Source organism: Takifugu rubripes, chromosome 11, assembly GCF_901000725.2.
Source record: "Takifugu rubripes chromosome 11, fTakRub1.2, whole genome shotgun sequence".
Taxonomy (NCBI): Eukaryota; Metazoa; Chordata; class Actinopteri; order Tetraodontiformes; family Tetraodontidae; genus Takifugu; species Takifugu rubripes.
The window spans coordinates 12,257,906-12,372,111 of record NC_042295.1 but is presented as its reverse complement, the minus strand read 5'-3'; the positions used below and the strand labels follow the sequence as shown (position 1 = coordinate 12,372,111).

General features: G+C 43.4%; 6 protein-coding genes across 22 annotated transcripts; 1 reads left to right on the top strand and 5 right to left on the bottom strand.

The window, feature by feature from the left end:
- Positions 1-591: 591 nt before the first annotated feature.
- Positions 592-42,212, bottom strand: stard13b (StAR related lipid transfer domain containing 13b). 5 transcript variants are annotated; one of them, XR_003890110.1, is made up of 18 exons: positions 41,811-42,212; positions 39,872-40,788; positions 36,359-36,490; positions 35,237-35,383; positions 32,049-32,082; positions 8,525-8,596; positions 7,541-7,622; positions 6,060-6,123; positions 4,077-5,392; positions 3,812-3,982; positions 3,573-3,732; positions 3,267-3,465; positions 2,975-3,188; positions 2,484-2,598; positions 2,186-2,399; positions 1,835-2,052; positions 1,580-1,756; positions 592-1,478 (listed from the first exon to the last, which is right to left on the bottom strand). XR_003890110.1 is itself a non-coding variant. In XM_011608584.2 (18 exons), exons 2-18 carry the CDS (start codon positions 40,664-40,666, stop codon positions 1,361-1,363), a joined length of 4,236 nt encoding a protein of 1,411 aa, XP_011606886.2. In that variant the 5' UTR covers positions 40,667-40,788; positions 41,811-42,195; the 3' UTR covers positions 592-1,360. The 5 variants fall into 5 exon arrangements, 4 of the variants coding, with proteins under 4 accessions (XP_011606886.2, XP_011606887.2, XP_011606889.2 ...); XM_011608584.2 differs by having other exon boundaries at positions 2,178-2,399; positions 41,811-42,195; XM_011608585.2 differs by lacking the exons at positions 36,359-36,490; positions 39,872-40,788; positions 41,811-42,212 and adding an exon at positions 23,271-23,428 and having other exon boundaries at positions 2,178-2,399; positions 35,237-35,308.
- A 4,966-nt stretch (positions 42,213-47,178) lies between these two features.
- On the top strand, positions 47,179-48,996 carry hdac12 (histone deacetylase 12). Of its 5 annotated transcripts, XM_011608590.2 has the most exons (8): positions 47,179-47,367; positions 47,448-47,591; positions 47,760-47,919; positions 47,989-48,179; positions 48,261-48,411; positions 48,508-48,624; positions 48,686-48,828; positions 48,902-48,996. In XM_011608590.2, the coding sequence occupies exons 1-8, from the start codon at positions 47,278-47,280 to the stop codon at positions 48,923-48,925; spliced, it is 1,020 nt and encodes a 339-aa protein (XP_011606892.2). In that variant the 5' UTR covers positions 47,179-47,277; the 3' UTR covers positions 48,926-48,996. The 5 variants fall into 5 exon arrangements, with proteins under 5 accessions (XP_011606892.2, XP_029700171.1, XP_029700170.1 ...); XM_029844311.1 differs by lacking the exon at positions 47,448-47,591 and having other exon boundaries at positions 47,225-47,447; positions 47,757-47,919; XM_029844310.1 differs by having other exon boundaries at positions 47,225-47,591; positions 47,757-47,919.
- A 266-nt stretch (positions 48,997-49,262) lies between these two features.
- Positions 49,263-54,183, bottom strand: trmt9b (tRNA methyltransferase 9B). Its single transcript, XM_003968627.3, has 4 exons — positions 53,898-54,183; positions 51,578-51,770; positions 51,287-51,460; positions 49,263-50,894 (listed from the first exon to the last, which is right to left on the bottom strand). The coding sequence occupies exons 2-4, from the start codon at positions 51,732-51,734 to the stop codon at positions 49,966-49,968; spliced, it is 1,260 nt and encodes a 419-aa protein (XP_003968676.3). The 5' UTR covers positions 51,735-51,770; positions 53,898-54,183; the 3' UTR covers positions 49,263-49,965.
- Positions 54,184-56,429: 2,246 nt separating this feature from the next.
- n4bp2l2 (NEDD4 binding protein 2-like 2) lies at positions 56,430-59,217 on the bottom strand. Its single transcript, XM_011608582.2, has 6 exons — positions 59,117-59,217; positions 57,620-58,605; positions 57,386-57,510; positions 57,132-57,220; positions 56,988-57,064; positions 56,430-56,799 (listed from the first exon to the last, which is right to left on the bottom strand). The coding sequence occupies exons 2-6, from the start codon at positions 58,603-58,605 to the stop codon at positions 56,652-56,654; spliced, it is 1,425 nt and encodes a 474-aa protein (XP_011606884.2). The 5' UTR covers positions 59,117-59,217; the 3' UTR covers positions 56,430-56,651.
- A 397-nt stretch (positions 59,218-59,614) lies between these two features.
- On the bottom strand, positions 59,615-70,570 carry brca2 (BRCA2 DNA repair associated). Its single transcript, XM_011608691.2, has 25 exons — positions 70,107-70,570; positions 69,854-69,949; positions 69,449-69,667; positions 69,226-69,283; positions 69,095-69,146; positions 68,881-68,986; positions 68,748-68,803; positions 68,548-68,638; positions 64,224-68,468; positions 64,046-64,144; positions 63,901-63,970; positions 63,361-63,818; positions 63,088-63,278; positions 62,828-63,015; positions 62,584-62,754; positions 62,135-62,504; positions 61,908-62,063; positions 61,680-61,827; positions 61,492-61,601; positions 61,215-61,413; positions 60,945-61,111; positions 60,691-60,829; positions 60,347-60,603; positions 60,133-60,270; positions 59,615-60,037 (listed from the first exon to the last, which is right to left on the bottom strand). Exons 1-25 carry the CDS (start codon positions 70,132-70,134, stop codon positions 59,693-59,695), a joined length of 8,157 nt encoding a protein of 2,718 aa, XP_011606993.2. The 5' UTR covers positions 70,135-70,570; the 3' UTR covers positions 59,615-59,692.
- A 19-nt stretch (positions 70,571-70,589) lies between these two features.
- Positions 70,590-109,130, bottom strand: frya (furry homolog a (Drosophila)). Of its 9 annotated transcripts, none has more exons than XM_029844288.1 (62): positions 109,007-109,130; positions 95,625-95,824; positions 93,655-93,708; positions 92,782-92,921; positions 92,163-92,253; positions 91,850-91,929; positions 91,691-91,771; positions 90,953-91,121; positions 90,590-90,682; positions 90,407-90,505; positions 89,944-90,045; positions 89,604-89,707; positions 89,290-89,398; positions 89,120-89,206; positions 88,817-88,988; positions 88,573-88,705; positions 88,356-88,463; positions 87,983-88,238; positions 87,652-87,834; positions 87,483-87,569; positions 87,100-87,359; positions 86,832-87,018; positions 86,488-86,612; positions 86,352-86,409; positions 86,145-86,236; positions 85,856-86,028; positions 85,369-85,529; positions 84,931-85,041; positions 84,393-84,547; positions 84,207-84,309; positions 83,959-84,130; positions 83,572-83,828; positions 83,356-83,502; positions 83,105-83,273; positions 82,927-83,017; positions 82,761-82,843; positions 82,312-82,462; positions 82,083-82,186; positions 81,720-81,905; positions 81,076-81,277; positions 80,800-80,924; positions 80,534-80,721; positions 80,343-80,437; positions 79,677-80,257; positions 79,495-79,592; positions 79,243-79,413; positions 79,004-79,144; positions 78,251-78,430; positions 77,356-77,520; positions 77,144-77,218; positions 76,881-77,051; positions 76,747-76,755; positions 75,984-76,184; positions 74,975-75,115; positions 74,044-74,204; positions 73,765-73,972; positions 73,522-73,671; positions 73,342-73,440; positions 73,169-73,252; positions 72,162-72,272; positions 71,864-72,069; positions 70,590-71,774 (listed from the first exon to the last, which is right to left on the bottom strand). In XM_029844288.1, the coding sequence occupies exons 2-62, from the start codon at positions 95,742-95,744 to the stop codon at positions 71,516-71,518; spliced, it is 8,874 nt and encodes a 2,957-aa protein (XP_029700148.1). In that variant the 5' UTR covers positions 95,745-95,824; positions 109,007-109,130; the 3' UTR covers positions 70,590-71,515. The 9 variants fall into 9 exon arrangements, with proteins under 9 accessions (XP_029700148.1, XP_029700142.1, XP_029700141.1 ...); XM_029844282.1 differs by lacking the exon at positions 109,007-109,130 and adding an exon at positions 101,836-102,286 and having other exon boundaries at positions 80,800-80,921; XM_029844281.1 differs by lacking the exon at positions 109,007-109,130 and adding an exon at positions 101,836-102,285.
- Between the last annotated feature and the right edge of the window lie 5,076 nt (positions 109,131-114,206).

Here is a 114,206-nt window from a genome sequence, read left to right as displayed (position 1 = left end):
GGTGTCGGTGCAAGCTTCTCCAGATACGGTCCTCTCACTTTCTTTGAAGTGTTTGGTCCCCATCATGAAATAAACAACAGTGAAGAGAGACCATTGAAATTCAATAAAGAGAATATTCTCACTCACCCATCGCACATGCTGAAAGTGAACTATATCATGATCTCAGCCCTGCTTGATAAATACTAGAAAAATTTGCAACCCAACAAACAAACAACATAGTCAATGTCTTCTGTTACATTTAAAAACTGAATATTTTTACTGCTGGTAAAGAAAAAATGGTGGACAACATTGATGGTGGATCATTTAAATTCATTCATTCTTACACAGGGGAAAACTAAACGTGACAATTGTCACAGGAGCCATCTAGTGGACTGATAACGTGAATTAAATTGGAATGAAATTATATATATTTAAGTAAAATGTAAATGTTTTTAATATGTATTGTTTTCACAAAGTGCTAGAAAATCCATTTAACACTAAAATGTACAATTTCTGCTGTCACCAGTGTTTCTAGTGAACGACCAGTAGAGGTTCCTCTTCCCCCAGATGATGAGGAAAAGGGGCAATAGGGTAAAGAATTAGTACGCATAGCCATGTTTATAGTTTTATTTTTTTTAAAAAAACATCTCTTGTACTTTACAGTACAATTCAGTATGATTACGCAGGTATGAGCAAGTCAAACCTTAAGTCGTTCTGTTCACAACCACAGGAGGTCAAAGTTGAATCATATTACATCCATTCAATAATGGCAATACTGAAGCAGAGTAAAACCAGCTTACAATTTTGTACCATGTATATATTCCGGAAAGGTGATAGAGAAATAATCAATATACAGAATATTAACATATGTACGATATATCTTTTCCAATATATATACAATATATATATCTTGTTTGCATGTACAAAATATTCACACTCGCTCACATATATACAGAAATGTGGGTCTAAATGATAATAATTATCTGAAATGAATAACAAATATATGCTTCCCAGAAGCGTTCAAGAGCTTAAATGTCCTAGACATTAAATATTAAACATCAGTAATACATTATTAAAGTCACCGGTTAGCATCGTTATTAAGTTATTTACGTTTAGCCATAAAAGGGTAAATAAAATACTAATAGAAAATTGGCAGGATGATAATCTTATCAAGTTACGCTCATCACCTGTTAGACGGCTGCTTATTTTTCATTGTGCAAGTACAAAGAAGCTCAAAACGAGTCTAAGAACCGATAGTTGTGCTCTGGTGCTTCAACTCTGTGGTGCTGTGTCTGTATTGTGCCTGGTTCTTAGAATGATCTGTGAGTCTCTATCTACATCTTGATATCCAGGCTTGGCGGCCGCAGATGGTTAAATAAAGTCAGATTTTAGTCTCTGGTCCATCTGTGATCAGCGGCTGAAAAGAGTTGCGAATCCGAGCAGCTTCTGCGGCACACAGGTGACCGAAGGCCTTGTTGTACCAATCTGGCGTCCTTCCCCTAAAATCAAAAACGCATATTTGCTCCACATTAAGGCACCACAACCATTCCAAAAGCTTTGATATGAAACCACATGTGTTTAGGATGCTAACGAGGCTTACTTCATGTCCACTCTGCTGATGTGGGTCAGTCTGGACTTCCCTGAACCGCAGGGCTCCAGTAGGTAGTTGGACTCCAGCACTATAGCTCGTACACCTCCAAGAGGAGGACAATCCTCAGTCTCTATAGACACAGATACCAGGGAGCAGGCACCCTTGGGCAAGTCTGTCCTCCACGATCTTAAAATAACAGAAAAATGTTTGATTCATGACCTTCCAGAAAAAGTGATTTTGATCCTGGATGAAATTTCAACTAACCTGAGAACTAAAAAGTCCCTGCTGGGGTGAGGAGGCATGCAACTGAGTGCATACTGAAACACTTCTGACTGCTTGTCGAGCGTCTCGCACACTTTCCACTGCAGCAGATCCACATCCCACAGGTGGCGCTCTCGCAGCACGCGGTTGAGCACGACAGACGGTGGCGCTTCCACCTCTACTGACACCCGCCAACGTCTCAAAGGATTCCCATCCCCGACCTGGAAAAGAAACCCACACAACCGTGTTGTGTGTCAGTTTTTGTTCATCAAATTGTAAATAGTTTTGATTAGAATTTCATCATCTGAAAACTGGCACTTTGGGGTCATTTCTATATATCACCGACCTTCTTACAGTAAAGCTCCGTGTTATCAGAGCTGCTGCAGGATATCCAGTATTTGGACTTTTCCCGGGCCTCTTTGAGGAGATTCTGAAGTCTCCCTTCCATGTGTGTCTGGTACGTTCCATCATCATCTTCCAGTTGCTTGCACAGCTCGCCAATTGTGGGCGCGTGCAAATCGGCCTCCACATAGGAATTGCGTGACTGAGTAATCATCTCATGAGGAATCTAATGGAGGTATAAAAGCATCAGGGGAGAGTGACGGCTGACAGAAGTTGGAAGGTGGATCGTTTCAACGTCACAAAGTTCTACCTCAAAGAGACGGTTGCACTCTGTGATCATGTGAGCGAGACCCTGTGTTGCTGCTAAGTTTTCATTCAAGTCCTTCTGGTCTGGTCTCCCTGTGGCATACTTCTTCCGCATGGCCCTGAGGATGGTAGGATATGAAAACTTGTTAGAACCACAACAGTCAAATGGTCAACACAGCAAATAAATCCTTCCTTCACCCTGCAGGGTGCCCCACTGATCTCTTTAGCATCACTTTAACATGCTTGATTAGATAGATGAGTTGGTACACAGCATGGCGTCTGGAAAAAACCGAGCAATAAAAAATAAACTAGCTCAAAAGAGAGTAATATACTGCACCCCAAGGGGGGAAAACACACGATAATCCATTTTATGTCTGCCTTAATGGAGTCATAGGTGAAGATAATTGTGCCTGAGTTAATACAGTGCCTCTGTGGATGTTCATTATCATTGAAATGCAGGTAACTGAAACATTAAAGCCACTGAAATGGAATTACTTTGGGGAGAGATTGTCTTTCTTGAGGATGTTGAGGTGAAAAAGAGAGGGGGCAAGGCAAACGGCGATGTTCATTGGTGTCATTTGATTCTCCTCCACGGAGGATGTGACGTCACTAAGGAAGCAGAGCAATGTCTGCAGGGCCTCCCGATTTTCGTCCGACATCAGCATGATAGCTGCCTGCACAGCTTGCAGCCTTTGGTCCTTCGGTACATCTTAAAAAAAGTGAAAGGACAGATTTGGATTGGATTTTGGTTAAACAAGACCAAAAGAAATTATGTCAGCGTCCTTACATTGGTAGATATGAAGAAAAGTCTCCCCCAGCTTGCTGGTTAGCAGAGGCTCGGGTAAATCCCTGAAGAACTGTTTGACCATGTCGGCGACATCGTAAGCAGACTGATCGTCATAGTTCACATTGTCTGGAGAACTCTCATTCATCTGCCGTAGAGCTTGAATTCGAGACTTCACACCTGACTTACGAAAGAGACCCACCTGAAGGGAAAACAGAAGCTTTAAATCAACCCAACTGTGTAATGGAGTTAAATCACTTGCAAAAATATGAATGGAATCAAACTGAGTGTATGTGTGCCATGACTGACCTGGTCCAGACACTGACTTCTCAGGTACCGCAGAGCCTTTTGCAAACCAAGAGGTAAAGGATGCCCAGACCGCTGCACGTGCACTATGAGAGGCACTCCAAACACATTCTTATCCTTATAATCCGGCACCTTCATTCTCTTCATGAACTTTGGCACAGACCTGGAAGACAAATCCTCATGGTTGTTGCATATATTAAGTTGGGAAAAAACTAAAATTATAAATGAACAATAATGCATACCAAGTCCAGCCGTGCTTGTTGGACAGGGAATACTTCTCCATGATTGCAGTCAGGCGCAGCAGAGAAAACTTCTGTAACAAGCTCAGCTGGCCCGCCGTCTGGTTGGTAATCTGCAGGGAGGCCGCTGAGTGACTCAGGCGATGAGATATCTGAAAGCTGGGCCACCGTAACCTAACGTCATAAAGGGAGAAAATGAGATAAACGTTACGTTAAATAAAAATCATCTCATAGTTACAATATTTTCACATTCTTGTTTGGTCTCTACCGATTGGGTCTTGTGAGAGAAGCACCAACTCCAGAGTCCCTCCTTTCTCCGAGCCTTGTGGATTCTGTCTCAGCGAGTGAGACTTGGTCTTTGTCTGCATAACTTGATGGGGTGTGTCCTTCGGCTACCAAGTCTAACGTGATCTGGCTGGAGGACTGATTGCCCACTGAGTTGTCCTTCTCGCTACCCACCTGTGCCAGCCCTTCACCCACATGCAGCACGTTCTTGCTCCAGTGGTCCACAATCTGCTGTAGGCCATTGACGTGCAGCAGGATATCATCCAGGTGGGGGAACAGGTCCTCTTTCTCTAGATCCATGAGGTCTCCTGTGCTGGCGTACAGATGTGAGCCGGGGACATTGTCGTATACGCTGATGCGGCTGCCCCTGGTGCAGCACTGAGTGACAGGCCTGGATTCCTTTGTGCATGCAATCATTGGGGAGTCAAGGTGCATGCTGCCTGTGTGCCAGTTAATGGAGGCTCCATTGGTTGGGGACAAGCTTTCTATAGATAATGCTTTGGGGAAAGTTCCTGGTTTGTGGTCTTTGGGAATGTGGACCACCAGGTCTTCATACGAGCAGAATTCATTCCTACGGTTTTGCTCCGTGACTTTGTGTGCTTGGGTACCTGAGAAAATGTCTACGTCCTCCAGATACATGCCGCTGCGCTTGTAATCGGCATGGTGAGGCTTGCGTTCTTTAAGGCTGGGTGTGCTGACAGCGCTCCCGCTAGAATTGCTGCTGCCCTCACTGCTGGAATGGGACGGTGTTGTTTTGACGTTGTCTGGAGCCCCGCCGTCCCCGTTGATGATGTCAACACACTGCAGCGTCTTCAGACACGGGGCCTGCTCCTGTAGGACGGGAGTGCTGATGACCAACGCCTTACCGCCCCTCCCTGTCGTTCCCCGCATGCGCAGCGTCTCTATGCGCTTCAGGAAGTCTTTGGTACGGATGCGGGTTGTCTTGTTGTGCCTATTGGACAGGGGACCGTAGTGCGTGTTGGGGTTGTGAGGCATTGTGAGAGATGTCGGTTCTGGCATGGCTGTAGATTCAGAGTCCTCGGCACTGAGGCCCCTCTGGCCGCTGCCGCCGCTGCTCTCGCTGTGCAGGGAGGAGACCTCCGGCTCACTGAGGTCCGTCAAAACACTTTCACTGCTGGTGGTATTTCTCAGAGGCACGCCATCCCTGCAGGGCTGACCGTCCTCATGGTTTTCCAGCAGACAGTCGATGTCCTGTAATCTGGACCAACGACGGCTACTCCACTCAAAGGTCCATTTGTCACTGATGGCAAAAAGGTCTTCTTCATCAGAGTCTTCACTCTGCAAGGACAGATTTGATGACAATTTGGTCAAACTATACGATTTAAACTAAATGATTCGATATCTACAGATGATCTGCGCATATTATTATACAGTAATTAAATTTCTCAAAAATATCTAAAGCATGGTTCAAAGCGATTATAAAGACTGAATTAAATAACTGGTACTAATAAAAACCCGCTGTACCCAATACGCCAAACAAATTAAAAGTTTTTTTTTAACAGTCAAATATACATATACTGTATATATATTTTTCTCTTTAGGCACATCCCAAATCATTAAAAGATGGCTTACAGAGTTACACATGTCATCCAACATATAATCTATGGCTCCAAGAGCAGTTAAACAGGAAATACAGGAAATAGCTGGAGGATGGGATCTGTTCTGAATTAATAACATTATACAGCCAGTTGTGATATAACACCAGACACATGATTCCATTGACTTGTAGACTTTTCCATAAATAGGCCACGGCGAAACCCATGAAGCCCAAATTTGCCTGACAGACTACATTCCAAAGTTGGAAGGTTAGCTGAATATAGCGTTGACAAAATTAAACAAATGTTATAGAATCTCTCTCCCCGTTTCAGGTGCAGCTTGAGGCAGGGATGGATTTGCAAGATAACACGATTGGATTATACGTAAGACACGGAAATCCAACACTTACTTTCTTCTTGGGAAGGTTCACGTCAAGTTTCATAGAGGCACACTTATTTAAGGTGTTGAGTCGTCTGAAACACACCCAAAAAGAAAGAAGATTTAGGACGAAACCTGATCTGAATGTGTAAATACAACAACGGTTCCTTATGTAGTTCTCCATGAATAAACTTAATTACATTAGCTATTTACCTCTCGCTCCGTTGGTCTGTCAGCATGACCAGAACCAGAGGGCAATTAGTTTGCACCGTGATTACTTAAACTTAATGAACACCGGTAATTTCAGCGCTGTTCTCTTTCTCACAACATTGGATCTAATTGTTGTGTCACTCGAACAGAGGCAAAGGGCTTAATATGAGGGGCGTGTGTGTCCGTGTAGGAGAGATCTGCACATAAATGCATGTATTATTATGCCGAACAGCAGGATGACAACCTTTATCCATTGATGTATGTATTTAATTATTAAGCCACTGGGGTTCATTCTGGCATAACATAATGTCCCTCTGTCTGCTGTGTGTTGGCCTTACACAATGAGTCATTTGTGGCAAATGCTACAAGCTAAACTGTGCTTTAAAAGGCTCAGATGGAGCTTATAGATGCGAGCAAATGACGTTAATGAGAGAAGCTGGTCCTACAAAAAGTTCTCATGGCTTTACCTTCGATAACAGGACGCAGCTGAAGAAAGCAGACCTAAACTCAGGGCCTTGGGTTTTTTTTCAGCGGTGTTAAGGGTTTTAAATGCGGCTCCTAAAAATGGAGACTGATAAATATCAGTTCTCCCCGAGACCCCCACAGCGTCTTCAGTTTTCCATGTTAGAATGTGTAACTGCCCGCACGGCCATTCTCGTGTTACCATAGAAATGGTAGGAAGTCACGGGCCAAATCAATTGGAGGTGGAACTGTTTCCAATTGTCTTCCATTTATCCCGTGGCTAGTTTGGAATTTCGATGAGTTGCGTTAGGGGTTGTTTGGAGTCACGTCGTATTGAGCTCTCCTCCTGCTTTTCTCTCAGGCCGGTTGCCATGGTGACCATGGCGACTGAAGTTCTGTTTTCATTTTGGCTTGTACAAAACAAAATTACTAATAGGGGCTGATAAAGAGCCATCAGTTGCTGTTTTATCAATTTATACTTCATTATTAATTTCAGAGCAACTGCAAAAACAGAGATAAACTGTAGATCCAGTGTTCTACTGCAGCTGAATATATAATCTTTTTAAGTTTTCAAAGTCCTTTATCAAAACAGGATTTATTACGACAAAGGCAACTGGAATAGGAAGGACCACAGAATTCCTTTTAATAATTAAATCACAAGAATTTTTACATCTAGATAGAGCATGTGATTTACTACATTAATAGGTGAAAGTCCGGGTTCTTTTGGACGCTGCGGCTTGTTGAATCCTAACCCCGAGATCAAGGCACGCGCAACGGAAGTTACTCATGACATTGATTGATGGAGCTGATTCAGGTTTACACAGAAAGAAACGTGTTTACCTGCAAAGAGGTTCCACGAGATCTTTGTCCAGAAAGTCGTGATCTTTTTTCACTGGCGTAATGTCAATAGGGAACTGGGAGTCTGGGTGGAGGAAATCATAAAAGGGTGACATTTTAGTAGATCTATCTGAAGATAATGAATGGAAAGAAACATCTGAAAACTGCATTCCTCCCTCGTCAGTACAGGAGGACTTGGGGGGGTCCAACGTGTCTTATAAGTGATGCTAACGAGATGAGACAGAATTTGCCCAAATAACAGCACTGGGGCTTTTGCAAGCATTACGTCTTGCTTTGGGTATGGCACTTACATAAGTGGAGACTCAGTCCAGACCATTTGAAATGAACATTCCACTGCATTCATGAGGAGCCGTTAACTTTTTTATGAAAAGCAGAAGCGGCAGCCAAGGCTCAGATCTCCACAAGGCTCTGTCTGTTCCGCCTACAGCCTATTTAGATGCGCTGTGGGCTTTGAAACACGATTCCGATAAATTTCATTTTTAACACATGACGTCCTCCATCAGGGTGTTTTTCTCCAGCTGCCATCGGTGGACGAACAGCCTGAGCTGTGCAAGAGAAGCGACAGCAAACAAACACAGGACACCAAAGCATTTCAAAAGCCTGGCCTCCGTGCAAAGAACTGTGGGAGTAGAGCAACATTAAGCCCAGATAAAACCCCATTTCTTCCCATGACTTCAGCACAGAAGACATGTTTATGTAGTAACGGCTTGGAACAGATTAGACCTTGAAAGCAGCTGATGTCCTGCTTGTTTTGGGGCTCCAAGAGGCTGCCTGAGGACAAGTTGCTCACTTGGTAAATCCAAGTTTTTGTGCCCACTGTTGTGAACTAGAGTCACTGTGTGCTGCCTCGCTGCATTGGGGAGTTTAACAATAAAACTGTCATTTTTTGCTTTGACTGTCCTTATTATTTATTATTTGTTTGTTTTAAATCAAGCAAGATGTGTTGCCTCTGTAATAAATTATTACCTTCAAAGAGTTGAGCGTACTGGGGAAATCCTGCTGCCCGCAGCCAGTCACATGCCTCTTTCGCTTCGATTTCTGAAACAAAAGAAAGTGTGTGTTACAAAGCGGGACAAAAATGCGAAACAGAAAAACAAGCAACAGAGCCTGAGTACAGATACAACATTCCCTGGGTTTTTCTGCCTGGGGCGACTGCAGACTCTGAGGAATCGCATCAACTTTCTGAGAAACCAAATGAGCCCGGCGGTCTGCAGGCTCCAGAGGCGCTGATAACAGTGGAGGAAGCAGACTTTTGGCACCTTTCTAACAATGTTAATAGAGTTGGGTGTCGTTTACATGCGAGTGTCACAGCAGACCCTCAGCTTTACATTAGCAGACAACATATATAGCTGTGTTTGATAAACACCCAAAGGAGTCTTGATTTAGTAAACTTCAACAGACATGAGATTCATTTCAAACTCTGCTACTGCATTAAACATACAGACAGGCCATATTCAACTAATAAAGCATGAGACTGACAACAGAAGAATGTACCAAATAAGACAATAAGCTGCAGCTCCATATAGAGGAATTTCATTTAAAATAAAATTGCATTGAACAGTAAAAGCAATATTTGTTATAAAAGCTCAGTTACTCATTTTAGCTTTAACTACCTTATTACATCAACACATCAAGCAGAATTAGAATTCACCCTGTGACAAACACAGTCTCATGAATATTCTTACCAGTCCTGATGCCTCATTAAACACTAAGATACCATTTTTCCTTCTGTCTAATCTCACACACACCTGGCTTTCAGTTTTACTCAATGCCCGTCTGCAACCGTGTCGTACCTAGTCTGCACCGGCAGATAAAAGCGCCCTGCCGTCACACATCTGTGGCCTCAGCTCCTCTGTCTCTGCGTCTGTCACACTAGAGGTGAAACGCGAGCCGTTCTTTTGCACAATACGCTGCTACAGTAACTGCGATTTGTGCACAGAAGACCCAGGATGTGACCCCGTTTCCAAAGACTAGGACTCACCTGTGCTGCCCCAAAGAAAAATCAATGAAAACTGACTATGCTCTTCAGCCTGACCAGCAACTGAATAAATATTAGCAGTTCACTCTGTCCTTGGACGACCAAAAACAAAAAGGTCTCCCACTGATTATGCACCACCAGTTGAGTCAACATGTGTAGGTCGCCTGGAGCCTCTGCACTCTGTTCCCACCTGTATCACCAGCGAACTGCCCTCTGCTCAGCGAGTCTTGCCTCCCAGATGCACGACATCAGCTCCGTATTATCCAACCGCAGCGGGTAGTGAGAGAGCCACCGGGTCAGCTTTGTGTCCCCATAGTCACTCTGCTGGGAGCCAGTAACATGAGCTGGGAATTCCTTGCTGTTTGGCATTCTGTAACATGACGCCGAAACATTTTGTCCCCACGTTCCCTCTCTAAGGAAATCTCTTGTGAATAAAAAGCTGGGCGGGCATCGTGCCAGTGAACGAGAGTCTGCGTTTGCTCTCCACGACCTGCGGCTTTAGAACAGTATGGAATTACAGTTCACAAAGACAGGAAACCTGGTTTGTCTGCCGCACAATGCCCCCCCCCCGAATGTCAGAAGCTGTGCTGGACTTAAGCAACTGTGACAAAATGATATTCCTTTCCTTCATTATGCAACAGCCCCTACCAAGAATCCCAGTTATGTAATTGATTACTGAGATACGAGATGTTAAAAAGTGCCGCGGGTTAGAGAAGTGGCCCACATGGGACGGAACGTTGGTGGGACGCAGACGAGCGCTGCCAGAGTTATGACAGCTTTAAAGGCTCATTCGCATTCCACCGGATCATAATGCAGTCAACAACATGGGCGAAATGTTGTGAGGGTTTTATGATCCCCTTTGCCCCCGAGCTGTGTCTGCCTGTTTGTTTCGGGTGATAAATCATTGTGTACTCACCCGATATTTTCATCATATGGCAGGAGCGGTTCATATATCCGTCAAGAATAAGAGAGCGTCTCTCAACAAGTCACAGCATCTTCATTCCCTCCCTGAGCCACATTCCTACTCCCTCTGAACACAGCATGCAGTTTGAAGTCAGACCCACAGCCGCGGCTTTCCTCCTTCCCCTCGCATCTGTCCCCAACCCCCATGGACCTATCCCAACACTAAATCTCTCCTTTAACCCACCCCTTTCTGTGGCATTCTCCCTAAATGTTAACCCCCCTCTCCTCCTCTGGCTCCTTGTGCCCAGCCCTCCCGCCTGGCTCTGCCCATGACAACTCTTTTACACCCCACTCAGCACATTTTTGGCAAAGGTTTTTCCAAGCATTCCCCTAAAAGTCATACAATGGTGGAAGATCCGGCTTTCAAGGATGAGGAGCATTTAGCATTTCTTTGTTTGGGATCATTTCAGCCAAATCACACAGCGTCTGCTTTAGAGGCATTAAAGTTGGTGGGAAAAACGTAACTTAAACAAACAAGAGGGGAAAATGCGGTTTTGCAGAGTGGAGATGTTCCAGCCGAGCGGCAAAACGGAAAACTGTAGGCAGCAGAACTGTGGAAAAACCATGACATAAACTGTCAGCAATCACCAGCAGCAGTGAATCATGCAATCACAAGACGCAGTGCTAACTTCACCGTAGTGATGCGTGGCTGTGTTTTACCTCTGTCTGTCTGTCAGAGGAGAAAATCAATGAATGGGGTGAATTGTCGCCCTGTTCCTGTATCACTTGACTCAAAACAAAGGGAAGGTTGTTTAAAAGCGACCGAAAAGGTCGATTTTAACGTTATAAATGAACAAATTTACGACTGCATAAATATTTGGACTTATTTAAACACACCAGCATTACCCTCAAATGACATCAAGACTGGCCATACTGATAAAACCCTCATGTCTCCACATTTACCTTATTTGGCCAGTTGGAGGACACAGGGATAACTTTCAATCCACAACTTATAATTCTACTCTGAAGTTATTTAGACTAGCCTATGGTGTTTGATGTAACCCATTTACTATTCCTTAATTTCCTATAGCCCAAAGCAGAATTCCATATGTGACGACAGGCTGTCGCGTCCACATTCTGCCATTTCCTCTTGTAAAATTCTTGTGACTGGCTGGAGCCAGGACGGGTTGCAAACACAGACAGCATGACGTCAGTGTGCCGTAACAAATTGAACAATATACTGTACATGCGTATAACCACCATGGAGGCGAATGAATGAATCAGGCAGATGAATGGAACAGTCAAGAACACACTGACCTCGTCTGTATCGACACACACCTGGCGGAAAAACAGCCGGCCTGAGTAATGAATGAAAAAAAAAAAAGATCACAGACTGGCTGGCTAAGAGGTGTTGTCACGCAGGGGGGAGGCGTGGAGGAGAGGCCCTTCTCCCTCCATTATGATGCTAATTGTATACAGACACACACTTACAGTGCAGTCAGCCTTACTGTAAAAGTTGCTCCAGACAGACAGCCAGGGGAAACACACAATGCCCCCTCTTCCAGTCTGCTCGGAAACCACAAAAACTTGATGTCTCATGCTCAAAATAGACTCACATTTCCTTCTGCTCTCCAGCTGGCAACTGTGTATAATGGAGAGAACACAATCAGTCATCGGTGGACTTCACCTTCCTTGTTCTTAAAAACTCCAGTTAAAACACAGTTTTCGTTTCCTTTTTGCCCGATTTGTCAACAATTTACAGCGATTTTAATCAATCCGGTCTGGTTTATCTGAAGGTGTCCGTGTCATTCTCGTGCACAGATTAACTTGATAAAGCCCTCAGTTAGCCTGACAGGAGGAGCACATGCTAATACCAAAACATGTCTGGTCTTAGGATAAAGGACAAAAGCCAAATTAAGAGATTAACTGTCTACAAAGGTGAGTAAGAATGCATCACATCTCTGGATATGATGGGCTTTTTTTATCCTAACCTCTCTGCTCTGACTGGCAGATGAGCTGAGAGATAATTACAGAGATCCTGCGCTGAATCATCAGCTGCTTCAGTGCTGTGCGGACCACACGGGGAACCCGTTTCCCTGCTGGTGACGCGAGCCACGGGTTTAAAATCCACAGCGCTGGATCCTGTTACTGGGGCAACAAAACACATTTCCCTACAAATACAAATGAGGAAGTGGATCCCAGCCTTGGGTTCGCTCACTGGTCCCACCATGACCTGTTGAGAGCAAATATCCCCTGGAAATCCATGAAGCTTATTGATTCTTAGTGTAAACAGCATGACTGTGTGAGCGAGGAAGCTGCTGTTGTTGATCGGTGCCAGAGTCTGTGGGGTCAGAGGTGATCCGAGCCGTGTTTTCCTCTTGACGTTGTGTATTGAATTTAAACAAGAACAGCACAGCTGTGGTAACACTCTCCTTCAACTCTGAAGGACACCCAGAGAGAAGGTTCTTTCATCTGCCGGCGTAATGGCCCATAAAGTCTTTTTTTCCCCCTCTCTGTCTGTCTCCCTCAGGTCTGATTACACCACGCACAGCCTTCATTCATGCTACCAACCATAATACTACAATGCACCATTAAAACGCCAACAAACATTCATTCGTGTGTGTTTATTTCCGCACCGCGTTGTTCTTCTCTCCTGGCTGAGAACATGAGATCGTGACAGATGGCTGCTTAAATGTGGATTCCACAGTTAAAACCAAGCGGGGTCAGCAGGATGTTGTGGAAAATCAATTGCCTGTTTCCTAAGGCAGATATTACGCGGTTCCCAAGTCGACAAACAACAGCCTGAGAGAGACTTTGGAAAGATTATGTGGAGTCATATTGTCTCAACTCCTCACAAATGGGTTTTTAGGGAATTCTGAATCAGCCCAGACCCAAACTTCTTGTTGGGTTTCACAACTGCATTGGTGTTTCATGGACTTTCAAGGGAAGGATTCAAGCACCAGATTTACTCCAGATTCTCTCTGCCACTCACCAATAACACCGAAAATCTCACTTGAACTGCATTTTCCCAGGCTCCTTTCTCTCGTTATCATTTTTTAAAACTAATTTAGGGGAAAATAGATTCACTTGATTTTGCTCACAGTGTCCTGGAAGTCTTTAAGTTGAGTGCTTTTCCCCCCAAATGCTCTCTTCCCTTTTGTTCACAATGTCAAGTTAAATGTCCCTCTTTACAAAACAAGCCAAAGATTTCTGCTAAACTCCCATAAACTCATAAATGACGGCCTTCCAGTAACCAGTCAGCAGAGTTTTCTATAAATTACATGCTGTAGTGACGTCTCTAATTCAAATAAACACCTAATGATGGTGGACATCACCTATCATATTTCTTTCTCCCTCTTGGCTTTACTGTCTTTCTACCATTTATGATTGTTATTTTTTGATTAAATAAAAATAGAAAGACACGTTTCAAAAAGGAATTGAAGTAATACAATGTTTTGAATTTTGGTCCGCTAGGTGGCGCCGCGTTTCTACAGTTTGGATTCTGGTACAACGCAGATTTTAATCAATACTAACACCAGAGATGCGTCACTGGTCAAATTATAAACCCACTGACCAGATTGTAATCTAATTTCTGGAGATTTAAAAACAGGAAGCTACCAAATAAGCCTGAACAAAAAACTGTGATTCAACTGTGAATTCTTACGTCTCCAACAGTCATTCTTAATCCTACTAAACTAATAAATTGATGCAGGAGTGACTTTTTTTGTCTTTCTCTAAGGAAAGCGCAGTCAGTTGCATGCCTTTCCATGTTATGCTCTTTTGTGACTCATAATATACGGTTATGGCGCTGTTGTTCCCACATCCCTTTGATATCCTGTGTAAACACTGTAATTTGGTTTTTCCACGAGCTGTATAACAGGAGTAAAAAAAAAGGGGGTGGCTGTGAATTATTGACATAAGTTCCATTGAGCTAATCTGAAATTTCAGTTCAAGGATGGAAAACGTGACTGTAAGTTAGCAACACATGTGTGTTGTGATTTTTAATAAAGACATTAATGAGGTTAACAAATTAACGTGTGGTGTTTGATGTTTAGCTGCAGCTCTGTAAAGGATATGATGAGGATAAAGTGGAAGATAAACATTAAAACCAAAACTCCTCTGAAGCGGAGTCCCGCAGAGAGCCCTTACATCCTCCTTATTTGGACAGGATCCCAGAGGAGACTACTTGGGCGTCCCTTCTTCTCTAACTGGCCCGTGAGAGTCAAACGGGAAGCAGTGGGCCAATGTCAGAACAAGGGCCCCCTACCGTGAGAAAGCCCTCTCGGAGCTTTCACAATAAAAGCACGGAGCTGAACCAGAGACATTGGAGTCCTAATTAGTGGCACCAAAGTCGTCCCAGGGGTCTGAAGGCATCTCTGCAGCAGGCGTGAGATGCTAACACTGGCAGTGTGTGTTGTTTTCAGTGACGATGTGAGGAAATTAAAGAAAAAAAATACAAAGCGGCCACAGAACATGTCTTTATGCTCTTTTCCTTTGGTCACTTTTTCCATTTGAGCACATCCAACGTACATTTCTACCACCAGAGAGCAGCCACGCTCTGAACACTTCCCGAGCACAGCAAATGCTTTTTATGAAGCACAAAGGAAAGCATTATTCAATAATAACTGCTAATCTTTGTGAACTAATTATCCTGCTGCTTCTGATCAAGGCACATTTAACTTATCCCCGTAATGGACACAGCCTCAGCGCAAAATACTGATTATTGTTAAGCAGCACTATTGCTGCTTGTGAAACAAGACAGGTTTTTTTTTGTGGTGAATGAGCAGTGTCGTATCTGGGAAATGTAAAAGCTGAACAGAAGTTTTCCATCGTGGCTTTGTTAATATGTGACCAGCCGTTCCTGTTACAGTGAAGTGGAGGCATTTCTCAAATCTCTTAGTAAATGATTAGCCCTGCACATGTGGCAGCTGTCAGCTACACACACACACACACACACACACACACACACACACACACACACACACACACACACACTGGCTGCCACCTGCAGGCAAACATGATAGCATTATTCATTCCTTATCAGCGGAGCAGGAAATGAGCAACGGCTTCCAACAGACTATTGATACATTACAGACTATAACCGAAGTCCTAACCCCCCAAAAAGAGCATTTGACTGTAATGATAGACATTAGCCACCTATGACACACATGTCCCCGCTGTATTATTACAGTTGCATTTGGATAATCATTCCATCGTATAATTACAGCGGCAGAACGTAGTCCCGTGGCAAACCCCTGCTGCATATCTATACAATCTGTTCACCGACATAATTGTTGCTCATAAAAGGTAATTATTCCTATAAATGCAACATTAGGATTCAATTAATGCCTTTGTGCTGCTGTTCTCTGACTGTATTACCTAAAAGAACTTGTTTAATGCTAGTATAGTGAATATTTAATTAACTAAAGGCTTACAATGCACATTCTTGTTATTTTTCTGGTGCCAAACTTTTGTATTATTCGATCATATATGTGGCATCTGTGTATGAAATTTAATGACGCAGGCCTCAGCCCAAGGATAAAACTCAGAGTTGTATACCGAGCTGAAAATGGCGGGGAGCAACAATGTCCAACTCACTTTCAGCTCCCTGACAGTGTTATTTACAGCCCTCTGAAGGCCGCAAACACAATCTGCATAATAATCACATGCAACGACGGGGTGGTTCATGAATAAAAGACAAACTGGCTTTGTGCGAACTAAGTTAACGACATCAGGGTGCACCTTCGCTTATCATCAAACCGTCATTTGAATCACGGGGGGGTCGTATTTGTTTCGCACACTGAAGATCTAACGTGCCACATGTTGTAGCAGACCGCCGATGAATTATTCAGGCCCTGCAGAAGAGAAGTTTGGCGCAGGAGAGGGCAAAGTCTAACTAGCTTCATCACTCTGAAGGGCTTAACGATGAGAACTTCTGAAAAAAATACAAAAGAAGGGAAAAGAAAGGGCTTTTCCCCTCTCGACTAGCTTAAGGGCCCCTGTCCTCTTGCATTAAGGGCATCATTATGATGGTTTTTCTTCCATCCAATAGGTTTTGTTTGCCGATCAAATTTCAGTTTGAGGAGGTAAAGACAAACAATTACCGTACATTTGCAAAGGATACTTGTGTATGAACGGCTGCAAGCTCAGACAAACATGGCTGATGGCCGTAAAGACTGAGGAGTGAAATAACATCCACACTGTTTACCTCAAAAATGGCAGAAGTAGCTAGCCTGTCCAAGGAACGGTGCCTGCCAGCTGCACTCGGAGCATGAAGGACCATTGAGAGGTCAGACTGGACTGAGACTCTTATCCACATCACAACAACTCTTCAGCGAGGAGGAAAACAGCCAGTCAGCGAGCAGGCGGTTAGTCACGGTGCAGCCTTCAGCTGCTCAACTTTTCCAACTGGAAACCCTGTTGAATCCTCCGTCACATGTGCTTGCCTGAACATTTCGCGGTAAAGCTTTACAAAGAGTTGCCAAATCAGAAAAAAATTATTGTCTAAATGCGAGAGCACAAATATCAGAGTGTATTTGGAAGTTACATTCTATACCGTAATCGTTCAGTTTGATATATTATTATGCTATTGTTATGTAATAGCTTACTTCAAATTACAATATCATATAGTCATATTGTCAAAGATTGTCCATGTGGTAGACCCAGAACTGCAGGAATTATACAGTTTATAGAGAATTATACAAAATTATTCAGGATTACGAGAAAATGTAGTTTGGTGGACTCAAGCTGGAACTATGACGTGATGCTAGAATATGATGAATGGTTGGGGATTGTGACATCATCAATGGCTGGTAGATCTAATGTGGATGATTCTAATCTGAGGTGGTGACAAATCATGCACTAATCAGAATTCACTCCGCAATTTGTCTCACGGTGTCGCTGCTACTGTAAGGACTCCCTCGTCTGACACGTCACCATTAACGCTCTGTCAGAAGTAGGAACCGAACCCAGAAATCTGGACTCCAGATGGGCTGAGCTGGGAGGAGAAAGCTCTAGTAGCGCTTCCAGAGTGATGGAGTGTAGCAGGAGAGACATTCCTTCACAATAAAAACCATCGCAAATCCATGCCACTGTGCAACAGTCAGATGTTTCTTCCCATCTTTGGTCACGCAGCTGTGCATTCACTTCCATCGACTCCGGCAGCTGACGGGATAAAGTTTTATTTAAACTTTTATCCTGAGACATCGCGATGGAATGAATGAAAATTCACACGTCGTTTTGAAAAAGCCACTTAAATCAAATCCACGACAGCGGCTGAGTTCCCCCGGAATTCGGAATCAAACAGTACTGAAAAACTGCTGATCACCAAGGCTCCCCACTCACTTTTAACCAGCTAAGTCAACAAGGACGGCTGGCTGGAATGCACGAGTCATGGCAGCGCCAGGCCTGCAGCGCTGCTCGCTCTGAAATCAGTCCCTTAAAATACTCCGGGTCATCTCTCACATTTCAGCCCAGTGAAACAAGCACAAGACTCATCCGGGGCTGAGACGCTGCCGAGGAACAATGGCACGCTATAAAAGGGTGCAATTATGCTATTTAAGGCTGGTTAGATTTTAAAAATGCAATTACCAAAATGAGGCATAATCACGGTGTTTAACGGCCAAAAATCACAGCCATGAGAAAGCCCGTCTCACAGTGCCTTGTTTTTGGCAGGGATGTGTTTTTAATTCTTCAGCAGACACTTTGGAGACAATTTCAACAAAATAGGCAATGGAAAATGGTGCAGTTAAAAGTAAATATTCGATAAATCCCCCACGGTCCAATCAAAATGCACTTTGTATTCAAACAAATGTCATGTCCATCACAAACCTGCACTTTTAGCTGTTAAAGAGAGAACATACTCCTGAGACTCACTTCACATGTATAAATACTCACAGATCAACCAAATTATGGGTTTTGTTGTTAAGCAGCCATATGTAATCAGGGATTACATGCCCAGTTACATGAATGTCAACATCAGATTATAAAGATTTGTTGCCAAGAACCAGCAAAACATAAACACAGCTCCAGGATGTGTTCATCGCCAATCACACGACAGGCTCATCCTTTGAATGGCTAAACACGACACCGTCGGGGTGCTCACACCTGCAGGACAAGCGCTTTGTCCTCTATTGTTATGCTGCCCTGCCCCCACTTTGGAGTGACCAGGTAGGTTCTAAGCTTTACAGAGATGAATGAAAGGTCAAGCCATGTTGTTCTGAAGCTCCTCTATCGCTCTCCTGGTGCCATAGAGCAATCCCCAAATGAGCGGAGGGCTTGTAAAGCTGTCACGATCGACCTTCGCTTGTTTACAATATGGGCTGAACATGTAACAGAAGCTCCAGCGTATCACCTACCACAGCTCATCAGTCAGTACTAACTATCTGCCACCTTTGCACCGTTGACTACATAATGGCTGAAGGTCAAGTTTCCCTTGTTTTTCCCTGCAGTGGTGCAAATATTCATGGACTCACAGTGATGAACAGATCACTCCACAACTCCGGTCCTCATTTGCCCGAGACTAAATAAACAGCTGCCGCCAGACCAAACGGCCTTTACTCCCTTTCTGGTTCACTACTACCCTCCTCCCCAAGCCTGGAGTTACACCTTGTAATTTCAAAGATCACAAAAGAGCAGCACATGAGTGTAGAAGGCTCTACCATCAGACATGGTTCGCACTGTCACTTCCCCTACCTCCAGCAATTTTCTTGAGTAGCTGCTGCCTGGCAATGATCCTGCCCAACCTGTACCCAGAGCGTCTGCGGTGATCCATTCTCAGGTAGATATCCCGAGACTCTAGGGTCATAATCCTAAAACACCCGCCGCCTTGATGCTACGGGAGCTCCTGAGCATAACTGAAACAGTGTACCCCGGAATAAGCCCCTAGCTGGATGGCTAACACCCACACACTCTGCAGGCAACAAAAAACTTCACATACAGGCGCAAAAATGTTTAAGTGAGCAGACAGGGCAGCAGAGTTGAGGGGGAGGAGTGCAAAAACATCCCCGTGGGCCATGTGACTGCATGCAACCAATGTCGAAGGAAGGGGTGGGAGTACGGCCCACCTTGCTGAGTAGAATCCAGTGTCTGTGTGAAAGCTCACGTGCTTGAAACACTTCCCCCTGCTATGGAGGGAAATATAAATACCAATGGAATGCCTTTGCACTGACTAAGGAGTGCAGTAGTGGCAGCGAGCTGGGCGTGGGAGGGCTTACAAAAATAGTGGGTTTGGACCCGCCCTGCGCTACAACAACTCCTCTGCTGTTGCCAGTCACACAGGTGCCAAGTTTACTGGGAAAGAGTGAGTAGCCGGTGCAATTTTAGAGAGCGTAAGGAGAGAAAGAGGGGCCGAAGTTGTTTTCTTGGGTGGAGAATGCTAATTTGTAGCCCACCCCCACCACACAACCGCTTCCAGCCACAGGAAGGCCTCACAGCAGGCTTCCTCACTGTCGGCTCCTCAGGAGGGGAAGAAGACGTTTTAGCTTGAATGCATATGAGTGACCTATATCCACCAACGCAACACATACGGAGGAGGCCAGAGCTCTGGTGGCTGTTCATTAACAGCACCGTTTCAAAATGTGGTCAACAACCAGTCGCGCTCACGTTCCCCAGCACTTCGGAATAAATCCGCTACTTGCGAGGCCAAAGAATCCGCTTTGAAATGCTGTGGGAAAACTGTTCTTAGAACCAGGAAAAAAGAGGCGTAATCTGCCTGGGGGGCTCAAAGGGAGGGTTAGAAGGAAAGGGGAAAACCCACAGTCGCAAGGACAGATGTGCAAACTCCCCACCTGTGACCACATTACCCACGAATCCCCACGCCATCCCAACACATACAGTCATGTGGAATAGGGGGGCCATAAAATGACGAGTCATTTTTACCGGACCAATTTAGCGTACGCTAAACTGTGCACGTAGGTGTACTCAGTGCTCATAACCAGATATAATGCTTCCCTGCTTACAACACGGAACAACAATCTCCTCACACCTTATGGAAAGCCCACATCCGTGCACGCCGACCCGCCCAGCGCCAATCGGGGCCCCTGCCACTCTCCTTCTGACACGACCTGTCTGAATACAGACTCGTTTGTGCGGTAAAAGCGTGGCGCCGTGCAGTGGAACACAGCACAAATGGGCAGGCAACCAACTCAAACACAGCTCCTGTCTGTTCGCTTCCCAGCCGGCAATATCCACCCTCGCTCAGGCTCACAAAGACCACAATTCAGCGGCACCCTTCAGGGCCCGAAACACGTTTTCATGAAACCTCTTTTGGGTTTAACGACCCTCTTCACGCGCCCGCAGGTGAAGCTATTTAAATATGTGATTGTTGCTTTATAAGGTGGTGCTGTGACAGTATTCTGATGACTTCACTGGGCAGGGGCTCCGTGGTTTAGAGGCCAACGCCTGCGTTCATTCACGCTGAGGATCACTTCAGGTGTCAGATGTTAGCAACAGCACAATCACCCTGGACCTATTTTTACTGTTTTCTTCCTGCTCTGTCTAGACACAGAGCACATCACAGGGATCGGGTTGCAGAATGAATCCCCTGCTGCCGCTCAGCACCATCATGAATGAGCTTAATGCCGCTTTTCTCCCCACTGCCTCTCGAATGCTTTGGGGGGTGGGGGGGGTTGAAGTCGCCATGAAGGAGTAAATGTGGCGTGCCCACTGTGGGAGTCTTGTGTGTCAGGAGCAGTGACTCCAGCCCTAATCAGACCTGTTCCAACACGCTTCTGTCTGGGTTTTTGGAGCCCAGCCATGACATAGGACGCTAACAGGAATCCAGGCTTTGCATCGCTCACATTACAAAACACGCTTTTGTCATTGTGTAATGACAGGCGCAACACACTCGCTACTCCTCTGCTGTAGCACAGGTGGGATTTTAATCTAGCATGTGCAATATATAACATATACTGTAGTCTTATATTTAGACTTGAACCTGATGATGAGTAGGGAGGCAGTTTGGTGGTTTTTCGAGGCGACTTTAATGTGGTTTAAGTCTGAGGGAGTCACATGTAATCTGTGCTGGCCAGTTCTGACTCTGCTGTGGCCATATTTCCTGTGGTTGAGGCTTAAGAATAGTAGCAGTATGACAGAAGGTTTCCACTTCGCCAGCCACCAAATGTCTGAATCTTAAGCCCAAGTCTGGGAGTAAATCACACCTTAATACTGTAAGAGCAATTGTGCCGCAGCAAACCTGAAGCATTTGATAACTTAATGGTGTGGTTGGTTGATGCTGGAGAACCTGTGACTCCACACAGGGAGGTTCACTCATAAGTACTCCCCCAGCTTGTTTCTAGGAATATTTGGTGGTTCATTTGATGCTTTTTGTCACAAACTGGTCACACTGGAGAAGCCAGAAGAACCATCTATTATCTATTATGTTTATCTCATTATCTTACAAACCATTGACAGTAGAAATTCCCAATTAATCATACCAAATGATTCAGAGTCTGATTTTGTACAAATCGATATAGTTTCCAACCAAAGAAAACAAAAGATCACCTTTTCCCTATAGATTTCTACATTCAGAAACAGCCTGATTAAATTTGCCTAATCTTTAAAAATGCAAGAAATACTGCAATACACCTATATCAAGAACTAATAACCTCAGTGCACAATACTAATTACAGTTACTTTTAATCCTCTAATCAGTGCATTCATTCACCCTGTATGTTTATGTCCTAATCAAATCTTCATCAGCAGCTTAAGAACACAGAACACTTCCCTGTGTGTGGCACACATCTCTGAGACACTTGCAGCACATGGAAAAGAATGTAAGATGGATATGTCAAGTATCCAGGCAATGCAGCAATCAGCTGCTGCATCAGAAACGTGCCTCTGCAGGAAGCACAGCTGAAACCAATGTGTATCAAAGTTCATGAGTAAAAACATGAAAACATCAGATCTGGGTTGACTAAACAAAGCTGTGTGTACTGTACGACATCCAGAAGTCAGGCTTCTGAGAGAACTGCTCTGTGCCCCCTGTGGATTTATTACGAGAAGCTGCAGCGGTCAATTCACCTCACCTAGTGGTGGATCTGAGTTACTACACACTAACGGCGCTCTCCAGTTCAGAAGGATAAAATGTAACTCCACTATCAGGTGAATAACTAAAGAGCCAGTTTGCACAACGACCATATATATTTAGCCTGGGATGTGAAACTTTTCTAGTGAGACTCGCGAAAGACAGTTAAGAGCAAATATATTAATAGTTGCTGTATGGAATTACCCCAGTTATTTGGAGCTAGGTGGTCATATAAGCAAAGAGGGAGAGACAAACGTTTGATCCTTCTACAATAATCAAATTATATTTAAAACTGCAAAATAGAAAAAAGAGAAGCATTTGTTAGATTAATATTGCTATTATTATTGTTATTATTATTGTTATTATAATAGATAGATAGATAGATAGATAGATAGATAGATAGATAGATAGATAGATAGATAGATAGATAGATAGATAGATAGATAGATAGATAGATAGATAGAGCCACAACGTGAATATTAGCCATTAGCACCACCTTGTGGAGACTAATATTATTAATAAAGTTCATCACTTAATGGGCTGAATAAGACCGAGAATTTCAGCACTTGCAAAATCCAAAACAAACATGACAGACGTCATATTTTCAGTCTTTTGAATTAATCAACCGAACAGAAAAAAAAATGTTATAAGTGTTAGAAGCTAATCGACTTCACTCATCATCATTGGTGAAAACTCCCTGTTCCTGTGCAAACACCGGCAATGGAATCTTTCCAATTATTGCCATGAAGGAATAGAAGCTGACCCAACTTTCAGTGCAACGGTTGCCCCTTCAGTGGACCACTGACCTGCCAGTCTCCGCTCCCTGACATTCCTCCAGAGTAAATCCCAAGCTTTGGATGTGGAGCTCCGCAGCTGCTCGCTGAAGGACCGCCGGAGCTTCAGTCTCACGGAGTTTCTTCTAGATGACATCGCAAATCCTCCACTCTTTCATAATAACGACGTCCTATTAGTGCCAAAAAACAAGGCTGGGATTGATTATCCGATATGAAGCCAACTCTTCTCGGCGTGTGACTTGTCCTTATAATCACAGCAGCAAAAATCAGTTTGGCTCCCGGCTCACACACGCGCTTGTCAACATTTTTGGGGGAAATTTGCATCAAATTATTCACACCGGAAAGTGAAAATAACGACACTGTTAAAAGTAAGAACAGTTAGAATCAAGCTTGTCTTTCACATCTCACAGCAGATGTGTGTGTACGTACGTCTGCGTGTGTGTGTGTGTGTGAAGGGACCCGGGCGCAACGGGCGCAGGGATGTGATACCTTCAAGTGCTGCAGGAAAAACAAAGATCATGGAGAGCTGAAACAGTATATGCTGACTAGTTAAATTTAAACATAAACACAGGGATAGTGAAGAGTGAAAACAATGTCCCGAATAGAAGAATAAAGAAAGGAATGCACGATTCGGAATATTAATTGAAGTGAAGGATTTCAATTGTTTTTTTGTTGTTTTTTTTATTTCAACAATTTACTTTGCCTATAGATGGGTTGTAATTTTGTTGTAATGACACAAAAATGTCTGGTTTCCATGTTTTAACCATACCCGTTTTAACCATAAATCGTTTTTCTATCCAGTTTTTAAAAAATGTTTACACCTACTTTAGTTCCAATTATAATTTTTAAACAGAAAATCGAGCACTCTACATAAAGCACTTGAAGGCATCACAAGCTGCAGCCCCTGAACCCACCACCATCACCACCACGACCACTACAAACACACGCACACCAGTTCTCAAATGACTTGAGCAATCACTTTCTCCCGTCAGTCTGTTGGAATCCCCAAAACAAAGGAGGAAAAAGTGTTCAAAAATCGCATCACAAGGAACAATTTAAGACAATTAAAGAAAAACCTAGACTTACAATACGGTGAACACTTGATGAGTTTAAGACAGGATTTTAACAGGTTGAATTGTTTAATTCAAAAACCTGATCAGATTTAGCCAATTCTTTCCAGTTGTATAATTAAAGAAAAGCTCAGTCAGAACCCTTTGATTTTGTTTTCATTTAAAACAATCTTCCCCAACAGATACTAGAAAGAATAAACATAAGAGTATTAACAGGTTGGCTTGATGTCATCTCTTCCTAATTATTTTAGGAATTTCTTCTGTTTTTGCAGGTGGGGACATATTGTTGTGGCTGATTCGGTTCAGCTCTGAGCAGCAAACAGAGTTCTGCTGACCTGAAATCAAATTCACTGAAGTCGAAGAGTATTGCAAACAGTGGAATTAGCACATTTGGCTATGTAAGACCTTTCTTGTTTTTATTTAGTCTGTTGAACGTGTGTGAGTCGAACCAAGTCAATCACCATTATTGACAAGTCAAAGGAATGAAAAATATGCAGGAGAGCATGGAGTCTTTTTTTGGTTCAGCATAGGTCAAAGGGATCAGCAAGTGGCTATTTTATCCCCACTCGGTCAGACCTCAGGCTGAAAAGAAACTTGGTGGGCATAACTCTCTCTGTCTCTGTCTCTGTCTCTGTCTCTGCCTGTGTCTCTGTCTCTGCCTCTGCCTGTGTCTCTGCCTGTGTCTCTGCCTGTGTCTCTGCCTGTGTCTCTGTCTCTGTCTGTGTCTCTGTTTCTGTCTGTGTCTCTGTTTCTGTCTCTGTCTCTGCCTGTGTCTCTGTCTCTGTCTGTGTCTCTGTTTCTGTCTCTGTCTCTGCCTGTGTCTCTGTCTCTGCCTCTGCCTCTGTCTCTGCCTCTGTCTCTGTCTCTGCCTGTGTCTCTGCCTGTGTCTCTGCCTGTGTCTCTGCCTGTGTATCTGTCTGTGTCTCTGTCTCTGTGTCTCTGTCTCTGTCTCTGTGTCTCTGTCTCTCTGTTTCTGTCTCTGTCTCTGTCTGTCTCTCTGTGTCTCTGTCTCTCTGTTTCTGTCTCTGTTAGGTCGAACTGAGCAGTTTATTTTCCAGCTGGTCCTACAAAGCAGGAACTGATAGAGACAAATATGTGCAACAGTTCTGTCAACTGGACACAAAAGAGGCCACAGAGTCTTCCTGAATTCAGGACGACGTTGGCAGTTCGTTATTTCTGCAGCCCGTTAGTGCTGAGCAAAGAGATAAGATGGAATCGAAGGAGTTCTTCGCGACGAGACCTTTCAAAAACATCGCATAGACCTTTCTGTCCGTCACCTCACAAATCCGCTGACTGATACATTTTGACGTGGGTTAAAAACAGGATAAAGAATGAGCGCTCTCACTGTCAGAGCTGCAAGCAGGGTATCAATCTCCAGGATGATTGACCGACAATACCGTCCCTGTCAGCACCTGACAGGGAAAAAAGAAGTGATGGAAGAAGGTTTTAGGTTCCCTCACTCACCGGTGGCATGAACGCATCCAAGCTCAAGTCTAAAAATAAAATTAGCACCACAAAGGAGTGCATTATCGCAGCGAGGACTATTGTGGCTGGACGAAGACTTCGCCGCTGGAGTGGTCCTTGGCAGTGGAAGTAATAGCAGATGCAAAGAGAGGAAACATCACTCAGCCTGAGAATGTTTTCTCTTCACTGACTCAACCTCTTGTTTGTTTTGGCCGGGCAGCTCTTAGAAAGCAGCTGCTTTCCCATTTTCCTGAACAAAACTGGCGCACCGTCGGGTCTCCTTTATGTCTGCCCCCACTCACTGTCCAGCTCCCCAATTTTTTATACAAATAAGCAATCAGAATTGCTCATCGTTTCTACACAAGTCGTTGATGTCCGTGGACTGATTTGGACAATTATGCTATGGCGGTGGACGGATCCTAGATGTGATGACACTGAGGAGGCCTGGAGGCCCACTTGAATATTCTGGGAGACTGTTCTTCCCAGTATAATGGAAACAGGGCCTGTGGAGTGGGGGAAGATCGCCCCTCCACCTCCACTTCCACCGAGGCCCCCGAGGGCTCGTCCCAGGCATGTGCTATAAATTTCCTGACCATATATTCCCCAGCCGAGTTCATTTTTCCAGAGAGCCACACATGTGGTGTATATCTGGGTTTAGATGATGAGCTGGGGAAGGAGGAACCGGCTTCAGTCCTAATCCATTAAAGTGGCCACTAATTCTATTTTCTTTTGTAACATCATAGTTTCTTTCCAAAAGGCTGGTTACTTTTTTTCTTCTTTCTTTACAGAATCAAAATGATCATCAGTTTCCACAAGTACACTATGAAACATTAAAGTGCTCATTTCCACATCACTCACCCCTCATGTTTATCCACATCTTCAGGTTATTGCATAATGGCTATTAAACCGCATAGGGAGGGCTAAAAATAGAAGGAAGCCCTGAAGTATGTTTAATTATCATGACACCTGTGCAAACGTGAGAGCTCGCAGGGGTCAGAGTTTGTATAAAAAGGCTCCGAGAACGTAAAGCTGTCATGACAAGCATTCATGCTTATTGTTTCATTGAATGACAAAGCATGTAATGCTGTCAGGTCAGGGGCTCCAATGCCCTCAAAAAATGCATGGGAAAACATTTGCACCACTGTCCGGCACCTGGTCCCGATTACAGCAACCAGGATCTAATCACGGGGGCAGATTTCTCACTCAATCACTTTCGCCTTCTCCCGCTCTCTCAGAGGTAGCAGATGTCATATAAGCTCATGTTTTATCGATTGCGAGCCATTTCAACAGGCCGTCGACGTGTTTTATGTCTCTTATTTTCTCCGAAAGCCCTTTTAATTCCCAGCATCTTGATTGTGTGAACCGGACATTAGTGGAGACATTCCTTCAATGTCAAATGCAGCTGGGTCCGTCGGAATTGCGCCTCAAAATTTGGTTGTAGCTCGATCTTAGCCCCCACGGAACAAATTCATGAAGGAAAACGATGTTTATATCAACATCCACAGTTGCTTCAGCAACACAGAGGTTTTTTTTCTTTTAACTAAATGGAAAATAACGGATTTATTCCTGAAACGTGCTCTTTCCGAAGTCGGGTTTACTGTTTTGATACATGTGTGGGCTTTTGAAATGTTGGCTCCACTGATCAGGTGCGATAAGCTGCTAATACAGTGGCTGCATTGTCCCCAAACCAGAACCACAAACCAGTCCTTTGGCTTTTAAAGTTGATGGGCCGGAGGATGCAGGAAGTCTGGCCTGCCTCTACCCACTGTTGTGCTTTGATTGCCCAGCCAAATTGTTTAATCGGGTCTGAAACCACAAGAAAGCCGTAGTGCTACACTGCCCCCGGACAGAGCCGCTTTTGATGGCAGCCCACAGGTTTCGTTGTCTGGGTACAGGTGGAAGGGCACAGCCATGTGAATCTGCTGTAGCCTGGTGACCCACAGCTTCGCTACTGTGCCGCAGGACAAAGTGTTTGGTGTGAGTCCAGTCACGTGTGGGGCTAACCTAAGAGAGGAGAGGCCTGCAGGTCCGACATGCACGCAGACTCTAAAACATCTGGAATCTCTGCGGTTTATGTGGGAAAACACTGACAATGTGGTTACTATCTAAGCTGACCCTGTGAAAAGTCCTGCCTTGGACTGTGTGTGTGTGATTCTGTGATTGTGTGAGTACGTAACAGAAATAACTTTTTGGATATTGTTGTTGTTGTTGTTGTTGTTACAGGGCTTTTCTTCGCAGGAGATAATTATACATTCACAACACACTCGACTCTTACAGACATTCTTGTACTTCTATCTTTGTGAGGACTTTCATAATGCTTTCCTTAGCCCCTGACACTAACTCTGACAATCACAGCTAAATTCCTAACCCTAACCCTAAACCATACCCAATCCCAAACCCAATTCTAATGCCAACCTTAAAACCAAGTTTCCAACCTAAACCAGTCCTCTGAGTTGTGAGGACTTCCCAGAAGTTTAGTATGTAGCAAGGTCAAGAACACACACAGACACACAGCCTTGAAGGTTTCTTTAAGCCCAGGTTTGCATATGGAACCATAATTGCAACAGAAATACTGAGAACTGCAACACAAGCTTTCAAATCTTTCAGAGCAACTTTTCAGAGGTTTGACAAATTACTGTATATACAATAAGAAGTCCCGAAATACAACTTTGGTGCTTCCCCCCCTGCCCCCCACCCCCCGTTCTCTGTCGGAAAGCCGAGTTGGCCTCTGCACACAGGAAACCACAAGTCATTTTCCATCTTTCCATGTGTGGAATTTTTCATGTGCTCGTCATGCCAGCAGCACCCTTTATAGTCTGGGCTGGATCCACGAATGACGAATGAGTTATAAATTTAGCGCATGATGTCACCGATCTGGCACCTGTTAGACGACGACGATGGGGAGCAAAGCGAAGGGCAATCTCCCAAAAAAAAGGGTTAGGGTTAGGGTCCCGCTGCCGTTAAAGCCAGTGTTTGCTTGCAATTAAAGCTCTACACATTGGTCTGTGTTGCAAAGGAAAACACTGGGCTATTTTGAAACACAACAGAGTTTGCTCCCCCCATACCATTGCATTTAGAGGTACACAGTTAATTCACACATTTTCTGATGCAATGGACAGGTAGACATATAGCTCACCAGGTGTAGAGCCACATGTAAAACAAATCTTTTTGGAAAAAAATAAAAGAAGGATATTAACTGTATGTAAACTTTCCTGTCAGGATAAATAGAATCATAATCCCCTCACGTCTCAACTCTGATGCATAATGCAAACGTCTGCGGCCCCCCCACATGAAGGACTCTCGGCATATGTTGTGAATACTTGTGGTACTTGTGGGGCTTGGGAACTCTCATCAGCAGTCAAACTCCCACCATTACAGAGACGCGCTTTTAAAAAAGGAAGAAACAACCCTACACACACACACACACACACATTTTCATAATAAAAACAGAAGTGAGGTAAGAATCCCTCATGAGTCCAGTGAACAAGAACTATCACCCTGCTTACAAATGGAAACAACATTTCACATGATTTCAATATCCCGCCTGTCAAAGCTCTTTTTACACACGCTCTGACTGCAGCAACGTGACGGCGACGGAGCGTTTCATATGTCCCCGTTGTTTGAATAAACCCTCGTGATGTGTATGTTATGATCCCTAACAGACCTCCGGAGAGACAAAGAGACACTGCGGAGGGACTGCAGCTGTCTGGGGTGACGGTCCGCCTCCACCGGCAGGCAGTGACCCCGGGTTAGGCTGGAGGCCTGGATTTGAACAACAGCTGAAGTAGATCCATGGAGAAAAACATACAGCACAGTAAAACATGAGCAGCCTTTAACATTATATAAGACCCAGTGGGGTCTCAGTCGGTTCGGTATAAGCGCAGCAGTGAATGTAGAACTACAGAAATTGCCTGCACGTATGTTGACGTGCATTCACTGACATTCAATGCCTACTTTTTTTTAATACTTATTTTCCATCTTTCTGTCATTAAAATATATCCAGAATCAGAACCAACCAATAAAAGGTTTTACTGTGCATCCTCATCAAAACATCAGAGGGGAAAATTCTCCAATTAAGGCTTAAGTTACTGGAAGTAGCAGAAAGAGCAAACAAACGCCACGTAAACCCCCTGGCAAAACAGCCGCTGACGGAACCTTTAACTTCATCAGGAGATAATTGCAGGAAAAGCCTCACGTCTCACGTCGCTGACGACATCCAAAACAAATGTATTCCATAGATCAGTATCACAGATTCACTTTCATTCAATTAGAAACATTAGCAGTAGTCTAGACTCAGTTATGAGAAAAATAGAGCCTGTTTAACGCTTTTTCCCCCTTCAGCATAAAATAAAGGCCCAGTGAAATTTGTATTGAACAGAACAAAAAGGACATGAACACAATTCTTTACAAAGTTTGAACCGTGTGGGACTTAAACTCTGCCCGCAGTTACGAGGTTGCATGTTTTACAGCAGACAGCCTCTCCCCAAACCCACACTGTATCTCTGACAAAGGTCGGCCTCGCTGCGGATTCATTAATCCCGTGATGGACGACGTGAACGCGGGGTCCCTCCTCTCCACAAAGGAAACCATTAGTTTTCCACACTGCAATTAAAGAGGCTGCAGGGAGCAGATTTTAAAATCCAATTTACGTCGCGTCAGAGGGGATAAGTCACTTTTGGCCCGTCGTCTTTCGCGGGATTTGATAAATGCTCTGAAAAATCAATGAACGATGCCTTAAAAAATAAACATTTGAGAGGGAGGATTAGTGGCGGTGAGCATGTTTTTTCCCCTTCTCTCCACGGAGCGAAGGTTCTCTGAGCACATCCATCTGCGGTTCCAGGACGGAGCTCTGGGTTTTGTTTTTAGCCCCAGGAGGGGAAAAGAAAATCCCCTTATGTTCACATATAAATAAAAACAAGTAGAAAATTTCCAATTTCCAACGCTATTTTTTAAACCTCTTTCCATTATCTCATTCGGGCTTTTGGGGGGGCTTCTGTTTGCAACTGTGTGATCTGAATGGCCAAGTTAGCAAAACAACTGAAATCATTGTTTCAAAAAGGGGAAATTACTCAAGAAAAGGGCAACAGGACTAAATAAAGTCCAAAAACCAGAGTGGTTGTAGAGAATTATAGAGATCTATAAAAGGTCACTGCACATCCACAGAAAATAATAAAAAATGTAAAAAAACAAAACAAAAACTGTTCTCACTGCTGCTTTGCTATTTTGGACCGGGGCCCGAAGAATGTGCTTTGCTGTCCTGGACAGTGTCATTTTAATGAGGTGGACAGTGTTGTTATGGTGGATACGAGGAGCCATCTGGCCACCTCGTATCCGTGTCATCACAGAGGTCTCCTCAGCCCGGCTGTAAAATACAAACAGGGAATATCACACCTCATGTGTCTGACTCTCAGCCAAGTTTTTTCCCCCTTTAATGCAAACAACAGATTTTTTTTTTCTGAATGGCTGCTTGAAGCCAAGGTAGTTAAATAGAAAAAAGCTGAATCTACAAATTGCTACAAAAGTCACGTGGTGGAAAAACACGCAGGATAATAAATGTATCTGAAGAAAACTTTAAGGCCTTGTTGACAAACGTCTTGACATTATTCATGAGGGCGAGGCGTTCAGGTTTCCAAGGGCTCCAGCAAGGAATGAAAGGTGATCGGTCACAACGCATAGTTGGGACATTCTCGGAGACCACACATTACTTAACTGCAAAGAAGTGGCGTGGAATTTTTCCACGCCATCGTGTCCACTTGTGCGGTACCATTGTCCACAATGGAGGTCATGTGAGAGCGCAACATGAGCCTGAGCAATGGCATCTACTAAAATCCTGCAGCTGCCCCCCCAAAGGGCCACATCATTCCGGGCTAAGTGTTCCTCCTCAGCAAAACACAATGGTGGGGAACTCTAAATTTACCTCTTGGGGGGACCACACTCCAAAAAAGGCCTTTAAAGAAGTTTGTCCTTCTTTGTTTTTACTGTGAGTATAAAGTTTTTAATTTTTGCTAATCATGTGACTCACAGGAAGATCTAATTTTCCTTCTGCAAAAGGAACTCGTTTTTCGAGACAAGGACGTCCTTGAGTGGACACTCCTGGAATGTTAATGTGATTATCTCTGCATTTAATTCAATAAAATATAAATATGTGGTTAAAGTGCGCTGCGTTCAGGTCGTCCGTGCAACATCAGGAAACAGCATGCACTGAGCAGGCACAACACAGACAATCAGAATATGACAAATATAAAGAATTTCTTACCTGCTCTGGCTGCACTGGTCATCTTATTCACCGCCTAAGATTAAAAAAGAAATGAAAATCACCATTTGAACTACATTCTTCACCATTGAGTTTGATAATACACCTATCAATACATCTTTTTATAGGCAATTTAAAAAAGTAGTTCCTCCAACACACCACCAGGGGTGTAAAGCTCAACCAGACTGGAATCAGCAGGGGAGGAAAAAAAAAGTTACTGATGACTCAACAGAAAAGAAAGAAAAAAAGGTAAACAGATCAGTGAGTGACACGTACACGTATGCATTTCAACTTGTGTTTACACGAGGAAGCGCACAAACGGGCCTCTGAAAAGTCCTCAGGTGGGACCACTGCGGTATCCCTCGTTGTTGACTGTGAGATTTGGTACAGTCTGGCAGAATTCCATCACACATTGCGGTTCAAAGGCTGTGGTTAATGTTTAAAAAATACAGCGGAGCATTAGTCCCAGCCCTCTGAACTGATAAACCATGTCTGTGAAGAGGAGGAGATGAGGCGGCCTTCTGTTAATGCTAAAAAAGATCACTTACATTGGTCTCTGAGCACCGATTTTATACCCAGCTTCCGATACAAAGTCATGAAAATGAGTCCTCCACAAATCCAGAGGGGCTCCAGCAGAGACGTGCCAGTTTTGACTTTGAAGGCTTCAAAGCCCTAAATGCATCATCCTCTTCTGACAGCCAGGAGAAAGTATTTCATCTGTGTGTATCCTGAGCTTTGACCCACTTTAAACACACACTGCCCCAGTTCAGTCCATTCAGGGACGGCGAACACGAGGTAGAAGGTTGCAGGTCACACAGAAGCAGCGGCGTCTGTTTGTTCGAGGGGAATCTTCCTTTTCCTATATCAACACGGACATTCACGGGGAGTGACAGCGCTGTGTCTGTGTGATTGATGGCTGCTGTCTGAGCACAAATGACACCCTGTCCGAGAGTCAACAGGATGGCCACAGGAGTGGCCGGTCCCTCTGTTCTGCCCGTCTCTGTCAACACCAATTAAAAGGAGGAATCTTCAACCCAAATACATCTCTGACCCCGGCTGCAAACAGCGGGATCAAGAACGCTGACACGCTTTGGACGGCGAAAATCAATTTATTCAGTCACATTTTCATTATTTGTACAAATATGTTTTAGTGTCTAAAAGCAGATGGGGGGGGTATTCCTTTCCATAATATAAGTAAAGACAAGCTGGGGGTTGCGTTTGAGGTCAATGGCTCTCACAAAAGAGGCATACCTCTCCTTTCAAACTCTTTGTGTGAGCAATGATAAGAAGGATTTAAAAATATATACACCTATCCCTCCAGCAGGGCAAAATCAACACATTCCAGATGAGATTATCTCAACCTGCATGATGCGCAGCAGACTGAGGGAGATACGGGGGTGCATTCCAGATGTTAAAGATCATAAAAAAAAGTGCAGGGGGAGTCAAGGTTTTCCAGGTAGGTGCCAAAAAACACTTTAGAGATAATTTCATAGAACATCTGCTGGTAAACAACATCATAATCGCCCCATTGTTCCGGTGCTTCACGCGGTGGGTCTCTTTAAGTCAGATCGTGGCTCAATCTGAATCACATTCTCGATCTCTGGAGTCACACAGTTCAAACTGAGATCCAGAACTCTTATGTAAGACACAGAGGGGACATAGATGCAAGTGCAGCGCTGGTGGAGATGACATTTCGCTGTTTTTGTAAGCGTTACACAGTCATAGTTGTGGACTGACAAACAGGAATATGACAAAAGCCACTTGTTTATTGCAGTTAGTGTTTCTGGTCTTTATGCTAAACTAGTCTTGTTGACTCTAAATCCCTAAGGATCCTGAATATACTTTACTGTAGCTGCAGTTTACTACTGTGATAATTGTATATAGTTAGCAAACACCTTGAGAAATGTTGCCATTGAACAACATGAGATCACATAACACCCACAGTAACATTCCCAGCTGTCGGGAAGCCAAGTTTTACCCCACAATCCTGTCACATTCAAGGAGCAGTTATGGGTTCCCCAAAACAACAGGTGACACCTGCGGGAGCTAAAATCATTTTCATCTGAGGAGACCCCCGTCTGCAGACAAAATAATATTTTTTTGGCCTTCGTTCCATCCCTGGTTGACCCTAGATGAGTCTCCGGTTTATCACACCACTCCTCTCCAAAGTATCACATAAAAACGGCTGCCAAATGAGATCTGACATCAGTAAAAGAAACCACACAGCAACAACAGTTTGCTCATCTAAGAAGGTTGTTTGTCATCGTGTCGCAGGAGTGCCGGCACAAAGGCACAAAGCACGAGCTGAAGCCCTTTGAATTGAAACTTTTGCCTGATTCTGCAAATCTCTCACTTGTCTGTTTCCTTTAGGGTCGCTGAATGGTGAGGTTTATATACTTTGTCCAGCAGGAGTGAGTCTGAGAGCGTCTCGCTGGCATTATTCCCAACACAAAGCCCAAATATTTACAGATGTAGAGGAAAGAGCAGCAGCGCAGAAGGGAGTGTCAGAATTTCACTCCACTGATGATGGATTTATTTAAGAGAGAAAATTCCATATCTGGAAAAACATAATGTGTCAACAGAGAGAGATCATTATGGAGTAATTTATGTGATTGGGCAATTTGGGTTTAGCAGAGTACCTCGGTATTTACAACCGATAAGAATGCCTGGGAAAAATATTTTTATGTGCAGGTGGCAACCACTCAATATTTAAAACAGGAATGAATAAGAGAAGAGAAAAGAAGAAAATATTGAAATAGTACTGTTGAACTTTTTAGTCATCGACACTGATTTTGTAACTAATCTTTGCAGGATCTTGTCTTAGGAGACATGATGTGCCCTGTCACTGCTTGATTTGAGCAGTTTATTCTGCGAATGTGGCAGCTGACATGGCGGTGAAACGTCATGCAGATCTCTGCATCGCTGGTGAATAATGGCGTGGAGACAAAGGTGTCGACAGACAACCTCGTCAGAGCCAAAGACGCCAGAAAGAAAGAACGATTCCAGAAAGATGCTGATCCGCTGATTCGCCTTGACTGATTAACCCTAACACCTGGATTAATATTTTTTGGCATGCAAAATAAGAAGGATTTGCACACAGTGAAAGTTGGACATTGAACACTGCAAACACATCTGTATTCCTATGCTACATGCTAAAACTACAGGAAGCTGTGGTCCTCAGTGAAGCTTACCGTCCTCTTGACCGTTGTGCTTGTTCCCTCCGACGTCCTGAGAGGGGCAGAAGACTCTTCCTGGCTCGGACATTCCCCGCGGTCCCCTCTTGGACGGCGGTGGTCCTGCGGGCTTTGGTCTGATGTGGACTTTGAAACAGCATCAGACTGCAAAAACATCACAGAGGCGGTCAAGCTTGTGGACCCGTACGTGTGTGCGTGTGTGGCCGAATGGGCTCGGACGGGACGGGCTCAGCGGTGGCCGGGGGAGAAAGAAAACAAGAGGCTGAGGTCAACTGCTGGGAAAGTGAAATCCCCACTCTAAATGCAGCTTGACAGTGGTACACAAAGCAGCCTGTATGCACGGCTCGTCTTTGGAGAGGAGAGAGATTATGACCTTGTCAGATATCCCAGTAAAGATGTCTTGTCTTGCCCACTCGCCTGTCATTAGTTAAAGCAAGTAACACTGGATGCCTGAGATGGTTATGCAGATGCCTGGGAGGCATGGGAGCCTCTTTGCACCATTCCTAATGGACCAAATCATACAAACTGCCTTCCATACAATAGCCTCTCTGTGCCGTACATACATACGGAACCCGAAAGAGCACTTTTGTTCCTTAGTGCTAACTCTTGTGGGATATTTCACGAAACATGCAACCATGAGAGGAGCCCTTTTCAGGAACGGGGATGCACGATCCTCGTCACAACCCCATAAGCACAATAGCAGCCTGTTCCTGCCACGCCATCGTGACCCAGCAGACGCCCTGCGCACAGCAGTGTGATATCAAAAATATCAGACATCCACCATAAAACAGACTCATATTGGCGTGATGCTAGCCTGGACGAGGCCTATATAGCCTCAGAGGCAGGTTGTAGGGACCAGTCATTGAGTTATGGCTCGCAGGGGACCAGAGCTCATTGGAATCGAGAGCATCTGTTCAAATACTGGACCCACTGGGTCTCTCGATCCCCAGAGCAAAGTAAATTGATTTCAGGAAATCTCCAAGCATGACCAAGTATGCAGCACATGCTTGACAGGAATGTGTACAGTATAGACCGTGGCCGCCGATCTGCACGCTGCCTTATGGTATATACAGCATATAGAGGATAACCATGTGTGACAGAACCTGTCAGTGCACTCACCTGCTTCTTGCGCACGGTGCCAGGTGTGCCGCATGGGGAGGAGTTTTCACTCAGAGCCTCCTCGATGTCGAGATTCAGCTGGTCTAGTTTCATCATCAGCCGGCTCATTGATTCTGACCACGGAGAGCTGACCTGCGGAAGTCCGGAGAGGCATGAGAGAATTACTGAATCATGCAGGTCTGATATTTAGATAGTTTATTTTACACATGACATTAAATATATGTGAAGTACTGGGTAAGGACATGAAAAAAGAGGTATCTTGTAACCTGTGCAGGCTGCTTCAGTGGACGACAATGCAGCCACACATGGAAATGTGATCTCCTTGGCCCTGTTTCAGGGTCAAAGGGTAAAGGAGCAGGGCTCCAGACATGCGTGCCATACAGATCACGATGGAATTCCCTGCGTTAGCTTTCACTACCCCAAGCACACGGCGTGTTTATAAATAGACCACGTTCTCACGTCCCAGACAGAAACCTGGTCTGATCATTGAGCCTCATAAATCAGGATGATGCACATCAGTCACCAAAACATAAATTAAGGTTGATGCTTTGCAATCCGAGCACAGTGTCAGTCTGGGTGTAATGAAATATGTCTGCACGTGAGTGTTGCTTGGAGAGGGTCTAAAAGCTGGCAGAATCACTTTTGACCCCTTTCCACAAGTGTAGGGGAGAATCTTCGCTGTGGCACATTTTTCTGTTGTTTTTTTTTATTTTTTTTGTTCTTGAATTTGAAAGTTGGTCTGGAAGAAACATGGCGATGACAACAGATAGGTGCGACAGTGACTTTCTGAGCCTAAGGAATCTCTATGCTGCTTTTCAACTGTGGGCAAGCTGCCCAGGGCGACTGTCACATGACTCACAAATAGCCACAATGGAGGATATTGAGGGGGACTCCACTTTTGATTTACCACAGCAGGAAGACTAACAGATTTTAGTCAGTCAGCCAGCTTTCAACCCCGACTGGAGTGCCACTAAAATACTAGAAAGCAACTTTGAAAAGGTGAGCACGGGGGGTGAGGGGGGGTCGTTTCGGCAGTGTTAGAGGGATAAGTTACACTTATAGTCAGATTCAATAAGGAAACTATTAAGGCTTTAGTGGAAAAGAAAAACATTCAGGGATTGAACTGGAATTAATTGTGCAGTTCCTGTTTCCGTCAGTTTGAATGAAGTCCCCTGATATGGAAATGTTACTGACAAACATTTGCTATATTCCCTTTGAATTGGGAGGAATTAAGGGACCAGACACCAGACGGGCCACTCACACTGCTGACCACCCAGTGTCAGCTGACTGGCCCAGCAGGAGAAAGTGCCTCTTTCCCCTCAATCCCTGAGGAATGACCTAAATCTGGTCAATCCCCCCGCTGACCTCTGAGGCCCTAGAGGATCACCTGGGGTCACGGAGAGGAAAAATTAAAGGTTCTAACCAGGTAATATAAAAGGTTTAAAATGGAAACATGATGTTTGACATTTCAATTTCTCTGTGAGCAACAGGAACAGTCCTTTAAAGTGCAGTTTAATGACAAAATGCACTTTAGCGGACGCACAGACATAAAAATTTCAGAGGTTTGAACATTAATGTGAATAATGATGCTGAGAATGAGAATTTTTTGTCCTTTCTATGAAACTGCTATAAAAAGGAAAAATGTCCTGTGGACCATGCTTCTCCTGACTATATTTAAGCTTTAAGCCCTAATGGAAGTTAAAAAATTTTTTTTAAAGATTAAATAAAAAAAATTAAGTATGGGACGCATCCATTGATTTTTCCTCCCATTATTTAAACTCCCGTTGTATGCGTTGAGAACAAAATGTTCATCTTGTGCAGTAGGTTTTTGCATATCCAAGTTAAATATGCGATTTCAAAAATGATGAATAACTTCATCTTTAAATCAAGACAAAGGGGCTTTTCTTGTGCAACCATTTAAGAGACTATTTAAGAAAATACATTTTATTGATTTGAAAATAGGGAAGTGAAAGAAGCTTCCGTTGGATTCTTAATTAGCCCCAGGGGTCACACAAACAGAAATGCATGAAACAGATGCCCCATTCTGACATATACTGGAGCCAAATCTGGAACGCATTCACACTTGTCTCTTTTCAGTGACATCCCCAGAAGGTGCTGTTCAGGAATGCGGGCACTTGCACTCAGAATGAGACAAATTCCAGAGAGGGCCTGACGCTCAAAATGAGACACTACTCTTGATTCATCTCCCGGTGTCTCTCCCCTCGATCTGGCCCCGGCGATTGTGTGAAGTCCTCACACCATGGCAACTGAGCTGGTATGAGTCAGTCCTCTAAATAAATGCATTAATGTTATCTTCTGGGGACAACAAAATGTGAGCTGACTATAACTTTATCAGCGCAAATTGGCCACATTGTGTAACCGAACACTGCGGCTTTGACATGGAAATGAGGAGTTAAGTGTGTGAGCTCTGGGCTTGGTGCCTAGTCTACGCCACCCACAGAGACTGCCAGAGATCACCATGGAGGTGTCCAAATGCAGCAGCCGGTCATGCGAAAGGGCAACAGCTACCTGGCTGCTCGGAGGAATAAATTACCGACTTAATTTTCTGGGACGCAAAATAGCCAGAGAAGAGAGCAGTGACCGTGCTCGTGGGGTTCACAGAATTAAGAAATGTGTATTTTAGACAGATTAGAGCGAAATAATGAACTCATGAGGTGACTGACAGGAATGCTTTGCAGAGAGTGCCCTCACATGGCTGATGGTGAAAAATACATCTCCAATTTGGTCTAAATGTGACTCCAAATATTGTGAAATGTGAAACATCCAGATAAATGTTGACAGCAGAAACATATGTTTGCATTAAAAGATTTTTCTTAGGGGCACTGTTTTTAGTTTTGGGGCATTCTCCAAAGTCGGTGCACCATCGCCCAACTAGAAATAAAAACAGTAACTGACCCACTCTCAGCCTTGCACTGTGCTTTGTTTGGATGTGTGCTAAGATTTAAGAGACAGTTATGTCACTGATACGTATGTTCATGTGAGGCTTTAAAGGCTAATAAAAACAACGGAGATTAAGGGCTACACGACTGTTACAACCGAGGTCAGTGTCAAGGCTGTGTGAAAAATGTGCCTCAACTTGTTGAAGATGGCGGCCGCTCAGCGTGAAGGCGGCCCGTGATGGTCCTCCCTCTCGACGACACAACGCTACTGCGCTGGGTGTGTGTGTGTGTGTGTGTGCGGGGGGGTCGGAGAAGGCCGAGGCTGTTTGCATTCTTTCTGACACTGGCTTTCAATGTGAAGTCGGTGTACTCTGACACACACTTGGACCAGCTATGCATTATCTCACAGCGTAGCAATGTCAAAGATAATGCTGGCAAAAGATTTAAAAAAATACAGCAAAAAACAGCTAAACATTCGAGTTTACCACCTCTGCTGTTCGCGTGCTTTTAAGCGCTGTGGGGTCGCTAACTACCTGCCTAATATGACATGACGTGCTTTTGTAAATCAGGTATTTTGAATACTTGTGTATAAAATGAATAAAGGGCAACAAACCTCCTCTTCTGCTTCCCATCCACAGTTTCTGTTGGCCTCCACACTCCTGACGCCCCTCATCTCACTGCGAATGCTTCCGTGGTTGAGGAAGAACTCTCCTCTCGCTGGGAGCTCATTGAACACATCATCCTCGTAGTCGTCATTCTCGACAGCATCGTGTAACAGGACACATTCCTTCTCACCATTTTCAGAGCCTGTGTTGCCTAAACTTTGGTCTTCAGCATCAGAAGACTTAGTATGAGCCAAGAAAGTGATTGAGCTTTGTTTGTGATTCACAATTCGTGGGACGGGTGGGAAATTCTGGGCTGCATCGAGACCGTTGGGATGAGCAACAAGGGTCAGACTAGATTCCAAACTGCGTACATATCCTTTTGGCTCGCATGACAATATCTGACCCGTGATATTTTGGTCCGCATGGTCTGACCGGCCTTCTGGAGCAGAGACAGGAAGTGCTACATCGTTGTATGACACCATATCGGCATCATGAACTTCAGATGAAGGTGGAGGCGGAGGTCTGGCCTCCATGGGTGCTTCATTGGAAGTGAGGAATGCGGATTCAGGCTCTCGGGAGCTTTCAGTGTGACCTTGACAGACAAAATCCAAACACTTGTTCTGGATTTGTATCTCCTTGTCATTCCCAAACAATGACTTTTGCTCCTGAGGGGGCAAATCATGGTCACAGTAATCCTCTTTCTCTGAGAGAGTAGAGCTTTCTGGGTTCAGCTCCTGCGCTCCAAGTGTTTGTGATCCAGAAGCTGAATGCCCCACTGAATCCACAACAGATGGAATCTCCATGATTCCAGAAAGAGTCCTACGCTTTCAGGGAGTCAACGTAAATCCACAGGTACTTGTGCTGGATGCATCGGTCAGCCATTCTTTTAATCTAGGATGCTCAGTTAAGCCACACAGCAGCTAATCTGAAAAAAAGGAAAGTAAATATGAACGGTATGTGGCACATCTGACAAACTCCAACAGAAAGCAGAGTCTAAAAATAGGGAACAAGCTTTGATACTCGACTACATTGCATATAGACTACATAACTCCTTTAAGTCCTGAGAGATGTTCGCTTTGAAATCCAACATCTGTCTCAGGATGGACTGATCATGCTGGGATCTGTTTCACACATGATAGTGATGACATCACCACCCGGAGGAATCTGACTTCTGTTCCCCACCAGGTAATTTACTAGGTGCTACACCATTCATCAAGGCAGACGATGGCTCTGGTCATCCGCAATTAACATCCCCCCGATCCTTGTTTAAAGCTTTTCTCCAAAACACACTTTTGACAGGATTCTCTAAAACCTATTAGTGTTGTGTTATACATTGATATTCTTAAATCAAGAAGAGAAAATCCCATATTTATAAACCCGGAAATTTGTCTGGATGCAGCAGTTGTGCAGGTCTCTGACATTTTGTGTGAGAAAGTTGCCAGCGTCTCCACCGTGGCCTTGAGACACTTGACACACACGAAAATGCAAATGCACTCTTTAAGAACACGAGGAGAACTAACGGACTGTAGAGAGAAATCCTCTAACGGTTTGGGAATCTGACAGTGATCTGCAATGCAGCGCGCATAAGTTATCGACACCGAATGCCCAGTAAATTCAAAGCTAAATGTAAGCCTGTCCTCACAATGTGAATTTGCACTGAGTGTACAAGAGATTAGAGTCTCTTCCAAGAGACTCCTCTTTTAAATAATGGTATTCATAGAGCAGATTTACAAAGAGCAAAGAAGTCACTGAATAAATATGAACTGGTACTGAATGGCACGGGATGACTGCAGCACAACTTTAAACAAAAAAGTTTGAACGAGGAATTGTGGATTATTAATGCTGAGGTTTAAATCAAATGCAGCTCACAGTCAAACCTTGTCAACTTTGTCAAAAACAAATAAATCACCACCAGATGACATTTACAAAGACGTGAGAAAGTCTTACCTGTAGTGGGAAAAAAGGCTTTTCTGTGTCCCAACCACTGTCAGTGAGATCATGGCAAAACAGTGACAGCGAGGCTCGATTCTGTAGGAGCCCAGAGGGTGGGACAGCCTCTCGCAGAGCGGCACTTATGTCCCTGTAGGACTGTTCTGCGAAAAAGCGAGCTTGTCATTGTAGCTATTTGCCCCCCCCCCTCCCCGCCCAAGCCTGTGTTTCCCCGGGGGGCTGCAGGAGAGCTCAGTGAGGAAGGACTTAACCATTCAGAATATGCATAAGAGTAGACCGAATGTGTTCTTGTTGTGAAATGGAAGGAGGAGGAGAAAGGAGAGGAAGAGGGAGGGGGGGAGTAGGAGGGTGGATGATTGAGGGAGTTGGCACTGTAAAAGAACAAGGTAATATAAGGTCTGGGGCCATCACAAGCAGGCCGGGGGGGAATGGCCAACTTCACCGTCCTGGAGATGCACAGGAGCCGTGACCCAGGCTCTAAAACCATCCGTCGGGGAATGCTTTCATGTGGAAGAGGGCAGATTTACTGATCTTTAAATCAAATATGATATCTGCAGGAGAGGACAGGTTGAGGAGTTGAAGCCATATTACCTGTCAAGTATTGTACTCTACACTATTTGTCTTTGACACGTCTGTGTTACATGATTCGCACACTATCAGTCCCAAACTGGCAGGAAGCTGAATTAAATACAAACTCCTGACTCCTTCCAGCCTTAAAAGCTTTACAAAATGCATCAAAACAAGTTTCCTTTTATTCAGGCTGTCTCTAGTGAGTAAGAACATGGCCAAGATGGGCATAATCAAGCATCTGCTGGCTTCTGAAACATGTCGGCGTCTGAGTCAACTCCAAAAGTGGTCTCTGATTTTATAATAAAATACTATTACTACACCAACATTACAAATATTCATCCTTCGCACTAAATGCTTGGCGTCTGTTTGACCTCTTGAGAAAACGAGCCCTGACTGATCTCTTTCATTCATAAAACACTTTGCTGCATACCCTTTGGCTCTCGGCGTGCCTGCTGGTTACCTTCCAGCATGTGCTGTGGAAACATAGGCTTGGAGATCCTTATCAACTGAGCGCGGTCTCTCTATCGCTAAAGGGGCAACTTGTAGCGTTGCATTCCGAGATCATCAAATACTGGCGTTCCGTGTTTGCGAGATTAAAGATCTGGTCAGCATAAAAAAACATCTAAACTGTAACCAAAAATGACCCGAGACCATGAACGGTCACATATTCTGTTTGTAATACTCAAAGCCGTTTCACGCACAGAGGCCGTGCCACAGCCATAAAGTCCACAGTCTGGCCTGATAAGGCATTTGTGCAAAGTTTAAATGTTTAGTCATCTTTTGTTCACAGTGAACAACATTCCTGATGTCCTTGTTGGATATCTGTGTTTGCATTTCTCCTACTGTCGGAATGGTTACATGGAAAAGTCACTAAAGACAATTGGCTTTCATCAAGAAATTAGGAAAAATGTAAATGGTATGAACTAAACTCAAATGTTCTCTGGAAGAAAACTGGATTTTTTTTTTTATATATATATACTGTGAGTGAGACTGTACTCAGACACACATGCACACACATCCTTACATTTCTATCTTTGTGGGGAATTTCCTGGACCTAGTACATTGGCCAACCCCCTACCCTTGTCAGAACCATCCCAACTAACCCCCTGACCCCAACACTTACTCTTACCCTGACCTAAACCCATCTCTAACCTCAAACTTAAAAACATCTCTTAACCCTTAAACAATCCTTTGAAGTTGTGGGGACCAGCAAAATGCTGCTGCCATTGCCCCGATTTGCAAGTCGAATGAGGACTTTGGTGCGTGTGTGTCGATATGGTGTAAACACACACTGACCAGATACAGTAAAAACAGTGAGCCAATGATTGGCTAAACTTTGTGAAAAGCTGCCTTTTTCCCTGTCTGGACTATAAGGGCTGGAGGTGAGCAAACAGTCCAAGGCCAGTGGGAGTGAGAAGAGCTGGTCTCAAACACAGCTGGATGTTCTCACAGTTGTGAGGCCTCGGCCTTACAAAAATAGACCAGGATCTGTGCAACTGTAACGAAAACATTGACATTTTTAATGGATAGAAGGCAGACCATGTCTCATTTTCTGCCAATTTAGACTGTCCGACCATGAGTCAGGCCCGATTAAATGCCACAGCGACTTGCCTAGAGTCTAAATCGGTGTTGGTGATTTGATTGGCGGGGGAGGGTAAATAAGAGAGTTCAGTGAAGCCTTGCCATTGGGTCTGAACAGAACGTGGAAGACCAGCTGTGTAGTCTGCTGATGTTATCAAGTTGGTATGACAGTAAGTCCTAATGCTCCCCTCTAGTTTTTGCACCGATGTTCTCATTTTGTGTTTTGGAACTCAGCCGATACCTTTTTTTGGATTTATGCGCATTCCTGACCTGATACTCTGGTTAAAACGTTGGTTTAGGAACTTGCTCTTGTTGTCACCGAAGCAGCACGACCTCCTTCCCAGACCTCCTCCATTCACCTCCAACGCATTGAATGATCCCCCCCCCCCACGTCAAGGTGGCATGGAACAGTTCAACAGAAAGATATTGCGCCTACACAACTGTGTCGAAAGAGGAGTGGCGCGTGTGAAACCCGAAAGAGATGGCAGGTGCACCATCGTATCGGGGCCATGTGCCAATCCCTCCAGAGGGGAGGATATTACCGTTTCTGTCTGTTTGCAAGAGAAACAAAAGAATTCATTTCTCAAGCTCAAGGATCGAAACAGATAGAGTTCACGACCCATTCAGAGAGGAATTGCAGCACCTGAGGGTGCAATAGCTCCCGAGAAGAATGGAGAATTTCAAACTAGCTTAGGAACACAGATTTGAATACTTTCATATTTTGATTTTAGAATTTATCACAAGTGCAATGAGTTTAATGTTAAATAATTGTAAGAACAGTATAATATAGGTAAATATAGGTCCTTCAACAACGGTCTTTTTGCTTTTACAGTCAGATAACTGGAAACCTCGATTTTGACTCTCGGCAGTATCTTTACCATCACCCACTGAACAGTTTATGACTCCAGATAAAGGTTTACAAAGTCCAAGAAGAAACACAGTCTATTGTTGATCCTTTTCTCTCTTCTTTAGCATCAACAATACTAAAAAAAAAAAAGTGTATTTAGAGCTACGGTTAGAGTAAAGTCAACGTGGATCTTGTGTTTCCTGAACCGCAGCCAGCTGTGGGCAACAGACGAGGATTATGGCAAACATAAACATTATTAGAAAACATTCCAGTAATTCCACAGTCTTACTCAATATTTTTGCAGCTTTTGACTCACCGACAGATTCCCGGCATACCACAGATCACGAGAAGGTCCGCTTTACCGCTTTGCTGCATCTAACAAAATATAGACAATGAGCAATGCTGGACAGCCACAGAGCAAATGCATGTACCAGATTAGAAAACAACACAAGGATGCCTGGGAGGTGAATCAGCTTAGTCTTTAATGTGACCGCAACGTTACCCCGAGGGTTCCCCGCCATCGCACTCCGAAGAGCAGCTACAAATTAATTCACTTCAACAACAGCTCCTGTTCTCGCCTGCTGCAACATGCTCCACGCGCACCCGCAATTGAGCGGCAAATTCCTCCCGCGGACGGAGGCTGGCTCAGCGTTGTGATTTCAAGATGGTGTAATTGGCAGGTGTGTTTCAATCCACCGGCCGAGGTGCGTATCACATCTCCCACTTCCCAAACCGAGGTCAGATAACGCGTGTCTCTTCCCGCCAACATGAAACTACACGTCGAGATGACAGGCCTGTCCACAGAAGATGGGTTACTCATTTGTTCCAATACACTGTGCGCAGGAAAAACACTGATCCCATTTATATAAGTATGTGTGTACACTAAACACACATTCCAAAGTGTCATAAATCAAGTCTATGTGGCTTTTCTATTTCAATTAGCTCACACACTTTCCTTGCTGCCAGAAAAAGAAATAAGGTCATGATCCAATTGATGGTTTGGCTTCAATTAATGGCTGTGAAATGGCTCCGTGCAACTTGCTTAACTTAGCTCGTCACTCTTATCCCCATTAAAGATGCAGCATGTGCCATTAAACAGGAGCAGTGGCAGCTTCTTCCAATGGTTCTGACAGGAATGAGCTGCAGAGGTGAGAACAGATGCTGTGAAGGACACTACTACTCACTCCCAGCTGAACCCCGGCAGTAGTTTCTCCCCAGTAGCGCCAAACATGAAAGAAGCTCGATAGTGCCTGTTTGAACTCCTTCTGCGTCGTGAACATTTTGTTTTGTGGCTCCTGCTTTTATTGATTTCACATCAGTGGTGGATTTTTGTTGGATCTTTGCCTTTTTTTTATTAGTTGAGGATAATACAAATTAAACATGGGCTCATTTAATTTTAAGGGAATTAAATTGAATTAAATTTAATAGAAAAACATGATATGTTACCCTTTCTTCTGTCCTGAAAATGTTTGCTAAAAAGCATCAACAGAGTTGCAATTGATTCTAGCTCCCAAAAGTCTTCTATTTTTGATGAGGAGCTCTATCCTCTGAACCCCCGGGCACACTATCCCTCCTCTTATCTGCCCATGAGTGAACTACACCAGCCCAGTGGGGGATGTTCTAATCCGTATCCATGAGACTCTTCATCCACAAACACACACAATCTCATGGGAGAACCTACAGCCAACTGTGTAACAGAGTGCCCAGAGCAGCCTGCTAGCACCAGAGCCAGATGGAGAAACATCAAACAAAGGGCTGCATTTTAAAGGAATAACAAGAATAAGCAAAAAATATGTGAAGATATGGAACAGTCATGTAAAAAGCAGAAGACCTTGACTAGTTATGCATGAGCTTTGTATCTTTTCCACTCCTTGAGTCTCTGACACCACTGATTTGCTGCCACAGTGATTAGTCACATCAGATGCTGCACGCTTCGCTTGTCAAGAGGAGCGTTAGCAGCAAGGGAGAGGATGGAGAATGTCTGACTACAGATTACAATCAGAGATAAACCTGCAGCTCATGTGTACATCAATAATACCACAAAGACTGAGCTTTTGTCGATGCTGAAGGACAGATTGAAAAAGGTGACCATTCGCTAACAAAGAACACAAGATGAGCCACATAATATCTATAATTAATTGATAGAAGAGCAATGCACTTAGAGCTCTAAAAATAACTGTAGCAATTATAATAAAAATATAATTAAGCTTCATTGTGTAAATAACCAGCCAGAACGATTACCTAAAAATACAATTTTGGGGTATTTACAGGAAGATGTCTTTTTTAAAACAAAAAATAATAATAATAGTATGTTTGTCTTCCGAGACAGAAGGTGGCACCAAAGGGCAAATACGGAGATACCCACAACTTCCGTACACAACCGGGCCCACCTCTGTGGGCCAGTTCCATAACATTTCACAGAGCTCGGCCATTGTTTCTCCGTATCGGAGCCAGCGATTGAGGACAATGACCTGTATCAGACATGCACTTGGGCGGAGAGCTGGGTTCGCAGCCTGGCATCTGCTCGGCTCCTGCAGGTGTTTCCACGCTGAACTCGTGAGAACGTGTTTTCATTAAGTACACGCTTGAGTTTCACTGAGGGAAACGTCACAAGTGTCTTCTCGCTCACCTGGCAGGTAAGGCACGAATCCTGCGGACTTCCCATAATTCACCACAGCAAGTACGTGTGCGACCTCCCGACCAATCACAGATTCCCGATGGGAAAGTTCCCCCGGGTTCTACATTTTCTATTTAAAGATCAAGTGATTACAGAAAACCAGGTGGGTATGATTGCAAAATGCAATATATAGGCGTGGATTTTAACAGGGAAAGCGTTTTATTTATTTTAAGTGGGTAATAAAACATGCAGACAGTAATTGAGGATAAAAACATTCTTTCTTTCTTGTGTTTGAAGACCCTGTTCACTTGATTGCACTTCTCCACAGTAGGTGTGGGTCCCTGAAATTGCCTCTTCAGATTTACTGAGCTGTGTGCACACAGAGGAATACTTGAACAACTTCATGAATGGGAGAATAAATGAGCAGGAACAAAGGAGGACGGGGTTCCCCTGGAGTGAAGGCATAGTGACGCGCTGTCGTTATGAAACCGGTGAGGTGAAGAACCTGCTGATTATATTACAGCCATACGAGCCTCTCATTCCTTCGCCCCTGTTTACAGGCGGGACTCTGCTTGCTGCTGAACTCGCCCTGCAGAGGGGTTTAGCGTGCAGCACAGCCGGAGGGACACACCACGCCTTCCCGGGCTTTGGGTCGGGGTTTTGTCTGCTTAATGACTTGGCGGTTGCAGCCAAATACGTGAGCGCATCACTCAAGAGAAAGGTTCTGATCGTGGATCTAGATGTCCATCAGGTAGTACATCGACAAAACCGTGCGGCATGTGTTTGGTTAAACTTTGTTTTCATTTAAAAGTCCGACTATAATATCCAACAGGGTGATGGCACTGCTTTTATTTTCAAAGAGGAGCCCCGGGTGTTTACGTTCTCAGTGCACTGTGGGAAAAATTTCCCCCTCCGTAAACAACAGAGTGATCTAGACATCAGCGTGGACGATGGACTGGAGGACAAGGACTACCTCTCCACAGGTGGGTTTAAAGGACATAGGTGACATTTTTTATTCAATTTGCATTCAAAGGTAACCAGTGGTCCTTGAACTAACCGACGTGTCGGACAATCCACAGTGGAGGATCACCTTCCCTGGCTGCTGGACACTTTCCGTCCAGACTTGGTTCTGTATGACGCAGGCGTCGACCCTCATCGGGAAGATGAGCTCGGGAAGCTGTGTCTGACTGACCAAGGTGAGCCGATTATTGACCTGAACCTCCATTCGTCAATTTCTGAATTTCTTGTGCATCCCAGGGCTGTATCAGAGAGATCTGTACGTGATGCAGACTGTGGTGGGAAAAGGTGTTCCTGTTGCCACGGTTATCGGAGGGGGATACTCCAGAGACATTGACAAACTGGCCATCAGACACTCCATCGTCCACAGAGCAGCAACACAGGTGAAGCACATGAGGACTTTATAGAATTAGAATGACTGAATTTGAATCTGAAAAAAAATAATCTATATTTTAGGTTTGGAAGGAGCGTGACTTATAAAACCTTTATTCACAAGAAGAACTCCATCTGAAGATCATAATAGGTTTTTAAATAAAGAATCCAACAGGTGATCAGTGTGATCGTTTATTGTTTATTTATATTACATATGATTATCCGAGGAACTCACCAGTACCTCAAATGGGCTCAAACTGACAGATTTCCTACAATTGCGACGGCAAATGCAACAAACATGAATGCAAATGTTTAATAAGTGAATAAAAAGAACACACACATAAAAAGTCACAAAAAAAAGGTACCAGAACAGATTTGGTCCACACGTGTACCGAATGGGATGGAAACCGTCCTTGGCACAACAGGTACAGTTAAAATCCAGCAAGTTTCAAGTTTCAACAATATTTCGTGTCATCCACTGACATCAAGCAGCCACGTAATCATGTTACAGTGCAATGTTACTTCACAGTATATGAGGCAGTTGTGTCTGCAGCGATACGCCAGCGGCGTACTGACGTTCAGCTCGTCAACACAAGACAGGACACCAGCAGAACAAGCGCACACAATGGGAACAACCTTCCAAACAGACGAGCCGATGCAAACAGAAGTACTTCTTGGAGTTCAGTTCCTGTGTGATGATGTTACTAATTGCAGTAGCGTTTGACAGGATCAAGTCCTCATTAAACAGTTGCAGAGTGTTTAACACGAGCGAATCCCTGACTCATAAGGTTCCACTAGCCGACAAGACAAATGGTATGTTTCACCACACATCTCCTGCAGGAATCTAGTTAAGATCAACGTCAACTCATTTAAAAACTATTTCACAATAAAAAGAGCACATCAGCTAATCTGGCTGCTGCGTGTCTTGCCAGAAAAATTAAAAAATACTTCAGGAGCACATGGGCTACACTGTCGTCTGTGCGTCGGCTGTTGCTTTAAAACCATTTTCAGGATATTTTACTGCTGGATATGGACTCAATTTTGAAAATCTTTTAAGACAATAAAATGCAGCGAGGTCAATCATCATCAAATGTGTTTCAGTGCTAAAACTCAAGGCTTAAAAGGAAGGAAAAGGCTTAAAAAATAAATTAGATTTTCCACAGCTGGACCTTCTCTGCCACCACACACCAGTTGGCGTGATCAAAATAAGCGTGTTTGACGTGAAGCTCCTCGACGTGGTTCTGGATCAGCTGTGCCAGCTCCCCCTCCCTGAAGACATGGTAGTACCTCAAGCAGGAGCCGTCCACCTGCTCCTCCGTGCCCTGAGGACTTGTGCTTTCCTGCTTCTCGCTCTGCCCTCCGTCCCCTTCCTTTCCAGGCTGCTTGACGTTCTGGAGTGGAACCAGATCTGGGAGGGCCACAGAGTCGAACCCCTGGGCTACAGATAGTGAGATGCTCTGGTTTTCTGTGCCGTTGTGGTTCTGGGCAGGGATGCCATACCCAGGACTGTTCTGTCCCTTGTGCAGGTCTGTGTCCGATTCAAAGACGTCTTCCTCCGATCCGATCATGGACGAGGGTGAAAAGAAGCTCGACACCTGCTTGATGAGGCCGCCTTTACGCCCTCGCAGGGCGGCTTTGCTCCCCTCGTTCTCCCCCGGAGAGAGAGCGCTGGCGTCTCTGGAGAAGGAGCGAGAGATGGCCAGGCTCCCAAAGTCGAGCACCGAATCTAGAGACCTAGAGAAGAACCACAACCTCTGCGTCCTCTGCTGCGGGGCTGCGCAGCCCAGGTCCTCTTCATCCAACACAGACGATGTGCTTCGGACCTTCCTGTGCTTGTCGGCGTTGTCCACGGCCTCGCTCACGCTCTGAGCCGCGGCCCTCCGTCTGGGTCTGTTGAAGCTGGAGACAGAATGAAGGTTGGGGTTCCATGGAACAAAGATATCCTGCTTCTCGAATTTTCGGCGTTTCTGCTCCATGGCCCACACGTAGATCATGATGCGTCCACCCACTCGAAGGGTGCGAGCCATCTCCTTTATTGCTCTAATACGGCGCTCTTTGGTGGAGAAATGGTGGATGACTGCGACAAAAACATTCACTTAGTATTGATCACGTTTGACATCAAGTATTTAAAAGCCTGGGGATGACACTCCTAAAAATGGTTGACAGCGAATGTTAAAGATAAGAGATATTAAAGTACATGATCAGCAACTGAAATATTAGTTTTAATTTCATTAAAAAGTGAAAAAATATTGAAATAGTATTTGAATATATTAGCTGGTTTTTTCTGTCTTTGGTCCCCAATAGGCTTCTGTTGGCACATATTTGGGTGGTTTGACAACATTTATCATTACAGAGGTAATTAAGTGGCAGCTGCAGCAGTTTCATGCATATTAAATGAGTTACTTCTTGCAAAGTGGGACACGTCAACAGCACTAAAAGCGCCCTCATGTGTGCGGGTTTGTCCATTACCTGCAATAGAGAGAACAGCGTCAAAGCAGCCATCTCTGTAAGGCAGATGCAGCCCGTCACACACTTGAACCTCGTGCCCTTGGCTCCAGGCAAAGTCCACAAGGGGGCGACAAACGTCGCAGCCCAGCTTGAACACGTCCCTGTTGATGTGAAGATACTTGCCATTGCCGCAGCCTGCCAAACACCAGTGAAACAACACCGGTGAGCTACTGGGAAGAATCAAACCCTGTGTCCTCTCTTTAAAAAAAAAAAATACAATTGAAATCTGAGTGTTGGTCAGTGGACGCTTACCAATGTCAGCGACAATGCTCCCAGGCTCCAGGTCCACCAGGAACTGCCGGACCTTCGGCCAGGCTCTGTAGCGGCTGTCATTGAAATACGGAGCTATCTTTTCATAGACGCTGTGGACGTGGTCTCTCTCGAGCTGGCTGGCAGCCTCTTCCATCATGTTTGAGCCTCATGCAGGGACCTCACAGAGTCGCTCCTGAATGGACACACACACATACACACATCTCCATCCATCATGCTCTCTGACGGTTGCTTCATTTCATTAGGAAAAAAGAAGCAGTGACGACCCCCCCGGTGGGAGTATCACAGTGGTGCTTCTGCACAATTAAATTCAGATGAAAGCCCTTAACAGCAGAGAGATTTGAATATCCATCTCCCAACCAAAAAAGGAGACAGCGCCTTCACTCTTCAGCATCAAGCTGATGCAGCAGATAAACACGAAAACCATTTTTATCAGCAACAAGACAAACAAACAACATCCATCACGAGTCTAATTAGAGTCAACGTGACGTCCAGTTGAAGATGACCCACGGGCATGCAGAGCAGCACGCGTGTCATTTCTGTATTTTAAAATAAGTAATCATTTCTACAATTGCACAGTTTCAGCCAGCTAATCTTTTTGTTGTAAAATTGTTATGCTGGCTTCCGCAGCTCCCACTGCAGTTATCTGAGATTATTAGGATGCAACCCACAGCTCCTGCAGTGCTGCTGCGGCTCCCTCGAGCACATGTACCAAGAGCGATTTCACACATTGCAATGATGATGTTATCTAAAATAATGGCATGTGGATGTCACTGGGTCTTCCTGATTTCCAACACATCCTTGTCTAGAAATCAGTTTCATGGAAAGGTTCAGTTTTATCACGTGCTAACCACTGTGACATTTTAATTTTTAAAAAAAAGGATTTTAACACAACCATCTTTGTTACTTTCTCCATTTAAGGAGGTCAGATTGTGGCATTCTAAATATATATATTTCCAATGGACTAATAAAGTAGTTCTGCTTTTTGCCCTCTATTCTGCATCAGTGCAAGTGAATCTGTCCTTTAAAGCCTCAATGACGAAGCCACAAAACTCTCTTCACGCTCTGGTATGGATTTATTAAGAGGCGCAGCGTGTTGCATGGAATCACGATGGATGGAGAGCTGTCAGTGCAGGCTGGAGCCGACAGCCTCTACAGTATATGGATTCCAAAGGCGGCTCTCCAGCAGCAGATTCAAGAGGAAAGTTCATCTCCAGTTGCGTTACATAACGACCTTCCTCCTCCGACCGAGTCTCCCCTTGTCCTCATCTTTCATCAGCCACTCTCCAGCCTGTCACAATTCTATCCACTCCTCTAAAAAAACAATACACGGATTTGTCCTTGAAGGCAACACAATCTGCCCTGTGCAGTTATTATTTTACAACAGGAAGTGTTTAACAACCCAACCTCTGTTGCACGACATCTATCGCTCTAACCTAATGGTCGCAGCTCTACCCTCACGCTGCTTTACCCGCAGTAAATGCAGCATCCCAGCTTTTCTCTGTCCAGACCTATTTCTGGACCTCATCCCAGCAGAGAGGAAGGAAAACATGGCTTATGTAACAATGCAAATTGGCCTCCCCCTGCTTTATTTGTGCTCAATTCCATGCAAGTTCCCCCTCTCATCTCCGTTTTATGGCAGTCCTGACATTATGTAAGCTGTAGCTGGGGAGGCAGGGAGAACTGTCTCTCTCTGACTGACAATAGGAACTTAAATCAAATCAGACCTTTGCCTGGCAACATTCACCTAAAAACAGACAATAAAATCATTCACGGATGAATATGAACAAGTCAGTTTGGAAAAGGGAGGATAGATGGATATGAATGTTCCTGGACCACAAGCCTCCAGGTCACACCTTAGCAGCTTTAATGAGATTACTGCAGTTTATTACGAGGAGACCGAGCTGCCCAGTCATTCTGCCTGCAGCCTTTAACTGCTGGTTAGAATGACTATTATTACTAAGAACCACAGGTTTACCCATCAAGGCTGCGGATAATCAATAGCAGCATTAGGCGAGAGGGACTCTGATAGACTCCCATCACTGCTTCCACCATTTAGTTACCTCACACAGCAATGTCAAGCACCGTTTTTAAAGAGCCAAATCAATGAAGTCGTGCAACAAAATGGATGCATAGTCTGCATACTGTTTTAACTCATCAATAGACAATAAAGTATCTAACGTGTCCTGCAATGTGCCCAATTGATTTTTTTTAATCAGTTCGTTTAACTTTAAACCAGAGATGCATTTATATCGATGTTTGTGCGACATTGTGACTCCTCTAAAAAAGCAGAAACCCTCACCGTGAGATGTTCCGCCCGTGTCTCCCCTCAGGACGCCGAAGCTGCAGCAAACTTCGCTCTCCACACATGCGAACCGTCGGCTTAATTCACCGGGCTGCCGGCGGGATCACAGCCGCTCAGTCGACACGGCGGCGGCCTGGAAGTCATCGGCGGCATCCCGATGGTGGACAACGTGAAGCGAAAGGCAACACCCGCCGTGAGTGAGAACTCCGGGCATCTACCCGCCGCTGTATGGTATCAGAACCAGTAGCACCATGGTGAACTCTACACCTGTCAAAGCGGCTGTAAGGACGCAAATGTGTTTTCCGGAAAAGCCTTTCAAAGTAAGCTGCAATATAGTAGCGAGACCGGGACAGCGAGGGTTCTGATTTAAAAAAAGAGCAACCAAATGCTAGCTTGAAATGGCCATCTGAATACAATAAAAACATAGCACATTTTTACCTCTTAGGTTAGGGTTGGTTTTGTATTTAACTTCTATTTTAACACTAGAGTGCAGATTTATCATTTCACAGAATCCCAATCGTTTATTTCGAGTTACCATTTTCTTTGAGTCAATGTTTTGTCGCAGGTAATGTTACAAAATACTTGCACGCTTAACTGTTTTTACAGCGATTGCCTCGCGACGGTGCTTTTATTTTCTTAGTGATGTCAAGTTTCCGGTTTCTGTTTCACCAAAGCTAACTTGATGACTTCGGGTGGTCGTTTGTAAAACGATGACACGATGTGCTACTGGAGAACAAGGCGATTATTGGCTGCCCAAAACCACGTGACAACCATAATAAACAATGCGGGGTGCCCAGAGGCAACGTCTCTTTTTTCTGTTGCAAGAAACTGTTTTTCAGAGGAAATGCAGACAACGGACATATATTAAAATTCACCATGATCTGCAAATATCATCTTTGTTTTCATTTTAATGTGTACATTTATGTACTCCCAGACACAGAACACAATCATACATTATCATCAGTATTCTGAGTTTTGTCGTCAATGTCAAGAACGGCCTGAGTATTTAAGCATACTCGCAGTTATGGCAAACATGACTAATTAAATGGCCTTAAGCAAAGACAAAGGTACAAAATTAACTCGGTTTCCTGTTCATCTTGATTTTCCACATCCGTCAGGGAAATAGTAGTAATGTGAGTGACACATAGGATGAAGGAAGACATTACTCTTAATGTTGAAAAAAAAGAAACTATAATTTTAAACTATAATCTTGCCCCTAATTCTATAATCTTGCCCCTATTTTCTATATTATCAAAAATCTGCTGCAGAAGGACATGTATTTGCTGAAAGTAAGTCATTTTTGTTGTCTATGATGCATTCTAAGTCAGCAAATCTAAAAGTTTTTGCTTAATTCAAACATTAACAGCCTTCGTGCAGTCACACAGCCCCGTGCATGTGTATGATAAAGTGAAATAAACCAGAGCAACTCGGACATCAGCCTCTAGTCTTGTGGTCCTTCCTCCTTCCACTCAGCTCTTATTTCCCTCACCTTTTCTGTCTTCCACAAGGTTAACGACTGTGAATTAATTGCGGCTAATCTCTGCTCAATGTGCTCAGCATCATCATGTTCATCACTGACAACACACATGCTGAGTTTGTGCCTCACGTCACTATAACACGCCCTAAACCTGGAAGAATACTCCCTCTGCATAGCTGAGAACATGAGCCTCCTTCAGTTTGGAGTCATTTAGATTATCTATGATAATGTCTGAACAAATATTGCTGACAGTAGAAACAGTCCCTGTGTAAAAGGCAGCATCACCGGTCAGAGAAACTTTCACTTAACTTCCCTCGTGTGAATGTAAACAGAGAGGAGCAGAGCACACCTCTGCCAACCGACTTAACAAACACCAGAGGGAATACATCCAGTCAGAGTGAGACGCTTTTATAATGAATGCACTCAGCTCTCCAGACTTGACCATAACCTTCTCTGTGTTCCAGCTTTTACTGTGAATGTTCCCCACTGCCAGTCTTCTCCATTTACTTCAGTAATTTGCTGTTTAGCAGCCTTTATGATGATGAGGTGTATTTGGGGTTTTTTTTGCAGATGGGTAGAATTACAAGCATTTTTCGTTAAGTGCTTAGAAGATGAAGTTGTTTCATCAGAATTTTGGCTCTTTTTGCCACCTGTAGATCAGCGTGGACCTGGGGAGTTTAGACAGAGTCCTCGAGGACTGTAATCCCACTGGGATTTTTGTCCTAGCAGGAAGACTGTGCTTTCCCCTGGGATATAATTTTCCTTATTTTTCTGGCTGGTAGGACAGAAATCACTGAATGTTTGCAGCCCTTGATGACTGGATTTGGACACCCCTGCATGAGAGGCAATGCAGACTTCATGCAGACTTCATGCAGACCCAGAAAATATTGACAGTTTTACCATTTGTCAGGGCAAAATTGTCTCAAAAGAACACGATTATGAGATATTTTATTTTGTTTTCATTTGCTTTAAATTGCTTTGGACAAAAGCTTCTGCTAAATGACTGAAATTCAAATGTGTTGTTGCAGTTTGTTTAAAAAAAAACCTACACATTTGGTAAACTCCAGATTTAATACAAAATTATAAAGATTTCACTTAACAATAAAAATAATTTAAGACATCAATATTTAATCTGAAAAAATTCTTAAAAATAAAGTTGTTCTCATGACAGAAAAATAATCACACAATAAAATCCCACAGCATCAAATGATTTTACCTTTTTTTTTTCCTTGAAGGAAAATTAGTTGGGTAGAAAATGGTCTGAATAAACGAAACTAATAGAAATCTGATTTTTGCTGTGTCATTCTCTGGTTCATGTGGAGTGGCTCTTGTGAACTCATGACGATGTCTATAGATATGGGGAATGTGAAACGCTCCATCATCTGTGCGATCTTCTGTTGTGAAACACCATGTTTGTTCCTCCTAGAAGGAAACAAAGCGGATGCTGTTGTTGGTATTATTTTAAACCACTGACTGGTCATATGCAGAGTCAGCCAGGATTGGCTGTAGATTAGATTCAAAATGAAGAAACCTTCTATCGTGATAATCAATTTGTCTATTACATTATTAACTCATTATTAACAATCATACTTTAAAAAAAAAAATCATACTTTTCAAGCTCGCGGGGTTCAAACTTCCAGTTGGTTTTGGGCTCACAGAAGTCTACGCTGTATCCAAAATCCAAAGCCTGCTCAGAAATGTGAAGGAGGGTTGCATCATTGCTGATATACACTTGTGTAAAATCAAATACTCACCATGCTGACATATGGCTTCATTTCCCAGGCTTGGATATTTGTGTTATCAATAATGATTGGTGATCGGCCTTGCTGCATGGCCTTTCCAGCTGAAAGAGGGTCAACATTGAGATGATGAAATGGAGTGGACATGGCCCTAATCCAGCTGCTACAAATCATCATAAATGCCTGAAAATATCCCTGATGTGACGAGGCATCCGCTCAGACTGAACAGTAACAACTACAAATAAAAAGGTCTGATGATGTATAACAACCTCTAGTCTGGTTCCATTCATGTGCTTCTCCAAGAAGCCCTGGGTCATAACAGTAGCCATCTCTGTGAGCAAAGTAGTCATCTGTGCTGAATATTAGTCCATCGGGACAACTAAAAATCATCTCCCTGGTGGGAAAAATGGTACACAAATTCTTTATGAAAATACACAATTTAGGCTTGAAAGTGTAAATGTATGTAAAGTATGAATGCATTAATTATTGATACTCAAGGTTACCTGGCCAGTGTTGATTTTCCAGAGCCTGGAAGTCCCCTCATCAAGATGAGCACCAGTTTAGAGTGGTATCCATTAACATCATCAGGGGTTTGGCGGTGACGATTCCACAGCTGATTTTCTGAATCTCGACTGTAGCCTCTGAGGTCATAACCCTCATACCCGTGACACCACTCTTGCTTTCTGAATGTTGGCAGTCCAGTATTTCCATTATCACCTGCATGTGTAAAAAAGCTGCAATCTTGCGGAGAATCTCGAAAAGGAAGCTGAGAGGAGTGACATCTTATGTGTGGAGGTGGGATATTTTGAGGTCTTGGAAAATGAGGATGTGGCACAGTCTCTGTTGAAGCACCCCCTCTGTAATTCTCATGTGATGGGTTTTGTGGATAGGGGAATGCTGTTAGATGATGAAATGGTGGAATGGGGTGTCTGGAGTCTCTTGGTCTTGGTCTGTTGATCATTTCAGGATGATCAAAGTGACTTTGATTAGAAGCTGCACTGTGCATCAGGTCCATATGGTCCCTTGGTCCTCTGTGGAAGTATGGCTCATTTTGATACCAGTGGGGCCACGATGAGGGTCTCCTCCCTTCATGTTGCTGGTTATCGAATGGTTTATTTCCCATGTTTCTATCTTTGCATTTTTTGGCGGTAGATGCTAGAGGAGGTGGCTGTGGTTGAACAAAATCTACTTTTTTCTCTGAGTTATCTTCAGCAGCCTTCGGTTTATCTATCATCTCAATCTCCTTGTAAAACTCCTCCAGCGTATCATCTATGTTAGACTTGGCTGAGTCCGTAGGAAATTCTGGACCAATGAAGGTGGTGCTGGTGAGCCCTACCTCCTTTAAAGCACGCTTAATTGCACTTTTGTCTCGACTACTACCGCTCAGGAAGCTGGAATCTTTCTTTTCATCATCATCTTTAACATCTTCTTGCCGCTCATGAGCATCTACACAAGGCTTCTCACTGTCGGATGAATTGGTAACAGACATCTGTTGAAAATCAGTTAAACATTATTTAAGTTTGCACTGAGTGGATTTTCTGACAGAGTACAACACCATTGGGACTTTTCACAGACATTATCACTCCGCTTTACAGGCGTTCTAATAATCGATTACCGTTACCAAAGATACGGAACTATTTGTGTTGGCGTTGCCACATAAATGATTAAATAAACAAATCATAATCTTGTCTCGCTTATTGCTAACTAATAAAATACGCTTGTAGAACTTCTGTATAAAAGTAATAACACGTCCCGAATATCCGTGTGATTATCTGTCGCACTTAACAGCCCTCCGTCTCGTGTGATATTGCTCAATTAAGGTACCGTGGAAGTCAAGTATCCAGCATTTTCGCCTATGAACTGCAACTTAATGTATATTTATGTTGACTATATTGTAAGTAAGGTTAAGGACTGAACCAATATTTGAAAACTATGTAGGTAGCTAAAACCAGTAGAAGGCTGTAAATTTGAGTATAATTCTACTGTTCCTGAATACTTACCGTGTAAAGCTGAAATGCATTAATTAAAAAAAAAATCAATAAAAATACAATAAGGAAATTCAGCAATCCCGTCTTGTTGTTGTGGAAGTGACGTAATCTTCCTCATTGATTGTTATAGGCTACGGTTAGTCATAGCGCCACCAGGCGGACAGGAGCCAATTACAACATATGTGATTATAGTGGCACTACTGGTGAAGCGGACGCCGAAAGAATTAACTAACATTTGTTGAATTGATAAACATCACGATTTTGTTGGTCTTCAATCATCACTGAGTGATCATTAAGGTTGGAGGGTTTTCAGATGTTTTTTCCCCATCAAATTGTGGTTTTGATGTGACATGAACATTTAGTAGGCAACAAATTCAGATCATTTAGATTCAATTCAAGGATTCTAAGTATTCCAGGAATCTAAATCAACTGCTTAATTTACTGCTGATCACTACCATAAGACTGTTTAATGTTTACTGTTATAAACAACATAGACTGGAGATCAGGATGTATATTTTACTGCAATCACTTCTTTAATGAGTTCTAAAATCTAAAACTGTACATAAGCAGCATTTAACCTTTACAGTCTTAACCAACATGTAATGCCTGAGTGTCGATCATAGCCAGTTCCTCATCATTCACCCACTGATCATCCACAGGTGTATTGGAAGGTTTTTGATTTGGAGTCTTTACAGTTTTTAAAGTGCCAGGTGTTTCAGTTCGGCGAGGCGGAATAAATATCTTTTTTACGCTGGGAGAAGATAGTGTACTCAGACAGGACAGAGGCGGTGGAGACGGGATGTGGGACAGATAGTCGAGAGCTTTCCTCTTCTTAATAGTGCTTGGGTTTCTCTCTGCTGAACTGTGAGCAGTAGAGTTCCTGTTTATAGGCGTCGAGAATCTGTGACTTCTGCCTGGCTGCTGACATGTGACCTGAATTAATGGAAGCATTTTAGTTTTTCACTCCTTAGAAGTCTTGTTAATAACCATTATATTTGAGCTAAAGATACCACAGTAATTAAACTCACATCCGTCATGTCTCCTCTTCTCTTTACTGTGGAAGCTGGGGTTTGTATTTGCCCAGCTGGAGAAGCGATAGCGCTCAGGCCATCAGACATCAACTGAGAAAGCTTCTCTTCAGCGTGCACAAAAAAGTTCTCCTGGCCCTTAAAACATTTCAGAATGATTTGGTTACAGCAACAGAACAGCTTGTGGGTAGCTTTATAGGTTTGGAATATCTACCTGAACCAGAGTTTTGAGCTGGCTGAAGGATTCCTGCAGATGAACCTCTTTGGGGTTTGTGGAGAAGACGGTTAAATCTCCAGCATACACGACTGGAGTAGGTGATGTCGACTGACCCCTCAGCTGCAGGTTGCTTAGGGCCAAAAGGACACGTGGCTTTATTACATCTTCCAAGCCAGATTGGGCGAAGCTGCTGAAACACCGAACTTTTACAAAATTCTGTTTCCCATCAGCCAGGTAAAATGCAGGAGAGAAACCTGTGATCAAGACCATGGACACAATCATTTAGTTACCAGCACAGAGAAAATATTTTAGAATCAGTCATTAAAAAAAGAAACACCAACCTTGCCCATCTATTATAGTAATGACATATCCTGTGAGATCAACCTCGCTACACAATGGGTTGAATTCTGGATCTTGGAGTCTCACAAAATTGGTTGCAACCCTCGGCTGAAAATGTTTTGATAACCACTCCTCAGATGCCTACATTAAAAAAAATTATTGACATATACAATCAATATGTACCACAGCTATTGTACTAAAGCGACATCTATAAATACTATATGAATAGTGAATACAGCCATTATAGCTTCCTCACCTGTAGGTGCTCAAACTGTGTTTTTTTTGTTGCAGTTAGCTGAACCGTTGCATTTCCACCCTGTTTCTTTGAATCTAAAGTGGTGAGATTATACACTTTATAACGACAGCCTTCCTTCAGTAATGCCTGGAGCTCTGAGGGGGGCCGCCAAAGACTCAGCTGGTAAACTACACAGAAAAAAGCACAATTTCAAATACACATCTAAATAAATTCATATGCTTAGTTAAGTGTAAAAAAAAAAGTATAATTCAATAAAAAATAAAGACAGACCACGGCCAGAATGGCCCATGGAGTCAGCAATGCACAGTCTCCACACAGGTGCGACATCTCGCTTGGGGCAGCCCCCCACGCCGTCCTCTGCACTTTCTACAGCTCGCCGGTAGCGATCCTGCAGCTCTGCCTGCTGCTTCTCCATCACCAGACGTTTGTAGTTCTGAAGAACCTCCACCTGCTTCTCAGTCAGATGCGCCTTGAGACACATTTACCACAGAGCTCAAGTTAAAACACGAATTAAAGTGGATTTTGCTTTCTGTAAATGAAAATCCACCTCAAGGAAAGCTGGGTCATCGCCCACTGCTTCGTACAGCTCCTCTCCATCTTGAAGACTTGTAATATTTTGACCATTGATTGTCCTTCTGCGCTGCGGTTTCCTGTTACCTAAAAAGGACAGCATGTCACACCAGATTGTATTTCAAACCTGTTTATAATCTCTAGTTCCCGCTTTTTTGTTCTTACCTTTTTCTTCCTTTTCAAATTCTGCTTTAATCTTGTCAAACAGGATTTCCATAGCTTTTTCTTTGTGAATGTTGTATCGTCTCGCCTCCTTCTCTTCTGCTCTGCCTGAACGGAACACAGTGCCTCCTTCTGGTTTCCTCTCCATCCACTAAAATATACAACAAGTAAAAAAGACAGTTCCAGGAGAGATGACACAGTATATAAAGCTGCGTACGCGACTACACTTACCAATATGGGATAGCTTCTCAGTATAATAATATCCACACATCCTACTGGTCCTCCACTGCTGTACAAAGAAGAGACAGGAAGCAGGAATGGCCGCGGGTCCCTGTGAAATCCTAGTTTAGAATCCCATCGAGCTGGTCTGCTGCTGTTGGCGCAAATCTAATACATGAAAGATTGTTACTTGGTGGCCATTTAAAAACACCAACACTCGTGTCTCTCTCTTACAGTACCTTTAGCATTAAAGACACAGGGGCCTCCAGGGGGGAACAAGCATTCTCTGATCCGACTAGCTGAGCACCATGGATAATCAGCTTCCCGCCGACTGGTAGTCGACCTCTGTGAAGCATTGAGGTCAACGGTCCATCCAGTTGCGCTTTAATTGAATACCATCCATCGGTCAGCCAAACGACAGCACAGGGGTTTTCAACCTTTGGGTCAGCTCCTGGAGTACTGATGTCCCCAAAACTCTTGTTTTTTGGGGAGCTGCCTCTGAAGACAACCCCACAAACACAGAGGACCAGGGTTTTAGCTGCCGTGTCATCCTTTTCCATAATTTTTCTGAGAGCTGGTCTGCGACTGTGGTCAACCTCTATGTCATATCTAAAAGGTTGAAAACATGTTGTTTTAGCATTTCAAGTACAAAAATACATTTTAAAGTAGTTCACATTCTGGTAGATACCTGTACTTAAGTTGTAGGAGAACCTGCTCTGGGGTGAGACAGAGGCTGCCCATCTCTTCTGGAAATGACCTTTCCATGGAAGCTTGTTTCCATACAATCCATCGGTAGTGATTATACACCCACTCCTCACTCATTAGTTTAGGATCAACCCCCGGGGTATCACACAATGCTCTGCGTAAGATGTAGATTGTGTTGGGATTTTACATTCATACCATTAAACTTTTGCACCTCAATTCCAAAATACCGATAAAACTCTTCTTTTCCCGCTGTCCCGTCATTCGTGGGAATCAGCCATCCTCCATCAGCGAGCTGTATGCCACCTTTATCCATGAGAGGCTCCAGCTTAACAAAGTGCTGCAAGCTGAAGCGAAAAGATTCTGCAGTCTCACTGGTGATCTCCAACACATTCAGAGGAACCCCGAGGCCACACAGCTGAAAACCAACAATTCAAACATGTCAAAACTGTCTCTTTCACACATTCACATTAAACAGTCAAGGACTTGCCGGTTTGGCAGTGTAGCGTGCAGGTGGCTTTCCGTTTACTGCAGCTTTAAATGGAATCCTGGCGACTCCAGAGGACTTCTTCTGAAACAAACTTCCCGGTAATGGACGAATGGTCTGGCGTTTCTTCTTTCTGATTCGCATATCCTGCATATCCCGTGCCAGCTGAAAATGGTGCAGGTGCTGAAACGGGACTGTAAACCACAAATACACCATTATGACACCTCTGTTATGAAATGTGGGCTTTATTATTCTGACAACATGCAGCCTGTTTACCTCTGGACAGTGTCCCTCTCACACACTCTGCCTCAGCAGCAGGGTTTTCTGAACCACGGGCAGCCTGACGACGTGGACTCATCACCAGTTCATCATTTCCAGTCTCCGCTAAGGCCACTTGTGGACTATCTTCTGCGGGTTTGTTACTAGTTAAACTGACTGTGCACTTTTTACTGGAAGGTGCAGCAGGTTGGTTGGTTATGGGTGTTAAAAAGTGATGTTTGTCCTCTTCCTCTGTTTTGGAAGATTTTTTTAGTTTTTTGAACGGAGGGATAAGTGCAGATGGAGTTGTTATATTATCCTTCAGCACTGTGCCCTTAGGACTCCCTGATCTTGTGTTCTTTAAAAATGGTGGAATGAAAGTGGATTCCTGGAGAGGTGCCTCATTGATGTCGCTCAGAGTTGAAGCTTTTGTCGGTGTGGTAATTTGCAGACGGGTTTCCTTGAAATTTTCCCCACTAGTGTACGATATAAAGAAAGAGGACGATAAGATAAAAACCTGCTTCAGCCATCTGAGAACACATTCAGGAGGAACCTTACCCGTGTGGGGTGGTGATGGTGGGACAAAATGACCTGTTGTAGTTGAAAACCCTCCTGTCTTTCATGATGCCTTCAGAAAAACAATGAATCATCATTTACTTCGACAAAAAAATGTGTAAAATATTAGGTTGTTTAAGCAATCTACCGTTGGGACTGCATTTCTCTGGAATGAGCGTTGAACCTCTAGAACCATCATCAGTTCTGTCAAATTCTTCTAGTAGTCTTCTTTTCAGGGGAGGGTGGTCTAGAATTAAAAGAGCAATGCAACATCTTACAGACAAAATCAACAAAAGTCAACAGAAGTCATCCATGCAAACACTTACTGGTTAAATCTGAGTCCTCAACAAGCCTTTTCCTTTTTCTGTCATCAGCAGATCTGTCAGCAGGTCGAGGGTCATCATCCAGCAACAGACTTTCATCTTCCAGCAAAGCTTTAGTGCAGTCCAGAGCTTCTTGGGCAAGAAACGCCTGTTGGGTTTCACTGCAGTCATTTATGTCAAATGACTGAAAGCAGAGAAGTGAGGACTTGTCTGCTATTGCGACATTAGACAGTTCAGTCTTCAATGTCCTTGACATGTTAGCACCAGCGCCAACAGAGGAGGGACTCACCCCGGATCGGGTATTTTGTCCTTTCTGTTTAGTCATGAGCAAAGAGTTGGAAGAGTGAACTCCACTAGGGACATCTTTGTTACTGGCTTTTGAGAGATTTCTTGATTTTAACAGGTTTTCGGAGTCATGCTGGCTTGTTGAACAGGAGTTTGAAAAAGAAGTTTGCCCATCAGCAATGTCATTCAAAAGGCTTTTTGCTTTCAATAGACTTTTCTGCGACACATGAACTCTGGCTCCCCCTGCAGTGGTGAAAGCATGATGAATAATCTCTTTATTCTTAAGAGCATCCTCATGTTCACCCTGCTTTGAGTCTGAGAACTCTACACTCACACTTACAGCTTTTTCCTCCCGAGGGGCCACAGATGAAAATGAAATCTCCTTGCCACTGTCTGCAAGACATGGAATCTTGGAATGGTTTGGCTTGTCCTCGACATGTTCACTTTCGCTAAAGAGAGGCTTGGCCTTTTGCAAGGCTCCAGATAAAATGTTGTATCCTTTGCCACCGGCCGTCTGAAATCCACCATTCTGTGCAGGGAAAGTGTCAACTTTGGGTTTTTGGTCTTCCTCTATACCCTCCAATTTCACATATTCATTCAGCAAAGACTTTGCTTTCATCATTGCTTCATCCGACACAGACACCTTTCTTCCGCTGGCCGTCTGAAATCCACCATTCTGTGAAGGGAAAGTGTCGATTTTGGGTTTCTGGTATTCTGTTCGACCCTCCAATGTCACGCTTTCATCCATCAAAGACTTTGCTTTCACCATTGCTTCATCTGACACTGACACCTTTCTGCCACTGGCCATATGGAATCCGTGGCCAGCGGGTGGGACGTTGGTGCAAACATTAGTTCGATTCATCTCATGAAATCTGCTCACAACTGCAAGCGCTTCCCTCTGCTTTGCTGAAAAGTCATCCCGATCGTCCACAATATCACAGCCTTTAGATGAATCATCAGGTTCTTGGTTTTCTGTTGCAGAATCAAACTCTTTAAAAAGGTTTTGGGCTTTTAAAAGACTTTTCTGTGAAATGTGGACTTTTCCTCCGCCTGCAGTTGAGAAACCACAATGGATTTTTGGCTCATTTTCAATGTGGTCTCGTTTCCGGTCATCATGGTTTGTTTGTAGAGTCTCAACATTAGAACTGATGTCACTAAAAAGAGCTTTAGCCTTCTGAAGAGCTTCAGAAGAGCAGGCTGTTGCCTTTCCACTGGCTGTATGGAACCCAGAACTCCTTGCTGGTGGCTCAGCAAAGGGCATCTTGAAGTGGATTTGCTCTTTCCTTATTTTCCCTTCATCTTCACCACAATCTTGCAATAATGTCTTTGCCTTTCTGAGGGCTTCATGTGAAATGGAAACTCCTTTACCGCTGGCTGTCTGAAAACCACATTTTTCCAACGAAGGCACCAGTTTTTGAGTGGCAGCAAGCCGATTAGTGTCTTCGGACATGTCTACGTCACTGCAGAATCCTGGTCCAGGGTTTGTGGCACTGAGGGAAGAGGTGGCGATGTGTCTTGAAGCTGTGGATGTGAAAGGAGATGAAACTGCTTTTGAAGGGGAAGTTCCACAGGTTCCATCTTCCAAGACAGTGTGGCCTGTAGTTGGACTGACATTCCCTTTTTTAAACTCAGTGATATCTCTATTCAGGCATTTTTCTTTAAACCCTTGTACATTTTTACATTTCTGAAAGCTTGACTTGCCAACAGGTTGTGCTCCCTCTTTGTGTCTCACAGAAGTGTCAGAGTTATTATCAACAGTGCCACAATCACTAAAGAAAGCAGCTGCATCCTGGAGGGCTTTTTCAGAAACAGAAATGACTTTCCCACTGGCCAACTGGAACCCATTCTGACACTTGCTTGCATGCATGTTGCTGTTTTTTGTCCCATCTCTACCACCCATTACACGCCTGTTTGAAGCTGCTGAATTATGTTGCTCCTCATTCAGAAGCCTAGCAGGACTGTCTGTACTGGCATTATGCATTTTAGAGTCCATTCTGCTTCTTTGCTGACTTTGGGATGTTCCACATTGAAAATGTGGCTCCAGATCTGCAAACAAATCTTTAGCTTTGCTCAGGCACTGTTTTGAAACTTTTAAAATATTTCCTCCTGCAGTTTTAAACCCAAGCATCAAATTATTTTCCCTGTCCAGAGCATGCTGTTCAGTGGAAACAGCACTACTTGTGCCTTGAGAGATCCTTAAAACATCTTCAGAATATTTTCCTACTTTGACAGCATCACATGAGAAACTGGTAGATTTACATGTCTGGGATAATTTAGATGAAATGTCACTCTTCTTGTCTTGCATCAAGTGTTTCTCAGCATCTGAACTGAAGCTGTCATCAAAATTTATACCTGTGAGAAGATCAGCATCGAGCTCTTTTTTAGAGCTGGTGGTATTTTCTTGCCAAGGCTCTTTTGTCTCTGCAGTCCGGAATTGTGTAAACTCAAACTGACTGTCTGCTTCTTCCAAAAGTGTGCACAGCTCCGTCATGTCAGCTTTTTGTGAAGCGGTTAAATGAGGACCGCTTAAAGAAAGAGTCCGGTTTGAATTACTGGTTGTTTTCTTTGCCGATTTATGAATCAATCCAAGTTCATCCTTAGAAAGGCAGATGCCTTTGCTGCTCGGCTCACTCACAGACTCTTCAAAGACATGTTTAGCTCTCTCCAGGTTGTCAGATAAAACATGTATTCCTTTATTAGATGCAGTTTTGAATCCTGATGCAACAGTGGAAGCATACGTTTTCTCCTTCGTGCCCAGATCTTTTTCATAAAGCGACATCCGATGAATGTTTCTTTTGGCACTCGTGCACTCCTCATTCTTCATGACTGGGATGATACTCTTACTCCCCAGACAGTTATTTCCAATTTCTTCATTCGAAGCAGCCTTGTGAATGCCAGTTTCACAGAGAGATGATGCAGTAATATGAGTGCCATTGCCAACAGCAGACTGAAATCCACTGTCACTTATTGCGCTCTCATCGATTAGACTCTTTTGATTTGATGCAATGACAGACCTGTTACCGACGTCACGTTCAGTGGAAATATCTGCTTGACCTTTCTTATTTGCTCGTTTCAACGCTGACAGACAAGCTGATGGAGAGAAGACATCAGATGTATCCTTGGCAAAATTCGGCTCTGGCATTTGACTGAAGTCCTGTGCAAAATCTTTGGAAAGCTGTGATATGTCAAGGTCCTGGAGCTTTGCTTTGACAGAGGGATGAAGGCTTTTTTCAGTAAGATCTGCCTGACACTTGGCATCATTCTCCTTCACACTGCATCCGCTAACTTGTTCTTTAGCCATTGTTGTCACATATACGTCTTGCTGAATCACTGGAAACGATTCCTCTTTCTGAGACTGGATGCCAGCTAGATTTTGGCGTTTCGGAGTCTCAACAGTGTAAACAAATGTCCTCTTTTTCTTAGTCAAACCAATGTGTCTGGTGTTTACGCGTGGCCTCTCTTGCTTACCAATATCAACGTCACGCTGCAGTTCTTCTGGAGCTCTCAAATTTTTTACCTCTTCTTTTGAAGAAGTGTTCTGCTCATACGTATGGCCAGTGGAAACCAGGATTTCAGATAAACTCAATGGAGACCACTGGGTGACTCTAACATCTCCAGTTTTTAGAGGTGCAGTCGGTGAATGCCCTTCCGTTTCCCGATGTGCAGTTGTTTCATCACTGGATACAGGATGCTCTGATGTTCCCATATCAGTGGGGATGCTGTTATCTTTTGTTTTTTGAGCCATTTCCTTCCCTTTGACTCGGTCAGTTTTGACTTTTTTCAATGTTGAACTAGGGTTTGTGAAAAACACAGTGAGGACATCTTCTGCTCCTTCCAGAACACTTGCCACAGTGCTGCGAAGTTCTTGGTCCTCAATAGCATCCGGTAGCTTTTGTTTCCAATCACAGGTGCCCTGAGAGTTATTACGACCTTCTGGATTATCATTACCTCCACGGTAATCACCTGTTGACCACAGACCAGCAATCAGATTCTCGCAGCATCACCATCTATATCAGCTGATGTTTAAAAGAAAACACATTACCTTTATGAACAGTAGTCAAGTTGTTGTTTTTGGGTGATGCCACTACAGCTCTGGAGGGATTTGAAAGAGAAGGAAAAAGCTTCCGAACAAGCTGGGGAAGACATAAGGTGACCAATCAAATTTTCATAGGGATGTTGCGATAATTTTCAACCTTAGGAATAAAAAATAAAAACTATTTTGTGGCTTCATTGTGTACTCACCACAACATTTCTCTCTTCAGACAAACTGACTGGGCAGGGACTCTCATCGGGTTTAGCTAGACGTTTGAGAGAACACGCTCAATAAAGGAAATGGTACAAAATACATTATGAAATCCTAATAGTACTAACTCACGTAAAATCAGGGTGGATGGCGGAGGGGTATTCAAAGAACTGGTCCATGAAATATCAGGATGAATCTCTGCACCAAGGCTTTCAGATATACGTTTGACATGACTGGACTGTATAATGAAAATATATCAGTATCCATTTTATTAGTTTCCATTCAGGCACATTTAAATAAGGTTTATCAATGGAGACTCTATAACATTTTCCCATAGGAAACTTACTGGAAAATGTTGTGAAGCCCCCAGGATACCGCCATACACTGGACAATGAATGCTACAAAGAATACGGGGGGTGGGGGAGACATAAGTGAATCAGAATCAGTCACAGCAGTCTTAATTGTATTTGAACTCACCCATCTTTTGGTAACAGACATGGACTTTGCATTGGCATCCATGGCAACCTGTCGTTTTCTAGGTTGTTCCAACACAGAAATATTTTATTAGAAGTACAACAGCAACAATTTTCTACATATCAACATGAAAGTATAACTTATTTCTGGAACATATTACACATGCTTCAAATGTGTGGTTTATATGACTATAACTATGCATTAACAAACTTTTAATCAATGTTACCGTGTCCATCAGCCAATGACTGCTCCCTCTCGGTTTCTGGGGACAATACTTGACAGTGTCTGAACAATTTGGGGGTTGAAAACAACTGGCTATCTATGGCAGGTTTAAAATGTCCCTCTTGGTTAGGACAGAGGTCATCTTGAAAGGAAATATTTCCCTCATTTGTTAAAGCTTGCAATGTCAGTACTTGAAACCAGTCTGGATCCAGCGGTCCCAAATCTGAGGGGAAAATGTACATATATGTTAAGAATTCAACGAGTAATTCATTTCAAAACATGTCATTACCGACATTATTTGCCCTGTCATAGACATTGTAGCATTGCCATGATTTACAAGAGCCTGACATACGGCGACGTCCACAAAATCATATTTTAAAAAACACATTCAGAGTACGTTTCACCCTACCTTTCCAGATTTCATCTTTAAAAACTTCGTAAAGGTTCTTTGAGGGGAAATCCATTCCAGACGTAAGTAATGTCGAAAATGTAGTTGGATGTCCGTCTGAAAAGCCAGATTATTGCGACGATTCATGTTAGAAATTTAATTATTTAAAAAAATGGACTCGTAGCGTGAGTTGTGTTCAGTGAACTTGAGCCAAACCACATCACATAACGAACCAGAAGTTAAATCATTTTCTGGATAAATGACTCTCACTCACCATGTCGGTGCGCGGTGTTTACTCTCATTCCTCCATTGTCCTCTTGACAAAATTTAAGACAAACCAAAAAACACGACTTTATACGAGTTGAATATAGCGCTACATCAAGCTACGCTAGCTACTTTCTCCTTAGTACCAAACAAACCTCGCGCGCCGCACAGCGGAACTCAATGACGCTTCAAAATAAAAGATTTGCTGAAAATACTCTCTCCAAAACGTCCAATAACTTCATCAAAATGGCTGGCTGATAACATAAATTTATGTTTATTACATTTTGTGACGGCTCTGTGTAGACCAGATGGTCACCAGTCAATAAATGGTTTCTTGACACTTTTTCAAATTCAATTATTTTGAAGTTTTCGCCAGAAAGTCGGAATTCTTTTGCCAGGGGAAATTAGTCGAGCTCAGAGATCCACTGTCAGATGTGTCAGTCACTGTTGCAAAATAGCACATAGGCCTATGCCAAAAAGAAACAAGACACAATTAACAAATGGAAGTTTAATTTTCTTCTTTGCATCTGTATGCAGAGCACAAAAATACAGCAAATTGCAAAGGCAATTGTATTTACAAGGCGAGAGGCTTGATCAAGACATTATATCTCTACATTCAAATCACACAGGAGTCCCGGTAAAGCCTCCACGGCGCTATTTACACCTACTGATAAGTGTTTCCAATATTCCCTCATTAACATTACTAGTTACACAAAATCTGCAAAATTGGCAGGTTTAACAAAGGGTTTTTCTTTCAAAATTTTACTATAACTTTAGTTTAATAAAAGCACAATTTCATTTTTCAGATATTATATATAATTTAGTTAAAATGGATAAAAGCTACATTGTTAAGCTCACCAACTCATGCAGCATGTAGGTTTAGGAGATATTACAGTAGGTTGCAGCTTGTTGATATACTTACAGTAAATTATAACCATTTATATACACTATCAATAATTCCATCTGTGACAGTCGTCAGAGTCATAAACACCCACAAACAAACACACCCCCGTAAAAACACCCTAAATACAACTTATTCAAACCAAGATGAAGCATCCCTTAACTTGTAAATGTGTTTAGGAATTCTAATGCTGATGCTCTAATACATTCCTTATGGTACAGTAAAATACTTGCACTTCACTCACAAATTGCACATTTCCCTTAAAAACAATGAAAACAACATAACTGGAAGAATTATTTTTGCTTTGGTATATTTGTGTGAAACTTGTTGACCTCAGTAGCAAATGGCCATTATATGACTATTTGTAACAGTAGTGCAATAAATTTTGCAAAAACAGTCTTTCAAAAAAAAAATATAGTCACACATCTGATAATTTGACATTTGGATGTGCTGTTCCTGCATGTTAACCACTGAGATGATAGCAGCAACCCCAGACAGACACTTGTCCAACATGGACATCAGAGAGTAGATCCTGAAACTCTGGAGTCTGGCAGGAAAGCTGTGATGGCTTTGTAGCCCTGGGCCCGTCGGATCATGTCTCGTATCTCTCCATTAAGTTCCATCAACTTGATGGATATTTCTGTCAGGTCCTGTTTTGGGCCCACCAGAGCAAAAGTTCCTGTGTGACCTAAAGTTTGATGTCGGAAGTAGATGTGGAGTAAGGTCTGGGCCTCGTCGTCAGAGCAACTGCCAAAGATGTCATTAGGCCATACTGTCCTGCAATCAGACAGAAGTTTTTTCAATTTTTTGAGTGTGTTACTGCTGGTATTTAATAGTGCTCAGAAGGAATGATCTTCTTTCATTACCTGCACTCACGAATGTAGTGAACAGCCATCAGAAGCCCATCGTTCTTTAGACACTCCAGTATGGCCTGGACAGCGGCCTCGGCAGAGGTGAAGGTGGGCTCAGGGCAGGAACTCTCATGGGTATCAATGTCATTGTTTGCCAGTGAAGCTGCTGCTAGCCTCAGGTTGCTCTTTAGCTCACTTAGCTCTCTGGACATATTTGTCAACTAAAGCAATTGAGAGACAATAGACAATAGACAATAGTTAGATTGGCTTGGAGAGGAACCATACAGCTAAAAAACAATAATCAAGTTCCCACCTCAGGAATAGAGCTTATTGCATGGATGTGTTCAATCAGTTTACAGTATGACTGAAAAAGCAGGAGCAGTTGAAAGTGGAGTTTGTAGAGTCTTTGACAGAGTTCCAGTTGCTGAAAAAGAAGTTAAAAAAAGCACAAACATTTTTACATGGTGGAATGGTTAACAAATCAAAACATCTGTATATTTTTATGTCTACATAAACTGCTGTTCAACTGCTGTTCAACTATTACTACAGATAGGCTGCCTAAAGGTATGCACAAGACTTTATAGGTGCTTAAATCAGACTTATACAAGTTTTAACATCAGCAACAGGTCTTTTTAACTTACAGCAAGAGATTCCATTTGCTACAACAGAAAGCGTGTTATGGGACAGAAAAGAGGTAAGGAAAGCAGATGATGAAAAGGACAGGCAATCCTTCAATATTGACATGAAAGAGGGTATAAAGGTGCAGAAGTTGTATTATTTTCATGCAGACAGGAAGTAATATAAGGGTGGATATGTAAAACTGAAATTTGGGCTGGAATATCTCATGAACTAATTAAAAAGTGACATAAAACAAGCCAAGCACAGTTTTTCCAGGCAGTTAACTGTAGCATGCCCACGTGAGTGAGCATCGCTTAGCTTTTGTACCTCAAGTTTGAACAGAAAACCATTTCAATTTCAGTTTAGATTGGGTACAAGATCAAGTGTGATTTTAAAAGAACTGTTCCTCATGCCCAGCAGTGCTTGAAAGAATCACAATGCACTTTAAAATGAGATAATCCACATGACGTGCAGCAACTCACAAACCTCTACAGAGTGTGAGAGAAGGAGAGGCAACACTCACAGAGCTACAGTACCACACAGAAATCGAAATGCATAAAAGGCAGAATGATAGGTCAGTTGAAGATGATCTTCTTTTAAAAAATTCTAATAGTATTATTCAGAGAGTAATTATCTTTTGTAACACAACCATGCGAACTTAATCTGTTTGCACAGTGGCTGACGCATTATCTAAAACGTTACCTTCTCTTCCTGCGCTACGGAATGACATGCCATCACAGTGCCTCCGGGACTTCTGGGAAATGTGGCCTTGCAGTTATTCAGCCACTGTGAATGACAGGAATCATCACGATAACATCCGCAGATGAGTTTCGACTGATATCCAAACAGGGAAACGCAATATTTAGTGGTCTTACAGAGAGAGCTGCATCCTTTCTGTTGTTATAGGTATCAAGGTACTCTTGAAGTTCCAGCGCACTGAATTTCATTTTTTCCAGGAGTCCATAAGACATAATCTGTGAAAATAAGTGTTGAAGTCAGACATCTCTGTTAGAATCACAAAGATTGCATGAGCTGGAAAATGTGAAGCCTCTCACCGTGTCTGCATCAATAAAGAGTGTCGGGCATTCCGAGCATGATGCCAACATCTGAGAAGACCTCAGAAGTTTCGAGCCCAACCCTCTCAGGCCATCCCCGAGATAACTCACAGCATCAGAGGTCAAGGAGTAAAACTTCTTTTGAATAGACTGCAATGAAAAAAAGAGTGGGTGTGATCATTCAGTTGAATGACTCAATGTGGCTGTTTTTGGGGCAGACTGTCTGGAATGCTTTGCTTATACCTGAAAGAGTGAAGAAAACACGTGGAAAGTGTAGACAGCGCAGGATCCATCTGAGTCAGCCACGAGCTGGTTGATGTGGCTCCGCCAGGCCTCCTCTGCGTCGTCGCATACCGTCGGTTGGAAAGCTGCCAAGATGGCAGAGAAAAAGGGCGAGGGCGGTGGGGAAGAACGGGACTCAAGCAAGTCGTCTCTCTCCTCCTCGGCCAGACTGAGAGAAAAGAGATAATTTTACTAATGTCTTTGTGCAGTTTGAGTGGGAGTAATGTTGCCATGAGCTACCTGGGCATGCAGTTGTCGATGTCCAACTCTGCCCTGTGGTCGGCGTGAACTAAATCCATTGTTAGCGCATCACTACAGTGAAATTCAAGTTGCAGCTCACTGATAGAGAGAGACAAATCATCCTCTTGAGCGCTGGTGTCTCCGTCTTCTTGGGACACGCGCTAAAAAGAAGCAAACGTTGTTCAGTGAATGTTAGTGTTACGTGCAGCAATGACATGATGAGGCAGCATGCATAAAGGGCTAGTTATTAATTAATACATGTTACCTATGGTACAATTAATATATTACTGTAAAGTGTACACACTAACCTTGATACAGGACCCTAAGGGCACTCCTTCTGGCCTTCCGTTATTTCTTTTGTTATTGTTTTACTAATTTTAGTGCGCATACGTCATCCCAATTACAGTAATTTTAAAAGCTCAATTTTTATTCACACTTTTGCACACTTGTTTTGGCACAGGCAATGTGTAAACCTTTAATAAGCTCCCACATGCCAAGAGGTTTTAGTTGTCGCTTATAGCCACCCACACAGGCACAATAGGTATACACATTGCCTTCAAAAAACAAAGAAAGAGAGTTTTTGTTTTTTTGGCTAGCTATGACCTGCTACCATCACCAGGAAATCTCTGCCATGATAAAACCCACAGCCCAAAGCATTACGAACTGCCTGCTTGCAAGTTTTAGTTCATTCCACAGCATGCAACTAATGAAATGTCAAAAAAAGCCCTGTCAAATTCTACAAGACAGACAGGAAACATATAAGACACAACCACATGAGACTAAACCCAGAACACATACATAAATACCCAAGGCAATTTTTTAAGCAACAGAAAAGCTCCTACTTGGCAAAATTAGTAAAGAATTCTAGTATGGAATTGCGATAAGAATTAGTATTTTCCAAAATCTCAGATACTCTGAAGCCCTTATTCACCCGTTGCTTCGAGTTCTCTGGCAGTTGGACCTCGAAACTGGGATGTTTGGTGTTCAGAGGAGTGGATTCAGCTGAAGTTGTGTCATAAAGAGAGGAGGGAGAGTCCACGCTGATGTCTGCTGTCGGAGAAAGGCTGACAGTCTGTGGGGGCACAGAGAGAGACTTGTTGGAATCTTCTCTAAACGGCACGTCAGTTTTCAGTCAGCATCGACAGCTGGATGGACACATGGGCTTTCAATCAGCAAGCGCTTGTCTGATACCACATGGCAACCAACTGTGTATAACTCGATCTCAAGCCAGAAGATGACAGAATGTACTCCCACAGGCATCCAGAGAATTATGATGAATGCCAAATATGAGATATTTTACTAACACTTGAGTGACAATAGAAAAGTGAATCAACATGAATCACGGTGGACCCCCACCCCCCCAGAATTCCTAGCATTTTTTCTGAAAGGGAGGGTCCCAGTCATTCAATAACAAATGAGTGGGAGGGAACAGAAGTCATCCCAGGGTAAGATTCTTTTTTACTTTCTAAAAAGATTGGAATTGAGTGGATCTTTTTGGGGTTTGTTGGTAGGATGCTAGATTCATGGCTGAAAATCCACTCTTGTTTCAGCCTGTAGGGGGCACAAGTGGCCAAATTCTGAGCATTGACAGTAAATATTTGCCACTGCACTCAAAATATTTACAACTACTAAGTGGATAATTCAAGACTTGTTAGTTAAAATACACCACCTGAATTCAGTGTTTTTAAATACCAACAAAATATTAAGCAATTTACCTAAATAATTCTTACATATGGATCAAAATATTTTTTTCCCCACGCAAGAGATACAAAAGAACTATGTAAAGGTTGAAGTGGCAGAAAACTATGCTAATTTTATAAGGGCTTTTTAATTTCTCTATTTCTCTTTTCTCTATCTTATTTATAGATAAAATAAATAAAGGTTATACTCTGTTTGTGTGCATTATGGAACCATTGAGGTACAATAAAGGGTATATTTACAAGCTGTGAGTTCGAGAGTATCTGACTAGCAGACAGGGAATCCTCCTCAGAAGACTCGTCTGAGTCTTCATGGGTGAGTTTGCTGAGAATCGGCAAACTGCTGGAGAGCTGATTCTCCTCCAGAGGCAACAGGTCGCTGCGGTCCAGGCTGTCCACTGAGTGTCTGCGCACCCCCCAGTTGAAATTGTCCATTGTCTCTCCCTGCGGAAAAGAAGAGATTTTCATCAGTCCAAATTTAAGTCAAGGACAGTCTCTCTCCTCGCAATGCCAACACATGCACGCCTATTTATATCATGCAGCCATGCAGTGCACATTTGGAGAGCCAAGGGGGCTTCCTTTCCTTACACCTTCAACACAAAGTTAACTTTAATGGTCCTTAATAGAGATGTCAACCAGTTTCCACATTACAACAAACCCTCACATGAACAAATCAAATAACAGGATAGCTCATGGTGATGATAGTTACTGAACAATGGAGCTCTGACAAATGGAGCAAAAAATATAAAAATAAAATCTCAATTCCCTAACTGGGAAACATTTGTCCATATTTGAGGTCTACAAGATTATACAAAAATTTAAAAGAGGCCATAGGAAACATGAGAAGCATGATGATTGCTGTGCGTTTCAAATCACATAGCGTATACACCCATATTTTCCATCATTGTGTGTCAGTGTAAACATGGGAGTGTTGACTAAATTATGCTCACAAGCAATCACACTATTAAAGAACACAGCAAGTGTGGTGCAACACAACTAAACATACCTGCAGCTCCTTCAAAGCACAGATGATGAAGACAGAAAAAAGAAAGTGCATTACAAAGGGCAGTCAGACCAAACCCACAAATGAGTAATTGGTCTCTTTCCAGGAAAAAGAACACCTTCCTTATTCAGACTCACCTCCCCATCTTCAAGCTCTACATCCAGGAAGTCAAAGTCCCTGAAAACACGGAACTGCTGCTCGGAGGTGTTGTCATCCATGGTGTCTGGATCCCGGGTCCCCTCATCAGAGGACACCAGGCTGGGCTGGTGTTCCATGAGATCCAGTTCCCCACAGCTGGAGAATATAACCTAAACAGAGAAATCACAGAATTACAAAGGACTGGCTTCTTTCTGAGAGGGTCTTGAAATTCACTGGGCTTTTAATTTGAAAGGTATCTTACTGAAGGATTTTTTGTGAGTCCTACTTCTTGTCCACACAAAGACAAAACATTGACCAGTTTTTCCCGTGTTCTTTTCTGCAAATGGCACGATGAAATGTAAAAACAAATCAGTACAGTTACTGAAATTCATTTTACCCTTCAACTAAAAGGTCTGTTCCATATTATTAAATTATGAGGCACACTTCTGTAACAGAATGTGAGGAAAAACTCACCTGGGAGGACTGAGGCCTCTTCCAGCTGACCGGTACCAGGACGTTGTTTGTGGTGGATCCAGAGGAGGTGGAGGAGGTGCTACGGGTCACTTCTGTGGTCCTGCTCCTCACGTCTTGGCCAGCAGCACGTTGCAGCTCATCATAACGACGTCCAATCACGGGTGTCTACAGTGCAGACACAAAAAGAAACATGCTGTTTGACAGTGATACAGACTCTAGTGAAGTTTCTTTAAGACTTTTAAGTCAGTTTTTGTAATATCCTCATGAGCTGAAACTGCTTTTTACCTCTTGTGAACATATATTACTTGAGATTCTTTCCATAAGCTAAAAAAAAATATCTCATTATTTAAAAACATCGTTTGCATTAGCCTAAAATGCCTTGGTGACTCCAGTTTGAAAACATGCTGTTCACTCGATGGTTCACATACAAATAGGCAGCAGAAAAGAACTGACATCATTTCCTGCCATTCATGAATTACACAAATAACTCCCTGTTCAGTTCCCACAACCACACACACACACACGCACACGCACACACACACACACACACACACACACACACACACACACACACACATACACCCATGCGCCCATCTCAGTCTGTTACATCATTTTCCAGCTCTGCACTGCATGGCTACGTGTGTTAACCTTTTAAAGTTTAAAGCTAATCTGAAAGGGTTTGGCCAAAAACAAATATCGCCATTAAGGAAAAGGAAGAAATGTTTCCTTTCCAAAAGGCATAACAGGATTCCTTACAACCTCAATAAGCACCACACCCTGGAAAATACAGGAAAAAATACTGGAGAAAACATACAAGCAGTGTTTTCTGCCCATGCTGCAGAGAATTTCAATCCCAGAACGTTCACACAAGATAAAAAGGAAATCTGACTCTGACCTCAGATATGTCAAAGTGGAAATCGAGTGTTTTCCCAGGCAAGGCCTTTGAGCAACGGTCCCAGACACGGCTGACGTCCTCATAGGAAAGGTCACTCTGTGGAGCTGATGGCTGTACCAGACTGGCCGATCGAGACACCACCAGCTTCAGGATGTTGAGCGCTTCCCCCCAATGGACAGTCTGCAGTCAGACGTCAACACATAAATTCAGCCAGGCACACAGACGCACAAGCACAGGTTTAGAAACAAGCAGCCACACACGTCTTTCTGTGTGGTTTTAACACAGTTCTATTTTTAGAGGTAAGAGTTCTGGCACTTGGCTCACAGTGGGAAGCTGAAGGAAAATGGATGCAGTATGAGAATGAGCAGAGGACTAGCCTGCAGCAGAATGGCAGACTGTTTATGGTTTGGGTGTGTCTACAAATTTACTGTGCTGACACAAGATGTTTTTTTCTTTTTTTCCACGAATGCTTGTGAAAAGAACAGGAAACATTTGTGCTCAGAGCTAAAGATTTCCAATGATCAAATCTAATGTGGATGATGTAAATTTCAATTTAGTGAATATTAACAAAAATACGTTAAAATACATTCTGTTGCACTAAACAGGGAAATGCGATGTTATAGCGTCATTATTGTCAATGTAATTAATTTCCCACATGCCCTTTTCAATACACTCATGTTAAATTGCATAATTATAAGCAGTCATCAACAAAGGGAGCTTCATTGTAATTATCTGCAGGATCTTTTTACTCACTTGGACATATTTCTCTATTGTCTTGAGCACCTCCATGTTGAATGTTTTGGCTTGAATCCCACTAAGGTCCATATGACTTAATAGGCTGTAGATGATTTGTAATAAGGTCTGCTGCATACTGGGGAGACCTTTGTCCAGCAGCTGGTACAGCATGGGGAAATAATTAAACACCATTAGAGGGATTAATTAGTAATTAAATACTACACAACTATTTAACGAAACAAATAAGATGCACAAACCTCTGCCATGTATGTGACCAGGCTGAGGGTGATATCCGAAAAAGCTTCGTGAAGATAGCGACACACTACGTTGACCCAAGATGAGCAGTCCCGCGTGTAGGAGTGGGTTTTATAGAGTGTCATGACATGGGCAAGGTTGGAGAGCTTGGCGTTCTTCTCCTCCAGGCAAACCTGCACTTGGAAAAAAGTTTGTCATAAAAGCAGAACGGATTTTCAGCCAGTAGAAGGATGCATCTGTAAACTGAGGCAAACCTGAGCTATCCTCTCAGCAGCATCCTGACAGAACTGTGAGGGGCTGTCAAAGTTCTGCACAAGATGAGGTAGCAGGCAAAGAACGTTCAAGGGAAAACCTGAAGAAGGAAATAATTTGTAAGCAAATATTTCCCGCTTTGAATTAAAAGCATGACTTAAACATTTATATCACTGTAACCAACCAATGACTTGTGACGTGTCCACTACAGGCACTCGAGACACGGGTGTGAGTTGGCAGAGGAGCTGCAGCGTCAGGTCGGTGGTTGACACGGAGGTGAAGCCTTTGAGCAGCAGCTGCTGGAGCCCAGTGAAGCTGCTCCACTTGAGCTGGTTCTGGAGTTTCTCCAGCTTTTCCCTGTTCTCTGCTTTATCCAGCGTCATGTGACCAAGCAACTTATTCAAAAGCCTCAGAGACATCTGGTACTCAAACTCAAAGTCTGACTCCATCAGCGACACTGCCACCCAGAAGATAGTTGCCAGCAGGTTGCTGGGGTGGTTGACACTGGCAGGGTCACTTACATTGTCTTTGGAGGAGGAGGAACTGTGCGACTTGGCCAACAAAACCTGCTGCTCGCACACTTGGATACGGTCCAGTGTTGCACTGCGAGGGGGATCAGAACCTCGGTCTGCCCGTCCAAACTTCTTTGGGACAGAGGAGCTTCTCTGATGTCCACTCCTGTCCTCTCTTCTCAGACCGAGCTGTCCTGTGCTCTCCCTGTTGGAAAGCATCTTAATGCTGGTGAGAAAATCTGGAGAAGTTGCCCTGAAACCAAACAACATGAAATTATACAGTGTTACTGCCACAAAATAGAAATGTAAACAAAAGTGTGTGTAATGGAGATACAAACCTTGTCAATGCAGCCATTAGGTCATTGTTCTTGAGGCATTCTGCCAAGTTGTCCACCACAAATTCTAGAGTTAGTAATAATTCCAGCACATAGCCCTGCAAAAATAATAAAAATTGTTTTCACTTCCAGCTGAAAATTAGCTTCAACCCAATTTTCCATGAAGGATTTCTTGAAAAGGCAGTGATACTGACCTGCACTTCTTCTCCATGTTCACCCACCACTTCAACAAGTCTTGACAGCAAGACAGAGACGGCGTGGGCGCACATGGGCTGACGGAGGGCTCGGAACACCTGGAAAGAGCGTCCAGCGTAGTGACGCGAAGAACTACACAGAGCCGTCTGCAGAGCCACGTCACTGAGCTGCTGCTCCAGGTTGAAATCTGACCAATCAGAGGCAGAAGTGAGCCGACGAACATGAAGAAGTTCAGTCGAAGGGTGCATGTGTGTGTGAGTGTTACCTGACTTGGACTCTTTAAAAACGGACACGACATGTCGCAGAAAATTTGTCAGCTGCCCGGTGCTCTTTGAGGTCTGGTTCTTTGGTGAAATGTCTTCATGGCACCACAGTGGTCCATACGTTCTGCTAAAAAGTGCATCAGTTTGCCATTAAGACTTGACATTAAGAAGTGCTTCATGTTCCAGATGTACCAGAAAAATGAGATCTGCTGACACGGATGACATTTATTCATCCAGATATTCTCTCTAATATTAAGGTTTTGTTTCAGTCACTGTACCTTGTGGTTAAAAATTCAATGAGCTTGTTCGTCTTTTCATCAATCTTATTGGGGCTAACGAGCTCATCCACCTCGTGCGTGATCTCGGGCAGGTTGTTGATGCTGCCTCCTAGACTCAGGCTGGACGACGTGGAGGAAGAACTCAGGCCAGAATCTGGCACAGGAGATGCCTGACACTCCCGCAGAAAATCGAAGGTTCCGCCTGAGCACAAAAAAAGAGGAGTTGGCTGGTTTATTTGCACGCTTGGTTTAAATTGTAACAATGGATGGGTGATGTCATTCCCTTCTACTGCTCAGCATTAATTTGTTAAATGTATTATTGTAACACGATATTTAAACAATCTTGCCATTTCGTGATGCCTTGACATTTGCAGGAGCAATTATTGGTAGGAGTGACTGTAATCAGACCAGCCTAAGTAAGTGGGAGCAGATGGCTCCAGTTAAAGCAAGAGGTTAAAAATAGCAGAATGGAATGCTTTAATCATGACTTCTGATGTCCTTTGTGCTCAGTATTGTTTTTGGCTCGGTGACCAAACATGCTCTCCTGAGATAAGAAACAACATCCCCCCAAACAGTATAATCACATGTTTATGTTGGAGAGGGGGAAACAATCTGCAGCGTGAATACTGTACTGATATTTTTACCTGAGGATAGGTAGTCCAGCTGAGGACCTGGCTTGCAGGTCAAAGTCTTTGTGCCATTGACCTCACGTGTCTGCAGCAAGACGGAGGCGATGGCCTGGAGGTTGTTATTGCATGACAATGTGATGAGCAGGTGGAGAAGAAGACGCTTACAGTGTTCGAAAACCTCTGGACGGTAGTGATCCATGCCTGAAGAAGGAATCAAAGCTTATATCAGGGCCTTTTATTCCTTTGTGAGTTCCTTTCTCATGGCCACACATTTATCTTTGTACCTCAGTATAACCTGGAGCAAAAAAAATACTAATGGGGACCAAGGATATCTGGTAGGATTTAACGGTCACACATCATTCAAATCTATAACCTCACCCAAAAATAGTGCATGTAACAGTAAAGGTAAATGCATGGTCCAGTCCTCTCTCACGCCATGGTCCACCACCATCTCTGTCATGAAGATGACCGCTATATTGCATCTATAGCAAAGAAATAAAGAAAGCACGTGAAGAGATAGAGCAGTTTTGGTTTCGTGTGAGGTATGTGATGAGCTGCAGCTTTTGTCTTGATATTTTAAATGTGATTGCAAATGGATGTGAATAACCTATGCAGTGGTCCTCTGGGAGCAGCCGTCTCTGGCAAAAAGTCCACCAGTGGAGCCCAGCATCCTCCATTCAGGGGCATGGGCAGCGGCTGAGGTTGGTTGGTTTCGATCACACGCATCAGCCAATCGGCATAAGGAGGGAGCGGTTCACCTGAGGGTTGCATAAAATCAAGATAACGTGGTTATCCATGGAAACCGGGAAAGATTAAATAACACATGCAGGAATGACAAGCCAGCAGCTGTCAGTATGGAAAAGATGTCAGCAGCTCAGAGCCTCTGAGCTTGACCGCATTTATTCCTCAGTCAGTTTCCATAGAAGCTTTCAAGAACCCCAGGCCACACTGCAGTGCTCATGCATTATCAATGGCTCCATGTCGGTCACCATCTGACCCACCAGCCTCGCCTCGCAGAACTATGACAAGCAAGATTTCCAACCAAGATGTACTCACTCTTCTCTTCATCGTACGATCCCCCTGAGCTGTTGCTGTAGCGTGACTCGAGGCGGTTGTGGGCTCGCATCATGTGGCTTAGCCTGGGGTCAGACAAAAAGATCTTCAGTCTTGATATGGATGGGGATTTCTTCAAAGAGAAACTTCAAGATATTGCTGTTTTTACCTCTCCTCATTCTCCTTTACAATCTTGACATCATCTGTGCCAAGAAAGTTCTCCTGACCTGCAACAACTGTATTGCTGCTGGATGTAGTACCTTAAATCCAGCCAAAAAAAGAAAAAAAAATTGCTTTAAGGCCTATTTGTTCATGAAAATGCTGGTAATGGTCTTGATTATTCTCACCAGAAGCTGCTATGGTGACCTTGTTTGTTGCTGTGAAGCGGTAGAAGGGAGGACTATCACAGTGTTGCACAACTGGGTTGACCGGATCTGTTTGTTGTAGCTCGAATATCAACTCCTCCATAGTTTGCATAGTGTTGTTCCGGCACAGATAGATAACCACCTTCTTGATCTGAAAAAATATAAAATATCTGAGTCAAACTGTACACAAAACTACCTAACATTTGCCAGTTGACTTAAATGACATATCTTACGTATGGTAGGAGGGTGGTGTCGCTGCTCACACCGCATAAACTTATGAGAAACTGCAGCGTGGTTCTCAAGTTGTTGCTCCACTTCTGATTAGAGACCAAAGCATTCCAGGCGTTCTCCATCTCTGGACCGGGAAGGTCGTCTCCATACTGACAAGTTGTGAAATTTTAGCAGCAGTTACATTAAATAAGTCACGTTTCATTTTACCCAACTTTTACCTTGGCTGTCATGAACATGAGGTTATTGAGCACCAGAGATGTGGCCTGTAAGGAGCCCCAGCCGTTGCCTTTCAGCTGGTGGGATGAACCTGTATCAAAGGTGTGGGAAGAGGGGTTGTAATCTGAGTGGGATGGCGGGAAGGCCGGCAGCAGCAGGCCACTTTCCACGAGCTCGATGTTGCTGAGCCAAGGCAGGAGGTAAGTCAGCATGATCTGCCTCCCATTGGTGTGAGAGGTGGGGAACCGCTGGCTAATCTCTGGATAAAAGAAAAGAAGAATAAGCAGCTAATATAAGAACTCTGGCACAATTCAGCTGAGTTTTTCAGTTTACTTTAAGTCAGACTAATTAGCTGTTGTAAGATGTTTAACCACGCAACACACATCTACCTGAGAATAGCGGAAGTGTGAGTTCAGGATACATTGTTGCCAGTTGGCTGGAAAGCTGTGGCAGAGACACGCTATACAGAGGAGGCAGGGGTCCGTGAGTGCCATACAGGATGCAGCTTGGCTTCTGCTCTGCAACCCTCTTAGAGTGTGCAAACAGTTTAGCTTCCAGGATCTGTTTAAAGGATAAGAAGCATGATATCCATTACAGAATAGCAAAGGGGAAGCAAAGAAAGCTTTATTGGCCTTACCTGCATAAGCTGCATTGAAATCTCGTAAGTTTCTCTGTTGGTGTCCGATGCCTTGAAGAGGACCAGATTCAGCAGTGTGACGATGTCACTTGCGTAGTTCCTGCTGGGGAAAGAGAAGAAAAACATGGCAATAGAGAAGAAATGGGAAAAAACAGAAATGAGAGAGTGAGCTGACAGCTGTTATACCTGCTGCTACAGACTGCTGCGATTGCCTTGAAGCAGCCCGAGGCGAGCTGTTTGGAGCCTGTGTAGCAGCGATCCACAGCCCAGTTGAAAAGGTTGATCTGGTCGGCGTTGAGCTCCAAGAGGAGGATGACGACTTCACAGCCAAGCTGATGAACCTGAATCGTAAACGGAGAATCAGACGGGAAATGCTGTATTTCACGTCATGATGACGATCAGGAATATCTGAAGAGCCTGGGCTTTTTGAAAGATTTATTGATTCTGGGAAATTGCTTCCAGGATCTTTACAAACACAGAATGAAAAGGTCAGGAAAACATTGGCTTTAAGGGAGAATAATGCGTGAAACATTACATCATGACCTGATTTCAAGATGACATCTGACAAATTTACTTTCAACCCAAACCCTTTCAAACCTTCCGAGAGATAGTAAGATGATGTGGAGCATTAATCTAAGTCGAAGGGCTGAGATTTTTTTTTTAAAAGGCAGGGTTCTGCAAGTTATTAGAAAGAGGTTCTGGGCCAGGGAATTGGAGAACATACCCGAACATCCTGGCAGGCTAATATATTATCCAGCCACTTATAGAGGTATCCATCTGGAGTCAGGCCGACATTATCAAAGACAGGCCCGCAGCACAGCACAGCAGACATTGCCTGGAAGAACATTTAAAAATAAAAAAATCATGTGTCATGGGATTTAATATGTGGGAGAGGTTCCCTTAATCATGTGGGGAAATAGCAATCAATAAAAACTATAATCCCCAGGTCGCCGATCAAACAAAAGCACTTCATTCTGTCAGTCAGGCTTTGTGGGGTTTACTGTAATTTTACAGAACATTTACAATTAGATATTGACCTATTTATTTTTTGTCTGATTTAAAGTTAAGAACAAGTGGCTCATATTCAAGGACACATTCTCAAGGTCATCATGGGCTATTTTGATGCTCAGGTAATTGTCCAGTATGAAGATCACATGCTTACCTTTAGGGCGCAGTATTGATATCTTGTGATCTGGTGATTCCTGTCACTATAGCGGTCCAGAGGGGTGAACATGATGCTGAAGGGGCCGGCCCATTGGCTAAAGAGAATGAAGAGGTGATGTCGCAGGCTCTGCTGTGGAAACAGGAAGCGTCTCTGGTGCACTGGAAATTAACAAGACAGATTTTATTAAAGTCCCGAATGGTGAAAAGTCAGCAAAAGATTCAAGCTTAAAGATAGACTTTACATTATGCCAGTAAACTGTTATGATATGATTCATATGCATCCATTTAATCTGAGTTTTTTTGAGGGGCAACTAGTTCTATTTCCTGCAGCTTTTGACAGCTTGCTGTAGCCAAACCAGGATGAGTACCAAAAAGCTCCACGTGCTGGGCCAAGGAAAACCAATTTTCATATATCCTGTCAAATCCTCACACTGATGAGGAATATAAGTTCCAAATTCTTCCCATCCAGAATGTTTTAAAGCTACCTGGAACGCATTGGATGAGATTCGCCACCATGGCGCTGAAGTGAGCCCTTATATCCTTGAGGATTTCGGCATCTTTGTCATTCTCAACTTCCAAGTGCAGCCGCGTCAGATCCATGTATTCCAGGAACAGAGCGCCCATGGCGAGACTGTCACGTTCCAGAGCTCCGTTGGTGCTACATGGTGAGACAGCAAACAGGTGCTTTATCAACATATGCTAACATGCAAATCCAAATCAAACATTTTGTTTTTTGATCCCATGACCTCCTGAGTCTATTACAAAATGCCTTACCTGTCACTGACGACGCCTGCATCAGCCAGCAGCTCAAAGATGCGCAGAAGCTGGAGTCTCAACAGGTCTCGCCGTTCGCGACGCTTCTTGTTCTGTGAAACAATCATTAATAAAAACATTAATAAGCCTGTCTGGAAAATACATCACTGTATGCAACTAATGATATTTATTAATGTGATATCTACGTCACAAATGCAATTAACAAACCTCCGGCCTTCTTTCTAAAGCTTCTTTCATGAGGGGATGTAGCTCTTCCACAAGTTCCCTGTACCAAAAGCTTTATTAATTCTCAAATGTGGGCATCAGTTATTATAATTACTACATGAAACACCAGAAAATATACCTGAATACAAGGGAGTTGGCAGAACCAAACCCCAGAACTAATGACTCTGTCAACTCAATGCCCTCTGCCCTCATCAGTGGAACCAGCTGCTTCAGAAGCCAAGCTACAGATGGGCTCCCGATAACCTGAAACAGCCAGCACAGTCAAACATACACAGCTAATTACACAGGTCTGTACTGAGATCAATGGCGGCACAGTTAGGAAGAGATGGATCAGCTTCCTGTTCCATTCATGTTCGGTAGGCTCGGTGTAATCTGACACTCGGATCCTGAATTTCAAAAAGCTCCAAATGAACACCTGATCCTGGAGGCACTGAGGGAATTAATAATGCTAAAGACAGCTACCTTGTTATCGTAGCTGCTGGTGCCATCGGGTGTGGCCGAGATCTCAGGTGTCGATGCTCTCAGATGGCCAGGGCTCATGATACTTGGCTTGGCAACCCCAAAACAAAGGATTAGGTAGTTTCTCCACAGGGTTATGTAATTGTCTCCACTGCCTGAAGTGCCGGTCTTCTTAGCGTACAGTGGAGTACTGTTGAAATTCAAGAAAAAAAAAGATCCCTTAGGTTTCACGGTTCCTCCTGAGCTCAATGTTGTGTTCAACAATCCTTACTTTGGATCAACAAGGGGCATGAGCATCTGCATTCGAGTGAAGGCGTAAGGCCAGGCGTAGCTGAGAGCTGTGGAGCAGTGTTTGGGCAGGTTGTCCTGTCGGAGGAGACTGTAAAGGCAAAGCACCCAGGGGTCTTTCACAGACTGTGCAAAGATCCACACATGAGAGGGACTCCTAATGTCATGTTGACTGTTGACAAGCAGGGCGTTCCACTCCACCAGCCACTGGAGATCTATGTGGTGGCCAACCGGCAGAGAAGCCTGCACACAAACAAGTGGGAGGTTAAAGAAGAACTCTGAAATCACAACAGACGCTGCAAGGACTTTCACACAAGCAATTGAACTCCAGAAGTCACTTAAAGAGAATGGCAAATTCCAATTTACTGTGTCAGAGATGGCAACACCGACAAAGCTTTCCAGGATCACAGGGCTGAGCTGGTCCATGATCTCTATCATCGGTTTGTCGTCATCCTGCAAACCACAAAATCACAGCCCGTGCACTCAGGCATTCAACAACTCTTTGTCATGCAGCCCGACTTAATTCCTGTTCTACCTCAGATGGTTTAATGGCCATGAAAAGGCTTCGTATCTCTTTGAGAATGGAAACGGCGAGTCTGCGGGTGGTGAGTTGACAGGAGCAGAGCAGAACAAGCGACAGGCCCTCCACAGCATGCAGCACAGTGGAGTGGGGACCACGTTCTGCAGGTACCTTGAGACTGGAGCTGCTCTGCAGCAACTGGGATGAAAACATCAACAGAAAACAATTATTTGTGAAAATATGTAAACTATTGATGACCTATGTTAAAAATGTGGATTGGATTGACATGTAATCAGACTATCCCTCTTCCTACACACAGAAATATGTCAAACACTGAGTTGTGTACCTCACAAGTGTGTACTTTAGCACCGTCGTGCTTCTTCCCTGGGGCGGCCGCTGTTATTTTCCACTGTGTGAGCAGTTGCAGTAGTAATTTGAGGGATGTATCTAACAGTCCCTGGTGGGTGTCTTGGACCTCACGTAACAGGAAGTTTGTGAATCCAAACAGAACGTCATCACGCCAGTCAGAGAAATCCACCAACAGACTCTGCAAGGAATTCTGGGCTATGAGCCGCAGCTCATCATCCATGTGGATCGTCAACCTGGGTAAAAGGACCAAAATGATGATTAACACATGAGTTTGGGATGATATTAACATCGTAAATCTGACAAATGGATGCCTCCTTGAGCCATCAGTCCTTAACAGGAAGTATACTCACCGTGACAGTAGGTCTATGAGTTCTGGTTTGGACATCCCATCAGGCAGGATGCGAGGAATGGCAGCAACACACGTCCTGAATAAATCGATTTTGGGCTTCCTTTCACCTCTAAAAAAATAAAGATTTGACGTTGAGCATCAAAACTCACTTCTATAGTGTAACAACAGTGTTCCATCGTGATTCTGCTGTTTTTTGCAGTGTTTGAGTGAGGGCTTACGTAATCATATCCTCCGGCTCTTTGTTGAGCATCTGAGCATTAGTCATCATCATGCAGCGGCCCACCTCTTTGTCCAGGTGTCGGAGGATGTTGTCGATAGCTTTTCTCACATGAAAATAATACTGTGACATTCCTGGAGAAAACAAACACCCGCTAATTTTGCCAGTTCTTGTTGTGAAAGCGATTCCAAGCTTAATGTCTCTGACCAATTTCTACATTGCTAACGATGGGTTCTTTCACTCACCAATGACTTTAGCCTCCTCGTCGGTCAGTGTTTTGCTCAGATATGTCTTCTTCACTCGTAGAGTGTGCCCGGAGGGTAAAGTGCAGCCAGTGTTCGGCATGGGTGGCTCGCCGTCCTTCTGCTGGCGTTTATCAGCGATGACCAGGAATGCTCTCAGACCGATATTCATTCTCTGCACAGACCGCAACCAAACAATAACCAATAATGCATAACACAGCACTGGAGCAGAAAAATCAACTGTACAGGCAGTTTTTGGATTGTTTTGGGTCATATTTTGATCATGATCGGTTGATACATGTGTACCTCTGGGTTAAGACTGAAGGCTTTAGCAGGTTTCCCAACACAAAGAAGGTCAAATATAATCTCTCTCATGGCGAAATCAAGTCTTTCCTGTCAAAAAGAGAAACGTAAATGACGTGTCAGGACTGCACATCCCATTAGTGTCATTGAAATAAACAAAATGTGGTAATCACCTGTGCAATAAACTGGATGATTTTGACAAAGATATTGAGAGGCATGTCTCTGGGTACCACACTGCGAGATCCTTTGGGGAAAAGCGTTGTTACAATCGTGTTGAGGCGACTGTGGAAAGAATAAAAAAGATGCTGAGGTTTTCTTTGACAAATATCTAAAACCCTGCAAAATAATGAGACCTGGTGCAGCAGCACCATCAGTTATGCAAATGTGTATTTATACTTTGATTCTTTTATTTAGTCACAACAGCAAATAAACCCATATAACACATATAATGATTTTGTTGTTTTTCATTCGATTCATCATGATTTACCTCTGCGTTGCAGTGTTGCTTTCACACTTGATTCTGACCATGTAAACCCACAACAATCGATAGAGGGATTCAAGTGCAACGCGAGCCATTTTAGGGTCTCGACTCTGTGAAGAGATTACATTAGAAATTGCTGCAAAAAAGATGTGACAAAAGAGTAAAAGCACTTAATCGCCCCAGAAAATAAGGTTTAATGTCCTCCACTATATAAAGCTGTTAGAAAGAGCTTTTAGATACAATATTCTCTATATTCTGGTCCCAACATTGTAAGAATACTCTAAAAATTATGCAGTAAAAATAGGCAGACAGCAATGTCACACAGCAAGCGTTCTTATTATATTACCTTCAGATTTGAGAGGCAGTTGTTAAGGAAAACATGCCATCTGTTGAGGAAGAACTGTTTCTGGCTGACACACAGTAGGCAAGTCACCAGAGGATAAAATGCCTGAAAGTAGAACACTCAACATTTAGAGCTCTTATATCATATCATATCATATATATAGCATTCCCATAACAGCATTGTAACAACTATTTTGATTTACACCCTTCAAATAAACTATTTCAGGATTATGTGACTGTCTCTGCACTATCAAGTGAATTTAATCGAGCATGAGTCAAATGTAAACAGTGTTTACAGGGCAGGGTGGATATACACTTTTACGCTTGGTATTATACTTGGAAAGGGCAGCATGTCTCCCCTATTTCTGGATCTGAAAATGAGAACGGCAGGAAAACATTGCGACCAGAGTGTCAAAGTGATGAGTAAAAAACACCAAGAATGCCAAACATCTGCTTGCATAACTCACCAGTGAGTGTTTCTTCCTGGACGACAAGTCCAGGGTTGTGTCGTATAAGCTGTCCACGAAGTTCCTCAGGCACGGCACATTCACCTCGTTCTTCACAGCCTGGGAAGACACAAAGCGATTTTATCAACTTCTCTTTTAAAGTAAATGATCACGAACGATTGCATAGTGTATGAAATGACATACTGCTGCAACAGGAACCAGAATTTCAACAAAGAGTCCAGCCAAAGCATGTTTGATGTCCTTATCCTTGACTTCCAGGAAATATTGGGCACATTCCTGTTGAAAAGAATGCAGACAAGAGTTCAACATTCAGCATAAAACATAATTTATATTGTATATGTATCTCTGAAATTCCACTCTTCCCCCTGCAGGCTTATGAGACGATGTTCCTGAAAATAGTATCTTAAACTACATTATACACCGATAAGTGGCATTTAATGAAATCTATGGTGAGGAGTTGGAAACACTTAAACAATCATATTAAGCTAACCCAGTGCAAAAGCATGATAATATCATTTCTGACCTATTCCAAGGACTCTGCTATACCTGCATGAACTGAAAGGAAGCTTCAAAATCTTCAACGGGATACATCTTGATTCGGAAAAACTTGAGCCCCATGATGAGACTAATGGTGCTCTGGACCACGGCTGGACTCTGCTCTTTCTGCCGCAGCTCCTTTAGCTCAGTCAGAAACTTCTTTTTCACAGCAGGAAACCTGAAAAAATATAAGATTCTGATGTGACTCTGGGAGCGTGACTTCTAAAAATACCATCCCCTCATCGTAATCTCAAAATGCAGACATGAGCGGTGCTGTTCATCTAGAAGCTGATCCCTCGCCCCAAATTGACCCAGTGATAGGATTCTTCGGCTGCTAAATATAACTGCTAATTCATCATGGGGGCTCGTGCAAGCATCTCTTAACCTCTGCTTCAGTGCCCGAACTGATCAAATCATGACTTAAAAAAAAAGAACCTGTAGTGTGGAATAAAGCAGAGTTTTGTTTGGAAAGGATGAATGTGTGCAGCGTGCTCAGCAACCATATCTCTGTGACGTGATCTGCTCTGCTACCATGATCTGAAACAGACATCAATTTCCAGTCCAAGTTTGGTGTGAAGGAAACCTGTCCGCAAGCTAGTCATCTGACGCTTCCAGTCTCACGAACGGGGAGTTGCGAGGAATGGTAATCACACCAAAACCCAGCAGAGCGGAGCAGGGGACGGTGACCTAACAGCTTTACAACAAAAATATCCAAATATATGAGACTGTACGGTATTTGCCACTTACTTGGACTGAGCCAATACTCCAATGACTTCAGCATACAGGTCTGCTACAGTGTGCATGTTGCCAGTGTTTGGACCATGATACCTACACAATAACACAATAAGTCTTGAAGAAGGATCAGGTTACACCAAAGGGAGCAGTGTAGAGCCAGACAGAGCTTACCCCTCTTTGTATCTAAAGTGCTTAAAGGCTAAAGTAATGACTTCATTGACCAAGCTATCCAGGACTGGGTGGAGCGGAATCTAGATAAGAGACAAGAGACAGCCGAATAAACATCCACAAATGAGTGAATTTACCAGAAGGAGCAGGTTCCTTCAATCATTTACAATCATTGTTGTGTGTTGTGTTTCCAAAGGCGATGATTATCAGTCAGGTTTGATAAGATGTGTTAGCATTCACCTGCTAATCATTGCCATTATCTGTTGGGTTCAATGTGAGCAGCACTGAGAAGTTTAATGTAGACCGAAGATCTCACCTGTTTCAAAACTTCAATAAGCACAAGAGAGAAGATGAAGTCGATGGCCAAATCTCTCCTTTCAAGTAAATAATCTCTCTGCTGTTCATCACTATTACAAAAAAAGAAAAGATAAGAGTCAATCTCAAAAAAAATAAAAAGCCACTCAGTATTACGAAACAGCCAAAATGGTTGCTTTATGCCTGGTACAGCTTTTCACCAGATTCCTGATGTCAGATTAACCATTTATGCACCATGTTTAAGTCTGATTAAGAGCAATGGCCATCAGGAACAACTGCACCAGCTCCACAGGCAAGAAAAAACAGCCTCTCCTCATCAACATTCCCACCTCCATGTCTCATGTTAGCTGCAGCCTTTTTGGCACCAAAACTTTCTGCTGCTCGCCCGTGATCGGAAGCAGCATTCGGCATGGCTTAAAGTTTTTGTCACAAACACTCAAAAGAGTGAATCTGAGCTGCAATAGCTATTCTGGAGCCACGTTGTGGCAATAAAAGCATGATATCATCATGCAAAATGTTCAAAGAAGCAGAAAACTGTACTGTTACAGTCTCAGATGACCCATCATTACTCAGATTAACACATGTGCTGATGATTCTTTGTGATGAATTTCCTGACTCACTTTTTGGACTTGGTGTTCGCTCTCGGTCTGTACTCGTGCACATCCTCTTCCAGTCCATTCTGTCTTTTGTACCAGTCAAACAAAGTGCGCAGGATGGAGGGGAGACAGTACTCAGCCAAAGAGCTCATGGTGCTTATCAGCTGTGGGAGTCAGACGTACAGCACAGTTAACATACCAGAGGGAGAGATAACCATCGGTGCTTCCTGTGTTTATGCGAACGCCAATTTAAACCCCAAAATCTAATTGCAGCCGAGTCTGCATTTGATTTTAAACCTGAGTGCATTTGAAGAATGCACATGATGAAATAAGCACATTTTAATAGAATCTCTAGAGCTGCAATAAAGGATGGAGAGCAAACGAAAGGGGGTTCTGGCCCTAATGCAACTCTACTGACTGCTAATGGGCCGGTCTCCCTTGGTTTTGGGGGAAAGAGAGAAAAAGGAAGGAATGGGTGGGATGGGTTGGGCGCACAGGAAGGGTGGGGACTCTGGTCGGGCCAGGGGAACACAGCGGACCCTTCATTCAGCACCGGGGCTGGAGAAGAATCCCCGCTCTGTGCGGCTGTTTGAATGGCCTCACGCAGCAGCACAAACACACCCCTGTGGCTGGGACAGGGCCTTCTGTGTCGAGCTGCAGACCTGCTGGACACACCTAACACAGACCCAGAGCCAGCGTTTAAGGTAAACACCCCGTCCTTCACTGGATCTGAAAGGTCTTTATGAGGACGCGAGAGGCTTTCACTGCCTTCGGCTCTTTTAATGTCGCGGTGACAACTTCAATTTTCAATCTTTCACAACCACAAACTGTTATGTCATCATTTCGCCACAGTTTTGAATAAATTTTGAACATTTGGCCACACTTTTTTTCACTTACTTGGTCAAAATGAGGATCTTCTCCTCTCTGGAGTGACTTTGTTAATGGCTTTTCCTGAAATCAAACAGAAAATATGATTCGTGATTCTGTCGGCTCTGTCACATATGTAGGAGGGGTATTTCTGCCCTCAATGTCCAGCAAATGAGAGAAACATCAGTCAGTGACTTGCTGGGCAGGAACAGGCAGTCAGGATCATCATGACAGCGGGCTTCATTACAGGATTCTATCATCTGAGACATAAAAGGGCCAAAGGGAGGGGCTCGGATCCAGGATACGCACCCAGGCCGGCACACAGAAGCAGGCATCTCAATATAACAAACCTGGGACTTTATTATCCAAATATAGCAACTCCACAACCCCTGCAGTGCTGCTGTTCATCGTCAGCCTGATAAATGAATCAATTAAAATTGCAAACAAGAAAGTTCTGTTTGCATCTACCGCACCCTGCTCCCGCACGCATCCCACAGATAAATACCGTCTTGTTTATGCAGGTGACAACGGCTCAATCTGAAGTGCAAACACGTCGTTTAGAGGATGCCGACTTCTGGAGTCCATCCAAAGAAAATATCGCACCTCTTTTTGATGTGGACCGAGTTCACATAAACCATGATTCATGCAACGTTCGTCCCTGTTGCTGTTTGTTTGGACGACTTGGGCGAAGATGGTGGATTCGGTTAAACAAGTTCACCTCAATAATGAGGATGAAGGGGAGAAACAACTGTCCGCCACTACACACACAACAGGATGCAATTACTCAGCCAGCCTTCCACTTAGAGGAAAAACAAACACACATCCTCCCTGCTGTCCTCAGGGGGGGAGTTACGCTGAATCAGGGGCTTGCACACTCTCCCCGTGGTAATTAACACTTCCCTGCAGACCGGAGCTACTCACTAACTCACAAGCTTCTTGTAAATCACAAGCCTTTAACTGGAGATGGCCATCCACTCCTAAATATGTCAGCAAGTTATTAGATTAAACATCTTGCATGTATCCGCTACTGCAGAGAGAAATAAATATTTTCAGCTCTTTAGCAGCTGGGCTTTATCACATAATTAGAGTGTGTGATTTTATTACAACTATGCACTTTCACTGGTAATTTACTGGCGCTCACGCTGACAGACAGGCACCCTACACCGTCTGCCTGACTGTCTGAGTTATTTATGATGGCTGCTGCTGGTGCTGCTGGCCAGCATCGACCTTTACTGCACAAGAAGCAGCTCCTAATAATATACAGTGAAAAAAATAAAAAAGGCAAAATCAATCAAGATGAAACCGGCAAAGTATACAAATTTACAAAAAGCAAACGAAATAGGCATTTCATTGAGCTGTGATCATAAATTGTGATGTTTATTTAAAAGGATGAGGGCCATATGACAAGGCTGCTCCAACAGCCAAACCTCATTAGCAGGAAATTCTCCTGCAACACAATATAAACAGCTTATGTCAGTTAGCTTTCTTGCTTCCTGTCACTTTTAGCAACAATTTAGAGCAATATTGCAGTTTCCACTGCAATATTGTTTCTTGGAAAGCTCCTCATCTAAACAGGGTTGTTTTTCTATTCGTTAATCTTGTCACTTCTCAGTTCTACTACATTACTGTGGCTGTGACCACTTATAACCACTAGACCCCACAAAAACACATACACTAAAACAGATAAAATTCCAAATGTATATTTAAAGTTGACGCAGTGCTGTGTTGATGATGTGTAATGTAGAAAAACACATCTTTCATTCCCGCAATAACACACTAATATAAGATATTTGGGCCTGTCTGGCCTTAAAGGGGTTCACAACCTGAGGGTCAGGAAACACACGTAGGGTCACTGGATAGATAAAAGCAAATCAGATAAGACTATCAGGGAAGGGAAGTTTTGTTGTCTTAGCCACGCTAATTATTCACATGTTTAACCATAACTGTATTTAGCAGTGACAGCCAATCCGCAGAGAGGAGACACCCCTCTCCAGACTCACCAGCGGTTCAGCCATGATGATACGGATCTTGCGCTCCGATGCCGTGGTGAAGTTGGCAAACAGGCTCTTGAGGACGTACTCCCCGGGTTTGCTCTCCGGGTCAATGCTGATGGGTATCATGGCTGGGGGACCCTTCTCTCCCTGAGGACAGCAGACTGGAGGGACCGGGGGTTTGCTGTATCCGTTCCCCACGGGCGAGGCTACAGAAGCAGCATGCAAGAAAAAAAAAAAAAAAAACGAGAGAGAGAAAGAAAAACAAGATGGAAAACAGCTCTGTTGGGTCAAACACTGACAAATCGCACACGGGACAGGCTGAGCCACAGACAAATTAGCCAATACAGAATTACTGAGACGTTTCCAAACATGGACATAAAGTTCCCAACATGTTGAACATTCCTGAGAGAGACTGTCCAAAGGGCACCAGCTTGCCCTGGGTCTGCTCTTTCTTTCCTAGTGCAACACCAAACAGAGCGTGTAGAAATGAAAACACCACAGCCGCGAGCGGGTGTTTTCCTTTTGTAGCCAAGATGTCATGAACCGTCAAGGGGATCTAAACTCCTGTGCACAGGGCCACCCTCGATACCACGTGGACAGTATGCTCATCGGACGACTGGACTGCAGTTAAAGTTTACCCACAGCGTCACGCTCTGCTGCTTTCTGACACAAAAGTGCTAAATATAGTGCGGCCCAGCACACAAACATCTCATTAAAACCGTGACATTTTTATTCAGCCTGTAACTCTACAACCTGAGTGCATGCCACAAAATCGGTGAAACAGCCTTATTTTCTGCAGCTACCTATTAGCTGAGTGGTTGAGTAAGTTAAGAAATACGAAGAAAAGATCTTCTTGTCGAGAAGAAAGTTCCACCTTATACTTGGTCTGTTGTCACTAAACATTGATCAGCCCACATTTTTCCTGTGTTTTGCTCAAATATAAACACAAACATTGCCATATTTCTGGGAGACTACAAATAGAGGCTTTCCAAAAACATTTGTCACTTTTTGTGTCTTTACGTTAAAAAAAAACCAACAGGAACTTGGTTTTAGAAATGCTTAAAATCATGCTGTGACACCAGGAAGTCCTCCCACACCACCGCACCTACCGAGGCCCTTAATGAAGCTGATGACACTGGCCTTACTCCAACACACAGCCATCCCATCCATGGTTTTAAAGGAGGAATATTGTGTCCAGATTTGTCCCGAATCCCGACAAAAGCTTGCTAGTACGATCCGCCACCCAAGTCCAGGACTTGAGCCTCAGCTGGCTCAGTCCACCTGGGCATAGTTTCCGTGGTGCGCTGAGCCAAAGGCGGGTGCGTGTGTTTTAAAAAGTGGGAGTAGTGTTTGCCGGATCTCACACACTCGCTTACTGTCTGCACTGCGCCTGCTACAGCCCCCCTTGTGACCAGTCGGTGCCGTCCAAGAGTGAAGGTCAGGCAGGAATTTTTAGCTGAGGCACGGCAGTGTGGTGTGGTCCAACATGCTATGGAGGCATAGTTGTGGGACTATTTTTATCCCTGGGGATCAGTCTATGACGAAGCAGCCCTCCCCTTTCCTTCAACCAGGGTGGCACAAGCCACTGTCCCCCATGTTATAAACATTATTTTAGACCACAAAGGACCATTTTAGTTACACAATATCCAATTTGACTTAACTCGTCGAACGCAACATTCAAACTTAAATCTATTTGTTGTCTTTAAATGGACAATAATGGGGCAAAGACAGTAACCAGTACACATAATAAACTGTTGCTGTTGCCGTGGGCGTTGTTCACAGTTTCAGAAATGACATGTGACCCTGTAAACAAGGAGCTCGGGCACAGTGCGCATTACATCATCAGAGTGCTGGAAACACCCTGAGCATGGTGGTGCTTCTCCAGAGGACAATGCACACACACACACACACACACACACACACACACACACATACACACACACATATAAAGGAAGATGAAGGACTTTCCCTACGGAATCCGCATAAGCCATTGTGTCGGTTGGTTGATTTGTGAACAGTGTGGGTGGGTTTTCAGATCCGACTGACCTCCAAAAATAGATCCGAAACTCCAGTATCTCCATTGCCAATTCCAACAGACCTTTGGGGGCATTGTCTCCCACTGCTGTCAGAAACATTGACTGTGCATTTTTCAGAGTGGGTCACGCTGGCCCAGTATTTACAGCACAGTACATGAAAAACTGTGTAAAATAGCTGGAACATAATGAGCCAAGGTCATAAAATTTCCATATTTAAATTAAATATGATTATTATCTAGTCTTGACACGGGAGCTGAGCACCGTAAAAGAGCAGCAGAAGCTACATTATAAGAACGACACTATTGATTAAAAAAAAAAAAAATCCTGCATCCCTACTGTTCAGCTCAGGATTAAAGCAGAATTTCTCAAATTATGTTCCCACTTTGGAACATGACACATCATATGCAAAGCAGAGAGCTTAAAATGCGTGACATAATTGATTTGATGGTCATATTTAACGTCTTAGTAAATGAATGGCCACTAAATGCACATCAGATTAACGATCAGATTTCCCGCCGTCCACCTGCTCCTCTGATTGGCTGACAGCTCACTGGCCTTCAGGCACACACCATGCTGCAGACAGCCGCTGTTGCATTACAGCAGGGCCACATTGATTTATGCGTAAATGTCTGAGGGGGCCTACAGTCTGTTTACTCTGCACTTACAGTGCAAAAACATGAGAAAAGGGGGAAAACACACAGCCGTGTTTTCATCTGAGGGACTCCAAAAATCCCTCAATCATTGTCACCTGTTAAAAAAGGGAAGCTGAGATGTTCTATTAACTGCAGCATCTGCCCTTCTCTTGTGACTCTTGTGTAAACAGGAGGACAATAATTTCATTATTTAATGAAAACGTTATATCTGCGCAGCAGTAGGTCTCTGTTGACAGGGCAAAATGATAGCCTTTATCAGGCCACAGAACCACTCTGAGGATTATGCAACATTATCAGGAGATGGCTCACTGGTTAATGTATGATGAAGGTCAGCACGTTCTACTGTAATAGTTTACATTTAGATCTTATAAATATATAAAGGGTTCTAATTCACTGGCATTTGCTTTAGCTTTTACTGTAACGATGAATCCATAATATGGATTTGATTGCAGGTGTTTCATAAAGATGCCATTTACTGGTCAGGAAGTGGCTTCTTTTTCTTTCTGTTTTACATCCAAAGGAATCTCATATCCTGCTGTAGACGGACATCCCAAGCTGGCCTCATGGGCCTCATGGAAGCTGGAGGAGCTCTGGACAGAATATGCAACAGCGCAGAACCCCCACTAATCCTATTAGAGCTATTTAGACTGTATCACAGACTAGAGTAAAATAAGACTTGTGTATAAACTTATGGTGCACGGTATGATCTAAGTGATAATTCTGTAGGTTACTGCAGTAAAATGCACAGCAGTTACTGTAATTCTCCGATTGTACGTGAAGAACTGTCAAATTAAAAGTGGGATGCTTATTAGTTTGCAGCAGAACCGACTGCAAGAAGCAACAGCACACTCTTATCACAGTTTATGACAGGACAGCGGGGCTATGACTTCAGGCTCCCGGGGGAGCTGCAGCCCGGTCAGCTGAGCACAAGATCCACAACGAGTCTAACTATCTACTCACAGCTGCTCCACGATTTCAGCAAAGACTTGATGCTGATTTCAAAGAAGCCCGAGTCCTGCTGGCTGGCCATGGCTGCAGCTTCCTGCTTGTAGTCCTCCCGTCGGCTGTGTTTCCCTCCAACAGCAGCAGCAACAGCTGATCTGGGATCAGCAGGTAGCTCCTGCTGTCACCTCTCTATGACCGTGACGCACACAGTGCTGTGCTGACGAGATCCTGTGAAAGCACGCTAGTGCTGCTTTACCCCTCCTCCGTGTCCTGTCCTTGGCTTGCAGCTCTCGCTCTCTGTCTCTCTGCCTCTCTCTCTCAAAGCTGTGGCAGTGAGCGGGCAGCATTCGGGCTCCCTTTAAATAACTGCGTTGAGGCTGAGAGTGCAGAAGCAATCCTCTTACCAGAGTGCAGTTAATAATAACCACTGTTTGTCTGCATGCAAGGCCTGATAGCGACGGTAGTGCTGGGCCTGTTCATCTTCCAGCACGACCGGGAGCATCTGACAGCTCCCCACCATTGAGAGAGAAGACGAAGAACCTCAGAAACATGACGCACTGCACGTGGGAAATGAACAACATCTTGAAAAGTAGTTCAATGACAATGAGGGCAAACAGTTGAGATTAAGCGCACACACAGGATGAGAGCTGTGGTTTACTTTTGGCTTTTAACCGGAACCTGTAGCCTGCATGCAACAGCAATAACAAAAGCAAAGGCTTTTTCTGGTTATCTTTGAATATTTGTTTTATTCCTGAGCATCTTTATGTCCTAACTAATACAGCAGCCAAAGAGTCACTGCTGCATCTGCATGACAACTATTGAAAAATGAACTTTTGTCAAAGTGAAGTGCCAATTTAGCACATTTTTTTTAAAACTCTGTGCGTGTAGGTTTGAAAACTGATCAATCCAAAATCCATGTCCAATTCCTAACATGATTTGAGATTTGAGTCAGGACACATGCATGATTTTATCCCAATATTTATATTATTGGCTCTCTGATTTTGTCAATTCCTTCGAATGTATATTCCACAAATGTCAGTGTAGAAACACATGCATGTGGTCAGCCATATGGACCCTTCTTCAAACCCCCTCCTCCTCTTTGAGCTCTCAGCATAATCCTGACAGAACTCTGCCTCTCCATCAAGTGACGGCCACTTGACCTTCATTACATAAGACGTGCTGCGACGGAGAAGCTGCCGGTGGATTGTAAACACAAATTCCGGCAGTTTGCACGTTCGCTCGGCACTGCGAAGCTGTGGCTTCGCCAAAGTTGCTCTGGACATTTGGTTTTACGCACCGTGACACAGAGGACAGCCTGTTTGTGTGTGTTCCCACCTTCTTTTCCACAGCAGTCACTTTATTTTAGCAGTGCTAAATAAACCACCTTGCACAAAAGTTCTGTTGTGACGTGTGCCAACACACACACACACACACACACACACACCCACACACACACACTCAGGAGTATAACGTAATCTGTGAAAGTTTTTTTGTTGGGTTTCTGTTTGTCTTTGCAACATTCAGTCTATAAATATCTGAACTGTCAGAAAATGATTGCAGCAATGCTAATATATGTTGTCTCATCCCTGACAAACGAGACCACTAAAAAACATAAACATTGGAGCTTATAATCACGGCAAATCTGGTTAATTATGGACAATTGCTCAGACTGTTGTGGATACAGCAACTACCGGTACGCTTGAGTGCTGAAACAAACTATAATGTTTTTTTTACCTTTAGACTGAAACGATTTGAACTTATTATCTGGTCAGTCTGACTTGTCCAGTGAGAGGCCTTCGGAGGGGCAAAGGATTATGCAATTCCCCTGCTGAAAAGGTCCACATTTATGGGCGCTGAGGCTCCTAAACTGTTAAACGTCAGCGACTGAGCAATGGAAAGGTGCCTCATGATCATAGCATAAGAATGTAACTTGTCAGTATTTAAATAAAAATAAAAACAGCCTCTTAGGGGAAACTGCAGTATGTTAATATTGCATTTATAACACAGAAGCCTTTCATGCTCCCATCACAATCTGCATATCTGTTGCCAGACACTGAAGTAAAACACTGACAGTCCTCCGGCAGCCTGGACAGGATCCATCCACTCCAGGAATACTCACAGAACCAGAAGCTCTCTTTAATCTGAACTGAATTTGTAAAATTTCAACAATTCCGAAGTAAACAAAGAGTAAATGTGGTTTCCCTTAATGAAGTCCTGAGTGGGTGAAGGGCTCTGACACATTTAGGACTTATTAAAAGCATTATCAGGCTCTGATGAAGGTCAGGAATGTGAGGCATGCCTGTCGACTTCAGCCATCTTTGTGATAATCACTCTCAAACACTTGACTCCCTCATACTCTTCCTCATGGCGCCCAGGCAGCCCCAATGTCTCTCATTAATTTTCCCCCCCTCCCAACATTTGGCTCAAATATATCAAAACATTTGTGCCACATCCATCATTTCTACATGAGACACAAATGGCGAAAAAAAAGAAAAAGTTCTTTCCTGAGGTGACATTTTAGGAAATAGAAAAAAAAATCTCAGGGTGATCGTTACAGCTGTGTGGAATCAAAGTGACACCTACTTTCAAGAATGGTGGGCCTCTTCTTGTGGCGCATCTTTTTAAACTTCCCTCTGAAGTCCCTGGGTGGGAAAGGTTCCAGGGGTAAGCTGGCGATGCGCCCCAGGACAACCTCGTCCAGAACCTCAGAGCAGTCCGTCTCGCTCTCTGTCATGTCTCTCACGGCTCGCTCGCCTAAGGACGTGTCGGATGGCAGGGAGCCCACTGCTATTTCTCTCATTCTTCCATCTGAAACGGTGCCAGTCTCCCCCTCTTTTGGTTTAAATGTGCTGTTTAATCTCCCCTCTTTCCCTCGCAGGAGCAGGACCGTGCGGTGATGCAGCCAACGCTGTCTGCTGATGTGCATTAACCTCTGCACTTGTCAGGGCAGTTCAGCAAGTTACAGTAACATTCATGAATTGGGCAGGTATTAGATTACTAATTCAGCCCCTCCTCTTTTCAGCAAAAGGAAAAAAAAAGGCAAGAGGCAGAGAAGAGGGGGCAAAGTCATAACTCAGGGAGGGAGGAGGGAGGGCGAAAGAGGCCGCTCTGACAGCAACAACATCCCCGCCTACTGTATGCCCACGAGGCATTCCTGAATAAATATCCTGTATTTGTCTTGGAGTCAGCTCATCACAGTCCAAACAGATATGACTCGCCCCTGGCACTTCTAATAAGACACAAACTCATTAAAAAAAATAAAAAATGAAGCATTCAAAGCCTCCCGCGGATAGCTGAGCTATGACTGACAGATAACTTCGGAAGGTCTTCGGCGCTTCCGCTCCTCCACTTCTGAGGCCAGTTCTTTAAAGTGGCGAAGGAAACGAGGGAGAGGTGTGAAATCAGTAGGAAATCCGCAGAAACAGTCACACAGCCTGCAGCTTATGCTCCATTTAATTCTTTTTTAACTACTGAAGCAAACACTGACTGGACACACCTACCACATGAACCAGTTTTTCCAAGTCTGACCTACATCAGCAACACAAACACGCTGTGCATGTAGATGAAGTGAAGGCGTTTTTCTGTTTTTAGGAGAAAAGCATGGTTGGGGTCACCAGCATGTATGGCCCTTTATTTTAAGGAATTGGAGAATAATGTTGCCAAAATCTTAAAAAAAGATGAGGAAGACCACATAACAGGGGCCCCTGGCCGCACATTTTTCTCGAACAAGCCGAGTAGTAATTTCACTTTTCGGGCACGTGACAAAAGAGGGAGAAAAAAAGTTAGCCTAAAGAATGTCTGTTGGGAGGAATGCTTCTGGAGCAGCAAATAAAAGTGCCAAAAACAAAGAGCCACGTTCCACATGCTACTTCCAGCCTCAATAACAATTAGCTATAAACTGGTTCAACCTGAAAGCGTCACTCATGGTGGTGGTGAAAGTCACAGTTTGTTAATGATATTCACAAACTAGAGCTATGAGTATTGCTGTCATACCGTGAGCTCTTCATGACATTAGATCTGATATGACTTCTGACAGATCAACCCCAATAAGCTTCATGGAGCATCATAAAAAACAAAACAAGGCATTCTTATATAAAAACCCAACTGAAAGTGAAATCACTTCATTCACTGTAGCCATGAATAGACTCTTTGACACTATTGTGCCACCATATGAATTAGTTATAATGATAAACATTAACTTTTAGCCGAATTGACTGTGTCATTGAGATGCACTTCCTGGTGACATGAACGAAGTAATGAGGACATATGAATCCAAGTTTTCATTACTAAGTAATGACCTCTGTCAAAGTAAAGACCTTGTGAGGAGCATCAATAGTAACGGGGCTCCCTCTGGTGTTCATTTACAATAAATTCACATAAACGGTCGCTTGCTGGGTCAATTAGTGACCTGACTAAGAAATAAGCTGCCATCCGGATACGTCACTTCTCATGCAAATGGAACCCTCTAAACTTTATTTATGCCCTTATTTTATCAGCCTGTTTTAAAACAAAGTTTGCTTTGGCTTGGCTAATTTTTTTTGTCACTTAAACAGATTATTTTTTATCACGCTAATGTCAGGTTTGGAGACGCTGAATTCAACGCCCCCTGGTGGACATACCGGTCTGTTTCCATGGTGAGACACGTTTACGTTTGAAGAAGGAAGGCAGAAGAGGACCTGATGAATAATTGAGAGGCGTCAGACACTATAGTCAGACAGTTGGACAGCTGATTCCACCCCCACGCAACAGGTAGGCGAGGACACACAGAACAGAGGGAACAGATGGTATGTAGGCGCAGGAACCTGTTATGTAACACGTGTGAAGGCACTGCTGAAGAACATGTCATTGATGTGTTTCTGAGATGCAATGCTTCAGGTTTGAATAAAATATTGCTGTGTTTTGCATATTTTATATGGCCGGGGTGATGGATGATTGCCCGTTGTTTCGCCCCGACCTTTACTGGCTGCCTCAGAGCTCAGCATGGGCACTGACAAGGTGTTAGCCGGAGTGCACCAGCACCTGTTGGAGGCTCCACCAGCCCATTATCTACCTGTGGTGGGGGGAGATCCATCCTGAACAGACACACGGCTCCAGTTGCAGAGAGGCGATTGGGTTCTGTTCATTAGATCTCACGAGAGCATTACAAGTTTGCCCGAATGACTGGCAGCTTTGTTCAAGTTGGTGTTTGTGAGAGTTTAAAAATAGCTCTGTTCTGTTTATTCAGCTTTGGTGGAAACCAAAATAAGAACAAATCCATGGAAATGATGACGCCGGAGTGTGTCAGCAACATCTCAAATTTACACTGTTAGAAAAAGACCGTCGTTTTTACAGGAAAACGCTGGCAGCTGGGGTTACCAGAGAATTCCTGTAAAAAAACCAACAGGACAGTAAATAAATTTACAAAGAAAATATGTAAATGGTTTTACAGTGAATGCCAAGGCTGAACTGTTAATTCTACAAAAAAAATCTATCAATTTCATGGATCATTGTTGTATATAAATAGATCATTTCCTGTACTTTTTACATGTAACTACTTATTATGCGTCAATAAATTGTAAAATTAACGTGGAACTACCAGGCAAAAACGATTTAAACTGGTAGAACAACAGTAAAACTTTGCATGTTAAATGGAGCTGTTCTGTATATTATACATACAAGCTACTCATTATATGCAGTAGCTGTATGTTTTAATAATCAGTTTAAAATGATTAGAACTACACCAAAAAAATGCAAAAATACATCATGATAAAAGACAAGAGAATATCACTTTTAGGAAATTTATTGAACAGCCTTTGTGATTAGTTGCAAACAATTAGATTCATTTTTTCAAAATATAGAGCATGCAAAGAAGTTGGGGCCCAGGGTTGTGTTGCTGGTTTCTTCCTGCAGTGGGGTGGAGGAGCCACTCATCAGCCACGGCTGGCGCCGCAGGCAGACGCACCTGCGGGCTCTCTTCAATCTACCATGCTATTTACCATGCTATCTTCCCTGCTTGTTCGAGGTCTCCATGTCGTCTGCTGGATCTGTGAATGTGCAGAATCGGACTCCTGAGATTCCTGCAGTCCAGGAGGACTGCCTTTGTGTCCTTGGTGTCTTCCCGGCACGGTCGAGGTCCCTGTGCCGTCCGCAGGACCGGTGAACGTTCGCAGGTCCAGCAGACGACATGGAGACCTCGAACAAGCAGGGAAGACGCAAGGGAAACAGGCAGAACAAAGCATCAAAGCCACAACACACAGGAGTTCTGTCCTTAAATGGCACGGTAGATTGAAGAGAGCCCGCAGGTGCGTCTGCATGCGGCGCCAGCCGTGGCTGATGAGTGGCTCCTCCAAGCAACTGCAGGAAGAAACCAGCAACACAACCCTGGACCCCAACACAAAGAACTTTCAAGCATTGGCTCTTTTTAACTGCTGAACAGACAGCGTTACAGGTCATACTTTATCTGTGTTATTTTTTGCTAGAACATATTCTATTTGAGTAATTGAAGATAGACAAGATTTTTACAATACTGTGGAACATTGTTGGATAACAAGGACAACAAGCAGGTGCCAGACCCTCTTCATAGAAAGTTACAAAATGCACCTTTAAAAACTTGCATGTTGTACATTTAACAAAGTGAAAATTAACAGCACCTCGTCTCTAGCAGTCAATAGAGTCCTTGTTTAGCCTTCACGCCACTCATGATCAGCGAGATCCTGCATCAGGGTCAGAACTCGAGGGTTCACGTTGAGACGACGCTTTGAGTTTTTATTCTCTACTTTGGTTCCTTTTTCTGGGTTTATCAAGAAAAAACACCTGTAGAATAAAAGCATATAAAAACATATTAAGCATTTTAATGAGTTAAAAGAAGACTACAGGAATGAATGAATACACACATCCATATATAAACAAACAGTCTGAGTCTGGGTCCGAGCCAAGACTCAAAGTCATATCAAAACCAATGCTGCACCCAGAGCCAAGGCCGAGAATCAGACCCACACCAAGACCAGGTGTGATTACGGCTCTTAGTCTGGGTCTGACTCTTGGCCTTGGCTCTGGGTGCAGTCCGGACTCCAGGTCCCAGGAAATGTTTACTCACCTTTGAAGAAACTCCAGTGTAGAAGCCAGCTCAGATGGATAATGGATGTTGAAACAGTAGTAGCTCCCAAACATTAGCCACAATGCAGAAATGAAGGAAGAGATGTTTGTGTTGACAAGGTTCCGATCCAGACTCAGCATGTACCTTGTTGAGGAATAGCAGGACTGGCCTATAATTTAACAGGTTATATTAATAAGTGTGTGGTGGTCATAACTCAGTCACTCACATAACAAATTCAGACACATATGCAAGAGACTTACCACAGACAATAATAGTGGGTGTCAGAGGCACCTGCCCTAGCTCAACCTCTTCTGCCAGACATGTATCATCTACATGGAAGAACATGGGCTCCTCCTTCTCGTCAAAGTAGCTGAGCAGAAGCAGCAGCATCTCCTTCACATCTTCTGAGCAGCCACTCTGCTGTCACCGCATCCTCTGAAGCCTTGCATAAGTCTGATGGAATCTCTTGCGGACACAAACTGTGGTCAAGTAGTTGAGAAGCCTTTTCCCCTTCAAATCCATTCTTTATGATTCCTACACATGTGAGAAGTAAATGTGGATTTTTTTGTAAAAACGTGCTTACAACCACTTACTGGACATGACACAGACCTGCCTTCGCCAATGTGATCCTTTAAGTGTGACACTAGCTCTTTCACTGTTTGAAAATGGCGGACACACAATGAAACCGCACATTTTAAATCCGCAACAACAGAAACAGCTTGTGGCTCAAGTATATTGTGCACACGGTAAAAATGGCCCTTGAAAGCCGAGTAAGTAGTAAAGGTTTTATTACAGTTGGCGCCAACACATTCAAAAAGACAGCGTGGCTCATTCCTATGCACTCTGCAATGTTGCACATAGCATCTTAACGTAACCAATTTCTTTTTACAAAAGACACAGGTGATCATTTTTAAAATTTCAAGTGTTTGTCTGTCTCTTTCTGCTTAATAATTACGAACTGATGTACTGAAATATGGAGAATTGCTAACTTAAGCCATTTGCTATTAGCACACATTTTTGCTAGGTCTCCCAAAGAAAGTAAGAAAACTTACCGTGCAAACCTTAGACTTTCCAATTGCGCAGTCACTATAGACCCTGCAAAATCTTGTATGTAGTGTGTCGATTTTTAGTAAAATCTTTTGAAATGAAAAATTTCTGCGATTTCTGCTCTGTTCCGACCCGTTCACGAGTGGTGTCAGTTGTGTCCGTCAACGAGGAGCTCGCGCCTTTTCACGTCTTTCCATTATTATCCAATCAGAGACGAGCGTAACCCGCGCAATTTTAAACTCAAAAATAGAAGTATCGGAAGGAGGCGGCTTTATTGCCCAGGTATCAGCCTCTGGAGAGAGGCGCTGTTAGGTCGATTAGCCAGTGATGACGATGCACTGCCCATTACGAGTACAGTATTATGAATATTGTACCGGTATTGGCTTTCTATTTGAATTATCATATAAATAAATATTATTATATAAATAATAATAAAAATAATTATTGTTGTTGTTATTGTTGCTGTTATTATTATTAACATCAATAATAATAATGGGCTGTAATGCATTCAAATTTAAAGACAAAAAATATATAAAGCAAGGGTTAAGATTGAACAGTACAATAGGCTACTAAAAACAATGTCATTATACGTTTATATTTTTTAAAAATATAAATAGATAGGCAGTAAACGGTTTCACGTTACAATGAAATTTTGTGTGAAATCACATTTGGTTGACCTCAATTAACATAATTTCATTAATGTTAAAAGGAATAATTTTGATAAAAGAACAAACTTGTGAAGGGAATAACATATAGTTTTTGTATTTTAAAAAAAAAAAAAGACTAAAACAATAGTTTTTGCAATATTTGCACGTCAATTTATCAAAGTTGCTTTGTTATGAGTATTGCAGTATTTCCCGGTTTCTTTTACCAATATTTGTAATTTTAACAAATAAATTCCATTTAAATCACATATTGTTGTAGTAAATCTAACAAAAAATTCTGTTTAATAGTTTACAAAATTTCACAGTGATTTAAACAAAAAATATATGTATTTGGGTTTACAAGATTTTTTTGTAGGGATTTTACAATGTTTTTATGTACATTTCACGGTCTTTTTTTAGAGTGTATGACATGTCCTGAGAAAAGTGTGAAAATGCAGAGATCTCTTTCATCTTGTTTTAAGGGTCTTTCTTATGATTATTACATATTATTAATAAATACAGTGGATTCATAATTAAGGTGAGTTAATCCACAAAAGACTAAAATGCATAAAGCACTACCTTTTTTCCTATCAAAAACGAAATAAATTCAATATGGCTTAAATAATTAACTTAACCTACTTTCTCTGTTACACGTCGAATTTGGCTGCATTTGTAGACATTTATTTCTGTGCTGCGGCCTCCTTTTTAGCGTATTTCTTTCCAACAGATTGCTACGGTAACATATAAACCCTGGCACCATTTTAAAACCTGACTCGGGTTTCAGTCAATAAACCTCGCACACACGCACTAAACGAAGCTCCAAACCACCAATAATCTGTTTGGGGCTTCCCCTGTCAAGACACCAGTAACATCACGCATGAACTCCCAACTTTCTGATTCGGATGTCTTGAAGAACTTCGGTTCGGTTACCTGTCTTTTCTACGAAGACCGCGGCAGGAGCTCAGCGCATCGCTGTTAGAGTAAATACCTTTGACAGGAGCTGCAGATGCGCCCTCACTGCTGTCTCCAGCATGCGAAGTCAGTCCAACTTTGAGCTCCAGCGTCACTCCAGGCGATCCACTTGTTCAGACGCACTTTCTGCTCTCCATCAGCCCTGCAGGGACAGACTCCTCCTCCTCCTCCTCCTCCACCACCAGCGCATCTAACGTCCTCCTGAATAATAAAAAACATGGCGAGGAGAGATGTCCTTCTGCAGAATGCCCGAGGAGCTGCTTCAGGGAGCGCGTCCGCGCACACGCGCGCACCTGCTGCTCTGTGGTTAGTTGCACAAACTGGATCACAATCACAGCCCAGGAATGACAATAATACACATAAATAATCCTAAAAACATGCCCCAGTGACCCAGGCTGTGACCAAATATGCTGAAATTTTAAAGCTATTCTCTAATGAAATTATTATGGTATAATATCTCATCTTGTCCTCTTAACCACTTAATCCCTTTTGGGGGTCACAGGGAAGGTACACAATGACCCTGGATGGGTCATCAGTTTATCGCAGGGCCCTATTTGAGGATTTGTGGGTTCGGTACCTTGCTCCAGGGTACCTTGGCAGTGCTCTGAAGTTGTTGTTGTCTGCACTGGGGCTCCAGCCAAGAACCCTCCCCTTCTCAGCCCAGTTCCCAACAGACTGAGCTACCACTGCCCATATGGGATATTGTGAATTATGGATATAAGTAAATGTGTTACAAGAATACAATGCAGTGATAAAAAGATAAAAAGAAGAGGAAAAATAATCAAATAAAGTCACGAGCACAGATCTATAACAACATACTACTACTACTACTACTACTACTACTACTACTACTACTACTACTACTTCTACTACTACTACTACTACTACTACTACTACTACTACTACTACTACTACTACTAATAATAATAATAATAATAATAATAATAATAATAATAATAGTAGTAGTAGTAGTAGTAGTACAAAGAAGAAGAAAGATGAAGAAGGGGAACAAAATCTGAAAGTGTACTTCCGGTGAAAATAAATTTATATAGTTCCAGCAGAGGGCGACAGAGAACACGACTTAATGTACCTGAAAAGTCAAAGAATAGTTGCATGAAAGGGAGAAAATTTAGAATAATAGCAAAGACAAACGCGAAAAATGTATCGGTCAATTCAAGAGTAAACCCACACTACTATTACAACTACTACTGCTACTGCTACTGCTGCTGCTACTACTACTACTACTACTACTACTACTACTACTACTACTACTACTACTACTACAAATAATCTCTGATTAAAGTCTGATGAGATCAGACAGCACCAAACACTAAAGCTGATTAGTAGAGCTTTGAAAAATGAAAGACCTGGAATGAAATGTGAGTTCAAACTCAACTGAACAAAAAAACGGAAAGGATGTGTTTTCAAACCTGTTACGCTGCACACGCACACAAAATAGATGAACAGTCACTCAGCCAGTGTAGAAGGGAGAGTTTATGAGGCCTGTGACAGTCTGATGGTTGTTATGGAGGAGCTTAAAGCACCAGGAGGACGCTGCTGCGGCTGCTGCAAGCAGATACCCTGACAGAGATGGATGAAATTCACCGGGTAGCCATCAACCCTTCTGTAAAGTTGCTGTGCTGAGAACCGAGAGCTTCTGATTCCAGGTGATGGAACACCCGGGAGCTCTGTCCGTCACGGAACAACAGCATTACAGACGTGCGGATGACAGCGGAGAGCCACAGTGCTGGTTTTAGGGGGCACCTGTCCCAGAACACCAAAGAAAATCAAGCACTCACATTGAATTTAAACCGAGCTACAGATTTATTTTTCCCTTCACAAGTGAATGTTTCTGGCACTACTTCATGCTTCTGCTCCAGCTATGAGGGGAGCCATTAACAAAGACAGTTGAACAGCTCAGCGCCGCTCTGCTAATGTGAGACGGCGGCCACTTTTCTGTTTCTTCTCAACTGGGGATGAAAGAGCACGGGGACGACTGTGAGTGCAACACCCCGATGCACTTGCAGGTACTTATCAGCTCAGAAAAGGCCACACACCAATTAAAAAGCGATTGCACAGACCACTCGTGAAAGCCGTGACCCACACAGACATGAGAAATCACATTAGTCTACTTCAAAGGAAGCTTCTCTTTCTTTTATTGTGTGTGTGTGTGGGTGGGTGTGTGGGTTGCCTTTTGACATTTTCTAGGGCCATTCGCTGGAAGCTGACATTCCAGTATTTGGTGATTTTGTGCAATAATATAAAATAAGTCCTAAATATGGCACACAGCTTGTCTCTGACTGATGATTTCAAGTAATTTGTTAAACATTTCTCTAGCCTCAGTGCCACAAATGGACCCGATTTGTTGATAGGCCCAGCAGGCCGAACCGCAAGGTGGACAAAAACTCAAGGGAGCTGAGCAATGAGGGACTAAAAGTTTGTCGGGTTGATGAATGAACTGCTGCGTTCCTTCGTATTTGAGATATCATCGATTAAACAGTGACATGAAAGCAGATAAGAGGGTAGAATATGAATGAGCGTCATTGTGTCATTGGGACAATCGCTGACAATGTTGTGAATTGTGCGTTTGAAAATACGATGACGGCGGATATAAAGGAGAAAGGCCACGTGGACAACCCCAGAGATTTATGCTTGTTTTTATGTCTGAAAAAACAGCTGCACTCTCTGATTAATGCCTGCTAGCCCATTCCAAAGTGCCCGAGATTCCACACATTTTGTATAAAACCTCGCCGGTATAATGACGACGTTCTCCAATCTCTGAAGCCTTTTGAAAGCCTCGCTTAGCGAGCTGACAGCTCTGAGTGGCAGCGGGGGAAATTATAGGTTCTAGCCAGAATTTATGTAAGGCTGCATAAAGCATGCTAATGCTGGCTAGCCCTGGCAAAAGATAGTGCACTGATAATAGCAACAAAAGATACAGAAAAAAGGACTTCCACTGTACAAATAACTATTCCTGGTGTTTTACCAATATTACAGAGTCTTGTTTTTTTTCTTTTTACTCTAGTCTACCTCAGTTATTATGGGCACCATGGCAGAGGCACGTGTAGAGTGCATCTGCACATCAGAAAAGTAAAAATTCTGTGAATTGCAATGGAACTGTGGAAAGCAAAACCTGCCTTCCATATTAATTTTCTTCTCTTTCACATCTGTGGTCAGGGGTTAAATTCTCATCGGCCATAAATTTACATAGAGAGGCCAAGGAACACAAAATGCGTGAAACTGAGAGAGAAAACACAGTTTATTATTCAGGCAGAATTGGACGAGGTGCAAACCCGGAGTCGACACAAAGCCACAATTACGAATTTTCATGCACAGCTGCTCACATGCTGCACTGCTCTGCTCAGTGCAGCCAAGGTGGCATTAATGGGTTTCTCTTTCTACTTTAGCTTTGGCGGGGATGCCTACGGACACAGCAATGGAGTGTGACCCGATGCGTTCGGGTACATTTCTGCCGCTGGCATTTCAGCTCGCAGCTTTTGGCGCTGCGCCTCAATCTTTAAGTTGCTCTTATTACATTGTCCGTACGTTGCTGTGATGGATCTGTTCAATCTTCATCTTTTCTACTGGTAACTGTGGACATTGTTAAAGATATGAGCCAGGGGGCATCAAACTATTGATGCAATCTTATTTAAGGGGTGATTAGACGCATTAAAAAGGCATTTCAGGCTAATTGGTTCTCTATAGTTTTAACCGGAACAACAAACATGAGAGATAATAAAACGCTGCCTCTTCTCTGCTGTCAAGCTTATGTGATTACTTTAAATTAATATGACCCTTTGTCCATTGGGGGTGTAATTGCTCCATGTGTAAAACAGTCTGTCATCATTGTTCCACTGCTATAATACAGATTTTCTTCACCGTGCTGCATGGATTTATAGAGAAAACCCTAAAAGCAGCTGCCACGTCTGTGGATATGAAAAGCATCAATCTCACAAGGAAAAGTGCATCATTTCCATGGAACTGATGCTCCAATGCATCATCCTCTTTATGCCTGATATGAATCCGTCCTCCTCTGTTAATATCCACGAAAGAAGAGGCAACAATCTGCCAAAAGCCTGCTGCTTGTTTTTATTGCTCAGTCAAGGGGGCGCTGCATTAAAACCAGTTCGCTTCCAAACGATTTTATCAAACATCTTTGCCTCTGTAATAAAAAAGAGGGAACTAATAACTTTTGAACCATTCAGAGACTCAAGGAAGCCAACCAATTTTCTCGCACGTGCAAAAACCTCGCCTGCACCCCATTTTATCCACCATTCGCCCATGTCTCATCTGCTGTAACGTCCCTCTGGAGACCACTCTATTGGATCCAGGAGATCTCCTGCACACTTTGTGGACACCGACAGATCCAGCGGCCTCGCTTACAAATTGAAAGCGTGAAGGGCAACGACATCGACTCGTTTAATATCGCCCTTTTGTGTTTTACAGCAATCTGTCTCGCGTAACTGCATTGGACAGCTTCAATTAAAGCCTCTCTGGGCGACAATAAATCTTTAACACAGGCCTAATTAAAAGCAATAATCAGAGAGAGATATTTGCCCAGAAGCACATTATTCCAATTAGGCTCACAGATTCCAAAATAGTCTAAATGTTGCAGAGGATGAAATGATTCTGTCATGGTTGTCATGTGTCAAGAGCTGGGGGGGAAATAGGAGGCTTTTACTTGGAGCCACTTTACCCCATGTGTGGGTGTTATAGTGTGAGTATATGATACGGATACGGAGATACGGATATAGAAATTTCTTTTTGTGGAGTTCTGTCAGGATTCCCTGCTGCTCTATTTGCATAATGTCTTAGTTCCAGAAGGGTAGAGTGATGCTGACGATGATGATGATGATGATAGTTCCATAATAATAATAATGATAATAGAGACACAAAACCTTTAAAGTAGAAGTCACAATAGAATAAAAACCTGTAAAGACGGAACAAACTATCCATTAACTGCAACCACGCAACATTCCAGATGTGGAAGAGTGAGCTGGCTCATGGCGCCCACATCTACAGTCCAGGGTGGAACTAAACGTGTGGAAAACAGGACCTGATAAATTACAACAGGGAGGAAAATAATGTTTTCAATATTCATTCTACACATTTACTGTGAGGAACTAATCAATGCAGGCTATTAAACAGATGTCCTGGGTGGAATTCAGTTAAGTCAATAAAAAAATAAATAAGAGAATGTATTTTATTTTAGTTAA

Excerpts from the sequence above, each read along its gene's own strand:
- stard13b (XM_011608584.2), bottom strand. The coding sequence starts at position 40,666 with ATGGAGATTCCATCTGTTGTGGATTCAGTGGGGCATTCAGCTTCTGGA. Across the intron at positions 7,623-8,524 it reads GTACGCTCAACTCTTTGAAG|ACTCCCAGTTCCCTATTGAC; the intron begins GTAATAATTTAT and ends TCCTCCACCCAG. Across the intron at positions 3,733-3,811 it reads AACAAGCACGGCTGGACTTG|GTCTGTGCCAAAGTTCATGA; the intron begins GTATGCATTATT and ends TTTGTCTTCCAG.
- hdac12 (XM_011608590.2), top strand. The coding sequence starts at position 47,278 with ATGACCTGTATCAGACATGCACTTGGGCGGAGAGCTGGGTTCGCAGCC. Across the intron at positions 47,592-47,759 it reads AAGTGATTACAGAAAACCAG|GTGTGGGTCCCTGAAATTGC; the intron begins GTGGGTATGATT and ends TCTCCACAGTAG. Across the intron at positions 48,412-48,507 it reads CAAGGACTACCTCTCCACAG|TGGAGGATCACCTTCCCTGG; the intron begins GTGGGTTTAAAG and ends GACAATCCACAG.
- trmt9b (XM_003968627.3), bottom strand. The coding sequence starts at position 51,734 with ATGATGGAAGAGGCTGCCAGCCAGCTCGAGAGAGACCACGTCCACAGC. Across the intron at positions 51,461-51,577 it reads GAGCATTGTCGCTGACATTG|GCTGCGGCAATGGCAAGTAT; the intron begins GTAAGCGTCCAC and ends GGTGTTTGGCAG. Across the intron at positions 50,895-51,286 it reads CGCTGTTCTCTCTATTGCAG|TCATCCACCATTTCTCCACC; the intron begins GTAATGGACAAA and ends TTTTTGTCGCAG.
- n4bp2l2 (XM_011608582.2), bottom strand. The coding sequence starts at position 58,605 with ATGTCTGTTACCAATTCATCCGACAGTGAGAAGCCTTGTGTAGATGCT. Across the intron at positions 57,511-57,619 it reads GGAAAATCAACACTGGCCAG|GGAGATGATTTTTAGTTGTC; the intron begins GTAACCTTGAGT and ends TTTTCCCACCAG. Across the intron at positions 56,800-56,987 it reads GAACCCCGCGAGCTTGAAAA|GAGGAACAAACATGGTGTTT; the intron begins GTATGATTTTTT and ends GTTTCCTTCTAG.
- brca2 (XM_011608691.2), bottom strand. The coding sequence starts at position 70,134 with ATGAGAGTAAACACCGCGCACCGACATG. Across the intron at positions 62,755-62,827 it reads GGAAAAGAAGAGTTTTATCG|AGCATTGTGTGATACCCCGG; the intron begins GTATTTTGGAAT and ends CATCTTACGCAG. Across the intron at positions 61,112-61,214 it reads CATGGGCCATTCTGGCCGTG|TTTACCAGCTGAGTCTTTGG; the intron begins GTCTGTCTTTAT and ends TTTTCTGTGTAG.
- frya (XM_029844281.1), bottom strand. The coding sequence starts at position 102,178 with ATGCACATCAGCAGACAGCGTTGGCTGCATCACCGCACGGTCCTGCTC. Across the intron at positions 91,930-92,162 it reads TTATTGAAGTTTTGAAACAG|ATTCCGCTCCACCCAGTCCT; the intron begins GTGAGATCTTCG and ends TCTCTTATCTAG. Across the intron at positions 81,278-81,719 it reads GCTGGACTACCTATCCTCAG|GCGGAACCTTCGATTTTCTG; the intron begins GTAAAAATATCA and ends TTTTGTGCTCAG.